Raw genomic sequence first — 144,179 nt, 5'->3', positions numbered from 1 at the left:
GAACAATCCAGACCCTCGTTGTAAATTAATTATGGTTTTTAAGGTACCTCAGTGTTTTTCATGGCTATTCTAAGTAATTAGCAGAAATATACTGCATGTAAATACAGCTAATAATTTTAGCAAGCACTTTGTTGAAAAAATAAGACCCTATGATTTTTCTCTCTGGGCTTTAGCAGAAGAGAAAACACAAGAAAAATAAAGGATTTTTCTTCTCTTTGAATTCCATTCAACTTTTCTTTGATTGATCAAAATAAAACAAAATATATTCATATTTTTTAGTATTTAAATCATATGGGAAGGTAGACAAGTCACACCACTTATTTCTAGAACTATTGTTAACGATCCTACATATTTAAGCTGAGGATGGCATTATAAATAAGCTTTAGATACAGTATACTTCTGAAGTTTAATTTTTTATACATTGGTACTTATTCTGAAAGGGAAAATGAATGATCTGTCTTACTTTCAATTCACCACATTAAAATAATCTCTTAGGGTTCTCCCAAGAAAGAATTTTACAAATACTTCATTTAGCATATTTATATAAAGCTTCACTACCACCATCTACAAAGCAGCATCTTTCCACAGCTCAGTTTGGGTTTGTTTTTTTTTCCCTTTATCCAACAGTGATATCCTCAAAAATAATGAATGTTTTAGTCAGACATCACACAGTTCCTTAAGATTAACACAAGGACTTTATTACTAATTGAAGAAATAGATAACATGTTTTTATTTCAGCAGGCTTTATTTATTTTATGGACTATCAACTATCAGACATTTCCTATTTGAAATTCTGCATAATTTAATGTTCCCCATCTGGAATGTTGATACCTGGCATGAAGAAAAAGAAGTCAAAAGAAAAAAAAAAAAAAAGTAACAACATTTCTTTTACTCCCGTGTCAGTAGTACCAATTAGCTACATGAATTTTCCATCTGCTTTCACTAAAGAACAGGTGAACAGCTGCATCCTCCAGGAAGACAACCTGATGTAGCCAAGAGAAACTGTCAAGCACCTGGTCATTTCCTGTCACTAGCTTCACTACTGCTGCAGATACCAAACCACACAGGTTTTGTCTGTTAACTTTGAACAATTTCTACTAAAAAATACACTGCTTATTCTGCTTTCTCTTTGTAATCTCTTTACCTACTGATTTAAGTGGTTTGGGTTTATATTTTATTTTACACACATTGGATTGAATAGAATAATGCCATATGTGTGAAAACTTGTGGGCCTCACAGTCCTCTAAACAATAAGTGTACCAGAGTAATGCTGCAATTAAAAAGAAAACAATTACTTTCTTTGGCACAGTCTAACTCTGCTGTTAATTTGTAATATATGTTGTATTGGGTAGTGCACCTAATCTATTTATTTGCTTAAAGGAATACCTACCACTTCACCCTTATATTTCGCAGTAAATTATGCAAACTTTCTCATTTCTCAAATTTAAAATAAGATACTGTTTTATACCCTCCTCCTTTCCACCACCCCCTCAAAAAAACCCAAAAAAAACCCCAAAACCAAACCAACTAACCAAACAAAAAAACACAAGGAAAAAAAAAACAAAAAACACACAAACCAACTTCAAAATGTCTGGCTATTTGATTTGTACAGCTGGAAGCACTGAGGTTTTAAGAAATTTTGCATGAAGCCCAATTTTTATTGCAGCTACTGGGACCTTTTATAGTTGAAAATTTTGAGAGAATACCTTCACCTTGCTCACTGGTGAAGCAATCTTCTTACTCACATGCTATTGTTTAGGTCTCTGGCTGAATCAGTTGAAGGCTTAGAAAGAGGTAAGACCATCTGTGGTGTTAAGCAGAGAGTGAGAATACTTTCTGGAACTGTCAGGGGAATTAGGAGATTTCAAATCTTTTTAAACACAGAGATTGTGAACCCTATAATTTTGACCTTGTCTGTGAAATAACTGATTTTGAAAGAAATAGATCATTTTTAAAACAATGTTAGTTGTCAACATATAAACTTATGGGCAATACCTTCACAAACAGGAGCTGGAATCACACATTCATACATAGTTTAGGGCATGACGTGTGTATATTTACGTAACTTCAGTGCTGCATCTCTTGTCAGGAGTTTTGCCTGACCGTGAAAACTATCTTATTGACTGCTTACCTTATTAAATTTGCTGATACCATGGCTGCAGTCTGCAGAGCTGTGGATGCAAGACTGTCTCCTTCATATTACTCCGTTTTTTAAGATCTATATTCCTCTTGTTCCAAATGGTCCAATAAATTGTCTTTCTCCTCAATTTCTAAAGTAATCATCTTCAAAACCAACTGTTCCAACAGAGTTTTGTATTGTACCTGCATCCATGCACAATGAGAATGCAGCCAGGGTTTGCTAAAAGAAGGGGTTTTGCCTAGAAATAGGGAAAATGTTTGAGGAAGCCTGTGCTCAACCATATGCCATGTTTCTTGCATAGACTTATTCTATGTTGTCTTCCTGGGCTCACAGGGAGAGCAGCTAGCAGGGAAGCTAACACCCATATGGGAGCCTGGGCAAACTCTAGAGGATGGTCTCATATGAGTTAATGATGGCATAGCCACATCTTTGCAACCTAAAATTTCTGTTAGGTCAGCTCACACCAGGATGTGTTGCACAGCAACAGCAGACTCTCTTTGTGTCTTTTTACTAGGAAAGACTGGTTCTCTGCCTCAAATGCATTGCTGTGCACCATTTCTACACAAACGTGTGCATTTTTATCAGAGGCAATTTAAATATAGTGGTCAAAATTATAACCACCCAGTGCCTTAGCTAATTGCAGGTGTTCATCCCACACAACCCACAGCATAAGTTTAGAGCATTTCATGACACTATAAGTTCTGGGTGAGCTGTTTTGTCTCTTTTTTGTTCACACCTGTCCACACAGTGCCTGCCTCTCATTTTCTCCTTTCACAGCTGACAGCCAAACTGTTATTTTGGTCTTAGTTCAAGGACCTAAAACAATATCATTCAGACTCTTCGATTGATGAGGTTGTAAGAAGAACTGAATAAGGATCTTGGAATAGAAAATGCGTATGATTGATATGCAGCAAACTAAAGTTGTGATTGTGACCATTAAAATTCACACATCACAAGACCTCTCAGAAATAAAAGAGCATTCTTTGATGAGTTCTTTTATGGTATGTTTTTCTAGTCCTCAGAATAGCCACACATCTGTATGAAAAAGCAGTGACTTTTTAATATAAATATTTCTACTTTTTCAAGATAGTATCTCAAGCTAAAACTAGTTTTCTTCAGACTCTTTTAGATATGCTTGTTTGTGAAGAAGAGAATAGAAATTACTGATTTTTGGATCCTTAGGTTATCATGTTATGAGTGATTTTTTTTTAATCACAATATAGAAGTATATAGTTTACAAGTACTTCCTCTACATAACTCATTCTGTTGCAGACTTATATCCATTCTGGTTTTCTCTTTTAGGCAATTGCCCCTGACAGTAAGTATATCTTGACAAAATTACACTTTAGACCTAAGAACTGAAAATCATAATAGAAGATTCTGTAATTAATTTTCAGAGATAAGAAAAAATATCTATAAATCAGAGATTAAGATGCAGTAGATACTCATCTTCATTACTGCAGTATTGCAAGGTTTATTCTTGACTCCTATTCAACACCTTCTACACTTGCTTTAGCTGTATATAGTGTCTTGTTTCAAAAGATTTATAATAGGTGTTCCATAATTTATAAAACCAGCTCCAGATATTTAGCTTTTTAAAATCTGCACCTATTCAGTAAGTTCCCAGCTCTAGCTCACCTTCCATAAAGACTTCCCAAGCACCTACATATTATTAGTCTTCCATAATAGTGTCACTCTCTTTTTAAGACTTTCATGATGACAAAATCTCTGATAAGGGCTCCTACTACATCAAGCTTTAGCATTATCACCACTGCTATAATAGTATCACCCTACAACACGTAAACACACTGGCTTTTGAAAATTGTTTTAGATTGCATAAAGTATCTGTTAGACAGACACATACAGTGTGTCATCTATCTACATTGGATAGCAAGAAAGGACAGGGCATCATGGAAAACGTAGCACCTTTTTTTGATGAGTGTCCACTGAATCGTTTGTGTTTAACTGACTGACTTACTGAATGAACCAAACACTGCAAAGCAGAGAATTACATCAGACAAAAATGGTGAACAGTAATTCAGTTAAAAACTGAAATAGGTACAGATACATTATGCTATATTGCTTTATTCAGAATGTAGGACTGTAAACCTGTTGAGGTAAATATATTTTTATTTATTTTTATTTACAAATCCACCCATTTTGCAGTCTTCAAGCTCTGTACATTTTGTCATGTGGTAAACGTTCATAATCTGAAGCATCAATCAGCATATGTACCTACATACAAGCCAAAGATCTTTTCATTCCATAATAACAACTATATAAATATATATATAAATATATAGTATCAGTCACTCATTGCTTTGGCATTACCCATCAAATGTAGGACTCTGCTGAGTCAGGTGCTGTACTAATAGGGAAAGATTTCATGCCTTTCATGCTAAACAGAATGCCTTTAATTTAATCCCTGTGGTCACCGCCAGACTTAAGGCTAGAAGCAGCAATAACACACCATCAGAGAAAGGCAGCTGAGAGGTTCTGCAATGGAAGACCATGTATCTGCACAGCCAGAGATGTCCCATATGCTACCTGCTGGTATGGCTACGCAACATTCATCCCCTTGAGTCACCATGGAGCACTAGAGATACAGAAAGAGAAGGTGAGCAGGAGAGAGTAAAGGAGTGCGAGTAAGGGAGAGAGGAGGGGGGAAAAGGAGATTACAATTTTTCAAAGTGCAGAAGCAGAGGTATTGCAGGGGGGAAAGCAACTTATTAGCAGCAGTCAGCTATGAGGAGCTCCACTGGGGAGACAAAAAGCACAGCTTGAAGGCACTGATGTGAAAACCGTTGGCAGTGGTGTCAGTTTTGATGTGGTTCTGTCTCTAGCTGCCACTGTGGTTGCTGGCGCTGCTCACATCTATCACTCCCACAAGCTGAAAGGAGAAGGCAGGCTTTGCAGTACCATTGGGTAGGTGTAAAAAAAAGTCAGCGAGCCAGTGGACTGAGCGAGGGAAGGAAATTCTTCCTGTGAGGACATGTCGAGCCTCTTCCACTAGCACCCCTATTGTTTAAATCACCAGAGCAACAGCCTAAGCTTCTCCAGTCACCTCAGCAGTAATACCGTGCTGTGCTGTGCTGTGCAGGGAGTTATGGTTTCTTGGGTATGCAGGTTAATGCCAGAAATCATCAGCGTCAGCTAAAGTACATGAACTTGGATGTGAGGAATTATGCTAGTTCTGTGAGTAAAGCTTTATACTGGAAAATTCACAGCATTATCATGAAGATTTATTCAAGAAGAAGCTGAAAAGATAGTGCTCAGTGACTAAGTTCAAACATCACAAACAAAGAGAAAGGGAAAAAATACTCAGTGGATGTAGAACACATTCATGTCAGTCAACCAGTAATATATTTTTATTTATTCTAGATTAGAATCGTAGAATCATAGAATCATTAAGGTTGGAAGGGACCTTAAAGATCATCAAGTTCCAACCTCCCTGCCATGAGCAGGGAACCCTACCACTAGATCAGGTTGCACAAAACCTCATCCAACCTGGCCTTAAAAACCTCCAGGGATGGGGCATCAACAACCTCCCTGGGCAACCCATTCCAGTTCCTCACCACCCTTAGAGTGAAGAATTTCTTGTTAATATCTAACCTAAATCTCCCCTCTCTCAGTTTAAAACCATTACCTCTTGTCATATCAGTATCTTCTCTGATGAAAAGCCCATCCCCAGCTTTCCTGTAGTCCCCTCTCAAGTACTGGAAGGTGCTACAACATCTCCCTGGAGCCTTCTCTTCTCCAGGCTGTATAGCCTGAGCTCCCTCAGCCTGTCTTCATAGCAGAGGTGCTCCATGCCTTTGATCTTCTTCATGGCCCTTCTCCGGACCCTCTCCAACAAGTCTATGTCTTTCTTGCGCTGAGGGCAGCAGAACTGTACACAGTATTCCAGGTGGGGTCTGACCAGAGCAGAGTAGAGGGGCAGAATCCCCTCCCTGGCCATGATGGCCACACTTCTTTTGATGCAGTCCAGGACACAATTGGCTCTCTGGGCTCCAGCACACACCGGCAGCTCATGTTGAGCTTCTCATTTACTACCAGCCCCAAGTCCTTCTCCTCAGGACTGCTCCCCAGCCATTCTCCCCCCAACCTACATTTGTGCCTGGGGTTGTGCCAACCCAGGTGCAGGACCCTGCACTTGGCCTTGTTGAACTTCATGAGATTGGCATTGGCCCACCCCTCCAGCCTGTCAAGGTCCCTCTGGATAGCCTCCCTTCCCTCTAAGGTGTCAACCACACCACACAGCTTGGTATCATCAGCAAACTTCCTGAGGATACACTCAATCCCACTGTCCATGTCTCCAACACAGATGTTAAACAGCACTGGTCCCAGTGCCAACACCTGAGGGACACCACTCGTCACCTGCCTCCGTTTGGACATTGAGCCATTGACCACAGTTCTCTGGGTGTGACCATCCAGCAAATCTCCTATCCACCAAGTGGTCCATCTGTCAAATCCATGCCTTGTCAGTTTGGAGACCAGGATGTTACGCGGCACAGTGTCAAATGCCTTGCACAAATCCAGGTAGATGACATCAGTTGCTCTGCCACCATCCACCATTTCTGTAGCCTTGTTGTAGAAGGCCACGAGGTTGGTCAGGTATGACTTGCCTCATTGTTTTCCTTGTTGTCCAAGTCTTAATATATATATTTTTTCCCTGTTTTGGGGAAATAATTATTATATAGGCAGAAATACTGCTCTAAATTAATTCCTTGTTCTATTTCTCAAAGTAGTGGGACCCAAGGTATGCCTTACTGACAGTGTGTAAATCACAAAGACTGAAAAGATGTCAAGTTAATTAAAAAGAGATGACAACATGAATCAATTGTTTTCCATGGTTTCAAATTTTTCCTATAACCCGTTATGCTCTTTCTTGATGCACTTGTGAAAAATAATGCTGCTAGTTGAGTGAGTCTTCCACACTCTTTTCAAGCCTACTGTGCACTTCAACCTTTAACAACAAGCACTTAAACAAAATGCACTGTTCCACTGGATTTACTGTGAGCCTCTTAAGAGATTCTTCTGGTCAGCAAACTCACTTGAAAGCTTGACAATCTAGCCTTTCTTTTAAGTTGAAGAGGAGCTAATTTAAAATCACTGGAGAGATCAAATGTAGAAAATTAAAGCAGCAAATCAACAGAGAAAAGGTGAACGGAATTAAATGGCTAGTAATTTAACTGGTATCATCTCCTCTGATCATGGATGCGTTAAGCTCTTTAAGATCACTAGAGGTGCAATAGCTACTTAATACACATACTATGAATAAAAATAATCTTACAAATATTTTTCAAAAAAAGTCTCCATGTGTGAAATAACTTTGTATAACCTGTATGTCTACACTGGTTTCCATGTAGCATGATTTCTGATGTGATCACTTAACTGGAATTAGACAACAATACAACTATGTCTAGATGTATTTTTTTCTTTTGAAATCAGTTACAAGCCCATTTAGTCAAGCCATAACTCTGGGTTAGTGTTCCCAAAGCTAGTTGCAAACTTGCTAAATAGTTTTGACTTAAAAAAAAAATAAATTAAAAAGTAATCTTCAAAGGAGGTTTCAGAATACTGAGGAAGAGATATTGATGCCCCTTCTCATCTAGTGATATGTGTGCTTACCCGAGATCAGCTCCCTCATGCCCCTGATGGGGATTTCAGCCAGCATCTCTTACAGCACACTGCCTCTATCAACATGTCAAAGTTTATTCCAGGATGATCAATCTCCCTGTTCATATCTTGTCAGCCTCACTTCTGTCTCAGTGCAATGGCTCTTTGGATTGGTCACATGAAGTGGAATAGTGTCATAAATGAGGATAGCAGTAATTCAGCCTTGCATGCCCTGTAGCACAGCAGCAGCCGCACCCCCCTGGAGCCTCCAAGCTGCAAATCTTTTCAGATAGAGGACAGGATTGAACTGAAGCCTTGCCTGAGCCCTTGAACAGACCAGTCCCCAGACTACCAGGTGGATGAAGCTGCCACTGCAACTACATTTAAGCCAATGTGTCACTACTAAAAAGTCTCCCAATGAATGGAGACTCTGCTAAACTGGAAGCAGAGCATGTGAAGTTTTTCTCCCTTCACCCCTCAGCCTCCTGGTCTGCTCACCCAGGCTGTAACGCACATCATGTTAATCTTTGGATGCACAGTCCCATATGACCATGGTTAATCATCTGATCTTCTAAAAATTCAATCACACAGTGCCCACTCTGGATCTTTGAGGTCAGCCTTCTGCAGCTCTCCTAGATTATTATCTTCAACCTGCTAGGGAAGCTGTTTGTGTGATTCTCTCTTTAATACATTTCAACCTGGATATGTGAGTCTGGCAAAAACCTACCACTTGAACTGTTTAAGTCAGATAAAACACTGTTTAAACAAGCACACAAGAGTCTTTCACACCTATTCTCCCTGAAAATATTTCAGAGACAAAACAGACCTTGCACCAAGCAGGAGAAATGCAGGAATGTTGTGACTTGTCAGTGACTAAAAATAGCCTGTCACAGGAACCTCTTTTTTTCCCTGTGTCTGGTAAAATGAGAGAAGGGCAATGATAAATATGCTGCCCTGTTTTACACAGGGCTAGATTTCAGCCCAGAGATACAGTCATAAATTGTCAAATCACTTGCACAGGTTTTTGTAAGATGCAGAACAAAAACCTTCAACAATATTTTAGGTCTTTGGTTTGGGTGGGTTTTTTGCTGCTCCTCTACTGTCTACCGACCCCATGTAAACACTAACCTTACATTTTATCTTCTTTGCAAAAAAACAGTGATGTCTTAATTTGCAAGTAATTTTACAGGAAAACAAGTTTTCATACAGTTTTTGTATTTGGCTTGTTCAACATCTCAGCTCTGAAAAGATATTAATGGTGCTATCTTGATCTGCTCACAGTTAACAGCCTCAGTGAAATTGTGCCCCACTGAACCCAAAGGCATTTTAAGGTAGATTGGACTTCTTACCTATTTCCAGGGACAGCCTAGAAAAATCTAACAATGCATGTTTTGCTTTCAATCTAATGGATGAAAAGTGGTTGAGGGAGACTCATGTCTCTGGCTTCCTGCTTGCTGCTGCAGCTCTGTTTATTAATTCTGCAGTGAGTATTTTATAGGTACCATGCAATGCCAGATGAAGGTTACCACAGAAAAACAGAAAAAAAGATGAAGACTACAATGTCATTGTTAGTTTATTTTAATTCCAAAGAGCAACTTCTACTTTTATCATCCTTTATATTTGGCAAAGGTTAGAGTTTATCTGAGTTTCACAAGCTGCCAAAATGCTGAGTACACCCTGCCATTGTCTCAATGAACAGTGACTTGCATACCAATTGAAGATCTAAAGCTCTACATCAAAAACCAGAAGTGTAACCAAACATTGCAGTCCTGGGACATGAAGGTCTCTGGAGCTAGATGGAATGTTTGATTTAATAAGACCCTTTAAATTTTTCCCGCAGAAATGTTGCTAATGCCTTTGGAATTTTGACCGTATTTATTGCAACTAGCTGCAGTTAAAAATTATATTCTGGAGGCTGATCTAGCCTGCTTACCTTGTGGTCATATCCAAATGACCAGTGCAAGAAACAGTACCAGCAACCAGCTCCTATGGGTGTTTGAGATAACACACATCATGGAGATTAAACACCTTACCTGCTGCAAGGCCTGCTGATCATGCACACAGGTATGTTCTTACCTTACTATTTCCTAATAAAAGGATAAATAAGATGAGGGCCTTGAGAGGAGCTGCCTGTCTCATCATTCCAAGAGGCATTTGAGTCTTGCAAGGGCAGAAAACAGCAGCCAAAGGATGAGACCTAAACTAGCAAAGTGACATTTGTTTGCTGCTTGAATAAACAGGTAAATTCAATCACACTGTAATGTACTAAGAATTTCTATCAGCCTCAGACAATAAGACATCTCCTGTATGTCATTTAATGTATGTATATGCATAAAATAGAAGGCAAAGACAAATGACATTTATCCAATATGAAATACTAATAATACTACATATATTACTTGAGGTGGAAATCAGGAATCCTGCCAAGGAATTTAACAGATTCAAATCCATATAAAAACAGGTTTGGTAATTATTAAAGCATATCTGAGTTGCAGAAATTGTGCTAAGCTGTTTATCTGGATAGGTTTATTCTTTTACAGAAATTTGCACTAGATCTGGGTCCAGCTTTGCTGCTCAGTCCTTCTTTTATAGTGGTCCTGAACTAAAACACAGAATTCTAGCATTATGTGTTTACATGTTTATATATGAACCTTCTCTTGCATAATTTGTTTGTCCAGGGAAACACTAATTCCCAGCTTTAACAATATAGAGGTAACTGGCAACAGTATCATTGTGGCTACTTAAGTCACTTGTTTTGGAAGTAAAGTCACAAATACAGGTTACAGTGTGCATATTGTATCCTTAAATTTCATACTAGATATCTTTCTGGGTCTGACTTCACCTGACTGCCCTAAGTATATTGTGTGCCATTTACACAGGATATTTTGCAGAGCAAATCCCTATATTTGTAATACAAAAAGTAAATAGTGCACAGATGTAGAAAACTTGCAAGTATAAGTGAGTAATGATAACATCTGTAGTTATAATGGACTTTCTTTGACTGGAGAATAGATTATAATCTTCAGCATGCAATGGTGTAATTTAAGATGTGGTCCAAAAGTCTAGGAATAATTGAGTAGGAATAAGCCGAAGTACTAAATATCTGCCATAATTTTAGACTCTTACTGCTGTAAACTGCAGCCAGGAAAATTTCCATCCCAGGGTTGGATATCATCCAAAGAAGATCTTCTGGCTCCTACAACTTCTTACAGACTAACCATAGCAACTTACATCTCTGCCTCATCCACACAGCTGACTGCTTTCCTTCCGCCCCAGACTTTAGGGATGCACTCATAGATAAGAGCCAGCAAATGCACAGGGCAACTGACTCTTAAGACTGAAAAGAAAGAACTACTGAACTAAAAGAAGTTAAGGTTCTGTTTACATATTCAGTACACATACTTCAAGTAATAGAGATTTCTTGAGTTTCTTTTCTTTCTTTTATTGTGGGCATATAACTGATGCATTACAAAAACTCTGGAGCTACTGGAGTACAAAAACTACAGCTAGTGGAGACAGAACAAAGATAGTTTTGAAAAGTCCTCCCCTACATGGTGTCTCCTCTGCATAGTTAAACACACATAAAACCTGTGATTTTAAGAGGTAGCAATAATTGGGGAAAACAAAAAACAAAAAAGCAAAACCAAAACCAAACCAACAAAAAACCATAACAAACAAAACAAAAACAAATCAAAACAAAAAAACCCCACACAAAAACAAACCCAGAGTCACAGAGTGAGATGAAGGAGGTAAGTTCAGTGACATAATGATCTGGTCTACATAAAAAAAAAATCTACATCTTTCTCCTGTCAGTAAAGCAAAATTATTTTGACTGTTGTCTATATTTCATCTAATTCTTCCAAATACTGTTATACTTCATAGTCCCTGCTTGCACACACCAGCTTTTGACACGCTATGTATTATAAATAAAACATGTTTAGCACTGTTGTTGGAATCTTAAGTTCCATACACCAGAAAGTGTGTGCAAGAGCATGGCCTCTGAAGGAAAAAGCTAAAATGTAAAACTGAGTTACTAAAGTAAAAAACTATTTGTGATTTAGCCACATACTCAGAGGTGACTAACAAGCCCCACCCTGCTTCAAGGTCTGACAACAAAAGAGCACTTGGTAGGTAGTTCTTCCAAGACAAATTACAACTTCAAAGGGAAGAGTAGCTCTGTTCACAAAATAGGTCACCAACAACTGCTGTCAGGTGGAAAGCAACCTAGCAAGCAAAAAGCATGGGAAAATGGAAAGTAAATTTCTCCTTCATGATGTATAAAGGAGAACCTCCACTTGTTCTCGTTATCTCTGGAGAACTGTATTGCCTCGCTTTTCTGGCACTGGATATGGAAACTTTAGCAACAAAACAAAAGAAAACAACACAAACCCAAAACCCAACAAAATAACAAAAAACCAAAACACAATAACAAAAAACCCACACAAACAAACAAAAGCAAACAAAATAAAAACACAAAACAAAGCTATGTAAAGATTACAGGAATTTTTTAAATAATTTTTTCACAGAGTGAAAATTTGCACAGTGCAAAATCAATGGAAACATATAGTAAATCTCTTACAAAGCTTCATGTATGTATTGTCACACACAATACAAATAAGGAATAGTCTGCATTTAGTCTCTGCTGGTTTTGTTGTGGGTTTTTTCCCTTGTCCACCACTGAATTAATTTAATCCTGCTCTTCCAGTCACATAACTTGAGGACAATTAGGTGTGTACTGGAACCCTCTCTTCAACTCATCCCAAAGAGTTAATTGTTTAGCTAGTTTGGAGACAATTACACAGGAGCCCCACTTCCACAAACCTGCATCCAATATGTTAACTGTTTCTCAGAAATAGTCTTTTTCCATCAGTTTGCTTGCAAAACATTTTGATAGCTCCTCCCACTGTTGTGTATAGTGAAATTGTGAAGCTAGGACTTTTCAAGGAAGTGGTCACCCTTAATTACCTGCACAATTATACAAGCTAAACTAATAAGACAAATTGAGTTTCCCATATTACACTGTAAAGTCATCTGTAGAAGGGGATCAGTCTGCTGGCCTAAATAGCCAGTGCATTTTGTCTAACGACTGATGGACAAAGAAAATATAGCAGTCACAGATTTTTAATAGTCTTCATTTACTGCCAGTTGCCATACAGTATGGTTTTCAAGGATTCCTTACCAAACTCACCCACATGGACACAGGGCATTCACAACAAAGTGTGGCAATAGTGTTATATGTTGGGTTTGTAACTTGAGCCCTTTTCTGAAAGCACAGTGCATACATACCGTTTTCTCATCCTAAATCTAGAAGGCTGAGAAGCTGAGTCTATCAGTTCAAAATTAAGTGTGGAACTACAGGACTCCCCCCATTTTTTTGCAGCCACACATGCACTACTGGAATATCCAGCTAGCTTGTTCCATTGTATTTCCTTCCAAAAAGGAGCTCTAAAGGGACATTTCTTTGGCTGCTGAATGCCCTGTATTTTCTCTCTTCACTAATCATGCATACTGTGTGATGTAGAGTTTGAACTACTAAGCATAGTATGATTCACTTTCTTACAGGAAAAAAAGGCAGGACTGTTGCACTTCATGTCAAAAAATCAGAGAGATTGTAACTGCTAGAACTTTTAATGATTGATGAGAGCTTCGGCATAGTTTCTATTTGGAAAACAGGGCTTTGAACTGGTGGATGAAATACGAAGAGGAGAGACTTACATAATGGGCCCATCTCCCCTAATCTCCTCACCAAAGAATACACAAGGAAGAAAAACAAGGAGTCCCTTGTAACCCTTGCAGTGACGGGCACCTCCTTTAATGTATTCAGTTACTTATTAGTAGGCCAATATAAATCTAGCACAACAGTGTGCAAAGTCAGCAGGGGGTCTGAATCCTGATGTTATTTTTCCCACTGCTGAATAAATGATCCCAACCACCAGCTTCAGAAGCTCATCCTCATTAGTATGTATGAAATGAGTGGAATAAGCACTGGGAGATTTATATTGTTCTGTGTGCAATTTAATTAATAAGAGACACTGCCATTTCTGCAGAAATGAGGCAGTGTCCATAGATTCCTGTGTACCTTTCATTGTTGTTAGTGATATAAATCTATCACAGCACAGAGACCTTAAAAAGTGCCCTCATCATTGTCTAATCCTACTGACATTCATTAACTAGACATTTTAGCAACCTGCATATTATAAACTGCCACCATTAAGTTCACTGTAGAGTTTTCATTACAAATCCCCTACTTGGAAGGTTTTATAACTCTGCTGGAAAATTTAAGGATAACCAAGGAGTACTTTTTGCTGTAGTCTTGTCTATTTTTAAATTCTGGACAAGCCAAAAAAAAAAAAAAAACATAAATGCCATTAAAAAATATATAAAAATTATAATTAAAAAAACCCCAAATATACACAAAAAAATCCCACACCATAACAAAAAACAACCACAGAACCACATCTATCTGTTGGTACCAGACACTGCTTTGAGAGCAAACTGTACAGGTAAAATCACTGTGAAGCCAGTCCTCAAGATGCAGGCACGGGATATTAATTTCATTAGCATGAAGTAGACTATGGGAAGAAGTGGCTCATGAATGTCTTCTCTGACATGCCAAAGACTATGCCAAAATCTGCATTTGGACTTGACATCAGTGTCTCATCAGACCGATGTCAGCTACAGTTTTGCCATTGAATAGAGTGAGACCAAGAATTCAACCAAACTTTCCAGTTTAATGCCTGGACAATTTATTTATTTTATTTCATTTCATTTAATTTCATTTCATTTCATTTTACAGTTACAGCCTTCTAAATTTTTCTGTTTTCACACAGTTAGGAGGCATGGTTACAAAGTGGTTAGTGCTATGCATTTTGCATCTCAAGTAATGTTCTGGGCCTGTGAAAGTCAACGACAAAAATTCCAAAGGTTTCTGTACGGTCACTTCTTTACCCCAAGCACATTAGCTCTCATCAAACATAGTTTTTATAAATCTACTTTGGTTTTTATTCAACTGAACACCCATTAAAGATTTTGACAGAATACAGGCCCAAGCATAAATTTAGTGTTCCTAAATCAAGTTTTCTTTTTTTCACATAGGATGTAACTAGGTATTAACATGCACATATGTTTTCTGCTGATTCCCTGTAAACGCTAATGCATATTCCACCCAGGGCTGAATGTAAAATCCAAACAACATCCACAGGAAGTCCCTGCCAAAAGTGAGGAATAATGTTGTCTTCAGGACAGCACAAATAAAGACTCAGTCATCAAGAATATTGCTATAAATTATACCCTTGGCAATAATACCTGAATTTTTTGTTTTGCTAGTGGGAGTTTCATTGTTGATGGCACATAAATGAGGATGCTTGTAGTTTATTTCATGCAAGCTGATGTTTTCCTCCAAATTTCTTCTTTTAGTCTCACCACTTCTGCACCTGTGAGGAATCCTTTATCTATTAAACTTCTACTAACTGCCTTTATCTCACAGAATAACGGAATCTTAGGGTTTGGAAGGGACCTCGAAAGATCATCTAGTCCAACCGCCTGCCAGAGCAGGATCACCTAGAGCACATCACACAGGAACACATCCAGGTGGGTTTTGAATGTCTCCAGTGAATGTCTAAACAACCTGTCTGGGCAGCCTGTCCCAGCGCTCTGTCACTCTCACAGAAGTTTTTTCTGATGTTTACATGGAACTTCCTATGTTCCAGTTTGCACCCATTGCCCCTTGTCCTGTCACTGGACATCACTGAAAAAAACCTGGTTCTGTCATCCTGACACTCACCCTTTACACATTTGTAAACTCTGATGAGGTCACCCCCCAGTCTCCTCCAAACTAAAGAGACCCACCTCCCTCAGCCTTTCCTCATAAGGGAGATGTTCCACTCCCTTCATCATTTTTGTGGCTCTGCGCTGGACTCTTTCAAGCAGTTCCCTGTCCTTCTTGAGCTGAAGGGCCCAGAACTGGACACAATATGCCAGATGTGGCCTCACCAATGCAGAATAGAGGGGGAGGAGAACCTCTCTTGACCTATTAACCACACCCTTTCTAATGCACCCCAGGATGCCATTGGCCTTCTTGGCTACAAGGGCACATTGGTGACACATGGTCATCCTCCTGTCCACCAGGACCCCCAGGTCCCTTTCTCCTACACTGCTCTCCAGCAGGTCAGCCCCCAACCTGTACTGGTACATGGGGTTGTTCTTCCCCAGATGCAAGACTCTGCATTTGCCCTTGATGAATTTCATCAAGTTTCTCCCTGCCCAACTCTCCAGCCTGTCCAGGTCTTGCTGAATGGCAGCACAGCCTTCTGGTGTGTCAGCAACTCCTCCCAGTTTAGTGTCATCAGCAAACTTGCTGAGGGCACACTCTGTTCCCTCATCCAGGTCGTTGATGAAAATACTGAACAGTACCAGTCCCAGCACCAATCCTTGAGGGACTCCACTAGTCACAGACCTCCAACTAGATTCTGTCCCATTGACCACAAGTCTCTGACTTCTTCCTTTCGATCAGTTCACAATCCATCTCACTACCTGACCATCAAGACCACACTTCCTCAGTTTATCTACAAGGATGCTGTGGGAGACAGTGTCAAATGCTTTACTGAAATCAAGATAAACCACATCTACTGCCCTGCCATCATCTATCCACCTAGTTACTCCCTCATAGAAGGCTATAAGGTTGGTCAAACATGACTTTCCCTTGGTAAAACCATGTTGACTACTCTTAATGGCCCCCTCATCCTTGATATGCCTAGATATAGTGCTAAGAACAAGTGTTTCCATCACCTTTCCAGGGATGGAGGTGAGGTTGACTGGGCTAACCTATAGTTACCTGGGTCCTCCTTCTTGCCCTTCTTGTAGACTGGAGTGACATTTGCTGTCCTCCAGTCCTCAGGCACCTCTCCTGTTGGCCACAACTTACCAAAGATGATGGAGGGTGGCCTAGCAATGACCTCTGCCACCTCCCTCAGCACCCACAGGTTCATTCCATCCAGACCCATCAATTTATGGATGTCCAGATTGCTTAACTGATCCCTAACCCAATCCTCGTTTACCAAAGCAAACTCCTCCTTCATCCTGACTTCTTCTGGGGCTTCAGGGATCTGGGTCTCCTGATGAGTCTGCAGCAGCAAAGACAGAGGCAAAGAAGGCATTCAGTACCTCTGCCTTCTTCATATCCTCTGTCTCCAGGGCACCCACCTCACTCAGCAGCAGGCTAAAATTGCCTCTAGTGTTAGTTTTATCTGCAGTGTATTTGAAGAAGCCCTTTCTATTGTCTTTGACCTCACTAACAAGGTTTAGTTCCAAGGAGGCCTTGGCTTTTCTTATTGCCTCCCTACATCCTCTGACAACACTCCTATATTCCTTCTAAGTGGCCACCCCCTCCTTCCATGATCCATAGATTCTCTTTTTCCATTTGAGTTTGCCCAGCAGTTCCTTGTTTAACCATGTGGGTCTCCTGGCTCCCTTACTTGATTTCCTACCCATTGGGATGCTCTGATCCTGAGCTTGCAAGAAGTGGTCCTTGAATGTTGAGCAACTATCTTGAGCCTCTTTACCATCTAGCACCCTGTCCCATGCAACTTGTCTTAATAATTGATTGAAGAGGCCAAAGTTGGCCCTGCAGAAGTCCAGGATTGTGGTCCTGCTAGGTATTCTGTTCCTCCCACACAGGATCCTGCACTCCACCATCTCGTGATCACTGCAGCCCAGGCTGCCATTGACCGTCACTGCTTCAACCAGACCCTCCTTGTTGGTGAGTATAAGATCCAGCACCACTCCTCTCCTAGTTGGTTTGTCCACCATTTGCATTAAGAAGCTATCATCAATGCACTGGAGGAACCCCCTAGACTGTGAATGGCTGGCTGTGTAGGCCTTCCAGCAAATATCTGGGTAGTTAAAATCCCCCAAGAGGACCAAAGCCCGTAGTTGCAAGGCTGCTTTCAGCTGCCTGTAGAAAGCCTCATCAACATCCTCATCATGATCAGGAGGTCTGTAATAGACCCCCACATGTGTATCACCCATGCCAGCCTGCCCCTTAATTCATACCCACAGACCTTCCACTTGCTCCTCATCTGCCCCTGGACAGAACTCACTACATTCTAGTTGGTTTCTCACATAAAGAGCAACTCCACTGCCTTGCTTCACTGACCTGTCTTTCCTAAAAAAAAGATATAGCCACCCATGACCACACACATCTACTAAACTTCTACATGTACGTACATAGTAACATACCACATTTAGTATGATGGTTTAAGGAAAGGACAGAGGTTTGACTCAGAAATCAAGTATGTATCTCCAACCAGTGGAAACCCTCCATTCATGGTGAGTCAAACAGACTTCTCCTAGTAGTTAGTTTCTGTGTGGTCTTTTGCCCTTTCTGTTGGATCAGTGACAAATCTTCCAAACAGCTTTCATGCACTTCCTCTCAATTTTGCTGCACTAGTATCAGCAGCAGTGACTGAAACTCATTCAGGCAGGGCGGGAATGTCTAGGTTGTGATTTACCTGGGACAGTCACACCCGGCACCATAGGGCGCTAATGATTGCCAGGAATGAGCAAACAAGGGAAGTCTCCACTCACCTTCCCTCATTCCCTGGTAATAGTGCAGGGTTCATTAGCAAATGCTTTTCAGCTCTAACAATCACCAGGAAACTCCAAACTACAACCAGCCCCGAAGGAGGGAGCGAGGGGCTGTACCTGCCAGTAATGATGTTGTCATCTTCAGATGGGCCAGAAGCTTTTATCTCTGCACACAGTAAGAAACAGCTTCAGTGCAACTTCCTGTGACGTAAAACTCTTTGAAATACAGGTACTATTGGCAGAGTCCAAATACATATCTGGAAAAATCTAGACTACCGAATTCCCATACCCATCATCCTTATTACTCTTTCTGGCCTAATGCAACATAGGAAAAGGCAAAAAAAAAGAGAACTCTTTCAACACCAGTTAATTGAATTAGTGCTAGAAATGCCATCCTATCAGTTTTCCTGCTTAGAAAAAGAGGACAAGAGGACACAGGAAAATATCCATTTCAGCTCTTTTTCCTGAATACCATCTTTGCTAGATAAACCACACTCAGTAATCACCGAAAAGACTCCATCAACTCCACAACACCATTTGCCCACCGTATTCTATACAAGCCACGCTGTGCTACAAACTGACAGCACATCCTAGGTGCACAGGGAGGAAGTAAGACATGTTTCCACATGCCTCCTGTTTTTACCACGCTCACAGGTGTGAGAGAAGAGGAGCTGAACTCCAGCCAGCCCATTTGGAGACAGTGGTGGCTGGTCACCCAGGTGCCCTTCTAGACCAATCCACCATTCAACCTGTGCCACGGAGCACTGCTATTTCCTGGCCATCCTGTGTCACTTTTTCCACACAGAATTAAGTCCAAACAGCTCATCAGGCTGTGTGGGGAGGTGACTGACACTGATGAAAACTGCTTTGCCAAAAGCAGGATGTGCTCTTTCTTCCCAAATACTTTGTCATGTCTTTCAACACATTTACAGTCACTCTTCTGAATCTTAACAGGCCATAATGTGTTTGACATTCATTTCTCCTTTAGTATGTAAAAATATTCATATTGTTTAAAAGCAAGTGTAAACCTAGAGCAACTCAGCCTCTCATTCCTTCTTGTTTAATTCAATAATCTTCACTCCTCCCCTCTCTCTGGTTACCTTCCTTTTCCCCACACTCTGCTTTCACAAATTTTCTTAGCTGGAGCCTTCTCCTCTACTCTTCCTTTTTTTACCTGACTGTTCTTTTTCCTCTCTGTTCTTCTCAGTCTTTTTTTTTTTTCTTTTATCTGTCAGTTGCAGACCCTTTTTTCTTCCCACTGCCATCAATTTGAGGGCTAAAAAAACCCACAAACAAAACCAAAACAAAACCCACAACAAAAACCCCAACCAAACACACAGAAAAAAAAAGAAGAAAAAAAAACAAAACACAACAAAACCCCAAAACAATACTAAAAAGAAGTCAGCTGGATGAGAATTAATGTTATGAATTAAAGTGTGTGTGTGTTGGGTAGGAGGATAGATTAAAGCCTCTTTCTTTCAGGTACTGAAACCATTAGTTTCTTTTTGGTAATATTGTATTGTCTGGCAATTCCACCTACTGAGTGCTCCTACAGGCTTGGTTCAGCTGAGGGGACACTGAAAGCAACGATTTTGACTTATGAAGCTAACAACTTCTTACTATTTAAAATTGGATTTGCTCTCAGTTTGATTCTGTAATTGTATTTAAAGCATTTTTATTATAATACTAACTTATTTCAGTGCTGTCTTTTAAATTAAAATAATTTTACACTTAGTTTCCCCATCTAAATCTCAAGTTTTCATTGCTTTTTGGGAACCACTGCAATGGTTCACTTCGGACTATATTTATCCACTGCCAGAACACAGGCAAAGCCAAAATAAATATTTTTCATTGTTTTCCTTAAGTTTTTGACAGAGCCCCTGATTTTATGGAGTCATGGTGAGAACAGAAGATTTACCCCAAGAAAACTGTATTAATTTGACTTAATTTTCCAAACAAAAAATATTTTGCATGTTTTCAAGCAGTGCCTCTACACCTCTTTTTTTGCTGTCCAAACAACTCTGTAGTTAGTGTCAAATCTTAATCAGCATTTGAGAGATAGATTTTACTCTGTTCAGTTCCTCACTGTATTCAAACAGGAAGCAACATGTAAGCTCAATGCTGGAAACCGCCAACTAAAAATATAGAGCACAATACTTAAAACTGAACCAACATGAAGTAACTGAGGAGCATACTGTCTTCTCCCATGATAAAACTGATGGGAAAGAAACCCAGAAAACTCTCTTCATATAGTCTCTTTACAGTTTCTGATTAATTTTCCTCTCAGAGAAGAGAGGAACTAGAAGAGACTAACGTGAGATCGTCAGCATCCAATGTATGAAGAAAGTAAGCTTTTCTTTATGGAAAATCCAAGAGTTCAATAGCAAATAATTTTTCTAGTGACTTCAGCAACTGCCTATGAAATACAACAGATCACTTATATTCCCATTGTGAAGTTCTATAGGCTAGTTTAAAATTACCATAAACTCCCTTCCTGCTGCAATTTTCCAAAAAAGATCATCAGCAACTGAAATTGGTATGGATGCACTAATATTACTAAGGTTATGCTCATTTACATCACAGAAGGATCTAGCCCATGTGTGTTTAGAATATTGAATCTCTGTAAATTGATGTTGGTTTTAACAACTGTTAAATTCAACATCACTTTCCCATATTGATCTTCCATACTCTGCTCTTTTGTTTTTCTAATGGGGAACCACTCCCTTCATCATATGGCCCAGTTGTTATCCACAGTATTCTCTGCTTATTTCACCATCGTGTAACACTCTCCTCTTCTGGGAACTAGATAACAGTTACATGTGAATGTTGCTCACAGCGCAACATGAATTTCTGCTGGTTTTTCTGGCACAGTACAACACAGAACTGACCAGGGCAGCCTCCTGCATAAAACATCTGCTCCATAGTTGAAAAAGACCAACCTGCACAGAACTGGCACAGCGAGACTCCCTTTGGGTTCCCAGCAGGGGAAAATCCTTTCAGTGGAGAACTTGGTATTTCCAATGAAAATTTTGAACTCCTTTCCTGAATTTTAAATACTCTGAGTGTCCCTGCTGAGCATCTATTTGGAAGATGTCTGAACAAAGTAATTTAGAAAAGCAAAACCATATATGCTATTCAGCAACCTAAAAATGTGGCATTTCTAATAAGGTCCTTAATTACAGAAAGAATTTTGCAGGGATTCACCAACCATTAAAAATTACTTCCATGAAGGAAACTAATGGGACTACCAGTTCTTAATCTAATCTCATGTCACATGTTTACAGTGGCCTGTAAATTGTCTAGTGCTAATAATTTTAAACCAGCACCCTGACTCTGCAGGAATTAATTGGGCAAAAGATTCATCACCATTTTAGGTTAAAAGACTGAAAATTGGTACATACTGGTTTTTATGATTCTTCTTTACTTTAGCTGTAGTGTGCCCAAGAACAGCTTTGTGCTGATTAAAAACCTACCCACTTTCAACCACATTTTCACAGTACAGTTGAGTTTGGTGAATTTCTCTGAAATGATTAAAAGAAAGATCTTATTTTTCTCTGTGTAGGAGTAATTACTTTGCCAGGCATTAAATAATGTTGTCTTGACAAAAATAATATTTACAGTTTTATAAGCTTTCATTATTGCTGTAAGATCAAAGAAGTCAACACTTCCTTATATTAAGAAGTCCCTGCACTCAACATTTTGTTTTTATTTCTGGTGAGACAAATCCTCACAGGTAAAGGCACCTCCTCTGATGCCAGAACGTGAGAGAGGTAAAAGGAGTTAAAACCCCTCCAACGATGACAGTCTTTGAATGCCTCCTGGACATAAAGTACATCTCGTACGTTCCTTCGGGCAAAACATCTAAGTCTTTCTCAGACAGCTGCCAAAATCCTCAGCTTTGTCACTCTTGTGTCTTGTTTCTTGTCAGTGTAAAATTCTGTTGCACTTTAAAACTTTGAATTAGGGACATATAATGATCTATGAATATAATGATAACAACTGATACAGAAACTGGGGAATGTCATTGCACGGGTTATTCTGAAATGGGAAGATAATGAATGGGGACATGCCTGACAAGGTGCCACTGCACCCTTTCAGTGTCCCAGCTTCTCAGAACTGTAACTAATGGGATGTTGTTCCTACAATCACATGGCTCTAGGAAGCTGGTAAGCAGAAAACACATATGTATACAGTGTGGGGCTCAGCACACCAACTGGCATTGAACATCACCCAATCCAACTGAAAGAGTCAGCTGCTGTCAGTGAAGGAGATCCAAGTGCCCTTCCCCTGTATAGACCAGGTGGCAACCAACTTTAAGCCAATGTATTTCATACCAGAATAGGAAACAGGGATAGTTTTCACAGAAAACTAGTTTTCATAGAAACTCAAGTCAAGTTCTTGGTAGAGACTCTGCTCCAAAGTAGAGTTGGAGTGAACTGGAAAACTACTATGTATCTTGTGTGAATTGTTCAGGTCAGGCTGTTAAAATGCATAGCTCTATGGAGACCTCACCAAGAATTCCTGACTGGAAAACCTATTGCACTCCACCTCTGCAGCTGCCAAAAAGCAGCCATTGACAAAACATGACTGCTTCCATCAGTAAGGGTAGTAATTGCATTTCCCAAGCCAGTGTGAGTAGCCCACAGTTGTTAACTAGTCTAGGCAAAACAAATAAGATTGTGCTTGTTTTCAGGAAGTGTGACAGAATGGAGAATTGAGATTGGTATTAAAGTTCCACAAAACCAGCCTAAAAACTCTGTGGGAGAGAAAGGATGAGAATAGTTTACTAGACTGAGTACAGAAAGAGAAAGGGAACAGTGAGTCAGGTGAAAGAAAAGCTGGTGTTCTTTAAAGCCATGAAGACGTCTGATTTTGCAAATCAATTCTAGCGAGTGAAGAGCAGAACACGTGGTAAGGGAATAAAGGACACAAGAGCTGACTTTTGTTTTGTCCGAACGCTAAATGAAACAGGCTACACAGTGTGATTTAAGTGAAGAAATTAGGCAGTGCAGGCTTGGAAATTAAAGACAGAAAGAAAATGGATGAATGGAAAATACTTCTGTAGAAAAACCTGCACACTAAATTTCCAGCAACCGATGCCTTGCTAGTACCAGTTTCTGGGAAACAGGGTTTTTCAGTGTTTTCTGCTTCTTTTAGAACTTTCATAATATAAAAATCTGGCCTATATTTTTCAAAACCCTAAATACAGGGAAGCAAGTGTTCTCTGTCAGAGTACCTTTTTTGATTAATGAAGAAATGCAAGTGTAAAATGAACCATTCAGTATTGCGGAAATATTTGTGAAGTATCTGAAGCACAAAGTAAGGGCCCAATCTAGATCTGCTTACAGTTCAAACCCACAACAAAGTCAGTGGAAGTTCTGAACACCTCAAAACATATGTAGTGATTGATCATAATGTAATGATTGGCTGTCAGCTTTTGGTATTGTCGAATGGGTATTTCCCACGAATCCTGACTGCTTTACATCTCTGTTCTCGTTTCCTGACTGACTAGTAGAATGAGATGACGGGGGCCTCTTTGTGGAAATGGGGTTAAGGATCTTGGCAAATCAAGGTACGTACATCTGGTTTACTCCCCTGACATATACTTGGGTACCCAGAAATTATTTGTACCAGTTCAGTTTCTCTAATTGCTTTCAGATCTAGCCCAAGTTTGTTTCACTAAAATGTATCTGTCTTCAGCAATCATTCTTTTTGGTGCAGAATTCACTTCTTGTTTAGATTTTCAGGGAAACAAATTATATATAAAGTCTCAGTTCCTTAGATTAGAAAATTACCCTAAGTATACATTCAGTTTAAACTGTCTGCAAGGAAAGAAGAAACTTTTTGTTGATACAGATGAATGTCTTCCCTTGTAATCTAACTAGAAATTGAATGAATGTGTAATTTTAGATCCCAAATCAAATACCAAACCAAAACCAATTTTTCAAAGTCCTTTCATTATCTGAAAATAAAAGGAGGGAAAACAGCTGTCATAAACAAGTAATTATTTTAATTTTAATGCCACACTTCGTGGCCTGACAGCAAATCCCCTAGTTGCAGTCTGTCCTTTCACTTATCTGGTTTGGAAAGAAAAAGAAAAAAAGCCTAAATCATGTTAAAGCAATTCTCTGGAAACCAGATACCTTCGCGCTGAAATAACTAAAGGCTCTACTCGCAGTGATACTCCGTGGAGATCTACAGAGTGGAAATTACTGCTCAAAATCTTGAGGGACTGAATACCGCCGCCAAAGAAACGTGCACGCAGATTCCCAGCGCACCGGCTTCGGGCTGTTTTACCGGATTTAAATCGTAGTCCGCTCCCGCAGCTTGTCCGTCCGAGCCCGATGCTCTGAGAGGTCAGGGGAGGTGCAACGGGACAGACCCCCGAGCGGTCTGATAAGACCCCACGGCGGCCTAGCCGACGGGCAGCGGCGAGGCTCCGCCCGGCCAAGCGGGGTCTGCGAGCGCAGCGGCCCGCGGCCCCCCCCCCCTCCCCCCCGCCCCCGCTCTCGGGGCTGCCGTCCTGGGGCCGTCGAGGCAGCAAGGCGGGGGGAAGGCTCGAGAGCCGTCGGGGGCGGCTCAGCCCCGTGCGCGGCGGGTGCTTGAGGGGTCCCCGACATAGCCTCCGCATCGGTCCGCCGCACCGTGGCCGGGCCGGGGGAATTGCCGGCGGCGAGGGGCCTCTGCGAGGGGCCGGGGAAAGGGGGATTAATGTATTAGCGGCGCTTGCTCCTGCCCCTGGCTGGATCGGCTCCGAGACAGGGATTAGCGCGGCAAGAGACCACCGAGGCGTGATTTGGACGGAGGGAAGCAGGAAAAGGAGACAAGCGCCAGCCGCCAGCTGCACCCCCAGTCCCCGCTTTCCCGCCAGCATCAGGGGATGCGCGCAGGGCCCCGCCGCCGCCCCTGCTGCCGCGCCCGCGACCCGCGGAAGAGCCTCACATCCTCCGGGGCGCTACGAGGGGCTGCTCGGCACGGTGCCGCTGCCGCCGGAGGCGGCCCGGGCTACCCTGGATGCACGCCCGGCTTCGCGCCCCCGCGGGAGCGGAACGGCCGTGACGGCTGAGGGGCGGCAGCAGCTCCGGAGGAGACGGGAAGGGGCCAGAGTGTCCCCTCCGCTGGCACCTGCTCGACACAAGCCTAGTAGCGCTTCGCACCGGCCCGGCGCCAGCAGGGAGGTGTCGGGGACAGCGGCACCACCGCCTCAAAGCAGCTGAACGAGGAACAGCCCTCCGCCCACCCCCGACACGCGGCAGCCCAGCGACCCCAGCCCCGCCAGCACCGCCCCGTTCAGGCACCGCCCGGCGGGGCGGGGCTGCCGGGCACGTCCTCCGCCCGTCGTGGAGGGTGGGGCGGGCAGGCGGACGGGCGCGCCCCGCTCCAGTCCGGGCTTTGTCTCCGCCTCCGCCGGCGGAGCCGCGTCCCAGGGGCAGGGGGGCGGGCGGCGGGCACCGAGGAGAGGCAGCGGCGGCAGGCAGGGTAGCGGCGGCAGCAGGCAGCAGCACGCAGCAGCACGCAGCGGCTCCCCGACTCCTCGCCGTTCACAGTCCAATGCCCGGCAGCCCGGGTCGAGGAGCGACTGCGCCTTTCTGCCCTGGCACGGGGAGTGCCTCCAGTCTAGGAGTTTTCCTGAAGCAGCTGTCACACCGGGAGCACTCTTCGTAGAGAGGGAGAAGGAGAAGACCCCGAAATGACTTACCTTCTGAGGCGCGACTGAAGGGGACTTACTGGAGTGGAACCGTAGTGGAATTTGAGTCCGGAGAGGAGTTGCTATCGTGGTTTTTTTGTTTGTTTTTTCTTCTCCCTGTTCCCTCCCCTCTTTTCGCCCATCATTGGAAATGAACAAATTGCATTTGCAATTCAGAAAGTAGAAATACTAAATATTCCATCCCCCGGAAAGCACACATGTAGTAATGACAAAGGATTGCAAAGGAGAGAGTGGCTCCAGTTTCCCAGAGAGATCCCCTTAAATGGATTACTAAATGGGACACTACATCAGCTAGTTCTGTCCTCTAGCTGCCTATATACATGCACCGAAAAGGTACAGTACTCCGCCCGTCCGTATCCCTCTCTAACGTTTCGGGGTTGCTCGGAAAGGAAGGTGCCTGTGTAGCCCCAGCAGGCTCGGGAGGAGCGAGGAGGGTGCGTGGTGTAAGGCTGGTTGCTGCTTTCTGTCTCGAAAGCCTTAGCAGCGCCTAGGGAAGAGAAGAGCCGCCTGCAAGTGCACACGCAGCGCTTGCTGTTGCCACTTTTCAGGCATCTCGTGGTTTCGCCCTTCTTTTTTCTTCTTCTCTCTTTTTTTTTTTTTTTTTAACACACCAGCCCCCCCCACACACACACAACTGGTTAATGCGTTAGCCTTCTTCCCTAGCCTTTTGGCACGGCTTGCATGCTCGGTGCTGGCGCTGCTGCTCGCAGCGGGCCGGCGGCGGGGGGTCGCGCCCGCCGGGGCCCCGCGGAGAGCTGGGCTGCTGCGGGACCCCGGGGCCGCCGCCCGCCTTCCCGGGCCGCCGGGCATCGTGTGGCGCTGGGTCGGGGGGTGTGGGTGTCTTTGTTACAGGGACAATGTGGGCGCTCCTTGCAGAGGCGTAACGCCGGGGTCAGCTCTTTAATGCTGGGTAGTTAGGTTGCGGTTGGTTTATTATTATTATTGTTATTATTATTTCTCCCAAGGCTGGGGTTGCGTTTTGGGGGAAGGAGCCGGGAACCGAGGAAACTTCTCCCGTGCCGCAGCCCCCGGCGCTGCCACGGGCTTTGTTCGCGATCGTGGGCTGCGGCCGCGGGCTCCCCTTTCCGCTCGTTTTCCGCGGACAGCGGCTGCCTTCTCCCCGGCCGAGGGGGTCTGCCAGCTGCCCTCTCGCAGCCTGGAGGAGCAGCGTGTCTTTCGCGCAGGGATGCTGCCCGCCCCTTCCTGCCGGGCGCGGCCAGCCTCTCCCCCGCGGGCCGGTGGCGCTGCCAGCCGCTTCTCCAGGCTGGTGAGCGCAGGGAGGCAGGCTGGCCCCAGCGCCGAGCCTGGCGGAGACTGGACGGAACCCTCGGTCGGCTTGGCGGGCGGGGAGCATCGCGGAGCAGCCCGACTCCTTTCCTCCCCTTGCGTCCCTCGCCTTGCCGATCTTTCAGCCCTTCTCCGGCCCCGGGGGAGCCGGGCGAAACGGCAGAAAAGAGAAAGTTTTTCTAAGGGGGAATAACAGGGCCGGCCGGCACAAAGGAGTTTCTGTTCCGCCAGCCCTCCCAGAGGCGCTGGGGTTCTTACTACGCGGCATCCCCCGACCCCCCCGCGCCGCCGGAGGGGCGTGGGGAGGCCGGACGGGGGTCTAGGAGCGGGGCATCTTCGTGCTGCCCATGCTGAGGTGGGAAGGGATGCTGAAGAGGGAACAGGATGCTGCCGAGGGGAAAGTATACTGAAGAGGGGAGAGAGTTCTCCCTAAACACATACACCCCGTCCCCGTATATGCAAGGGCAGGGAAGGCTCCCAGCTGAGGGCAAGGTGAGTTAAGAGCCATGGCTGCGGCCCCGTAACAGCGGAAGCCCCTATGAGCCCCCGGGCTGAGCTCCTGCTGGCGGTGCAGGACAGGAGGCGGTAGCTGGGGTAGCCTATGGGGCTGGTTGAGGGTCAGCACCGCCCCGCGCTCTGCCGACGGTGAAGGCGGCGAAAAGTTTGGGTCGTTTTTATCAGGCGTGGAGAAAGTACCTGCTTTTTGCTAGGGCTCGCCAGTCCCACCGCCCCTTCCTTCCTTCTTTCCTTCCTTCCTTCCTGCTCGAGGAAGGCGTTTCCCGAGGGTGGCTCCGGCCGGCTTGCGGGTGGGGGGCTGGCGAGGTAAGCGGGGCAGAGGCTGGAGCGCGATCAGTCGCCGCGGAGATGCCCTTCTGCCCGCCGCTGCCGCCTCTCCTGCCTGGCTCTTCCCAGGGTGAGTCGCAAGGCGGTAACTGCTGGGTTTTCCTTAGGCAAATGGATCTGCCTTTTTCTAACCTTGACCGATTGTTGAGAGGGAAATTCGTTTTCCTGTTCCTCTCCTGAGCTAATTGCGGGTTTTGAAGTTTGTAAACATGAGCGTTTATGCCAGCATCTGTGCAGCACGGATTTCTAGCTGCTGTAGACAGAAAATTATTTCATTTAATAGAACAGCAAAAATAAAGGCTTGAGTCAGCTCCGTGATAAACTGTAAGAGACGCTAATTCCTGACTCTGCAAGGTCAATGCTGGATCTTCCAAAGGGGCACACACGGCTTGCAGGTGTTGTAAATACCGAAGAGCTGAATCTCCACAACCATTTTCTGTTAACAAGGCTGTCTGCAGTGACTTACTATTTGACACAGAGTCTGCTAACTTTTGCGTGGCGTTATCCAGCAACGATATTAATCATTAAGTTAAACTCCAAGATAGTAGCTAGAGGCGTGATTTTCCCACTGTCTTTGCAAAAGTTGGTCCAGTGACAGCTTTTGGGTTGCTTTTATTAAATCTTAAGTGCCATCCGGTGACCCATTCTCATGCAAGTAATCTTTGCTTGGCGGATAAATCCTTTGGCATCAACGTGAGAAAGTCCCGCAGAGTCAGGCCCTTTAATCCCAGAACGCATGGAGATTTTGAGGAGTCTGTGGCATTTCTCTCAGAGTAAGATTTATGCAGCTGTTACCGTGTTCAGGACTTCCTTTGCCATTTGTTTTCAGACGAGAAAAACAAAATGATCTTGCTCTAATTAACTTCTGGGTTGTTTTGCTGTTTGTTGGGGTTTTTTGTTGTTTTGTTTTGTGTTTGTTGGGTTGTTTTTTTTTGTTTGGTTTGTTTTTTTGGTTCGGTTTTTGTCGTTGTTGGGCTTTTTTGTTGGTTGTTGTTTGTTTTCTTCTTGTTAATGAGACTAATTTTGTCTTTTGTGAGGAAATTTGTGTCTGTTTCAGCCGATCCTTTTCTTCAAGGTATTACCTTTTACATGGTTGAAAGCAAAATAGTATAGCTTCGGTAAGATCTTTGATCACTCTTAAGTTGAAGTTGTACAGTTGCAAAGGCGTTTCACTGTCTGGGGAATAGTTTTATCAAAAAAGGAACCCATTTTTAATTTGATAGCTTCCCATAAGGTCAAAGACAAGGAGAATATATACGAACTGTCTCTAAAGCCAAACAGTTTCCTATGCATAAAATCTATTATCTCTGTTCTCCATCACTCTTCACTGGAGAAAATCTCTGGCTTTCATGGAAGTTTTAGTTCAGGAGCAGAAAGCCCAGATGAGGTTTCTATCTGAATGCTAAATGACTTTTTAAAGAGTAAGTAATTCTGTGAAGTATATTTGCAACGTTTGCTTTCCATGTAGTAGTAATCAAATTCTTGAGGGTGGATGAATATTTGGAGGGGAGATGAGTCATGTAGTCACACATGTTACATGCACTCTCAAGTAGTCAACATTATAACTGTATATTGTTACTTAATGGAAAAAAACAACCTTATCAACTGGGCTTATGCTACTCGAACCAAAAAATAATTGGGCACTAACATCTATGAGAGTAATTAACATCTCTAGCTACTTGAAGATGAGAGTATTAGCCATAGTGCCCTCTTAGTGTTTGTAAATAGAGAATCACAATTATTGGAGTTTAAGACTGAAGACAGAGTTAGACCAAGGATAAGGAGTTGCCTTAGTTGAATTTTTGAAACAAAAACCAACTAAACCCACCAAACGAAACAAACCAAAAAAAAAAAAAAAAAGAAGAAAATAATAAAAGGAGACAGATCAAATTAATGACCTGTGATAAATCCAGACTAAGGCTGTTTGCATGAAAAAGGAAGTAGGTGATTGTGGACTTGCTTGTTCATGTTTTGTGAAGGGAAGGGGAAATTTGTCATCTTGTTTTGAAGAGCCATACACAAATACACATGAAAGGAGTTTATAGGGTTTACAACAGGGGAGACATAAAATGTTTTAGAATTAAATTGACCTGAGTTAATATATGCCTCCCATCCAACTTTTTTGCAAGAACATATTGTTACACTACCCCAAAAAAGTTTTATGTGTAGTACCTGATTCCCATACGCTATAGCCAGTGCTGAAAATGAGCAACTGGGTAAATTCTGGAAAATAACATTCAACACTGTTAGAGGCATCATATGCTAGAGAAAAGCTGAACCATACTAAATCATAAGTTTTCGCTACCCTAATTTGATACAGATGCTGTGGTATTTTACCTCCTACTATTAATTTATTAAGGAGGTTAATTTTTATCCTTCCCAATCTCATTCACCCAAGCAAGCTGTGCACACCCAAAGAAGCCTTGCGCGCATGAGTAATTTTCTGAGAATAAGCGCAATTGCTGAAATACTACTCAAATGGGAACTTTTTTTCACGTCTAGGCACCAATGTGAAAATACTTTTCTCTGTTGGGAATCAATAATTGGTGAGGACATGAAGCTATGGTGCGAGTGCATTTGTCCTGGATCGACCTTCATTGTTAACTCAGACCAAGATCTGAGTGTTATGGAGAAAGTAATGCCTGACAAATTATGACAAACTTTGCTGTGATGGAGAAACAGAACAGTAAGAGGAATAAGCAATGCTTTTTACTGGTGACCATCTGAGCATTTTATACTCATTAATTCTGTGCATTAGGATTATGCTGAGGGGGGTGAGGCATACACAGAGATATTTTTGGCAGTAAGACAGTGTCAGCAGCATGGAGTTCGGCTGCTGATCAATAGCATACAGCAACGATGAACAGTGTCCATAATCGGAAACAAGCAGCAGAGAGAAAACCTGGGCCTGAGCCTAACACCTCTCTGCAGGAGTATTTCTGGTTTTAGCCTGTTGCACCACTGTTTTGAGTGAAGAGTAGCTTAGACGTGTTTAGAGTCTGTGAAGGTAGAAGTGGAGTCTTCTGTTTTCAAGTGCAAACCTGGCATACTGGAGTTTGCATGTCTTTATTTTCTTTATGTGCTCTCTTGTGAGGCAACTAAGCCATTACATATGGCCATGGCAATAACGGAATGTTCACGTTTATACAGTGTTAAGGGATCTTTAATTGCTCGTAGTAAATGGTACTTTGGTTTTGGATCTTGATTGCAACATGGCAAGTATGGTAGCACAGCTCCAAGTGACTGCTTGAGGATTTAAAGGGAAGAGTGCCACCTACTGTGTTATATATGTTGCGAGTTCTGTATGTCTTCTGGAGTTCTCAAGCTGCTCTTTCACCTATCCTATTTTAGCAGCTGGAAGATGTGAAAGGATTTAAAATTAAATGTGGTATGGGAACTGAGGGAGGTAAAGCACCAGAAGTAAAGAGGTGTGTACCTACAACATCAGAGTATTCGGGAAGTCTTAGGAGAGGGTTCATTAAAAGATGGGCATAGAGGCATTTGCAGTTTTTGTTGCTTCAGACTTATAAAGGCTGCTACAGTTAATAGTGGGGAAATAGGGAAGGGGTTGACAGTTCTATGGCTCTGCCCACAAAATAATAATATTCTCAGCTTTCACACAGAAGATGAACATAAATGAAGCTGCCAGACTTATGTGCTCTGAAATCTAAAGTTTAGCTCCAGCCAAAATAGATATAACTTTAAAAAAAACAAAACAAAAAAGAAAAGGAAGAAGAAAATGAGAAAAATCCTGTAATTTGCTGAAAAACCTCTTGAAGTCTTTCCCAGTATAGAACTGTAGTTATTTCTCAGCCAAAAGAAGGGGTGTACGATACTCCATGTGCATACAGCATCATTTTTTTATGAAAGCAATTTTTCCCCAAGCCCCAAAGTATTTCTTTAATAGCTGAAATGGAGATGTAAAATGAATTAGATAAACCAGCTATTAACAGAACTGCCAGTTGCTGTATCTCTAGAGTGAAGACATATGGTAATTCACTACATTCAGCGATGACCTTTTCTTCAAAAGTATTGTTAATAATAGGCATTTCTATGTAGAGTATTTATACTAGATACTTGAAATTCACATATCATGGACCACCCCATGCCATTTGTTTCAGGGCTTTTTTTAGCTACCCACAAAACTGCTACAGAGGAACTTTCAACAGAAATATAGTTTCACAACATCCGTACAATGCTGAAATTAAAGAGTTTCTGTGGGCAGATGCACAGTATTGCAGCACATTGTGTGATATGTCAGCACATGTGCTGTCCTCAGTATGGGATAGATTTGGCTCCTTCTCCCTCACCCTCCCCAGGTAAAGCTGTGCCTTGACTGCAGGGTTATACCCTTTGTGTGATACGGCCAAAAAAAAAAAAAAAAAAAAAAAAGCAGCATTCCTGTGCTTTTATGGTCTCTGTAGCCAGTTGCCTTCAGTGAAAACTTAATGTTTATGGAAGTGGAAGAAAATAAATAATATTTTTATTAAGCCCTTTCATTTTAGTCTAAGACCATCTAGACTATAATATTAGCATTTTTACTGGAGGCAATAGTGGACATTTGATTATGCACTTAAAAAAAAAAGATATCCGTAGCCTTCATCAATTTTGCAATGACCTTGACAGACTCACAGGGACTTCTAGTAATGAAAATGTGTAGAGCATATAATAGATATGGTCAGGTGTTCCAGTTCAGCGGATGGAAAAAGTACTCTTTTGTATGAATCCCCAACACAATGGGAAAAACTGTGTCCAAATATATTCCTGACTGCAGCAAACATTATTTCTACTTTCTTATCTCCTCCTGCTCAGCTTCATTCAGATGTTCTATATATTGAGCATTTCTATGTAAGTCTTTGATAGTCAGATGGGAAATTTGCTATGTTGCTTCCTTCTCCATTGTTCATGAACATTTATCTGTTACTTGCACTCGAGGCAGCCGTTCATTGAAATGTTAATGAGAATTTGAACAATTTATAGTTCTATAGATTTTTTTTTTTCAGAAAAAAAATTGCTGTTTTCTTGATGCCTTTCAAAATCTACTTTTTAGTGGTAGATTGAGATGGATTCTATGCTAATTCTTCTTGCGTTCTTGAATTATGGCCTAGCTAGGCACTGTCACTGGGATCTTCATCTATTAATCATGGAAGCTGCTTTCTTATTCGGTTGCCATAGTTTCAGTGCCTCAGATAGTGTTGGGGTGCCTTGGGAAAGGCTTGAGATACACTCGGACTTGCAAGCCTTGCAGTTATTTTGGCAGTAGTAGAGCTCTGAAGGAGCAGAGAACAGCATCCAACATTATTCAGAGTTGGATTAAAAGAGGAAACTTCTGGATATGTCTCTCTGGACCTTGTTATGTGAACGCCCAGCTGATATTTACTCTCAAGATTTGCTTTTTCTTTTGTCTTGCTTGTAAAATTGTATGTTTCAGAGACTAATGGCTACCTTTGCCCATTGCAAGAGCAAGAAGGGCTTTTCATTAATTCTGCTGACAAATGCTTGGGTAAAATAGGACATTTAGGGTTTCCTAAGCAATCCAGGTAATTTGTTTTACATTCTCTTTTAACCTAGCTACATACAGCATGACATGATGTTTTATACTGAGTTAATGTTTATTGTTACCTTAGATTTAATGAAATGACAATAAGTACCCTTTTGTTCAGTGCAGAGCAGCTTGAAATACAAAGTAGAAAAGGGGAGGTAAACTTCTTTTCTGACTGAAGGACTGCTTCTTCAGTACTGTGTTGGCATTGTTAGTTTGTTTTTTTTAAATAATGTTTCAGTATCTATTCACAAATCCAGCATTCAAACACGCATACTTTCAGAAATGTGGAGGTGTAAGTAGTCAGGAATAGCTTTTTTGGCTAATAAGAAAAATGGTAAATAAATAGGTCTAACAGGAAAGTATCTGAAAGACTGACTTGTCAATGTACTGCTAAACATTGTTTTGTTGGTTATGTGTAGTATTAAATAATGTACAAACATCTTTCACTAAGCAAATTATGGTCTCTGATTTTCTTTCTGATTCAGAAAAAAAATTCATTTATGTGTGAGCAGAAGTAAGCAACATGTTTTAGCAAATATTTAAATCCCATTTCTTTTGTACTTAATATTACAATGTCTACAAAATTAGGTTGTTTCCCTCCAGTTCTAATGAAGCAATTCCATTCTTGCACACAGAAGCTTGATATGTATCTTCTGCTCAAAAAAACTTCAGCCTTGAATATTAACATCAAACAAATAATCTTGTTAAAAGCTGTGCAGCTTGGATTTTAAAATTCAGAATACTTTAAACTAATCTGGAAAATTAGCCACTTTTTTCCTTTCAGATGGTTAGCTTGCATTCAAAGATAGTTGTAGAGCTTCAGCTTGGAACTTTACTATCCAATCTTGCCAATTTTTCAAGAGGGATCGACAAGTAGATTCAGAACACATGCACATTACTTGTAATCCACCCTCAGGAACCCTACCAATGGAAAAATCTAAGTCCAAAAATTTCACTTTAATTTTTAAAATTATAAAGCTTTGTTTGTGGGTAGATGCACAGAAAATCTATGTTTGTAATTTTATACTCTCATATAGTATGGAAGTTTGTATTCTATAGACTAGTTTTGGCATACTCTGTTGTATACGCAGATTGTACATGAAATTAATCCCAACCTTTTCTTGTTAAACGTAGAACGTGTATGCATCTAGCAGATTGACAGTGGTAGAACTCCCTTTGGATGGGAGCTGGTAATTGCATAATAAAATTGTTAGAGAGGAAAAATACCTTAGGTTAAAAGCTGTACAATTTTTTTTTACTTCTCAGCATCTACTGTACTCCAGTTTATAGAATCGCTCTTATAGAATTGAATTTAAGCAGTTCTGTAATTTCATTTGTACTTTCTTTATCATTAATTAATGATTTTGAGTGCTTGCTACTTATTTTTTACATCTAAGATACAGATAAGTGAGTGATAAGGGATTGTTTATTCAGCATAGAGGACCTGTTTTGTTCCTGTTGGAGAGCAAAGAGTTTCTACTGAGCACCTCAGGAACAAGCCCTTCCACTATTTCTTGCTCAATATAGTTCTTTCCATTTATTTATGGTTGGTCACTAGAGTTCTGCATCCCCAAGCAGTTGAATTTTAGCATCAAATGGACCAATCTCATCAAGGAAAGAAAAGAATACTTTCTGGGAAAGCAAGTGTTATATTTGTGTCCTTATGGCAGTGTTACAGAGTTTGATTTGCAAATGTAACACATGTTGAGTAACATTTCACTGCCTGAGTATTCCTGGAAGTCTAAAACTTGGTTTGGGCTGCAAGCTCATGAAGGGCTCTGAGAGAGGGGGAAGTTGTCCCTGGTTCAGCTGCAGAGCTCCCCGGTGCCTGCAGCCAGTCTCTGCGTCTGAGCAGAGCACACCTTGGCTCCTTTGGAGCAGGAGGTTGGGGAGAAGGGCTGGGAGGGCAGCCCCGAGCTCTTTCCTGTGTGCCTAGGTCTCCGTGGGAAATGGCTATGGTTGCAGTCGACATAGGCCAGGAGGATTCTACAGCATCCTGTCCCAAAACACCAAAGCAAGGAAAAAGATGGGATGGGTCGCCTTTGTGCCGTCTGCAGCCACTCTTCCACTTGTTGCTCTACACCCAGGGTACAGCCTGGTGTCTGTCAGCTATGGCAAAGTAGAGCTTGAATCTCATGGGATTATCTTTCTTGAGTAGTACTTCACTCCATGAGCCTGGCTAAATGCAGACTGGTATTTGATTCAACATGGCATTTTTATTATATACAGAGGATCACAGGCTGTTTAGCTGCAATCTTGAACTTCAGCTCATAGTCTTTATAGTACTGGCTTTTCATCATAGCTCTCTAATGAAAAAAGGGTATCATGCATGAAAATCAATATCTGAACTTAGTTTTCTCAGGGAACGGAATTTGGTACTGTGTGTATAAACTTCTGATAACATTCAACCCATTCCACTTCTGAATAATTTGTACTTATTATTTACACGTGCAGAGCTTTTGCAATTACAATTTACTGATCCTAACCAGATTAATCAGAAATCACCACAGTTAAATTGATTTTTAAAATTTGCTATAGTCTGTTATAGGAAGGTAATAGTATGACATTTTTTAAGAACTGTGTCCATGTGCTAAGGCTTTCTTTCATAGAAATAGAATATGCCATATTTTTTTGTGTTCTTCTCTAAAGAGAAGAGTCATTTCAGGTTTTACAAAGGAGTGAGAAGGCAAACTTTTTTCCTAGAGATTCTTCGGGATGCTTTTTTTTTCATCTGGTGAAATTATTATTGAATTTGGATAGGGATTTGTTTTTCTTTAAAAAGAAATCAAGAACTGAATCCTTAAAGAGCTGTTGTGGGAAGAGGAAAGATTTTTGCATGAGCTACTACACTTTTTCATTATTATCTGCAAGGTGTTTCCTTTTAATTCTGTTGTGGGGAAGTTCAGCATGTTCAGATAGACTGATTAACTCCGTCACAAAACACATATATTGTAGGGTGGTGTCTTCTTTTTTGCTTTATCCTGTTCTAAGCGTAAGACCTAGAGATAGTGCCAGAACACTTCCTTTCCCAAGATGAGGGAAAAAAAAAAAAAAAAGAGAGAGAGAGGATCCTGTTCCTGTTCAACAGCATAACAGCATGCATAGTCCAAAAGGCAAATTTAGCCAACCTGCAGCTAATAGCCTGAAGGTGTGAGTTGAAGGCTGGTGACTGACTAGCTGACTGTGAGAATAACATGGTTTTGATTTGTCAGAACATTTTCCTTAGAGTACTACATACATGTGTTAAAGTATCTATCAGAGGAAAAACTTGGAAAATAAAAGGCAGAGTGTGGAACAGTAAATTCTTTTACACACAAATTCTAATTCCTTTTTGGTGCACCATTTACATTTTTTACTCAACTGGTTTTGTGTTCATCTATGTTTATGTCATAAGTTCTCTTGTGTAGGTGAGCTCCTGGAGCGAACATCATTTGCAAAAAAAACCCAACCAAATAGCACCCAACTCAAGTGTTGTTTATGTAAGAGAGGCAGTTCAGCCAGGCCATTTCTGGTAACAAGTTGGTACAACTAAATGCTGATGATGTGCTGCAGGAGTGTGGAAAACACAGATTGTGTAATAACTGCTAGTGTTGGAGAAGGGGTCTGTATGAATGCTTGCATTGATTTACCTCGAATAGCAAGTAAATTCTTCAGAATTTTATTTTCCATAAATGGTCAGTAATTTGTTTTAGTTTGAAACAGATTAAAGAATTCATTGTTGTCACAGTCAAAGAACTTAAAGAACTTTTCAAAACCTGGAGTACCTACATGGATTCTTATACCATTGTTTTTTCAGATTGACTAATCCTATCCTCCCAGGCTCCCAGGATCCAAATATCTGGATTCCGAGTTGTAAACTTATATTCAAACAAGTTGCCTTAGTTTACATTAATATGTCTTCAGAGCCAATTACATTGCTTATGCAGATAAGTGCAGAGGAGCTGGGCTGAGGAGCAAAAATATGGGTTAGCAGGATCTATCTTTTCATCTGTTAACATCAAACAGAAAAATGAGGGCACAGTTTTGCTTCAGACTGTATGTCCATATTCATTTCACCAGTCATGGGATTTGTCTAGAAAAGCTAACCTGGGACTCATTCATATCCATGACATAAATCTTGGTGTCTTCAGTGGGAGTTGTTAATTGCCAAAGTACACAATTTATTGAGGAAATTAACTCTTGAGTAAATTAATATGAAAACTATCAAGAAGACATTGTACAGTAATGGCATTTGTACATTTAACTGGTATTTTAGCTTCAAGGAGTCTAGTTCAGGAAATTTTTCAACAGAAAGACAGCAGAGAACGTGTTAGTAGGGGGGCTGGAGTGCTACTTCACAGCTGTGCTGCCTAATTCTAGACAACCACCGTATGACAGCCTGCTCAAACTACCCGTGCTTAAAAAATCAGGGTTGTGTAAGAATGAACACAACACACTTACCAAAATAAATTTATGGGGGAGGACCTTAAAGATGTCAACGAATGGAATTCACTGGGATGGAACCCATTGTGTTCTCATGACCTGGAAGGGGGCAAAGAAACTTTTCCTACCATTACATAGCAGCCTTGGAAATTGCTACACCTTTCAAGAAGAAAAGACCTTTCACCTTTTGACACATTTCTAAATGCAGGGGTACAGCTATAGCTGATAGTATACTGTCTAGAAAAACAGAATAAGAGCTTAGTCCTGTGTTTTTATGCTGACACTGAGAAATGCACCTCTTCCTAAGTTTCCTGTCAGTTTGTTGAGCTGGGCTGTTTACATTTTGAAACCTAATAGGAAAATGCACGATGCTTTTTCCTTTGCATCTAGCCTGCCCTCTTGTGTTTCAGAATCTCAGTGCAGACACTTCAGGCATCCAGATGATAACTAACGGTAGTGAAAAACATGGAACAAAAACAGGAAACGATGGACACAAGCCATGCTCTTCAAAGGCACAGATTTTGGGCGTGTGTGTTGTCTCCTGTTTGCAGTGTAAGAAGCAACATAGTTTTCATCTTTTTTATGCAGACACAAGAGACAGTAGAAAGTGGGTTAGACAAACTGATGTGCAGAAAGCTCTCAGTGAATTCACAGCAATGGGTAAAGGCCATAATGCATATGATTAAAGTGAGACATACTGCCTACACAAGGAATTGCTAACAAGATTCTTTCACGGCTTTCATGTCTCAGCCCTGCTTTTACAGAAAATAAATTCATATTTAGTTTCACCATTTTCCTCAGCCCTACAGGATAGACAGGGCAATCAAACTATGCAAGTGCAACCAGTTGAACACAAAATAATACAATTTGCACTAAACAGAAAACATGCCTGTGCATATTAGCAAAATTATGTCCCAGGCTAACATTCACTTGATCTATCTTGAGCTCCTGTTCTCTTACTGCTTAGTTGTTTAATACTCATGGGGATGGGAGGCTAAAAGCACAGATTAAGTTAAGAAGTTAAGACAAATGAGTTGGATATTTCAGAGAGAAGGGAAAACAGATTCCATGTCCTTTATTCTTTTTTTCCTGTTCAAACAAGAGAGTAGAAATTGCTTCAAGCTTTTTAATAGTTTCTGGCAGCAGTTCTAGCACTTTCCCTTGCTTGTATGAAGTATATTTTCTGTAGCTCAAAAGACTATTTAAATACTCTCTTATGCTTAAAGAGTTTCCAGAATTTAGAAGTACATGATGTTTTTGGAAGATGCAGAAAAATATACTGCAGCAGCTGTGTGTTGTCCCGGTGTTGAGAAGAAGAAAGTAATATTAATTCTAGTAATCCTTTATTTTAAAAGTGACTTAGAAATCAGCTAGAAATGGCTTTGACCAACAAATCTAAGGCCATTTCAATTTTAAATTTTCCAATCAATTTTTTTTTAACTTCTTGAGAAGTAGTGTGCATTTGGATTTTGCCTCTGGTCATTCCCATTCCCATGTGAACTCTGTGCTTATTTTAAGCTATGTAATTTGTATCTTGCTTGAGTCACAACATCTTTCAACCTTAATTTTCTTTAAAATACTCAATAGGATGATCCAGAACAGGAAAAATGCAGATTCTGGAAGTAGTTCTTCAGCCATCCAAGAGTTACTTTTGCATTTAGGACTCAAGCCAAAATGCTCAAGTCTTAACAAATAGAACTTGCCAGGTTGGAATGTTTTTGGGGTTTTTTACTTTTTTTTTTTTTTTTGGTTGGTTGGTTGGGTTTTTTGTTTGGTTGTTTTTTGTTGTGGTTTTTACTTCAAAGCAGGATATCTACGGAGAGAGTCTTAATTGCTTTGGAGTAGCTTTGCTTCCACTCCTGCTGATCTCTTGAGATCCACAGAAGCTGATAAATCAGCAGAGGGGCACAACTGGCTGGTCAAGATGCCTATGCTCACATTTTGGGCCTCTTGACTTCCCTTGTAGCTTTAAACTTGTGGTTCCCCCAAATCCGTTTTGTCAGGCTACAGCAGACTCCCATCTGGGCAAGACTTTTCTGAAAAGGTGATGTGTATATTTACATCCTTCAGTTGCTCTATAGACGGATGCTTGCTTCTGACCCCAGTTCTCACCTTTGCCCTCAGCTTAATCCACACCTCAGTCTTAGATCTGCAAGCCTGCAGGTGATTTTAGGCAAAGCCTTGCATATAAAGCTGCTGTCAAGCAGCTGGTATTGTTTGTAGGAGAAAGGGGATATGTTCACAAAGAAAGCCCTCACTTCTTCAATCTGATCTAATCAGGTCTCACTGTTAAAAAAAAAAAAAAAAAAAAAGCAGGTTGTGTGTGTTTAAGCTGTTAAAATGTGTCATGGCTAAATTATCTAGAGATGTAGAACAGAAACAACTTAGTTGCATACATAAATAAATCAGATGTGCCAAACAGAATTTTGAAATACTCCAAAATTTCTCTTCCTTGGTCTGTTGTGAAGCTGATGCACTGGAAATGCATTGGTGATGCATGGAAATTCATCTGCAAATAAAGATATTGTCTGATCACTTCACACACACCTATTATGTGCAGGTAGACCAGACATTTCATATCAGGCATTTATTTATTTATATTTCTGCTTTGTGTGAGCTAGTAACTTCATATCTTAATAAGTTAAGACTGGAAACCTCTAGTTTTTCCTGGTACAAACCACAAGCTCTGTAGGTATCTGTCCCAAGCCCATCTCAATACTTACTGAATAGCCTGGAAAACAGGGAGGCTGTATATTGGAGAGGGCATTGGATTTTCAGTGCAACCAACACCAGGTGCGAAGGGATGAAGAATATGTTGTAGGACCAAGTCATCCTGCTGAGAGTGGTGTCTCAACAGCCCTGGCTCTGTAAACACGCTGCCAGCTCCAGCTCAGGTCTCGCCAATTCAGACAAGGAAAGGTGGCTTCTTCAACTCTGTGGTGAACCCAGTTAGGATGAAACAGAGGAGCCCTCAGTGACAAGGCAGCTCATACTAACATATGTGGTATTTCCACTGACATCAACATATTCGAAACGAGGACACTGTTTTTGGCCATAGCTTTGGATGAGAAAACATGAGTATGCCTTAAAATCACTCTTGTCATTCTCTGCTTTAAACTCCTTTGTAACTTCATGTTACAGTGTGAGATACAGAAAAATAAAACATTTTTCTGGAACCTGCAAGCTTAAACGTAAAATTGAGGACAAAATGTCTCCCTTAACTGCAGGAAATATCCTTACTTTTTATCAGTTTAAATGAAACCCTCTTCTTGAACCGAGTACTTCATACCTAATGCATATTTTCAGCATTAACTCAGCAGGCAGAAGATTGGAAGCTGTGTTGTCCTGCTGAAGGATACATTGGAGGAGAATAAGTAATAGAGACTTTATCTATTTTAGTATTTGTGGTGTCTTTGAAGTGTTAATAATATTTGGAGAAATTTGTATGTCAGGTTAATGCCTGCTCTGAAAGCTTGTGAGAAATACTGCAAGAAAGCTATAAATAATTTGTGGATTATTTTCCCCCATAGCAAAACCACTAAGATGACCTTTTTTTTTTTTACTGCAGCTTCACTCTAAATATTTTAATGAACAGAAAGATGTTTTTGATAAGTGTTGCCCAGTTAATTAAGTTGAGGTTATATTTATGGAGGCTTATCAGTGCTTTTGGTATGTGTAGTCTCTCAAAAACATTATCTTTAAAAGAAGACATCATGTCTAAGTCAACAAGGGACCCATAAACCTTGAAATTATGAGTGGATACAGCTGTGGTAGCATCCTGCTCTTGCTGGATCCCAACTACCTCCACAAATGGTGGGACAAACACAGATAGATAGGCAGAGTAACTTTTAAGGGGAAAAAAAAAATGGTTATAGGGAGCAAGAAAACTAGCTGTAAGGTCAAGGCTGAGGAGTGAAAAGTTTCTAGAAACAGAGGGGTTCAGGGAACAGCTGTAAGTAAATACCCATACTGGTACAGGGCACTGCAAAGTTCTGAGGTATAACAGGGGAGGGCAGGATTAAAGTGCTATCTAACTTACAAACCAGCAGTATACTGTGGGACAATTGCTTTCTAATGAGCTGTCACTGTTTATAGCATGTAGCAAGCTTGGAGGGGAAAAAAAAGGTAGCACAGGGAGATCCAACTGTCATTGTATCTCTGCCTGCTTTCTTTACCCTTCATACAGAATTCAGTTGGTGGGGGAGAATGAAAGTGCAGATAGGACTCTCTGTCGCCACACCCTGCCGCTTACCCCTGAGAAATCTCACAAGACTCCTTCAACTTCTCTCACAAGCTATTGGTAGAGAAAAGAAGAAGTTTTTCCATCATGACTGAGCACTGTGAGTGACTGGCCTGGAAAGGCATTTTTTTCTGTGGGGAATAGACTGACACATAGCAGTGCATAGAGAAGAGGCACAGAAACAGAGTAAGCAATTTTGTCATAATAAATGTTGGGCAAAGAGACGGCATGAGGCTTTACTACATGTGCTGTGGGAAGCTGCTCACAGGCTATGTGATCTTCTTGCTGCCAGGCCATCAGGGAGCTGACGTGTTCACAGCCATGAGGGAAGGGCATTGGCATTACTCGTTGCAGCTGGCTGGTCAGCTGTCTGAAACGAGTTCATGGCTTTTGGCCAGTTTCCACTGAACTAGTAAAACTTCCTTTAAAAAAAAAAAATCACTGCACCTGGCACTGCTTAGGAATATTGTTGGTAGCTTCAGTGGGGAAGCAGAAGCCTATCTCAACACAGAGAGTAAAATCTCCAAGAGTTAGATACTTATATATTATACTTTAATTAAAAAAAAAAAATAAAAAAAAATAAAAAAGCATTCTGTGCTTATGACAATAGGCCTCTTGTGCATGGGGGAAGGGCTGAAGCTGGTCACTCTGGAGGTAGGAGGACCCCAGGTGGACACAAAACTCTCACTGGGATGAGGAGGACATGTCTTTGTGCAAGCACTAAGTATAGGCTTGGTCTTTGTAGTAGGGGAAAAACAATATTGGTGTCAGAATCATCATTTTGAGGTGTGAGTGTCACCCTGTGGCTGTAACTGCTGAAGTGCCAGGTGGCGTGTGAAGTTCAAAGCCTCTTTTCCAGCTCCAGACCTGGATGTCTGCAGGGAACTGAAGTGAGCCAGGAGTGCAGCATGCCGGCCGACTGGGTACTACCAGCAGGGCAGTGTGTGGGCTCTGCCTGCATCGTGATGAACGTGAGCAATCTGGTGTTTGTCACAGGTCTTAAAACTAAAACCAAGTGTAAATAAAGAACCCTGCTGCAAGCGAGCAGGATTTTTATAGTGGTTTCCAGGAATGAAATTAAACCTAAACTGCGAGGGAAATACTCTCTGCTATATTCAAAGTTTGTGTACAGAGCTTTTCAAATAAATGCTCTGTAAAAATGATTTAATTCTGCTGTGATTATGAACTTCTGCAAACATGCTGTTTCACGTTACTCTCTGAAACAGATTTGATTAGTAACAGCTGTGACTCCTTAAGCGCCCCCCCCCCCCCAATTTTATTTTCTCAATAGAAAAGAGTTGAAGAAATCCTCCAATTATTGTCAATGAGGATTTTGTTTGTACTTTAAGCTAAAATGTGCTTGACAATATCCCACAATTAGATGGACACACTCCTGCTTATAGAGGCGGCAATGATCTGCCTTGAGTTCAGGCAAACTGTCTTTTCAGTTCCTTGAGCACTCTGTGAGTTTTAGTTGCTGCATGCTGAACCAGTACTGAATTCTAGGCTACAAATGATGCAGCTCAGTGATGGGCTGTTTTGATCCCAGAAGCAGGCTACCGTGGCTGCATTTTTAATACCTCTCCCCACCCCATGCAGACTAGACACAGACGTTCACCTCCTCCCACACACACATCTCACATACATTTTCTGATGGTAGTGTTTGTTTACCACCCATGTCTGTGTTGCTTTGTTCACAGTGTGGTGCTCTATGAGACAGGAGAGTGTTTGGATGCTGAGGACATGGGTTGTCTTTCCCACCCGCTCCTCCCTCATGCAGAAAATACACTCTGTTAACGGAGCAAGGATGTGCTCTGCCAGTCATGCTCTGTGCTTTTGAATTCATTCTTTGGCTTCCCTCACAATGTGCCAAATTTCACTTTATGGCACAGTGTGCTGCAGAGTTTCACCTTAGGTAGGAGGACAGAATTCCCTGTGCAAGGTTCTGCCATGCACTATTGCTGCCAGCTCTGGGCAGCTTTCATTATGTGTGTCTGCAACCTACTTCTCCATGATCCTTGATGTGAGCAAGAGCTGCAGGCATACTCTTCTATACAGCTCTGCTAATGAGCTTGTCTGATAATTAAATGGAATGATGAAGTTGGCAATGTCTTTGATATTTATTCTCAGTGTGGCCCTTTTGACTTGTTTAGAGTTTCAGGGTGGTCTTGAGGGAAGAGATTTGGTAAGCAATTGCTGAGTTTGCATTGTGCTGTATCAACAGTGAAAGAAAGTTTGCAAAACATTGTTTTGTTCCTTCTAAGCCAGATAATGCAATATAACTTTTTAAAAAGTAAAGCTTAACCCAGATAGAGCTTACAATTTAGAAGTAAAAAAAGCCACATGGGGAAGTTCTTTTTAAAATGTATTAACATTTTTGTATATGCCACACACATTCGTGACATCCATGATGAACAACAGGCAGAGGTTAAATAGTATTTTTTACACAGTTTTGACCACCTTACTTGCACTTTGCTTGCTAATTCTCCATCAAGATTACTTTAGCCATTTCTGCCTTCTTTAACAGCTTCACACAGCTGCCATTTTCTGAAAGGTAAAAAAAACACACAACACAATAAAAAACTAGTCCAGGATAGGAAGGTTACCTTTTTAAGAGCAAATTTTTAAGAGTGTCCTATCTAGAAGTACATTTGCCAAGGGTAAAATAAGTTTTTGTTTTTGCTGAGGTAGGGCATAGGTTTAAAGCTGAGATCCTCTGGTCTTGTAAGGTAAGAGACAGATGGCTGTACCCCCAGGTGATTCTGCTCACTCACTGCTCCCTATTGAGCATCAGTGCTTTGCAGTGTGCAGAGCAGGAGATTTCCATACCTCCAATGAGAAACATGCTACTTGCTTCCTCGTTGTGTGACCTGCACAGATATCAGAATGTAAAGCATTAGTGCACCTAAAAAAACCTAGACAGGGTCACTTTGAGGTTTATAATTTTTATTAGTTCCTGTTTTTCCTACTTTCCCCTCTCTGTCTACCTCTATAGATAGATGCTAGGAAGGTAAAGCACTGATGTTGGATATTCACAAAAATATGTATAAAATGGTACAAAGCTATAAAGCTATCTAAATACGTGAAATATTGAAAGCATTTTGTAATACTGCTTCTATTCGTGATTCTCTGGATGTTTATTCATCATTGTTGCTAAAGACGGAATACCAGGGTAAGTGCGTTTCTAGTCATGATGGCCAGTATGTCCATTCCAAAGTTCTGATGGTGCAGAGAGTTTCGGACAAATGCCTTGGTCTGCTGTTCAGCAAAAGAATTACTGGTGGAGGTTTGTAGCAGAATGAATGAAAAAAAAATAATGTTACAACTCTGACTCTGATAGGCTCAGGTCAACAAAATAATAAAAGTTGAGATAATCATGTGCCACCTTGGTGACATGGTAATTTTCATAGACTTTCTGTACTGTAGAATGATTTGTGATTTCTCTCAGTTTCTTCATAGTGCTAACTTGCAGTGCAAGAAATAAAGGACTGCAAGTCTTCTGATACCAAGTAAAATCTGAGATAGTAGATCTCTTTGTAATCTTTTTAACCTGATAAGTGTCATTGAATGTGTGGTGACCATCAGGCTAAGTGCTCGTTTCAGCCACAGTTGTTAACTGGAAACAAGTGCTGCTTAGGTTTGTATCTTCTGTATGACAAAAATGCAGGTTCAGAAATTGGCATGAGGAAGAGACTGTATTAAGAGAGATTATGAAAATCTGCAGACAGTAGTATTTGTGTTCAGGTGAAAGGTATTGAGGGATAGATACTTGTTATATAAGATGATATATAATTGTTTCTTGGTGGTTGATTAATATTCAGTATGTATGATAACCGATCTTGACATTGTAGAGAAAAATGGAAATACGGCTAAATAATTTTAGTTTGTGTGATTATGTAGAAAGGAATGTGAGTTAATTATCAGATACCTATTTACAGGCTGTACACGGGAGAGCTGGACTGGCAAGGTAAGCACCATCGGTAGAGTTATTTTCATTCTGATCCCTTCAGGGATTGTGACTTAGTGCTAACCACTAAGTATATTGTTTAGTTTTTTCAAAATTTAAACAAAAAATTCTATGTAAGAACATTAAGAGTTTTTGATATTAATTGTCTTTTCTGTATTTTTAGTGGAAATACTATGGAGTTACCAGTTTTATTATTTTGCTTAATAATAAAGGTTAATGCTAAAGGGAATGTTCTACTGGAGATGGATTTGATAATTTTTCCTCTTACAAGTAAAGATATTTTAATGTTTTATTTTCTCCAGGGGTTTGCTTTTATAGTTTAGCTTGGTTTGCATTTATGGAGGCTTGAGGGAGATGTCAAGACTTTCAGAACTGCTGAGTATTCAAGACCTCCTGGTGCAGTCAGTGGCACTGGAAGGTGCAGCCCACTTTCAAAGGTCAGGGCACAGATCTGTAGTTTTCACTTACAAGAACGGGCGGTGCAGGTCTTCCCTTTAACAAGATCCTGCAGCTTCTGTTGGTGCAAAATCCCTGTGGACAGTTGACATCAGCCCATCTGGTACAGCCATCTCAGCGCACTCTGCCCCTTGCCTGGGTCTGCTGGTTGGGCTGAGCTCTGCACAAGGGCCAGAACAAGCTTGCCTCTGTCTGCAAGAAGTAGTACTTGAAAAGCTAGTTTTTATCAGTGGTTTGAATTCCTTAACCTGGCTCTGAAAAGTGGTGATAAAATGCGTCACTGAGTGTTCCGTAACACTCATTGGAGAGTGCTGTTTTTCTGGCGTCTCTGGAAATATGAAGAGACATAGGGTCACCATGCCTCACTGATCAGATCTTCAAAATTATGAAAGAGGGAAGCATGCAACATATATTGAGAGACCAAAGAGTTCTCTTGTGCCAAAAAACTCATTTGATATCATGATTCCAGACGCCAGAGCATCAAAGAAAATACCTGGTGTTATATAGCTGGAGGTTCAAGGTGAATATCCGAAAAAATTTTTTTACTGTAAGAGTGACAGAGCACTGGAACAGGCTGCCCAGGGAGGTTGTGGAGTCTCCTTCACTGGAGACATTCAAAACCCACCTGGATGCCTTCCTGTGTGATGTGCTCTAGGTGACCCTGCTCTGGCAGGGGGGGTTGGACTAGATGATCTTCCGAGGTCCCTTCCAACCCCTAGGATTCTATGATTCTATGATAGCTGGGTGATAAAAATTATAGGAGTTAGCAACACCACCACGTAGCAAAACTTTTCTTTAAAGCTGTAAATATGCATTGCATTAGTGGGTAAGTGATCTTCTGGTGATTCTTCAGTTATTTTCAAAAAGTATGTTTTTGTCAGCTGTCACTTAACACAAAAGATGGTTTGATGAATAAAGAGAGTTTACAAACTTGGGTGTTAACAGTTTCTTCATTGTCAGGTATGTCAGAGTAAATAAGAAGATATTCCATGTGAGCAGACAGCATGTGCAACTAATGGTAGGCCTTCAGGCTTGTTTAGTGATGAGTTTCTTGCAAAACAGTTGTTGGATTTTAGTCATGTTTTAAACAGTTTTATTTGTAGACTATTGTAGTGGAAAGCAAGGTCAGTGTAGAGTCCATCCTGTAGTTATTAAACCAGATGGTTGAGAAATGCAAGCGGATATATGTATCTGCTTTGCAAAATTAAATGCAAAAAAAAAAAATCTCAAGTTCTGTGAGTTTTTTTAGACAGCAAGTGTGTATTTCTGAGAGGAAACTAAAAATAAATTTAAAAATTCAGGAGTGCTAAGGCAGCATGAGAGTGAAACTGGGAAAACCATGACTCTTGGGAAATTGTTTTTACAGCTCATGAAGAATATGAAGAGCAAGTGACATTACAGTTTGATTCTTGAACTTTATACAAAAAATTTAGGCTGTCATCAGCAATCAGACTGTCACTGGGAAAGAAGTATCATGTGCAGTGAACCCTTTTTTTTTTTTTTTTAAAGAAAAAAAAAGGAGTTTCAGAACTTGTACCTGACTGACAATCTTACTGTGTTTGAAATAGGAAACACAGCTACTGAATCAGAGCTGACCGAGAAAAAACAATATATGAAGTGAAGGTGGCTTTGAATAGGCTGAGGCAAGCTTCACAGTCACCAGCACTTCTAGCAATGATCCTATTAATAAATCGAAACTGGTCCAGTAAATTTTTTGGAAGTACATTCACTGTATGGGGAATGGATTTGCAGCAGCCATGTGCCTGCACCAGGCTAGGTGCTCTTCTAGAGCAGACTGACAAGAAACAGCATTTTTAACCACTTCTGTGTTGGCACTGGAGTGTAGAAATAGGGGGACCATCATCATGGCTCAGTGTGCAGAGGTTTACCACTTGACACTTGGTGATTTTGTGCAGAAGCCCTATGGCTTTGTCAGCACAGGGCTCTGCAGGTGTCTTGCAAATCTGTTTCCTAGGGTATTGTAATAAACTCACTTCCTTTTTTGATGTAGGCTGACTGTTGTTTTTTTCTTAACAATATATATGAAGCTTGCACAAAGTAAAACTTAACTGTTCCTGTGGAATATTGCAGGAAATTAACTCATTTACTTGAGTATTCCTATATAGAAGGTAAAAAGGAAAAGGAATATAAAAACCGTACACAGAAGTATTTTCTGGTGATGGTCACAAATTAGTCCAATATGCTTATGAATTTTAGGGACATTAAGATTTTGCATCCACTTTCAAAAACAGGATATAGCCTCCCAGTGAAGTAGATATGTTCAATCAATGCTAAGTGGTATCTCTCTTCCTTACAGAAAGGACCACATATTTGATAATTACTTGTCTGAAAAAAAACCTGCTTCTTCAGTTCATGTAGAAAAGGTACTTGCAGCCAACCATTGTAATGTATGAATACTTTTGAAATACAGTCAGTTAGTGGGAATGAATTTCCTACTGGAATTCACAGTGGTTGGAAGGTATTATTCAACCTATTCTCACGTAGCTAATTTGCAGCTCTTTGAAACTCCTTGCTTTATAGAAGTAACAATACTGTAATTTTCAGGGTTTGAAAGGAAGGGAGGAAGCTACAGCCCCTGACTACAAACTCCATGTAAGAAAGTTCCTATTGCTTTTAACAGCTTGTAAGATCCCCGAGAGCGGCAGAAACCTGCAGGGTTCCTGCACGTGGCATGATGAGCCATTAAGGAAGCCCACAGTTACCAAAGCCTGGCATGGGGATGTGCTGGGGAGAGGTGTGTGAAAACCATGTCACAGCCAGGGGCTGGCCATGCTATTCCTGGAAATCGGTAGGACGCAAAGACGCATTGTTCACAGTTTCTTTCCCTTCTTTATTTCCCATACAGTGGTATTTTGGGAAGCAGTAGTTAAGGACACAAGTGGCAGTTCTGTGCCACCAACAGACAACACTCTTTCTGAAAAAGTCTTGTTGCAGTTCAGCTGCAGAGGTCTGTGTCCAGTTTACCCTCAGAGCCGGGATGACAGCCTGAAAAGGGTCTGAACCAAAAAAATTTCTCCTATGAGCTGGCCATGCTTGCAGTTCAAAAGCAGAAGTATTTCTTTAATCATGAAACACAAAAGGGATAAAGAAATAATTCTCAGGTTTTTTTCCTCCTAACTCCCTTTAATTTTAGAACACTTTTTAATTTTTGTTATTCTATGCACATAAAACATATTAAATTGCCAGACTTAATCTGAAAACTAATTTCAGTGGACCTCGGCATTTTTTCATGCCTTATGGAGCACAACACCTGCACTCCACAGGACTGAATTCTCCACTGATAGGGCGGGAGCCGTCTTCTGCCAGGGTAAACAGAGACTTCAGACACAGCTGGCTGGAAATGGTGGGAAGAGTTACCCTATGTCAGGCGCCTGTTTGTACTAGCTTTTTCCTTATCAGAGAATTCAACAACAGTTACTTGAGAAAAGGTACTTTTATTTTATTTTATTTGTTCAGTGACCTCTTGTAGTTTATAGTTGAAAAACATCTCAAAAAGCTTTTGTCTGAAAGAAGCAAGGGAAACAAACACCTTGTGTGTACAGATGTGATATGGGTAGCTGGAAAGGAATTAGGAGAACTTGCAAACCACTGCCTGGCAAGATTGAGGTGGGAAGTGGTTTTGTGTGTGATGGAACAGTCCGATGCATATCCAAGTCCTGGAGTCTTACTGCCTCAACTAAGTTTTTAACTAACAGGCACAAGGGAGGTTAAATATCCTGTCCTCTTACTTGAAATGCCTTTGCTGCTTTCATTATTTCCTGTAGTAATGCACAGGATATCCCGCTTATTAGCCACAGCAGGCTATGGCATCTTCACAACATCTACTGGGACCTTCTAGGATGTAATTTTTTGCTGAACCTGCAGAAGAAACTTCCCAGCCATGACAAACATTACTCCTACATATAAGGGTTTTGGAGAAACTTCACTGCATGTGAGGATGTCAGCTAGGATAAAGCCTTACCATTTTCCTGGCAGCCAAACTTTTTCAGGTTTCTCCTTTTCTCTTTATCTTTTATCTGTTCATATCTTCTTTTCTTTATATCACCATACCCCTGTTCTCTAGGACATAGGTAGGTAAGACCCATTATCTACAACTATGCTTTAATTAAAGTGCATTGATCACTGTGTAAGTGATCTTATTCTGAAGTAGCCTTACCTCAGCTTAACTCTACATGCTTTAGAAATTTAGTATGTTTTAAGAATTAACTTTGAATTCACATCTTTCTTCAATTGTCTTGACTTTCCTCAGGATCCCAATATTGACAAGCTCCTAATCTTAACTGCAGTTAAACCAAATCCTTTCTTCCTTTGAAGGATTCATATTTCAAGCCTTTGTCCTTTTTTATTTCTAAATCCAGCTGCCTTTCTCTCTTGATTGCAGTAGTGCCTCCTCCTCCATACTGTTCTTTGTTTTTGCTTAGTTCCTGACTCTTCGCCTTTTCTTTGCTGTTGTCTTACAGTACATGACAAAATCTCAGGAGAGCTGTTCTTCAGGCTCTTTGATACCTTGTACCATCAGTCTTTGTGGAAAACTTGAATCATCTGAGATTTAAGAGATCTCTGAGAAGCACACAACATTGTATTTGCTGACTCTCACACTGGTAGAATCATAGAATGGTTTGGGTTGGAAGAGACCTTAGAGATCATCTACTTCCAACCCCCCTGCATGTGCAGGGACACCCCCCACCAGATGAGGTTGCTCAGAACCCCATCCATCCTGGCCTTGAAGGCCACTGACATTGTATGAATAAATATAGTAGCTTTGTAAACAGTGAGCCTGGCATAGGGACGAAGTATTATTATTCAAATGTGAAGAAAATATGGATGGTATTCAGGATTTGAGCTGGAGTTCTAGTTGCATCTGGTTCTTAATTTTTCCCCAGACAAAAGCAACTACTGCTGACTCAAACAAAAATGTAATGTTGTTTTGCAGGAAAAAAAAAAAAAAGTATTCATTTTTTTAAATATAATTGAAAATACATTGACCAATAAATAATTGGCTGGTCATCACTAACAGAACTATAGTAGTTAAATTATTTTAAATAATCTCTGTTTTTGCAGCAACAGAAAGTGTTAGCTATAGTGTGTGCTTGGGAATAAGTGTTAGGGGAACCAGTCCTCTTCAGGTGTGTCTACATGATTAGCAGCAAAACTTGTAACTTTTCAAGTTTTTGTTTAGGTTATTAGTATGTACAGAATAGGCAGAAATATCTACCAGCACATCTCTGTCTTAAAAGAATTAGTGCTTTCCTGTTCTTCATCTTAATAAAAATGGGTGCTTTTCTGGTGGCTTCAGGGTGAGTGTGAGCCTTACAGCAAGAAATACTTACTCTTGTGAGATCAGTGGGAAAACTCTCACTAACTGTGATTTTGTTCCGAGTTTTTACAAGACTGTTCTGAACATGTGTGGATTTATCTGGGGATGAAACAGCTGGGGTGCCATTCATTGCTCCCTGTCAGAGTCATCTGTGCTCTCAGCCCTCTGTACTGGTAGCAGTCATAGCTGCCTCTGGTGCAGATCCATCTCTTCTCACTCACATCCAGATCAAGGCTGCTTTCTCTCCTGTTCTGGAAGCTGGAATTCAGGAGAAGTGCTGTTGCATGGGGCGTTTGTGTCTGGGAGCAGTACATCCTGCTTCCTGATTTGGAAAGCCTGTAGTAGTTCAAGCACTTTTGTTTTAACTCTGGTACATACACAGCTTGCTGATTTGTTGATTTTAATGATGGACAAAGGTGAAAATAGAGTTGAGGGTAACCCATCAATGGAAAGTAAATTCTTGAAAGGGAAGGAGAAATGGAGGATGAGGGAAATTGGAAGAGTCAGATCACCTTTCATGCCCCAGATCCAGCTTGCAAGTGGATCCCAGAAGCAGTCCAGCTGGAATCCTTAGTTACGGGGGCTTGTTTCAATACATTAACAAGGAGTGTATCCAAGATACAGTTGCTCAGACCTGGCCAGAAAAATATAATGAGCACCCTCTGGTACTCTTTAAAGTTGGGCCAGTTGCAGCTGGCACTTATTCAAACCTGTCGTCACCTTCACTGCCTTTGAAATAAAGTTTTGCTAAAAGGTGAGGGCATATGTTATTCCCCTTGTTTCATCTGCACAACTTTTTATAATCTTCAATTAAATAAAAATGCCACTTAGGCTCAAACAGGTCTCTAGTCATAATGCTGGGATTTATGGAAACTCAGGTTTATTAGCTTGTTTATTCATCACAAGCAAGGTCAACAAATATGAGCAAAGTCTTGAGAAGAGAGCCTTGTAAATGGATAACTGAACGTTTTCAAGAAGCAAAAAATAAAATTCAAAACCTGTCAGAAAAAAAAATATTGAAATTAAGGTATTCTGAAAGTTTCTTGGTGTGGCAAATGCCATGACCTTCATGTGTGCAATTCTTGAAGAAAAATTTCTTTATGCTTGAATTTACATGTTATTCTTGGTCATTTATAAACCAGCCTTTCCAGTTCATTAGGCAAAGAGAAAGACAGCAAATAAATTGAAAGACAGCAAATAAATTGGACTGTGAGTGTGATAGACAATGTGCTTTGTATTTATAATTTGTTATTTCAGGGGGAGAGGTCCTTAAAGCTAGCCTAGCAAAATGCAATGTTATTAAGCACCACAAAGGCTAAAAATGTACAATTTCTGATGAGAACATTGAAGGTTAGTCATCCATTGAATTCTAGTAAAAAGCACGTTGTGTGTCATTTCACACTCACAGCAGAGGAAGTCAGGAATCTTGCCATCGAAGGCAAGACCTTTGTTGAGTATGAATCAACCTGGTGGCAGTTAGGTAAGAATCTTTCATTTCAGTGGAAATCTAACATTTTCCCGCAGAGCAGGAAATTTAAGCAGTGAGAATTCCTGCATAGTCTTCACTACTGCTAGCCCAGTGTTCTTTGCTGGGACTAGCGGGATGCATATTTTTCTGTAAATTGAAGCTTAAAATACTTCATTTCATTCCACTGAAAGGAGCACCATGTTGGTGAACAAATGTCTGTGACAATTTAGGTTGTCCTCAGAGTTTCTTGAACCTTCAGAAGTGCTGTCTGCAATCCACCAGTGTAGGGTCTGCTGCACATTTTTGAATGCTGCTTTTGTGTTTGAAGGGATTTTATGAAATATGGGAGAGTAAAATAACTCACTGTAATGAGAGCTCTAATTTAGTAATGGGGGTTACAGAAGACAAAAACCATGTGAGCAAGGGCGTGATACAACTTAGTAAGAGAATTCCCGTGTGGATAAATCAATCTTCTTTAAGGCTTACAGAACTTAGAGCTTTTTCCTGTCCTAGATATCCAGTGTTGTGTAAGATAGCAGCAAGTGTGCTGGAGTTCCTATAGTGCTTGAACCTGTAATGACAATAATGTGTTAAGTACTGGCAAACAAAAGTTCTGTGGGTGAACTATCATCTTCAGTATATAATCATTAACCCTTTCCTTTCATTAACCCTGTCCATGGCAATTTCCATTTTAGCAGTTACTACAGCTATATTTTTAGTACACTGTGTTGTATGATTTACTCATTCACAGCTTCATGGCTTTCAAATTAGTTCTCTCTGCAATTCTTTTTCTTGTCAAAATGGACACCTTTTTATATAAGACTGGTAGATGGAAGAACTGCATTGTACGGTTTCATTTCCAATGAATTCAGGATTTTTAAACTAAGCTAATTACAATTAATTAGTAATTTGCTTTAGTAAGGCCAGAATGTAATTCAAACTTTCCTTTACTGCTGGGTTTTTTTGCTGCATCCTGTGCCTGCCTCCTGCCACCAAATCTGTGCAAGTGTTCACAGGGATATTCAGCCCACGCAGCACAAAACCAATTGTTGACCTTTGAACACTTCGTCAACTTTTAGAGAGCTCTATAAAGAGCTTTTGCAGCAGGTACGAGATAACTGATTTTTTATGTTACTGTCAGTATATCTTGTTTTAATTCCCATAGTTTACACTAAAAACTCCAACACTGTCTCAAATTTGCTAGTGGAAATTCATTTGCAAAGCACTTTTTGGCCTTGATTTAGAGAGACAGCCATAAACTGTAGCCCAAGGGCTAGGAGAGATTAAAACTAAACAGGGAAAAGGGAAAACTGTGCCAACTAGGAAAAAGGGGAATTTCCAGGGAACAATAACATTGCCATACACTTGCCTAGCATTTTTTATTTTATTATCTTGAAGCACATTACAAGAATTAATGGACCTCGTAACTTCCTTGTGAGGCAGGTACTACATTGCAATACTGATTTGCAGGTGAATAAGCAAAGGCTTCCTGTAGTCCTGGGTATCTCAACAAAGTCATAACTATTCTCAAGAATAGATGGGAAAGGGGTGGCAAGGACAAGCTAACATACTGTGGACTGATAGCCACTGGTGAACCACCCATACAGTACTTAGTCTTAATTCGGCATGGCTGCCTGGCAGCCTTCTCCTGAGGAAAATTGGCTTTGAATGTTAAGAGGAGGACATTGAAGAACCCCCCAAAAACACAAGTTTGGAGACCTGGTATTGCAGTTGGCTACTAGCTTGCCACTTTGAACAGCCACTCCAGCCTTCTTCTGCCTTTCTCTGCTGTTGATACTTCAGTTTGTTTCTCTTCTTTTTCCTCCAGCACAATTTAAATGCATTAGCAGTGGTTTAACTGTCTGTGCTAACACAGGGTTTGATTCAGCAGTCTGAAAGGAATTTCCCACCTCTATTTATTTGGCTATGTTTTATTCTTTAGGGAGAAAAGATTGGGAACTGGGAAAAATCATACAGTTCCCAACCTTTAAAAATTAAGCTGCAAGACCATCAATTGGTGATAGCTTTGTATCTCCTCTGTTTGCCCCTACAGGGGCACAACTAGTGAGGGAAAAATGCTCCACTTACACCTTATCGTGAAGAGCAGGCTTGAGTTGCACTGTGACTAAGTGCTTGATCCTAGCATGCCAAAATGCATACCTTCTAATTGACATGAAAGCAGCTTCTGGCTTGGTATTTAGGATGTAACACAGCTCCTAGTGCAGGCTTGGTGTCCAGAATAAAGCACATTCTTTTCCACCATGCATGTAAATGCATTGTCCTTCTTCCTTCTCCTAATGGCCCGTGAGATTTGAACTTGGAGTCAGCAAAGCAGAGGCTTTGTGAAGCACAAAAGAACACCAGGTTTTTATCACACCATGCCTGTATAAAGAGTTGTTCAACCATTCAGTTGCTGCTTGTATTGTGCAGCTGTTATTCTGCTGCTGAGAACATCCTGCTGTCGACATTGAAGTAGTACCTGCAGGAAACACTGGCACACTGAGCTTTTAAAGAGGAGCTGGGCTTGGCAATTTGCCAGATCCCTGGACGGAGAGCTGAGGTATTTTCTCTCATTGCATCTTTCCCATTCTAAAATCCTTGTAAATAAGTAACAAATTTTTGTCCACCCGCCAGCATCTGTTCTGGGATTTCTACACAATTATATCTTCCTGACATGGCGAAGGTCTGTGTTTCCTCCCACCCCCACCTCTCCAAAGCTGACAGTGGGGCTGTGATGGGTGATGGCAGCACTGGGCTTCCTGGGTCCCCAGTGGGGGGATGTGGTTTTCTTACACAACGGCCCTTTCTTCGCTGAACTGATGGTCAGTATCTGGTCAGCCTCATCTATTTAAAGTCAGCCAAGCAAGGATCCCAGTGCTGGTGGAGAGGGTGCTTTGTTTGCTTATGAGTTAACAGGAAATTCAACTATTTTCAATGAAGCGCAAACAACTTTGTGCAGACAGGGTGGAGGAGGTGTCTGAAATCCACAGAAAGGAGTGGGGTCAGCAATAAGCTCAGCTTCATTCAGCCTCCAGGGCTAAATTTGGCTCCATGCAAATGGTGGTACAATTTCCACTGTAGTTCAGCTGAAATTCTTCTGAAAATTAATGCAAATGGCTATATTTTTAGCCTGAAATCATAAAGAAACAAGACTTGTATGACTGTATTGTCTATATATGCAGCTGTTAGCTCTCAATAACTTGTGAGGTTTGGGGCTGACTTGACTCGGGATGCAAGATAGTAGTTCTCCAAAGTTCCTGCTGAAACCAGGCAAGCAGGTGAAAGTGTGTGGCTGCAGAGAGGCAAAGGGTGTGTGGGGAACTCTATCCTTTTAAAGACATCAGCATCAAGACACAAATTCCTAACAACCAGGCTTCACTGGTTCCAGTGCTTGTTTAGTAGTAACGTTTCCATATAAATAAACAGAACGTTCCTGCTGTAGGGTTGTGTGAAGCTGAATTTGGTATGTTGCATTTCACAGTGGCCGACACATCCTATAACATAAACTAGCAGACTAGCTAGTGCAGAATATTAATTTTGTAAGGTCTGACTTGCTGGCTACACTCCCATTGACTTTATTAAATTAAATGGCAGTTTTGTCTGCCTACATTTTTTAGGATCCAGATCCACAGTCTGCATTTTTTTAACAGTTTGAAAGTATAACAGTGCTTGGCTCCTCATCTTTGTCATATGGAATACTAACCTTCTATGCCTTGTGCATGAGATGTAACCCCCTTAAATAAGACAGTATTAGAAAAAAAATGCATGGAGAAATGCATAGAAATCAGTGAGTGACTGTATGCAAGGTACGGCAATGTGTTGGATAATAGCATGGCAGGCTGGTAAATGGTCAAGTATCTATTGTATGTCCTCAGGACTTAAGTGTTTTCTCATCTTAAATATTTGTGCTTTGTTGCTTTTTTTTTTTTTTTTGCTTTTTTTTTTTGGTTTTTGAGAGGAAGAATGCTGAGGGCATGTCATCTGTATTTTTCACTGGATCTTTTAAATTCAGTGGGGGAATCACAGAATCACACAGAATGTCCCTGGCTGGAAGAGACCTCCAAGATCATCCAGTCCAGCCCTAGACCTAACACCACGAGCTTGCCACTAGACCATGTCCCTAAACACCAGGTACACATGCCTCTTAAGTGCATCCAGAGATGGTGACTCCACCACTTCCCTGGGCAGTCTATTCCAATGCCTGACAACCCTTTCAGCGAAAAAGTGCTTCCTAATATCTAACCTAAACCTCCCTGGTGCAGCTTGCATCCATTCCCTCTGGTCCTGTCACACAACACCAGAGAGAAGAGGCTGCCCCCCTCATCACTCCAGCCTCCTTTCAGATAGTTATACAGAGCAATGAGGTCTCCCCTCAGCCTCCTCTTCTCCAGACTAAATAACCCCAGCTCCCTCAGCTGCTCCTCATATGACTTGTGCTCTGGGCCCTTCACAAGCCTGGTTCCCCTTTTCTGGACACACTCCAGCACTTCTGTGTCCTTCCTATAGTGAGGAGCCCAGAACTGAACACAATATTCAAGGTGTGGCCTCACCAGTGCCAAGTACAGGGGACGATCACCTCCCTATTCCTGCTGGCCACAGCATTCCTAATATAAGCCAGGATGCCACTGGCCTTCTTAGTCATCTGCACGCACTGCTGGCTCATATCTAGTCGACTGTCAGTCAATACTCCCAGGTCTTTTTCCAACCTGCTGCTTTCCAACCACATATCACCAAGTCTGTAGCTAACCATGGAGCTATTATGACCCAAATGCAGGACCCAGCACTTGGCCTTGTTGAATCTAGCAATTGACTACTGAGTGCTGAACTGATCCCTCATTTTAAGAATTAACCTCATCTTTCTTTCACTTGGAGTGGTGTAGAAAACATTTAAAATCCTTGAAAGTACAATTTCAGGCTGTAAAATGGAGCATTGCAGTTCCTTTTCTTGTGTGGAATTGATTTGATGTCTGGGATTGCCAAATTTTAGTCTGATACAAATTGCAACAGCTGAGTTACAATTTTTAAATCAACCCTGAAGATGAGAGATTTATAATAGTTTCATGGGAAGAATGTTTATCTTTGAAGCTGTATGAAAATGGAGGTCTATTCCATTTAGATTTATCTACCCAAATCCCATGAGGCAAGTTAGGTACATGTTGAGTTGGCCTTTCTGTGTATATCCTTGCTCCCCCTTATCTCTTGCAGGTTCCCATTCCCACTGTTTGTGCTTCTCCCCCAAGTGTGTCCTTCCCAATTTGCTCTTCTTTCACTCCACCTTGAGGCTTAGAAGTTACTTCTCCTCCTTGTGGGCCATTTTTCAGCCCTCTCCAATGCAGCTGCTGACTGAGACGTACTGTAAGGCTCTGCAGGAGGACGTTTTCCTGTGCTTTCATAACAAGTCCCTATGCCACAGGCTACGGACAGAATTACCATATAAATCAAGCCACACATAGGTACACACAGGGAGCTAGGCCCAGACTCCAAATCCTTCATCTCCAAAACATAAAGATAATTCTCATGCAAAGGCAAAATTCCCTTGGCTCAGTAAGTCTGGAGGTGTTTTTTTTAGTTTTGAACTCACAAAAGTGATATTGTTGTTTGGTGGACTACCTGCCCTCCCACTCATCTAAAAGTTACTTTCACTTGTGATTAAAGTGAATTCTGAGTCAACTACAGTGATTACTGACATGGAAGAGTGCATTTAAGTATTTAATGTATTTTAATTCATCTAGATGGCTAGTGACCAGAGAGGTGCTGACAGAAGTGATGGGGGATTGTATTTTCATCCAGTAGCGACCCATGGGACACAAACTTATCAACCTGTGTTTGAATGCAGCCGCAGTACTGGGACCTGCCGTCTTCCTGTGAGCCAGCTGCTGGAAGGGCAGCATCATTGCCTTCTTTAGTATGTGGCATCAGTTGATACGCAGAAGACATCCATGTGTCCTTCCCTCTCCTTGAATTAATTCTGTAAGAATAAAAGTTGATGAGTTAGTAAAGGAACAAAATAACATACACCCAGGAGACCAAATTTCCAAGCATGGACTTCAAATGAAAGTGAGTGTGATTCGCAACAGTGTTTACTCTTTCAACTCCTTCCATCCAGCTGATGTTCCTGTTTTATTTCCATTTTCATATGAATCTTCTCTGAATCTTTTTCCTTTCTTCTCTCTTTGCCCATAATTGCCTTCCTTCACTTCTAAAGATGCCTTTATATATATCTGCATCTGTCCTTCTGCCTCACATTCTTTTTACAGCTATATTCATTTTGAAATATCTTTCTCATCTTTGTGTTTTTCACTCAGTCTCCCACTGGCTGATCATTTCTCTCCCATCATACACAGATGCCACAACAGCTCTCCCTCCCTAGCCTGCTTCATCTCTTTGTATCTACAGCTTCCCCGTTTTCTCAGTCTTCGTTCTCTGCTTCCCAGTGCCTATACTCAGGCCAGCTCCCTTTTTTCACCACTTCAGGCTTGCTCTTCCCCATTTCTTATCCAGGTTCTTTAATCTACTGTGTGTAAATATAACTGTACCTTCAGCTGCTTCTGTTGTGTGGGAAAATCTTTGTAGTGTGGGAAATCTTTGTAGGAATCTGAGAGTAGGATTTCATGTCAAGTATAAAATACATTTTTGGAGGTTGTGGTGATAATTCATGCCTCCTTATCACATTAGGCCCACTCCTTGTGTTTACTTAGGAGTCCTAACAAGTCTCTGGCATGAGAGGACATTGGAAATTGGTTATTTCATTGATGGATGTTACTAGGTCAGTATTGCCTTGGAAGCATCATAGTCTAAGAACACAGAAGAACAGCAAATACACAGTAGTGGGGTGTGGAGAGGTGCAGCTAGCATCAGCACAAAAGGTTGCTGGACCTCGTGAAACAGTGTAATCTTTCTGGATCTTCACATGTGCTTAGGTATATTCGTACCTGTCAGTTCACAGTAGTTTCCATAAGCCCTAAATCATAGTCTGTGTAGAAGCACTGCTTTAATTTAATCTCTTATTGTACCTACCACTTGAAGATATGCTGGCTTGTACAAATGCCTTCATACCTGCTTGTGCAGCTGCTCTCCATAGTGAAGTCAATGGGATTTCTACTTGCAGAATGAATTCCAAACTCCACTACTTTAGAGTATAAAAGCTTCTTGGGAATGGGGAGTGCATCTCCCTGTGTCTGTACAGTGTCGAGCACACAGCTGGTGCTCAATAAATAATATATGTATAGGCTTGGTAAGGAGTTCATCTAGTACAGCTGAGGTGAAGCATCTTTTGTAAAAAGAGGCAATGCATTATCACTTTTACTGGTCTATTTTGTAATTTAGGCGTTAAAAGATGAAAGTATATTAGCCATCTAGCTCAGGGGAAGCTCATTTACACCACCTTCACACAACATGTCCCATGTTTCAAATTACAGGAGGGATAGCTAGTTCTCTACAGCTGAATGCATAGTGATTAAACTGTCTGGGCACCAGCAGTAGGCAGCTATTGAACAGATCATTATTAAGATGGCTATAATTACAGAGTCAAGCAGCCCCTTGCCGTGCACTGGTAATCTGCTTTGAAAACTGGGGGCACAAAGGCATATCTCTTTGTATGTTGAGGCCCAAGCTGTGCAAAGTAGCTGCAGATTTTTATGTTACGTCAGTTGTGTCTTAAGCTGTTAACTGCTTCTGTCTGCTTTTTGAAAGCTGGCCTGATCTCCTGGCCAGGGAGATCTGAGATAGAAATAAGTGCTGAGTAAAGGGCTGTTTGAAAAAAAAGAAGTATAACTATGACACCTCCACAAGAGCTCTCATGGTATTGCTGTAGTCATTAGCTGAGTGGATACTTGAGCCTAATCAGTATCAAAGGGACATACACAAAGTCATCTATTTCATTCAGCTAATTTGCATGACTCGGCTTACCAAGAATCAAATTTTCATGTATTGTCCATCTTGGTGTCAGCAAAATAAGGCAACAGAGAGGAGTAAATGGTAAGCAAAGCAAGACTGACATGTGGTGGTGTTCATTCCTTTTTTTTAGAGATACATCCTCATTTCTCAGGAGAAACTCATTGGTTTTGGGTACCAAAGATACAGACCAGTAAGCTTTATAAAGATTATTTGTAGTAACCTCTACTTAAAAATCAAACTTACAGAAGTTTATTAAGAGCAAGATCTTCAAAGCAGAGTATAGTTAGGCTTTTAGCCGCTGTTGTGGTTGAGAAGGAAGGTAAGTCTTGGTTTGGGGGGAGGCAATGGGAGAATTAGAATAGTTAGCTAAAATAGACCTTCAGTCTCCTCTGGTCCCCAAGAGACATCAGGGAAGAGTTCTACGTGTAGCTTCACTAAACATCGCAGTCCTAAGGGAATTGCTGCTGCTGTTTATAATGTACCAGATCTGGCTGTGGCTTTAATAGAAACCTCTCTCTTTCTCTCTCTCTCTCTTTCTCTCTTTCTCTTTCTCCTTCTCTCTCTTTGATTAATCTTTTCATTACTAGTAGAAACTTAATTACATTTGAGTTTTGTTTTTGTTTGTTTGTTTTTTAATTATATTATGTTTGCATATTAACCTTTTATAAGACAACTAAAAAAATGCGGAGCATCATTTTCCTTGTTATTGAATGAAGACTGAATAGTGAATTTTACAGTCTTCCCCCAGGCCCTGCCTAGCGTCTTTTGAACATCAAAGTTTCTAAAGTCTACTGTTCAGGGAAAAGATTTCATAAAAACTTTTGTAGGTATAGCTAGAAAAAATCTGGTTCTTGCAGACCAGTTGGTAATGATGGAAAAACTAAACAAATGCATGATTATGAGTTTAATATTTCCAGTGAGATGAATCATCACGTTTGTGCTCCTTGAACTGCAAAACTCTGTTCTGAAGCCATGTTCCTGCCAAAACAGAAACTGCAACCAATAACTCATCTGTCTTGGGGGATGCATCCCATGTGTGTGCGTGTTTGAGTGGTCCAATTTTTAAGGACTTGGTGCTGGCCGGGGGGACAGCAATTTTATGTGTTTGTTCAAGCCTCTGAGCAGTTTGGAATGTTGGAAATCAGTTATTACTGAGGCTGACCATGCTATAGAACTAAAATGTTTGCTTAGGGAAAGAATAGAGTGAAAGAATACTTGTGTGTTTGAATCAAGAACTGCAGGTGAAAAAAAAAACCCAACACCTTTATCCACATATGTTTATGTTGTCTATGTGGCTTGTAAATTTTTCAGGACAAGGTCTTTTTTCTTAAAACTTGTACAATGCCTAGCATTCTGGGGCTAAAATACAAGTTTAGGAAAAAAATAATCAAAAGGAGCTCCAATGGAGTTATATCTTTTGCCAGTGAGTGTAATTTTTTTTCTCCTCCCGTTGATAGTGCTACTTTAATTCCCAGCAATATTTTGCTAGGGGTTGTAGCCCAAACTTTATAATCGCACCAGTGACAGACAGAAACTAGGTTACAGTCCAGCCAGCAATAGAAGGGATAGTGTGGAAAGGACTGCCTAGTGCACTGCTTTGTTCAGCTGATGCAGGACATGGGTTGATTGTAGCGGTTGCTTTGTGACAAAGCAGTAATCATTAATTAAATGGCTGTAGTAGGATATAATCTTATTGTATAGCTTTGCAGTTTGCTGCTGAATAAGGCCAAAAGAAATTTTTCTTATCCTCATATTCAAAACTCTTACCTCTGTAGTTGTATCTGTTTTTGTTAATTAGAACTTTAATTAGATACCTTTTGTCTATGTTTACATTAGAAATACCTTGAAAGCAGTACATTGGAAATGAAAGGGGTTTTATAGAGTTTGTGTGTATTGACTCATGCAGTTCAACTAATCCTACCTGAGAGAGATCCTGAGGTGTGTGGCTTAGCACTTTTTTCCTAATATGTTTGGTCTTGTCCATTGCTAAGCATATACAGCAAGAGAAGGGACCAAAGTGGAAGCTGTTGTGGAAAGATTTCTGTCCTCATTTGTTTCCAGTCAGGCAGAATCCTTCTGTATGACTGTGTCCTGCTCCTGGGGAATGCACAGCAAGGGGTGACACTCTTCGTTCCTGCCAGAGGGAAACAGTTACCTGGGTTTGGTGGGTCAAGGGAGAAGAGGGTGCTTAGCTCTATCAAGTGAGAAAGAGCACAGCAGTTGATCTGTTTTCATGATGGAAAAAGAAGGCATGTGTCTGATGAGCTCCAGGAGGAAGCAGCTTCTCCGTCTTCTTCACTGGCCAACCCCTGGGAGATAGCTACCACATCCATCCTAGTTTCTCCATATAACACCTGCTTTCAGAATTTACGAGCATTCAGCTAAAAGAAACAATGTCAGCTTTATTAAAATGTACATTAAGAGCTATATGCCAAGTTTAGTTATCCTTTGATCATTAAGAGCTGTTTTGTTTTCGTTTTTTTGTTTGTTTTTTTTTTAGTAGCAATCTTCTTAAAGCTGTCCAAAAAAAGGAAGGAAAGAAAGGAAGGTACCATCTGTCCCCATGAGCTTGCAGCAGAAATAACATTCTCAGCTTCTGGGGAATGTAAGGGTATGTGTGAGTAAGGGGAGTAATGTGTTCCGGTGTAAGGAAAGCCAAATCTGTTCTGGTGTGAGGAAAGCCAAGTCCTTTTACGAGAGAGTCCCTGTATGTAAGTGCCGGGAAGAGAAGGGATTGTGGGGAGCTCCTTAAGATTCAGAAAGGAAGCATGCAAGCCTTTCTAATCAGGGAGGCAACAGGGTTTTCACATTCACGAACCACTTCTGTTCATTGTAAAAGCACTTTATTGTAGAGCGTTGCTAGTTTGCAACTTCATCTTACTAGTCCTAGGTGTGTGTTGCCCTTCTTGGCTGCATGCTTCTTTGTGCAGACCCTGTGCAGGTTATTTCATCCTGTCAGGGCAGTGAGTAATACTTTTAGAACAGCTGGGAAACAAGGTACATTAATTTGCTGAGGGGAAAAAAAAAAAAAAGTGGTTTCTAGATTAAAATTAAGGAGGGGGGTTGTGGTAGGCACCAGTAATCAATGAGTTAACTGTAAATTATCAACAGATTTCTGCCTTTTCTCCCCTGTTTTTTAAATATGTGAGAACATAATAGATATTCAATTATTTATTTTTTAAATAAAATTGTTATTTAGCATACTCTGAGAGGGCCATTTGTTCTTATCACTGGACATGTTTCTGACTCCACATGCAGTAATCATAGCTACTGGTAAGTGACCTAAATAAAGGTCTTTCTCCATTCTGGAAGGTTTATGATAGCATGAAGAAGCTCTAGGCTGTTTGTCTCACTGAGGTACCTCTATGGCTGGTGTCTAGGAGAAACAATTCCTGATAACCCTGCGGTAAAGCAAATGTCAAGTAAGAGTCCCTCAGAGCTTCATGAAAAGATTGTGTAGGTTAGGTGCTTTATTTCACCAGAGAGGGTAGTGATAGGACAAGGGGTAGTGGTTTTAATCTGAAAGAGGGGAGATTTAGGTTAGACACTAGGAGGAAATTCTTCACCATGAGGGTAGTAAAGTGCTGGGATAGGTTGCCTAAGGAGGTTGTGGAAGCCGCCTCCCTAGAGGTGTTCAAGGCCAGGTTGGATGAGGCTTTGTGCAGCCTGATCTAGTGTGAGGTGTCCCTGCGCACAGCAGGGAGGTTGGAACCTGATGATCTTTAAGGTCCCTTCCAACCTTAACTATTCTATGATTCTATAATTTGAAAGTTACATATTTGCATCAGAAGAAGGGCAGTACCTGAAGGGATGTCCTTCAGATGTCTTTGTTGCTGCAAGTCACTGAGAGAGGTCTTCTTCCAAAAAGCTTTTTCACTGAGCTATCACAGATCATTTTGTAGGTGTTATTGATGTTGTTCATGATACCTGAAATTAGCAATGTAGATAGTCACACACTGCAGAACTGACATATTGACAAACACAGATTGAATATATGCCCATGCATGTGCAAATAATAGTCTCTTACTTAAAGCTGATGTAGTGATCTTTATCACAAAATAATGAGATTCTGTTTTGAATTGCTCACAGATAGATTTTAATAAGGAGAAATACAGCATACAACTAAGAGCATCAAATGTGCTTACTCTAAGAAAGCAAGATTTCAAACAAAAGTGATTTATTCTAATATAAGATTAAGTATAATATGAGATTTCACAGGAAATTTGGATGTTATTTCCATTTCCTCACATTAGATGGGAGACTTCGCCCAAAAGTCATATAAAGTTAGCAGTATTTAACTAAGTCTTTTGGTAAGGATGTGTACTTCTATAATGTTGAAAGTCTTAAATATATGCAGTTCTTTGTCACCAGAAGGCTTATAAATAGGTAAAGCAACATCATGAGCTGATGCAGATGGTATGAGCTGTAGAGCAGTTACAGATCTTTCTGAAGTCCAGTGGGAATCAGTACACCACAATCTAGCAAACATCAGTGTCAGCATTTCCACAGGTATAAATAAAAACAAGCCATTGCCCTTTAGTTGTAACTGCAGTGTGACTGTGCTGCAAGCTGGAAGGTCCCTGCTCTGTGCTGCAAGGAAACATAATCTGTGAGACCTCAATCAGACATGCAGGCAGGGCTTGACACAGGGTTGCCATGTGTCCAGTTGAGGATGTCACACCTTGGTACCAACCTGGATCTCTTTAAACTTCTATAGTGACTTCATCATGGTCCATGCATACAGCCTTCAGTCTCATTAAAAAGTAATTTGATTTTCTGGTCTAATGTCTTTTGTACTTTATATTTTTTTCCTTCTATCTGCTGGCAGGAATGTGGGTCTTGGCTGTAGATCAGCTCCTGGAAGCTGATCAGCTGAATGTCCACATTTATTGAGGCCAACCCAAAGTCAGAGGAAACTCCCTCTGCAGCATTTGGTATAAATCACATAAACAGCAGAACTGCAGAGTAAAAAATAACAGCAGCCATTTGCCAGCTACACTGTCTTCTTATCTGTTCCTGTGCAGGAATTCCTGTTCTGTCAGGCAAGCTAGGAGGGAGTCATTTGGGTTCAGAAACACCTGGCAGACTTGTTAAAAACTCACAACTGTATGTGCCTGCTCATTAAGCAGTCTTGCTGAATTCACATAGATGCTTCATGCTAATGGACCATTGTTTTTCCTGCATCCCTTACCTTTAAGGAATTAAGGGGCAGAGGCTGGGGGAGAAGAGGAGAAGGATTAGGAATAGGTCTTTGGTTGTCTGAAAAATCCTTAGTATTTCTGTCAGAGCCAAACTTTCTTCCATGAACCCCAAAGCAAGAGTCTTCACATCCTGGATGGATATTATTTCATCACTGGGATGATGCTGGTGTTCTGCACACATGCATACAGCATGTGTTTTTTTTCAACTCTGCAAAATTAGCTGGGATATTAATAATTATGTTTTCAACATCAGTCATTAGCTGTGTGCTGGTGCTGTGAAAATTATTTCTCTTTCTGTGTATCTCATTATTTGCAGTTGGAACCTGACTGCAGCCAATCATTCCTAAAATAGCCGAAGGAAGTGCGAGCAATACAGAAATGTCTTTGTCGTGCTGTGGGGTTTTGGGCTGCATAGCTGAGCCTGTCCTAGCCCAAGACCTGGAAACAGGCTGCTGTCTCATCTGGGTGACAGTCTGGATTGTCCTTTGCAAAAACCCTGCACGTGGTATCGAAAAGGCAGAGGATATTTCCTGCAGAAGAAGAGAGCAACTTTGCCCTGCTCTACCAATGAGCCGGAGAACGGATTAAAGGCTTTTCCTATCCGCAAGGAAGCTCATCCATCATGCCCCATTCAGACAGTCATACTCAGTGGGCTTGTTCTCTCTTGCTACACTGAACCTTTTTCTCCACAGCTTTTCCAAAGAAGTAAAGCACATAATAACAGAGCTATTGCTTTTGTAACTTGTACTACAGGCATTTGTCAATGCTGCTTTGACTTCCTTTTCTATGCTGCTCTAATTCCCTCATGCTGTGCTAAGAAGCAGGTGTGAACAAATGATGCTTGTATTCTTCAGTATGTGGGTGAATGTTTGTCAGGAGAAGAGAGTAGTGTATTTATGTAGTGCAGGGGCTCATCTCTGTCCAACTGTAATCTTTTTTTTTTTTACTTTTTCTGACCACCTCAGTTTTAAGTTTGCCCTTGAAATCACATCAGATAGTTCATGTTCCCACTCAATAACAGACCTCCAGTAATTAGAGTGCTCTTGCACTGTTCTGTTAATTACAGGAATTGTGGGGTTTATATTCATAGGTTAATTGATTATATCTGCATATAGCATTTCCCTTTCTTTAAAATAAATTGAATTATAGCAATTAACCTTATGTCCAGGTTAATAGACAATATAATTTGCCTCAGCACTATCCTGGATGTAGGACTTTTCATATGTATCTTTTGGCTTCTTGCTTTGCCTTCTGTTTTCTTTGTAATCCTGAAGAGGTGGAATGAAGAGTGAAAAATGTGTCGGCATATTGAGGTGATCCCTTTACACTTCAAGGGTGTCCTTAAGGATACGGTACTTTCTTGTATTAACTTGTCCATAAAGCTGTTTGCATTATATATAATGTAAAACTAGGGAGTTTTTGGGGCATGAATCTATGTAGAGCAAAGTTCAGTGTCTACCGTGTGCAGCTAGCAATTACTAGAAAACTGCAGGAACTGGATTATTGCAAGCATCATGCTCATCTCAGAGGAAGAGCAAGCTACATAGATTTTCTGTCTCAGAGTCAGATTTATTCTACTTCTTCAAGGTTGTAACAAAAAGCATTAAGCAACGAAGAGTAATAATGAAATACAGAGATCTATGAACATTCTTTAAAACTTTAATAAAAAATCTTTCCTGTGATAGCGGAGCCATTTAAATTAGGGTGAATGTCTATGAATGTATGGACACATGAGAATGAATGGATGGATGTTGAGTGAAAGAGATGTCAGAGGTAGTGCTGAGAGGCAGTGTTCCCAGTTGATTGTTTTCTTAGCACTTGGATTATTCTGTTTTTCCCCCTTCCTGCTTATGTTTATCTGGAAGCATTTTTAAAATTTCCCTCAGGATTTACATTTGTTTTGTGGACATTTTTCATTTTTGCAGCAATCTATCTCATGCTGTTCGCAAGGTGCAGAGAAACCTGAGAAAACTGATTTCATGAACAAATGAGGAGCTAAAGTTATAAATACATACTGAGAACTCTTTGCTTACCTGCATTTTTTATCTGTCAGGGACAAGCATAACTTATTCTAGTGAGTTTGCCTCATTTCCAGAAGGAAAAGCCTCACCCTATTCGCTGGCTGTAGGAGTCAGTTTGGTGACCACAGTGTGTCTGCATGTCCTTGTGCTGAGGAGCCTTCCCCAGGATATGGTATTGAGGTTTTGGCCTGAGTTGTCCTGCTGCCATGACTGGACTCTTGCAGTGTGGAACAAGTGGTGGGCTCTGTAGAGGTGACTGTTGGAATGAAGCCCTTTTGGGTAGTACGATGTTCACAGCTGCAGTAATGAATGCTTAAATGGTAATGTATCTTCTTAGCATTTGCAGTGTTACAGTGGATTTCATTGACATTTTGAGGGTAGGAGTGTAGTTTTATATGGTATCAAACCACTTAATGCCAAAGTTGATTGATGCCTTTTGAACAAATACTTAAAACTTGCTGTTTCACTCAAGGTAAATGAAGCTAGGTTAATGAGTCAATTTTTTGCATAAATGGTTTTAGGGCCAGAAATGGCCAAATTGCATGAAAGCTAAGCAGCATACTCTGGTTACTTAACAGCTGACTTAAATGTGAGGATTTGCATTCTTCTACTGTTTTATCACCTTAAAAAATGGACACTTTAATTTTGAATAAATGGGTCAAGTTTCCTGAAGAATACAGCTGGGATTCATGCCTTAAATGCAGGAACATTTCATGCATTAACAAAAAGCTGAGGAGAATTGTTTGTGAATACATTGAGCTTTAAACACAGTCATATGTTGTTTTGTGGGATCCTAACTTTTTCTTCAAAGTTAACCTGTGCCCTTGCATATTGATCTGATCTGTTATGCAGTCATATGAGGACTGGAAATTGTTTTTCTTCCTGGTTAGAGGTTGAAGACTGTGCAATCCATTTAAGTGTGTACCAGCAGTGAAAGGAAGCAAGTGCTAAGTATCTGAGGGAATCTGACCTGAAGAGCTGGCTGAGTTTTAGGGATTGTTTTAGGATTACTGACTGATCCTAATGTTATATCAGGCATATGGCAGCTGAGACAATGTCTGCAGGGCTGTGTCAAACTTTTAATCAGTGACAATTGTCAGTATTGTTGTGAAAACATATCAGGCTTTGTGTTTCACCTTTGTTATCTAAAAGCAGAGGAAAACAAAGGGAGCCCACATTTGTTACAGCTTTGGGTCACCCATCAGATGGGAGAATGGAAGGTCAGTTGACTGGCACTGATATTTCCCAGGCAAAGTGTTGGTTGGGGATAGTAATGGTGTTGCTGGGTAGTGTATCCATTTCTTATTAAGCATGCGGAGATGAAGCAGTAAAGTATGTATCAGAGATGGTGTTCTCTCCTGTCAAAAGACAGTGATTGCTACATTTAGCTCTTAAATCAATCCAAAATCTTGACAGAGGTTTGCTGAAGTCCCACAAATAATCAATAGAGCTATTTCTGTCTCTTAAATGAGAGGGGCTTTTAAAAATAATAAAGACATCTTTGTAATGACTGACAAAGCTGTTCCAGAGTTAGGTCTGTTGCTCTGTGTAGTTGCGGGTGGTGAGTAAAAGGGGTTATTTAGGCATTGCCTTTGTTCCATTCTGCAGGTTTATAACCCCAAAATAAAATTGCAAATGTTTCTGGCAGTCATCCTCCAGGCACAGATGGCTTTCCTCCCAGTTTTGGCAAGCCTGTTTTCAGTATAAAACTGAGCAATTATTAGAAAGTGAAATATTGCATGATACAATACAAGTACCACCACCATCAACACCGTGACAAATGGATCATTTGTTGTTTCTGGTGCTGTGTGAGACAGCGAGTGCCGCTGCATTACCCCTTCCTCTAAAACCTGTACCTTTGCTGCTGGTGGTGATGCACAGGCAGAAGGATGGAACAGAGCAGATGCATTAGCAAGGAACTGTGGCCATTTTCTCATTTGCGTTGGCTCTATATTTCAATGCAAATATCACTGAACAGGTGGCTGATGAGGCCCCCGTGGACTGTTTACAGTAAAGGTTACAACCAAAATCGATAGGCCTGAGATGCTTCTAATTCGATCTGGGAGATGTTCATCTTCCATCTGACTGTTACCTCTCTGAACAGCAGCATGCTATTAACACTGCAGTCATTGGGGATGTCTCATTCAGGTCAGCAGAAGGTTTCTCCTATTTAAGCCTCCATTTGTTCTTTACATTCTCTTTTTGCACTGCACTGGATTGAGCAGTAATGTTGTTCTTGACAAGACAGGTTGCCAGTATTAAGCATGCTGAGTTTTGCCTACTGACTTGACACCTGCTACTACCGTTGGGCAGGCTGAGGCTCATCAATGCTGCCTGGGGGGTGTCCAGATCTTTTCAGCTTATTGCTTACTGGAGCAGGAGGTAGTGATGTTACATATCATAGCTGACATTATTGTGCGTGATGTACAGCCTTGTAAAGTTGTAAAATAAGAGAGAGGAAAGCTGGTAATGACTAACATTTGCACAAACCTGAACAAAATAGGTAAGTACCCCTGACGCTTGAAAAATACTTTGTATTTTGGCTGAAATTCTATTTTAGACATGCAATTTTTGCATGTCTAAGTGGGAAGATCCATGTGGTCAGTGTATTTCTGTTTTATCAAACTGGTAATGAAGTTTGTATTACTCTTTTTAATGAAGGTAGATACTGTTGCTTACTATATATGAGGCAAAACCATTCTCATCGGTGTCTTTCCCGTGGGGCTAATCGTCACGTCTGGCACACAGCCCACAGCAGCTGGGCAATGAGTAAGCAGTTCTGAATCCAATTAAAATGCTAGTAAAGCGTGTAGACCAGAGGGCACCCATGCATTCCTCTTACAGTCAAGGAGAACTTTTTGATACACACAAAAGACAAGAGGGAGTGCTTCATACATCTAATTTAGGGTCAATGTAGATGCCAGAGAGGCTTCCCTTGAGTACCACATCTCTCCCCCACCAGCCCTTGTTACTGCGTGGTTTGAAGGAGTACAGATGATTACCCCAATGCATCCATGCACTAGCCTCTCTGGCATAAGGGCCAGCTTCCTGGAGTGCTAGAGTGCTTTTTTGGCCATATGAAAGGAATAGCCAGCTGTAGAGACAACAGGAGCAGGACAGTGAAGATGAATGATGGCTGCACCATCAGTCACAAAAAGATGTTGGAGGTTGGTAGTGATCATGAGCACAAAGCTGGCATTAAGTCTCTGTGGCCACCTGCACCATCATTCAGGTGACTGAGCAGCAATCGTTAGAGAAAGAACATCATGAGCAAAGAGCTGGCCATCCCAGGCACTATCCTGCCACGTGCCAATTTAGTTGCAGTGTCTGGCACTCCATGCTGTGTCTTGCCGATAGCCACTTGTGTCTTCTCTCTCTTGAGCTCCCCAAGCACCCGCTGAGCTTCTGTTCAGTCACATCTGTCTGATCCCCTTGGCACCACTCAGCCTGGGCATTTTGCATGAATCCTTCTGCTGCCAGGTGCAGCCGTTTGAGGTGGCTGAGCAGCAGCTACCCCACCATCCAAACACGCGTAGACAACGGATGGTCTCCAGATCAGCTCCGCTATGCTGGCCTAACTTCTCTCTTTTTCTGGAAGCTGCAGCCTGCAGGTTGTATTTCTCTTTTGTTGTTGTTTTTGTTGTTGCATTATTCCTGATTCCTTTCTCTGACTTGCACAGAACTCTTGTCTTTCACTTTCTAGGAACTGTGAATTTAAAGGGGTAAATAGCAGTAACAGTGTCTTCCACTCACAGATTTCCAAAGGCTTAGACAAAGGAGGTGGGGGATGCTTGCCAGCATTGCGTGGCAAATCTGTACCATAGCAGGGAGCAGCAGTCAAGTCAGCTGAGTGGTTTCTGCACTTTGCCTTCAGTGTGGGAAAGCATGTGCTGTGGAGATCAACATATACGTTTTTTTATGTAAGGGTAGATAGATCTTGGGCTGCAACTCGCTTTCAATGAGTCAATGAGGTAGGACTTGGGTTTCTTGTTCACTTGCATGCCTGTAAAGCTCTTGCCACAAGAGAATCTCCAATCCTTTTGTTACCTCTGTTATGCAACTCAAATCAGTTTCTTCCCTGTTTTTGATGGCATTTTTATTTTTCCCAGGGTAAGAAATGCTGACTGTGATGAGAAGGGCTATTTGCTGAGTTTTTCCAGGGCCAATTCACAGAGGCTGCTGCTTTTTCTGGTCATGCGTTTTTTCCTTATACAGTAGGTAAAGTTCATCTGGCTTCTGTTTTTAGTTTCCTCACTGTTTGGTTAAATGCTGTTCCTTCTTACTGGTCTTTGCTGTCTTTTTGAAGAATTAAGTTATTTCTACTATGCTTGTAGAAACAAAACCAAATTGTTTAAGACAGCCTTTTTTTTTTTTAATGGCTATTGTAGTCTTGCTTCATGCATAACACAGGCCATTGAATTTTGGCTGGTAAATCTCACATTAAGTTTACTAATTTGTGGATTGAAGTGCAGCTGTCGTGTATACACAACCCATCATAGTATAAAGAAGTTTTGTAATAAATGAATATAACAAGATCTTTCCATTACTGAGTAGGCTTAATGTGCCATGGGAAAATTCTGACATGGTTACATACTTCGATTTTATTTGGAGTTGCACTGGAGTTAGCTGAAGGTACAGCAAAGCCAAAGCAACAAGCTGAGTTTTCTAACATGGAAGAGCATCTCTTTCAATAGTTACTTATACATGTGTTTATGCAGTTGAATTTGTCTGTTGCTGTTGAATTTGTTCTCAAGATCAAGTCTGGCCTTACAGTTTTATGGAGTTTGCCAGGAAGTTAACTCTTCCATTTAGGATTTTTCCTATCATTTTTATAACCTTTCTAGAATTTACAAGCTGTAGATGAAATAACCTAGTTACTAGGATGTTATGCCAGCAGCCATGTATTAATTTACTTAACCAAGCAGCTATTCTATATGTATTTCCACCCATACTGTTGCTGACTGTGCTAAAAATACCAGACAGCAAAAAACAGAACTTGTCATGGTGGCTTCTTGATGGCTCAGGTGGGCATGGAGAGCTGTAGTGGAGAGCACTTAACATAAAAATAATCAGTCTTTTCTCATTTTTTGTGAATGATTGTTTCTTTCTGAGCTTCAAACATTCCTTCATTATTTCAGCAGCATGATTTCTAAAAAATTAAATGCCTCTAAATTAAGCATGTATGTGTGGAGTATGTGTATATTAATATATATATGAATACAAATGTGAATATGTATATTTATAAGTATACATAGGCTTTAAGTGAGTAAATAAAACAGTAAAATTAACTATGTTGCACTACTACCCAAACATCCTATTTAGAGGTGGTTCATCTTTGGGCTACAGTGTACAAACAGAAAAACTTACTTCATTTAGAAAGGCAAAACTTTGATGTTTATGTATGTTACGAGATCGTATGGATTTTTTATATGTAAGCATAATATGACTAAAAGAAACACAGAATTCACTAGAAAAATATCATCTTACATATTTGAAACCATCAACTCCAGAAAGTACAATCAGAGTACCAAGTTACCTTGCATAAAGCTCTATTTGTATTGGTCTTGGGTAAGACAAGAAGCAGATTTTTTTTGAAGCTTGGAGGAAATGTGATCAACTCAGCCAATTCAATGGCTGCAAGTCACTGCATTAAACATAGATTGTAAGACAAGTCCTTAAACATTTTCAGGGCTGTATTTTATCAGCATGTCTCCTAACAAAATAACACCACCAAAACTCACTCTTCTTGTCATCATTAGCTTCCTTCAACAGGAGTGGTAATCATGTTTTGAACAGGGAGAAATGGAGTTCTCAAAGCCAGTTCTCTCTCAACGAGTATGGCTCAATGCAGGCCAGACTGAACTTCAGTGGTCTGTGTTGACTGAAGATCTCTCATTGGATTTTTTGTAAACTTTTACTTTGAGGCAGTGCTTGTACTCCTGCAGCATCACTATCTAGCTTCTCATGCTTCATCAGACTCTGCTTTCCCAAGCAGTTTTGATTACTAAGAAGTTCCAGCACACTTACAAGTGAGAACATTTACATCACTCCCAGGAGCCCAAACAAAGCTGAGTATTTGCTGAAAAGGAAATTTGTACTAAAAATAAGCGTGACATTCTCAAATCAGCCCTTTCCTGAAGTTCCACTGAAACAGTACAGCTCTTTCCACCATTGTGACAAAAGTAGTGTTTGAATAATTACCTTCTATTATGAAGCTGCCTTTGGATGCAACATGAGACCTACTGCATATTATGTCAGTAGCACAGGCATTGATACAAATGTGTAGTCCATTTAAATCACTGACAGATCAAAGAGGAGATTTTGCATTTACTTTGTGTTAGTTCAAACAATTATGTTAGCACTGGAGCAATGGAGAATTACTTATTTCCTCTCTTCTCACTCTTTTCTTTCCCAAAAGCTACCCTTAAAAATGACAGAGAATTTCATATACTTAAAAACTTACTAATCTAGTCTTTATTAAAAGGCAAAATGCCAATTCATTTGTCAGTTCATTTTTTTCAGGTAGAAGAAATAACATCTAGCCAGGTAACATGAACATAAAATGACAAAGTAAGCATGCTGGATGTTGTTCATTTTCCTGGAAGCTGTCTCCCATATATATTTATGCAGAGCAGTACACATCTGAATGAGAAGTAGGGAATGATGGTGCAGAATCCCATGGGAAAAGTTTTTCAAGCTCTAAAGTAAAGTGGCAGCAATATGTCTGCAGTACCGTAATGCTTTCCTTGTAGCATACACACATTGTTAGATAGTAGATGGTGTACTGATAGGGAGTAAGGGAAAGCAGCTATTCTTATGCTCCAGAGCCTCACTGTTAGCCAAGTGGTTTGAATTGTCAGCCTGCAGACTGATACTGTGGATGAGTAAGGTTTAAGTGGAAGAATTGGATTGCTTGTTAAGTTTCTTCCCATTAAACTGTTGCTCCTTATGCACATTTCAGAGAAGACTTCTGCATTTCCAGAAAGAATTTTAATGTGTTTTGTGTATTAAGATAAGGGACTTTGTTTTGTCATTTTGCATTGTACTAACAGGGGCAAAATTTTTAAAGTGGCCAGATTGCATTTTGAAAAATTGTGTAGACAGAAAGGAAGTAACCCTTTTAAACAAGTGTCTTACTTCTAATCTAAACATTTTCAGGGAAATTGTATTTCCAAATATTATATTTACATCTTCTGCTTATTTCTACTTTGGATAGGCATTCCTAAGAGCCCCAAATTTTGGTTTGCTGGGCATGGAAGCAAGTACAAAAAAAAACCAAAAAAAACCAGTTCCTGCCCCAGAGGGATAACAGTCAAGAGAAAATGTAAGAGGTGATTAAAGAGACAAATAGAGGAAACAGATAACAGAAGTGTTTGCCGGCAGACATAGCTGTGTCAGTAATCATACACAGCTATCAGCCTGACTAGTGCTCGATGGAAATGCTTCTCTTGGGGCTTGTATGTACTATCTTCTAGTATGCATTTTCACGTAAGGTGTAATAGACAGACAGTGCCTGCTTTGTGTTGCTTTTATTCTTGCTATTTTTATCCTTTGCCACCCGTCTGACACTTTGTTCAGTGAAGGTGTCAGTCATTGCCTTACATTAAATTTTATTTTTTCTAGTCTCATTCCAGCTCAGTCTCTCAAGTTATTTTATTAATAGAAATAAAGAATCAGCCAAGTTTCTCATTTGTGTGTTTGAATAATAGTAGGCAAACACAGAGTATAATAAATCTTTAGTCCTTATGGAGTGTATCGTCCTGCAACAGATTCCCTATTCCAATCCAGTTTTAGGACCTGCAATTTTATTTGAAAGCAAGTATCTCATAAGGCAGATTAATTATTGGGACATTTTTTGATTGGGTAAAAGATGAGGAATCAGCTGTGACTGTGAAATTACAAATGAAAATGCAACACTCAAGACTTGTTAATGCTTTTTTTGGCATCGAAAAAGGAGACATAGGTATCTAATATTAAATGGTGTTGCAGAAGGGCAAGTTAGCACTTTGTTTGCCAAATTAAGTTTCAAAGACTATGTAGGTTGTGAAGTTTGACTTTCTGCCTCTAAATCTTGAATTACTGACAGACTACTGTAAAATAGCTTTGTTCAAAAGGAATCTTTGGCAGGTGGCATCAAAGGTTTGAAACTCTGGAAGGGATGAAAAGAAAACCCCACTTTTACACTAGTTTCCCCTGCAGATCAATGTCTCTGTGAAATTTGCCTGGGAATTATGAGCTATTTACTGTATTATGTGCTGTTTTCTTTCATGGTATCCAAAGGCCCCTGTGGTTCCTTTTATCTTCGAGATTTAGGGATATTTTTGTCCAAGAAATGTGAATGAGTGAATGAGTCAGTGGAATATCAGGGAAAAAAAGCTCATTTTAGACAATTCTGTTCTGCCTTATTTTATCACAAGTTGGAGTATTGGTTTTATGGCACCTAAATTTATGGGTACATATTTTTTATGGTAAAGCCCAATGACATGTTCTGCATGCTCCATCGGTCTCTCTCCATGTTTCTTCCTTTGATTCACAGCTCTGCAGGGTATGAATCAGTCCCCTAGTATAACCCTTAATTCCTTTTTAGCCAGAATAATGTAGTGTGGGATTTTTTTGTTTGTTTTGTTTTGTTGTACTTAGGCATGTGTCATTGTGTCATCATCTAATTACGTGTCACAAAGAAGGGGAAAACAAAATATTTCCCAAGAAACCCTTGCCAGCTGTTGATCAGTGCAGGAGACTAAGTTTCTTCATTGCGTATAAGCAGCTGAGGCATAAAATATTTTGTAACTCAGTGATACTCAAGTCTGTAGTCTAGCAAGCTCTGGCACTGCTGGAGCACGGGCTAAAGGGAAACTGACCATGCAGGGCAGTTTATGCTTAGAAACACAATAGACCTCCTCAGGTATGGTGAGAGGCTTGAGGAGAAGGAAAGCTCGTTCTGCCTTCCAGTGACTCTTAGATTTCTTGTATGCAGTGGTTAAAATGGCGTTGTAAGAAGGTGCTTAAGCCCTTGTTTGTCTTCCACAGGGTGAAGTAAAGAAGTGAAGCCTCCCAGCTGAACTACTATGAGGTCAGAAGCCTTGCTGCTATATTTCACACTGCTACACTTTGCTGGGGCTGGTTTCCCAGAAGATTCTGAGCCAATCAGTATTTCGCATGGCAACTGTAAGTATAAGAGGCCAGAGGATTTCATTTACTTACTACTAATCAAGGTTCTTCAACTGTATATTGTTACAGTTGCAATGAATAATTTTTTTTTATTTGTTTCTTCCAGATTGACCAATTTACATTCTTAGATACTAGTATAGCAATACAAATTTTTCACATTGACTTATTACTACTGGGTGATAAACTGCTTGATCTTCTGAAGCTGTAGCCTTTTTCCTTCTCAGAGAAACTTCAGTAGCATACTCAAGCCAAGTATCTTGCTCTATCCAGCAGCAAAGTAAGGATGCCTTTTCCCACCCACTCCCATTAATCAAAGTGTCCCTCACCTGACTTGTGAAAATGCAGTTTTGGATAACCAGTTAAGCAACTGAGAGTATCAAGCATAGCACACTAAAGTAACTGAGCTCTGAAAGCATAATTTCTTGATCTAATGCAAACAACTGAATTTACTTCTTTAAGCTCTGATTGATTCCACTTTAGCATTAGACATTTTTTTGCCAAGCTGGAAATGTAGCTAAAAACCAAATCACGACAAAGGATCTTTTGTAACAGAATCTCTCTCTTTATTGCCAGCAATAATTGGCAAACAAAAATCTAGTGTAAGAGAGACAGCTGCAAATCACTGTTGAGATTTGCTGCCTAAACAGGTGAAGAGCTTTCTGTGTATTTCACCATGCAAGTCAGGCTTAGCATAACTGATGCTTTCACATTTACTTCAACTCAATTACAATTACTGCAAAGAAAAGTCTTCTGAAGTCCCAAAGGTTCATATGCTTAAAAGGAAGTCTTTAGCACCTGGGTCTGTAAAATTGTGCTAGGGAGCACTGAGTCAGCAATGAGTGGGCTTATGTTTAGTTCTACTTTAGGTCAGAAATTTGGATTTAAAGTGAATCTCTTGATTGCCCTTGATTATTGTACTTTTGGGTGGCCTTGACACCTGTAAGTTTGTCTTTGTGAAAGACCAAGCAGAAAGACAGACTCCAGGGGCTCACTTTATGTACTGCAAATGTTAATAGGTGTCTGGGATACAAGAACAGGGCAGAACTGCTCTAAAGCAAACCCCATTGAAATATGTCTACTGTGAACACTGGATCTTCAGCACCAGCATTTTCATCCTTCAGAAAGGTGATGCTAATGGTTCTTGCTAACATAGAAACAGCCAGTCCTGATCCTTTTGGAGAAACAGGACATGGGATTTCTTCCTTTGTGGCATGATGTGCTGAAATGCACATTAATGCACAAACTTCCAGCTCATTCTAGATCTGTGCTTTACAGATGAAATAGTAGTGGACAGAGCTTTACAGTTGAACTTGGCATTTTGCATGCAGGACTTGGTCAGAAGGATTAAACTTCTGAATATAAATCCTGCCTGGGCTATCTTAATTTTTTTTCTCCAGGAGTTCACAGCATCTGATTTGCAGGGAAATTTCTGTTTCTATACAGTATTATCATCAGGCTTTCTGAAAATAGTTTTAGAGAACAATAACTGAAAACACTACAGCAGTATCTGATTTTCTGAAGGAATAGTCTCTTCTCAAAGAGCTCCAGGCTTCTGGGAAGGCACATTGATGGGGAAAAGACTCAGGCATCAGCTCCGTATAGCATGCACATGCAGCAGTTCCACATTGATGATGATGCTCATAAGAGGTTTATCATCCTTATGTCTTCTAACTGTTGTTTTGTTTACTTAATTACGTCCCTAGTTTATGCAACAAGATGTCATGATCACATATAGATATGAAGTCTAGCAGCAAGGTGGCCCTTGGTCAGAAGTGTTCACTGTTGGTTTAAGTTGTACACACAGATCATCTGGGAAGCAGAAGCACACCCCATGTATGCTGAGGTCTCATGGAAAGAATTGTAGGAATATGGTGAATGAATGCACTTATTAACTGGTAGAGTGGGGGGGAGGGGGAAGGCTGGCCTGTTGATAGTATAAGCTCAGTCAGTACAATTGCCCAGGTGCCAGAAGAACTGGAGTACCAGACTGGTTGCCAAAATGATATGGTGGTGACTTTTATTTTATAAAGTTCAAGTGGTGGTTTCCTGCTGTTTCTCAGAAATCGCCACAGCTGTTCTATGATGGCAGTCCAATCCTGTAGAAAACCCAGGGAGCTGGCAGTTTGAACCAAAGACAGCCAAGTCTTTTGCTTTAACCACTACAAGTCCAGTCATTGTGGTGATTGATCAGCCACTGTGAAACAGCTTTGTCCTGCTAGATGCACTTCGGCAGCCAGGAGCAAGCATTTAAGCTCTGTAAGCAGTGAAAGAAAAACTGTGAGAAAGTGCCATGTACCTTTGTGCCAAGAGCTCCAGAACAGCTTTATGCTCGAAGAAACGTCACAATTTTTGTCTTCTACAAAGGTGATGACTTTGTCCTTTGCAGCTGCAAAGACTGTAACTTTGAAGAACTCTCCAGCCCTCTGTGCTCATGTCTTCCAAATCCAGACTGTGGTGCCAGGGCAGAACAGAAATCACAGATTTTGGCCGTAGCTGGGCCCCACAATGCTCCGTGTTAGCATGGTTTCAGTTTGTGATTCTCTTTGACCCTGGGTTGCTGTGTTTGTTTTTTTCCCTTCCCACAGATACAAGACAGTATCCAGTGTTTGTGGGTCACAAACCAGGGCGGAACACCACGCAAAGGCACCGGCTCGACATCCAGCTAGTCATGATCATGAACAGGACCCTCTACGTTGCTGCTAGGTCAGTAGTGCCCTGCTTGGCTGCTCCTTGCTGGCTGATTTCAGAGAAGGAAGGAGAAGATGGGGGATATTCTGAGTTCTCTGCTGGACATGTTATTTTTAGGATTTTCCCACACTCTGGCCTTTGCAGCCTATATTAGTAAGACGTACTAGAAATCTTGTTAGTCAGTCAGCTAAGCTTCAGTTTTGTGAGGTGCTGAGACAGGCCTTTTATGAGAACACACCTCTACCTTCCTTTGAGTCTGGCAAGAGGGAAGTTGCCAGAGAAGTTGTTCAGCCCTATGGAGGAGAAAGCCTATCCTCATCCTGTAATGCTTGTGCATACCATTAATAACATGTTTTAGAGAATGTTTCTGCTGATGCAGAAATACGTATTGAGATAAGAGTTACTAAACTGAAATGTTGCTAGTTTAGGCATGTTTTTCATACCTTAAGACAAAAAAGAGGCAAACATGTTTGCTGCTGTTATTTTGATGTACTCAGTATGGTTAATTGAATTTGGTGTCTGGATTTTTTTTTTTAGAGCTATACTGTGCAGATACAAGCATGTGCCTTTTTATAAATATTGCAGATATGTAGCCACCCTTTCAGTTTGCATGGGCTCAGCATCAGCTTCAGTGGAGCCACACCAGTTTATACAGCTGCCAGTCCAGCACAGATCAGACATTAACACTTCTTCTCCCTGCCTGTTGTTAGCGAAGATTGACTGTCTTAGAGTGGGAGTTACCTGGTGGACACAAGATAAATGCAAGAAGGGTCAACATTAGCAAGAGTGGCTAATCCAGTTTAGGAGTTCTTGGACACAGATCCTGCTTGGGATGTCCATGCAAGCTGCCCCTTAAGTAGCAGCTTGTTTCCTGCTGGTTTTCTGGTACTTCTCCTCCATTGGAGAAATATGCACCCTTCTGCGTGTGCCACAGAGAGCCAGGCTGTTGCTGCAGATGGGAGAAGTGGTGGGTGGGATGACCAGGAGCTGAGAGGGAACAGCTGCTGAACAGGCAGCCTCTCACCACCAGCCATGTCCTCAAAGCCTTGGCAGCCTCTGGGAGCTGCTTGCCTTCCATCTCAAATAGCTACTCCCCATCTTCTGGGTGGTCAGATGTGTCCTGCACTGATCTGCCTGTTGATCTCCACTTGGCACCCAGTAACTAGTTGGGTTACACCAGCAGAGACACCTAGTGCCATTTTTACATAGCCATGTCCCTGACTGCAGGAAGACTGTGCTTCTACTTGTTGGCCTGCACAGGCATTGCAGCCTTACCAGCTTCTTCGGGCTTCTCACATGCGCTATTTTGTGTGGGATCGGGGCAGCAGAGCTCTAGGCTCTCACTCATGCCAAGTCCTTGTGTCAAGGGTGGGCACAGAGTATGTGTCCTTCCACAGGGAGCTGTGATGGCCTTGGCTGTAAGGCACAAAGAGCAGGCAGCCTCACAGCAAGGCCTCCCTGCGCTCTTTCTGAGCTTGGGCTTGAGTATTTTTGCTGCATTTAGTGTGATAATGAGTTGGGTGGGAGGAGCAGGCTGAAGGGGTTTGAAAGGTGGTGGCAGGATTTCCTCCTTTTCATGGCTGAGTTCCCTTTGCTTTCCTTATTTGTTATGCTTTAAATTAGGAAATCATTTGCAGTGAGAAGGTGGTAAATCTGCTTTGTGGATTTTGCTCTGCTGTATTCATAGTTTGTTCCCAGACTGAGATTGACGCAATTAGAACGTCGCAGTGCCCAAGCTACTGGCATTACAGCAGGAAAACCCAGGGAAGCATTTGGGATGTAAAACCATAGTGTGCACAAATTACATTAAAAAATATTAATATTTGGGAGATAGTATGTGTACTGGCATAAGAATATGTAGTCTTACATAACATGTGGCTTTTTATTTGTATGTAAGAAGTTTTTTATTAGGGTGTTTATATGCTCCTAGGGTCCAGTGACCTACAAAAAAGAGTAAGACCTGGTCTGTTTTGTACTTTCACATGCCAAAAAAAATTCTTATGCTTTTTTCCTATGGTAATTCAAAAACTCTTTGATGTATTCTTCTCCTCCTCCACATGTTACTGAATAAAATCTCTGCTGGGCTGAGAAGCCTGTGTGATACAAGTTAAAATTCAAAGGTGATTTTAATCTTTAAGTAATAAAGATCAGAAAATGAGTCATCCTTTGATAACTCTTGTGAATGAAGGTTTATAACTGCAATACCTCATCTCCTTTAGAAGGTGTAGTAAATCTAGAGATTTAAGCGAATGTGTACACAATCAAAGGTGTTTCTTGAAGAGTTTTGTAACTAGATTAGTTGAAAACTGTAGCTAACATAAATCCTTAGATATCATATCAGATGTTGCTTTCAGGCTGGTTTTTTTAGACATTGTAATATAGTGATGCTAAGTTGGCATTAGTACCCAATTATCTGAAAGGCAAACAGAACAAATAATTAAGCATCAAGAGTTTTTATTTTGGGGTCGTTGGAGTTTTTTTGTTTGCTTGTTTTAGAAAATCCAGCATTTACTTTGCACACAGTTTCCTTGCTCAAGAAAGGACTAACTCACATTTGAGAACTGCCAACACTTTATTACTAGGTGACTGGCAAAGAACAAAATTTCTGTCAGTGGCTTATTTTGGCAAACGGGATACACAACTTTTGTATTAGCTATTACCAAATAAACTTGAGTGTCATAAAGGCTTTATTGCATATGATCAGGAAGCCAGTATAAATGAGAATAACTCAAAGTCCTTGAAGCTGTGCTGTCAGAATATCTGGCATGCAGTCTGCAGAGGACTCCTTTCTTTTTTCTCGTGGGAAGGGTACTCCCTGGCTGTCTTTCTCACCCTTGCCCACACCCACACACACACACCCTTTTCTAAGTTTGTTGTGTCTCCTCCTCCCATTGTCTTGTGCGGTGGCAGCTTTTGTTCACATTATCTGTCACCCCTCATGTATGTGCAAAATTGTTTCTTGAGCTCGGGATGCATCGGGATGGCTCCCTCCTCATTTGCATTTACACATTTCCAGACAATGCACTGAGTGGCCAAGGGTCATGCACAGCCGGTGGCATTATTTAAATTCCCTTCCTCCACAAGATTATGCCATGGCAACAAAACTTGGTTCTGCTGACTGGAGGTGGGAAAAACGGAAGCTCTAGGATTAAGTCAATTTGTGTTAGAATAACTTAATTAGCAGTGAGCTGTGCACATACCACAGCTACTAGGTATTAGGAGTTGGGCAGCAGTGGGAAATGGAGAGCAAGGACAATCCTTCATTGTCTGTGGTTAGAGAGCCCTCCCCTGAATTTGACAGCTCTTTCGCTCTTTGCTGACATTGTCAGCAACTACAGTTCACGTACAGCGTGAGAAAATTATATGTAATTTGCCTGATAGCCTCTTTCAGATGATCCCATAACTTAGCATCTGAGTTTTCTTCGAATAGTTTCTTGAGTCAGAAAGCGAGTCCACTGAAAGCTGGGGAACTAAATAACTCAAGCCTCATTCTGAATACCACCACTGTATTTTCTAATTGTCTTGGAAAGCAAGACTGATTTCTGAAATCAAGAGCTGTTCTGGAAGAAGGTTTTAGAGCTCCAGCCATACCTAATTTGCAATTCAAGAGATTTTGCTCCCACTTCTATGTATTAGGAGTGACAGCAACAAGTTGTGATGGGAACTGTGCAGTCATCTATGAAGCTGATATTACGCTAATAGGTAATTTTAGTCCAGCACCAATCCTGACCACTGCTCTGCCAGTAAAGTCAGACAAATAATAAATTGAAGCATTAAACCGATCTGGGACATAAATGACAACTCTGGTTTTGCAGGGTCTGGAGGAGAAGAAAACTTGCAACTCCTCAGTTTGGCATCATACAAAACAAACAGCCCCAAGCACCATAGCAGACTGTAGATTTTTAAAAGCCAGTTTCCCATAACAATACTGCCTCTTTTCTCCACGTAAGAAGAGTACTGCTTATTCCTCTTCTAGCAGTGTTTTGTGTTTGCTTTATTTAACAGACTAACACTGTTTCCCCAAAACCTAGTAAAATAAAGCTAACCTTGAGAGCAGTGATTTCTGAAATGGAAACAGTCTGTATCCTACTTTCAACAGACCCCTCCAATGCTATGGATCATGCTCCAGCTGCACAACTTCTTGTATTTTGAAAAAAGCTGATGTTATTTCAAGGAAAAATGAGATGCTCAGTCCCAATTTGATGTGGTGGTTACTACTGGATTGTGGGTTGGTGGGATTTTTCGAATTTTAGGTTCTGCACAGAGGTGTCCTTGTTCTCAACTTACACAGAGGAGAATGTTTAAAATATCTCTTTGTCTGAGTAGCTGAGTCTGTTTCCTCTTTCCAAGGAGAGATTGGCAGGTAATTGGAGAGACAGATTCACAGGAAAATAGGAAAGTAAAAGCAAGCAAGAATTAGGAACTTTTTCCAGAGAAGTATATAACAGTTTAGCTTGGCCTTCAGTGTGTGAAGAGAAGAATGATTTCTGGAAATAGTTTTATGGCTGTCAGCTTTTTGCCTACCATATTGCCCACCAAATTATCACAGCAGAGGTTAGACTTAAAATTAATAAGTAAACAAATGAAAGAAGCATTAACCTCTTTTTAACCCTGAATGGCTAAATGTGGCACAGTGACTGCTAGCCCAGGAATCTGATAAAGGCTGCCTCAGAACTATTGCATCTGATTTCAGAATGTACAGAAATATCTGCATGCTAGATCATGACATCTGCTGTAGGATTTATAGAGCAGAAATTATATTAGACTCACCTCCTTCCCAAAATCTCATTTGTTCAAATAATTGATTTTGGGAAAGAATCTTGCCTTTGAGTTCTGTAGCTTTTTTATTATTATTATTAATGGGAAGAAAGATAGTTTATGTATGAAAGTGCTTTTCTGAGAAAAGCAGATGATGCTGTCAGTAATGTTCCCTTGTAAGACCTGTGATCTTATTTTTTGAATGGATTTATGGATTATCTTGTGATAGATAGCTCTCTTCAGAGAAAATGAACTGTCTGATTGCTCCATTTGACGTTGCATGCATTTGCCTTTGTTTACAGGGACCATATTTATACTGTTGATATGGACACATCACATACAGAAGAAATTTATTTTAGCAAAGTAAGTAGCTTTTCTCATCATCCAGAAACTAAGGACACTAGAACATACTTCAAATAAATAGGAAGATGACATTGTTTCAAACGACTTGCCAGCGCTGCTGTAAGAACTGTAATAAGCAAGTAAGATGGCATTGCTAATAAAATTTTGGGAAGGCTAGAATAGCAATCATGTCCTCTGTGAATTTCTCATAAGTGATTTAGCTGGTCTGATAAGCAATCTGTACTGAAGTACAGTGAGGTCCCTGATGAAACATCTGTCAAACATCTATTAATTTATATTCAGCAGTTTTCTGTAACAGTTATACTATCCCAATTAAGTATGCTGAAACTTTGATCATAAAAAGCAAGTGCTATTTACATATTTTTATGCGCACAGATTTTATTCACTTATGCAAGTACTCACTAAATAAAATCTTTTTGTAATATTGCTTTGCAAATGTATTCACATTATCTCTTTGGGAAGTTACATTCAAACTAAGAAGGGCTTTGTCTGCATTACCATGTTGTATATTAACATAAATATACTAGAAATAATCTCCCCTCAGCTCCTTTGCGTTGCATACACATTGTGTAATACGTGCAAACACAGCCTTGGTGCAACAGAAGATCGTATGAATTTGGGCATTGGATTAATTCCACTGTAGGAATGAAGAGTATTTAATTAAAACTATGAATGATGCTGAAAATGAGCTTATGACCAATGACTTATGAAAAAGTGAGGGCACAGGCTTCTAATTGAAATGAACATTCACGGTTACTCTTTCAGCTTGGCGCCCTTCATGAGTGCAGTGCCTCCATTACTGATGGGAAACACTGTCAGGACTGTTGTGGCTATAGTGTCTAAGGTGTTGCTATCTTAGGCCATATGTTTTTAAATAAAGTTTTATTTTAATTAATCAGCTTATCACACTTGAGCACTCCTGAAAGTCACTGCAAAAGAAATCAAGGCTGGGATTTACCTGTAAATACTCTGGAGGAAGACTATTAGCAGAGATAATGTCAGCAGTGTCTTGATCGATGGAGGGCTCTCTGAGCCTGCTAGCTGACTTGAAGTGATAAGAATTACCTGACTTTTATTTCTTTCCTAATCTCAAATTTTGTTTTACATAATACATATTTTGAGTAGAATCTAGTTAGGGTTTATTGTCCATAAATGTTTATTCTGATTAGCAGAACAGTATCAAATTAGGAGAGCATCTAGTACTTTTAAGAAAAGTGCACGTATATTTGAAAGTTAGCCTACTGCTGAATTCCGTTGGTTTAAGCTTTGGGATAGGCTTCTGGTCTAATGAATAGATGGCAACACAAAATTAAATGAATGCTCCACGTCACTGATCTTTCATTGTTGTGGTGAATTAATCATGGAGAAAGGGTGCAGAAAGCTTTCAATAAATAAATGTTCAAGAGCTAGTCTCCCCTAAGGGACTTCTGAAATCAAATGCAACAACCTTTGGGTCTTAATTGATTTCTTCCTTGATCCTTGCAGAAATTGACGTGGAAATCTAGACAAGCTGATGTAGACACATGCAGAATGAAGGGAAAACATAAGGTAGGCAATTCTCATCTCTTCTGCATCTGCCACTATAGTTTAGTTGCTTCACTATTATCTTGAGCTGCTGTCGGTGATGTGGAATGGATGATGCCATTCGCTTCTTGCCAGTAATTGCTGTTTCCATCAATTTACTGAAGGCTTTAATTTATGAAAATAGTTTGCTTTTAATGTGATAAAAAATTACAACAGGAACTACAGCAAAATCCTGAAACACTTAAAGCATTGAGGATTTGGGACATAATGCTTAGTGTACTGATTTTGCCTACCTCTGCTTTCAAAACCTAAGCACTGCTGTCCGTCCTCCTGCAGGAATTTACTGAGAAGTTTGTGTAAAGCATCAGAAAGTATGAATGTGTACAGTTGTAGAAGGACTGTTTCTCACTCCAATTTTACCCTAATATAACCTATGACTAGCACAAGTGGTATCAGAATTAGATGCATTAATTTACATCTGCTTCCCTCTCTACTTAGAAATGCTTTATGCCAAAACATTACTTTGCTCATGCTGCTGTCTTACATCAATGTGCATGAGAAGATCTTTCCCTCTTGAGGAAAGCAATAGCATTCAAGCAAAATTCAGCTATGTGAACAATAGCAAAACCTGAACTAAAATATGAGTATGCTATCTTCAGTTCTTTGTAACCATTTTTAAACCAATAGAAAATAAATCAATTGCGTCTTGCTCATTGTCAGTTAAACGTAGTTGAAATAAAGCCCAGAATATCACAGTGGCTACCAGCCAATTTCATTTTAGACCTGACAGTGAAGTATCATGGCATAAAAATAAAACCAGACACCCAAAATGCAGTAGCTGATATACTTTTTATTATTTTTCTTCAGGATGAATGTCATAATTTTATCAAGGTTCTCCTAAAAAGAAACGAGGATACATTGTTTATCTGTGGAACAAATGCATTCAACCCTTCTTGCAGGAACTACAAGGTATGTGATTTGTTTGTGGGATTTAATTTATGCCTTGTCTTTCTATTGGATTTATTGTGACTATGCTGGCAACAGCATGTGATCGTCATTCAACAGTGCATCATTTAACTCTGTAGCATTAATCCTGACTTGTTTCAGCACTACAGAGTTCAATGTTAATTGGATATCTAAGGATTGCTCAAACTGATTACCTACTTCTTTGCAACTCATGCATATCACAGTTTATTGCCAGTCTGTATTGCCCTCCATATGTACAGAGTCCTTTAGACCCCTACCTGGGTATGTGTTCACTCCTCAGGAAGCTCCTCAGCTCATCAGTGACATCCACATAAAGTCACAGACTGATCACAGAATCTTAGAGGCTGGAACGGACCTCAGAAGATCATGTAGTCCAACCCCCCTGCCAGAGCAGGATCACTCAGAGCACATCACACAGGAACATGTCCAGGCGGGTTTTGAATGTCTCCAGCGAAGGAGACTCCACAGCCTCTCTGGGCAGCCTGTTCCAGTGCTCTGTCACTCTCACAGTAAAGAAGTTTTTTTACTGATGTTTACATAGAACCTCCTGTGTTCCAGTTTGCACACATTGCTCTTTGTCCTATCACTGGACATCACTGAAAAAAAACTGGCTCTGTCCTCCTGACACTCCCCCTTAGCATATTTGTAAGTTTTGATGAGGTCACCCCCCAGTCTCCTCCAAGCTAAAGAGACCCACCTCCCTCAGCCTTTCCTCATAAGGGAGATGTTCCACTCCCTTCATCATCTTTGTGGCTCTGCACTGGACTCTTTCAAGCAGTTCCCTGTCCTTCTGGAACTGAGGGGCCCAGAACTGGGCACAATATTCCAGATGCAGCCTCACCAAGGCAGAAGAGAGGGGGAGGAGAACCTCTTTTGACCTACTAACCACACTCTTTCTAATGCACCCCAGGATGCCATTGGCCTTCTTGGCTACAAGGGCACATTGCTGGCTCATGGTCATCCTCCTGTCCACCAGGACCCCCAGGTCCCTTTCTCCTACACTGCTCTCCAGCAGGTCAGCCCCCAGCCTGTACTGGGGTTTTTGAGGTACTGGGGTAGCGTGTTTTAAATATCTGTGTTCTCAATCCCAAAGCCAGTCCTCGAGGCTCTTAAAGGCTTAGCACGGCAAAACCTGGGAAGATTAGTGTTGGGGTCCCAGCAGATATGGAAGCTGTGGAGACCCTATGGCATTCTGTGCTGTAAAAGAGATTAACAGCAGATCTCCATAGCGGAAGGTACAGCAGGAGGGTGATGTGTTCCTTACTTGCTGGGCATCTGCAAAGCCAAAACATTATCTAGAACAGTGTAGAAAACTGTGCTGGTCCATGAATACTCAACATTAATTCCTCAACCTCAATTTCTTCTTCTGACATAGTATGTCCTCATGATCTGCATTTTAACAGAGCCCATTTATTCAGATATTTCTCATTTTCTCAGCCTTGCACTAGTATAATCTGATATAACCCCAACAGTGGATGTCTCTGGAGTAGCTTTGAAATGTATTCACTTAGGCCCTTGTTATCCAGACTCTGCTTTTCCAGGCACTGGTATGTCCCAAAGGTCATTTCTCATTCTTCAGGAAAGAAATCTCAGCTTTGCTAATGCTGCATCTGATAAAGTCACAATTTTCCTTCATTTCATTAGGCTCAGAGTTATTGTAAAAAACAGAGTAAAGACGTTAACATACAGAAAAAACTACTTCCTTAGTAGTATTTGCTATGATTGCTGCTTTTCCTTGCTTTTTCTGCCATGCTGTCCTACCTTGTTTAGCCACTGTGATGGCTATAGTCTAGGAAGCACAGCAGAGAAGTTCAGCACTGTTTCTTCACTCAGTCTGTGGAGGAAGAATCAAATTTTAATAAAAATACAAGCCTGGTGTACCACACATAACTGTGTGGTACAGACAGCTGCTCTGTTTCTGTTTCTTCTTTTCTTCCTTTCCTTGCTTTCCACTTCTACCATGCAACAAAGCTTCTCCATCTCAGTGCTGTGTTTAGTCTTCCAGCAGAATTCATAATTTTTTTAGTTCTCAGTTCCACCAGTGCAGCTAAGAAATCTCAGCCAGTCTCCTTGCTAGAAATCTGGCTTTCAATACAAATACAGATTTCCTTGGCATTGTGATTTGAGGGATATAAATGGCCCTCCTTACCCTCACTGTAGGTGTTTCATTCCCTGTGATGCATGACATCTACAGGCTGCCTTACCTGTTGCTGAGCTGCAGGGGCAGGATAGTGATACCTCTGAGAGTCAGCAGAAGGTCTTTCCAACACCTGACCTCTCTTTTCCTTCATGTATTTCTGCATTTTAGAGAGAGAGCACTAAAGATGTGCCAAACAGAAAAGAGGGCTGTCCCTCCACAGGAAGTGTGGATGAGCCTGGGGTGCAAGGCTTGGGGCAGGGAGAGTTACTTGGGACTGTAATTTGTTTCCTCTCACTATCACAGCTAATTGCCTTCAGAGTGGATTTTAACAGGAAGAATACATGACACAAAACAAATTATGACAAATTGTCTACTTAAGGACTTGGGTGCTGTAACATATAAGCTAAAAGTTGATTAGAGAAGTTGATGGTGCCGGGTGGGTTATTTTTCATGCTCTGTGAATCTGTACTGTTTGTGATTTATACAGTATGAGCTGCTCAAGTCACTTGGATATGCTAGAGTTTTATTCCCCAAATATGGTAGTATAAGAATCTTAAAGAGGTAAGAGATGTACCTTTCCCCTGTAGCTCACTAAACCCTCTTGAACTTAGAATAGAGTTGATCCATATATTTGTATCATTATCGATGCCTGGGGTGAAATGATTTCCCAGAAGTTACACCTTAAGCCTCAGATTTTACAATTCCTGCACAGGAATTCTTGCCTGATGGTAAGAGGATTTCTCCATGATGCAGACTCAACTGATACAGTAAGTCTTGGAGTGCATCCTTCTGAGTATGCAAATCAAGGAAGAGATCACCACTGTTGAGACTAGAGCAGAAGGATCTCTGGACTTTGGGGGAGAAAAATGCACACTCAGATAATTATTGTAGTGTTGTTTCTGACTGCTGTGGCTTGCAGTCTTTTCTGTGTATAAGAGTGCTTCTGTTGGATCACTGTCGAGGATAAATTTTGAATCCCTGCCAGACCCACAGACCACATAGCCTGCTATGGTTCAACAGGAAGCTTGTGTACAGCTAAAATATAGACTGAAGACTCTTGTAAAATGTGTCAGGGGAAGAGTGATTAGCTGCAAAAGAATGCAGACTTATTGAAAGATTATGCAGACTTTCTTCAGGCTGCTTTTATTTAGCACCGTGATTTTTTGTTAGGTTTTTAGTATAGTCAGGAGCACAGATAGAGAAAAGATCTTCCTCTCTGCCCAGAAACGAAGAAACACTGTCATAAGCCTCATCCTGGGTAAAGAGTTTTCTTTCTCTTATCTCAGGAGTTCCCTTTCATTTTTCAGATGGATACCCTGGAGTTCCTGGGAGATGAATTCAGTGGAATGGCCAGGTGCCCCTATGATGCAAAGCATGCTAATGTTGCATTGTTTGCAGGTAAAGTGATGGAATTCTTGTTTTCTGTCCTGCAGCCCAGGCTTTGCCATAGTACTGTGTTTCTTGAGCCCAGAATGCCAAAATCTAAAAAGGTGGCAAAGGAAGTGAATAATGACTAAAAATAGGGGGCATAAGGAAATTACTAGCACCAAAATCTTCTCATCTCTGGGATTAACTTTACTACAATAAACATTGACTGAAGCCTGAGTTTCCTGGTTCAATATTTCAGTATTTCCTGGATTAATTAAATATGATGCCAGGCCAGTGTGAGGCACCATTTCTGCCTGTATCCTGTTTCTGTGAAAGTCAAGAAAAGTCAAGGCTTGTGTGAACTTTAATGAGAAGTGGGCAGGATGTGCTCTTAAGCAACTCCACTCTTAAGTTAACCTTCATAATAAAAAGGAAGTGAGAGAACATGCTGTGATGTCCCTTTCTCTAGATCTAGAAGGAAAGGGAAGGCAATTTTATTTTGAAGCAGAAGACATCTCAATGTAGTGTTACCAGCTGTTGTAGACAAAGGAGAGGAGTGTGTTGGTTAATGACAATTTGTGCTATGTGCAGCAGAATACAGTTAATTTTGTTTTCTACTACAAAAGTTTAAAAAGTGAGTACCTAATAGTAGGGTTAACTTGGGCTGTTGATTTTGAAATTATATTTTTGTAGCTCTGTTTATGAATTCCTGATTAAATTGTTTCTTTGTTAAACTTCTAGTGTGAACCCTGCTGATATTTTCTTAGATTTGGCTGTAAAATAGATGGTAAAGATAATATAAAAGCTGCCCATGATTATGTCAGTCCTCTTCAGCAGGTGTCGTGCTAGAAAGCAGAGCCTGGGTGCTCACATGGAAGTACTTTAGCTATTCCTCTGAAGATTTAAGAGTATGCAAGTGTTACAGACACTCTCAACTAAGTCTGTGGCCGAAGAGCTGTATTAAGCACTAATCTGTTTGACGTGGCATCGTCTGACTTACAAAGGAGAGATTTTACAGCAGGTCGCAATTTTTTGGGTTTTTTTACTCTCTATGGTGTAAATAAATGGGTCCTTTTATTTCAAAAATAATAGTGATAATTATTGTGGTAGAATGCAATTTCTTAATTATAATAAAAACACATGAAACACAAATTCTCTGATTGTAGCAGATAATTCATAAGCCACAGAAAGAGAGAAACACCTTTGGAGAAAGGTTTATGCCATGTGTCTCAGATTTCCTGTCCTTAGGGCAGTCTGAATCAAGTTTTCAACTTACAGTGCAAAAGGGCCTTTTTCACTGTACTGGCCAAGAAAGCATTTTTGACCAACTTAATATAAAGATTTACTTTGCACGCAGCTGAAGTTCAGTAAGGTGATTCTCACTCTGTCACTGAGGAACTCCTCACATTATTTGAAAATAAAAAGGATATTTATAAAAATCCTACTACTCTTCCATGATGATTCAAAATAAATTTGATATAGTTCAAATAAATTTGTGTAGAAGTTACCCTGTAAATCTGCTGGCTTCAGATAGTCACTGTTTTATATGTCATACATATTAGTACCCATGATAACTTTTCAGAGTGCAGTGAAAAGCAGTTTCAGAGCAATTTAGGGCACTAATCCAGCTCATCAGAGTCTGTTGGGTGCACTTACATGAATATGACTCTTCTTGCAGCCTGTAACTATTACAGCCGATATGTGCAATTTGTAAGCGATCACATGATCCTCAGGAATTTGGCAGGAAAGAAAATAAATGTGTGATTGTATTAACATGAGTTCAGACATCCATATCTAAACAATCCAGCTTTTTATTCTATTTTAAAATTGGTTTTAATATCTGCTTGTTTTGTAATGATTTTTTGTTGTTGTTTTGCTAAGAAAAAAAGACCATTTTTCAATAGCAAAATAATTATGGGAATTGCAAAGCTCAGTACAAAGAATTACAGTCCTGTTGAAAAAAAAAAAAACCAGCAGCCTGATTTTTTACATCTTGAGCTGAAATTAAATGTTGTCTGTAAGTTCAGTGAGGAGAGCTTGACCAAAAGCCTCTCTGCTTTGTCCTTGGTACATCGTCAGCACTGATGCCTTCAAGGCCCAACACCCAACATAATTTCTGTCGAAGCAGATGTAGGCCATTCTGATTTTACGTAGACACAACAGAGACACATCTTACTGTCCTTGTTCCACAATGCTCATATTCCTACCAGACATCACGTTCCAAGATCTGTCTCACACATGAATACAGACCCATACAGTTCACTATGACCTGCAAACAGATGAAAGAATAAATGTAATTTAAAGGTATTGTTGGAGCTCATGCTTTTACCTCCTAATACTTTTGCATCTTTTGGTTGTCCTTGGGGCGTCATTTTGTAGACCCTTTCTTATCACTTGTTCCCTGGTTCCTTAAGAGAGGAGAACACATAATTCAAGCGGAAAATGCCTAAACACATTTTAGAAAAGAAACAAAGATAGGCAATCCTCCTCACTCTCTTTGCATTACTCTTTCACATGGGCTCCCTGCAAACTATTTAATTTTTTTGCTAGTGATGTTTGGCAGAGGAGAAGTGCTCTCAAAGGGAGGAATTTGCATAAATGTCAATTAGCTGACAATCCCCAAGACCTGTCTGGTTTGCTCTTCCAGTTAAAGATAACAGTTCTGTCACTGCTTCCCCATATTTATTTTCCTCAAATACATAGGCAGAATTTATAAGCGTTGAACCAGAAGCATGTGCAGGGAAACTGGATAGTGTAGTTCAGTATGACTTACCTAAACTGGAGAAGAGTTAATCTGTAAGATTTCTTTTCTCACAGCATCCCTTTGAAATTATAATTTTGAAAACCCATGACTTGCTTGTTCAGTACTCAGCCCCATTTACCTAGCTGGATTTTTTCCCTTCAGTGTTCCTAAGGAAATTATGATGATTTAGTTTGTCCCATCTCATTTGACTGATGAGAGAAAGCATTTATATTATTCCTAATACTCCTCCTCTCTTATATCTTCTTTCCTTCCTCCCCAGAGGGAAAGCTGTATTCTGCCACAGTGACCGACTTCCTTGCAATAGATGCAGTCATATACCGGAGCCTTGGAGACAGCCCAACTCTGCGGACAGTTAAACATGACTCAAAGTGGTTGAAAGGTAGATAAATCATACATATATTTAAAAAAAAAAAAAAGAAAAAAGAAAAAAAAAAAAAAAGCAGCTCAGATGAGAGTCTTGGATTCCTGACAGATCTCTCTGTCATTTCATTTAACCAATGCTTTCTGGCAGAAAGAATGAACTAAATTACGTCTTTTACTTACACTGATCTGTTTATCTCTTTCCTTCTTTTCCTGATCCCAAGTTACTAGACCTGACAAAAACTGTGAGCTTAATAGATCAGAATATATATTCCAGCAAGCTTTCCAACCTGAAATCCATCCTTTTACAGATGTTGGATGTAAATTTTGGAACTAGCAGGGTTCAGTGTACTTGGGCTCTGTTTGAAAATACTCCTGCTGTAGGACTGTAGGTAATAGTCAAAGCTTCATGAAGTGTTGAAGGTTCGTCCTGTAACATTAAGATTCATCAATGAGAAAAAAATAAAAGTCGGGATGTTACACAAAGCCTTTCTTTTATGGTTCTTAGGGACTGTACAGCTGCCATTGAATTAGGCAATTTCTGTGCTCTAAATGCCCTCATTGTTAAGAATGGTGCTGTTTAGCTTCACGTAGGCGTTATGAATAGTTAGCATTTGGAGTGATTTTAAAATTGAGCAAAGCCATGGTTTGAAGTCTTTTTCTGCATGCAGAAATGTTTTGCCAGGTGTCGACTTAAGCTGTCCCACTTTGCTTGCTCCTATGGACATGTGTGGGCAGAAACAGTTACATGGTTTGTTATTCCCTCCACACACAGCCTGCATGCTGTAAAGAGCACTGCTTGGACTCTTCAGGCATAGCATTATATATTACCTCTTTACCTTTCCTTGTACACCACTCAGGGCAGACATTTTAGTGGCAAGCACTTAACTACCTTGCATTTGTGTTGTACGGACTTTCTCCCAGCTGTCCTGACCTCAGATACTGATTCTTCTGTGGTGGTGATTTTGCTAGTTCTGAAAACTGAGCAAGTTTGCTTAATGCAGGCATTTCACCTTTGGATGTGAATATATTTGGCTTCTCTTTTCATGCTGTATGCAGTACACTGGTGCCTAAATAAGATGTTTTTGTTTTTTTCTAGAGCCATACTTTGTCCAGGCAGTGGACTATGGCAATTATATTTACTTCTTCTTCCGGGAAATAGCAGTGGAGTACAACAGCATGGGAAAGGTAAGGGCAAAAACATTGCCTTGAGTGACTTTGTCAGAATCAGGAGGAGGAAAACACATTCTGTTCTTGTACCAGTGCTTTTAGGAGTGACCTTGAAATGGGAACCATAAATCATGATGACAAGGTCATAATTTTGAGAAGATTCTTATCCCTGAAGCCAAAAGGTTGGTTGGAGTGAAACATTGCACTGTCTTGAAAGGAAACAGGGTGGTTTCTTACAGTGATGGCATATGCTGGAATCTCTTGTCTCAAATCATAAAAATCACAAGACACATGTAGATAGTTCAGGGTATTAGGTAATTGTTAAAAAGGTATTCCAAAGCAGGAGATATTTTTCTTTGAGAAATCCAAATTGGAGTGCTGAGTAAAGAAGGGCATTAATTTTGTGCTTTGCCATTCTGCAAATAATAATTAAACACTCCACATTGTTTCTAATTTTACAATAACTTTCTGACTAAGCAGTCAGAAAAGCTGACCAAGGTCACAAAGGTGGGGCACGGGAATAAAAACACAGAAAGATTTGGATAGTTTTTAAGTGCTGAAAACACAAGAGTCAGAGCAGGCAGTGTTGGTTGCATGGATTGTTCTAGAAATGTGTTTTTGTTTGGGGAAACATAAAGGTAAGCAGTCTGTATGGAAATGAGTTTTATATGGGTAGAGAACAGATCCCCTGAAGGATTTATGGCTGTATAGTAAATGCCACAGGCTTATCTTTTATAGAACCCTCTTCCAAAGCTGATTTTTTTTCTGTTTCTTATTTGTCCCAGATTGTGGAAACATGGGATTAAATTAAGCACCTTGCAATGTTATTCCAAATGTTTTGAAAGCAGAATTCCAATGAAGTCTTTTAGTTCAAACAAACATTTCATTTTCTTCATTGTATTTTCTCTACTCCTTCCAGGTAGTTTTCCCAAGGGTGGCTCAGGTTTGCAAAAATGACATGGGAGGATCTCAGAGAGTGCTGGAAAAACAGTGGACTTCCTTTCTCAAGGCTCGTTTGAACTGCTCGGTTCCTGGTGATTCACACTTCTACTTTAACATACTGCAGGCGGTTACAGATGTTATCCATTTCAATGGCCGGGATGTTGTTTTAGCAACTTTCTCCACTCCCTACAATAGGTAATAGGAGCAATAACCTTTTACCTTCTGTTTCCTTTATGTTTTGCTTTTCACTGCAGTTTTTACTTTATGAAGGTACAAGAAGTGATTTCTCATAGAATGTAATTATTATGTACCACATGCTTACTGTTTGTGTTTCATTTTAAGATACCCTGGTATTGCTTACTGCATTTTATATCTGGTAATTTAGAGCAGCTTTCAGCCTTTTACTACCTGAACACGTTCCTTGGATATACTTTTCTTTACATGGGAATAATTCAGACTGGTCACCAAGAAGTTTTGCAGTGTGTAACTTGCAAAATGTTATTCCAAAGAGAACTTTTTTTTTTTTTTTTTTTTTTTCCTCAAAGAGAAAAGAGTGGGTCTGTCTTCTTTACATGTAAACTGCCAAGACCAACATTAGTATCCCTTCCCTCTATTTCATACATCCCTTCTATTGCATTTTCTTCTGGGAGAGCCAAGAATCTACACTGTCCTGCTCGTCCCCAGAACACCTGTATTTCATTGTTCATGTGGTTTTTCAAAAGCATCAGATCATCTGCAAAGAATTTATTACCATTACACATGATAACGTTTCTCCAGAAGTTACTAGAAGACTAACTATATCTAACTAACTATTGATGTCTCCCAGAGAAGTTAAAAAAAATAGTAGCAATCTAATTTAAAAATATATTGCTGTTTCACAGAGTAATGCTTGAGCTGAAAGGGGAACTTTATTGCTGAAATTCATCTGGTTTTGCTGTACACTTGTCAAAGCCTGACCTCAGTGAGGTCATGCACAGAACTGACTTCAAATGAGAGTAAGCCCAGGCCTGTAATGTAGAATAGCTGCTTTTGACATCAAAATGATAGGAACTGCAATAGAATAATTATGCCACCAATAAGGAATGCAGGCTTCCATTAAGATGATTGCTTTTTATGTGAACTGGCTTAATAAAAACAAGTGAACAAACAGAGATTCAGCATCAGAAAATAGGTTGTGTCTTGAGATTATCTCAAAATTGAGATTCCTTTTGTTCTGCTTGTATTTCCTGTGGTTTATCATGAATAATACTTTTCCTTAAATTCTGCATTTTAAAATCTAGGAACTTATGTTAAAATCAAGGTACTATTTCATAGGCCCCATTTTTTGCCAGATGGTGAAGATGACAGGAAGGTGTGTAGGCTTGGAGACACCTCTAATTAAAAGACCTACCTCTGACATAATGGCATCTTTCTCATTCCTCCCTCACTGAGAAAAAGCTGCAACAAACATCTTGGATCTCTGAAACAAAGCTTCCCACTAGAGTGAGCTGGAAGACATTCCTCAGCCTAACCTGAGGTGACCCAGGGCAGGAGCTGATGAAGGATTGTAGTCCAGTGGTTGGGAGATGGCTCGGCTGTGACCCACAGTAGTCCATCTGTATGGCTTTATCACACTGTGGATCCACAGATTGCCATCCTCTAGAGTAAAAGCTATTGCAGTTTTCTCACCACAGTGATCCCTCCATCACTGTGGAATTGTGTGTTGAGTTGTTAGTGCTTTTAGTTCTCTATCATACACCTCAAGATATTGGAATTCTTTTTTCTTTAGGGCTTGATTCAGCAAAGTGCAAAATCATCTAGCTATAGTGAGTCTTGAGATACCTTTCAGAATGAGGTCCTGTGTGTGGCCAAATATACCCTTGACGAGCTCTTACATCGACATACATTTGGCTGCATCCATTTAAAGTTCTTACTGTGCTGTATTGCATTAATATAGAGCTTTGACGTTTCTTACCATATAAAGGCACAATCTGCAGAGATCAAAGTAAGGCTTAATACTGTCTCCCTACTTGTTTCCTTCAGTAACAAGCATTTAAAAACCTTTTATTAGTGAAACAGTTATTTTCCATTCAATTTATATACCTTTATGAGTTTAGCTTTATTCTCTGTAACAATATTATAATTCCTACCTTTATTTTTCTTTGGTGTATAATCACCTACTAGCTAAAAGCAGAACAGAAAGCCTCAGTTAGCTGGGTTCACTCTTCTTACCTGGTAAAATCAAGAGGTGAGAGTCAGACACAAATACAGTAATTCGTGTGTAAAAAAAATGAATGGTGGATAAATGTATAATTCATGCTTCCAAGTGACTACCCATGAGAGAAACCCCATAGCCTTTCAGAAAGTATGTAGATAAAGATATAATTATGTTTAGACAATGCTATCGTGCAGTTGCATGCAAATAATAAAAAAAGTTGACATTTACAATTTTGTGATCTAAAAATAACATTGAATTTGCTCATGTGAGCTCTTTACACCTCATTGAATTAAGCAAATTCCTGAGCATAGTTAACTCCTTTCCACTGGGAAAAATTGGAGGAAATCAAGCTGTAGGAGGATGAAGTAATAACATGTAAATGCCAGTTCAATGGCACATTGCAGCATGCTCCCAGTCAGAGCAGCACCATCTTCTGAACTACCTGCAGTATATTTTTGAGGCATGACATGAACTGTAAGAATTAATACCAAGAGAGGTTGTGACTTACAAGAACTTGAATTTCCAAGTAATAGGCTCTGAATAAGACCGGTTATTACTCCTCATGCATCTCTAGTGGTACATAGAGTTTCCCAGATTCTTTTCCTTCTCAAGATTATTGCAATTACTTCTTTCTATAGAGGCTTTCAAACAAATCATGCTTGCAGGGGCTGTCTGCTGATTGGTGTATTTCAGGCTTTTCCATGGGGCTGGCTTTTCCTGTCAATACTGAGAGGTTACAGAGTTCAAGATTGAGTAGCCTGTGACAGGAAGACTTCTATACAGCATGTTTTTCACTCAAGATTTTATGCATAACTGCAGAATGAGTAACAATTTCTGGGAAATGTCACTTTACAGCATCCCTGGCTCTGCAGTCTGTGCCTATGACATGCTTGACATTGCCAACGTATTTACTGGAAGATTCAAAGAACAAAAGTCTCCAGATTCCACATGGACACCAGTTCCTGATGAACGAGTGCCCAAGCCCAGGTATGTTTCATATATAGTGATAATGTTGCACTCCTGCATACAGCACAGAGTTTTTTTCACAGTTTGAACAGCCTTGAAAGGTTTAGATACAATTGAAAATACATGTTGTAATAGAAGTTGAGTTGCATTTGGATCTAAGGTATGCACGTGAGAATGTTTCCACTTAAACAAGATTTGTGTAACATAAATCAGGCCAGCATCAGATCTACTTGGTCAGAATAACCTATCACTGAAGACTGGTGTGAGTTACACACCTGTAGTAAATTGGTTCGGTAATGGGTATATCTCATTACAAAGCCTGCACTGGTTCTGTAGTTTGCTGTTCTGCAGTTAACATGCAGTTTATGTGCCACAGAGGATGCATCATGGGGAAAAAGAAAAAGCAGCATTCCATCAAAATGGAGATTCAGTTTACATCATTCCACCTATATTTGTTTTCCCTGCTTCCACTTCCCTCCTTGTTTGCATGTGGCTCCTCTATTACATACTCTTTATGTTTCTTACAAGCATCCATTTTGTACAAGATGCTGTTGACAGCCACTTGTTAACTCATTTACACCAATGGCATTTTGCTCTGAGAATTATGATATTAATGTAGATAAAGCAAGTTAATTTGTCTCAGTCAAGTTCTACCACTTTAGTATATATTTTCCATTGCCTGTGATATCTTGCGTAACTTCAAAGTAAAAACACATCCAAAGCTCTGTAGTGGCTTTAATCTCAGCTTGTCAGTTAAGGGAAGAACCTGGAGATGATTGGAAAATCTGATAAATTCTGTGTCTGTTTTTGGTTTGAGCCTTAAAAAGGCATCTGCTAGCACTGCTGCTGGATTTTCTTCTCCTTTTTGCAGTGCTTCAACAACTCATTGACGTGATGGGCTGCCTTGGTAGTGCAAGGCTGGACAACAGGTCCAAGTTTGTTTGGAACTTTCTCAGATAAAGAGTACTGCCAGGGAAGGGTTTTTGTTCTCTTTCTGTAGGAAGGAAAAAGAGAAAATTGCATTGTGAGTTTGTGGGATGAGCCAATAGGAGGCTAGCAGTTGTGATGAAGGTAATAGCTCTATTTCTAAGCTGGTAGAAGTTAACATGAACTGAATTGGTGAACACTCTTTCATGTAACATTTGACCAACAATTTGCTTAATACAAATAATTATTACTTGTAACTGATGTTGAAATACATGAGAGACACAAGATGCCTTTAAAAGACAGTAGTATTTTGTTTGGATATCTCAGTATGGTGCAGAAACATTAGTGCTCCTATTGATCCTAGCATGTCTCAGAGACATACTGGAGCCTTTCAGGGGCCTCAGTGACCTTTTTGGCTGAGGTGCACAGCAGGGTTTACTTGGTTTTATGTGTACTCATTTGAATCAGTTTTGAGATTAAAACAGGATTGATCCAATCATGTGATTAGGATTTAGGAGGAAATAGGTCTCCAGATTAGATACACAGAAAACCTAGGCATCATGGTGCCAAAAGACTGCTCCCTAGACTCCTCTGGGAATGTCACCTCAAGAATCACTGCCTTTGCAAGGACCTAGGAGACTGTCAATGCCCTTAGTTTCTCCTCTCCCTATATTGCTAATTCATATCTATATGCAGTTACAAGATGACCAAAATATTTTGTATATAAAGAGGCAAAGCCTCTGCATGTAGTGTTCATTGTGCAGTTGTGTGGGACCAGACTCATTAACCCAGCTAGTCTTGTGCCACCTTCCTATATAACGTTTAGTTACCTAAGGTTTGAATATTTATCTAAATCTGAGTGACAGATACGATAGGACCAGCACTATATTTTGTTCAAGTTGGCATTTCTCTATTGATATCAGTGGCCCTACCCACATCAGACCAGATGAAAACTGGACACTGCAGTGTATTTATGAGTGGGTGGTCCATCTTTTATCTTCCTATCTCACAGAGGCTCAAAGGCTTGAAGCATCTTAATGCTCTAGGAAATGGGATAAAACGAGCCTTTTGTTGAGAAAATAACCAACATCTCCTCATGGGAGATTTTAACTATCCCGATATCTGCTGGAAGACTTACACAGCCAGCCTTTCACAGTCTAGGAGGTTCCTCCAATGCATTGATGACAACTTCTTAATGCAAATGGTGGATAAGCCGACTAGAAGAGGAGCGCTGCTGGATCTTGTGCTCACCAACAAGGAGGGCCTTATTGAAGCAGTGGTGGTCAATGGCAACCTTGGCTGCAGTGACCATGAGATGGTGGAGTTCAGGATCCTGTGTGGGAGGAACAGAATTTCCAGCAGGACCAGAACCCTGGACTTCTACAGAGCAAACTTCGACCTCCTCAACCAATTGTTAAGGGAAGTCCCATGGGACAGAGTGCTAGAAGGTAAAGGGGCTCAAGATAGCTGGTCAACATTCAAGGACCACTTCTTGCAAGCACAGCATCGGTGTGTCCCAATGGGTAGAAAATCTAGTAAGGGAGCTAGGACACCAGCGTGGTTAAAAAAGGAACTGCTGGGGAAACTCAAGTGGAAGAGGAAAATCTATAGATCATGGAAGGAGGGACTGGTCACTTGGGAGGAATATAGGAATGTTGTCAGGGAATGTAGGGAGGCAACTAGGAAAGCTAAGGCCTCCTTGGAACTTAACCTTGCAAGTCGGGTTAAGGATAGTAGAAAGGGTTTTTTCAAATACATAGCCAACAAAGCTAATACCAGAGGCAATATAGGCCCACTGCTGAATGAGGTGGGTGCCCTGGTGACAGAGGATATGAAGAAGGCAGAGGTGCTGAATGCCTTCTTTGCCTCTGTCTTTACTCCTGCAGGCTTTTCCCATGAGCCCCAGATTCATATAACCCCAGAAGTAGTCAAGATAGGTGAGGACATAGTAGATGAGGATTGGGTTAGGGATCAGTTGCATAATCTGGACATCCATAAATCGATGGGTCCGGATGAAATGCATCCAAGGGTGCTGAGGGAGCTGGTGGAGGTCATTGCTAGTCCACTCTTCATCATCTTCGGTAAGTCTTGGGTAACAGGAGAGGTGCCTGAGGACTGGAGGATAGCAAATGTCACTCCAGTCTACAAGAAGGGCAAGAAGGAGGACCCGGGTAACTATAGACCGGTCAGCCTCACCTCCATCCCTGGAAAGGTAATGGAACAACTTGTCCTTGGCACTATCTCTAGACATATCAAGGAGATGGGGGTCATCAAGAGCAGTCAACATGGTTTTACCAAGGGTAAGTCATGTTTGACTAACCTCATAGCCTTCTATGAGGAAATTACTAGGTGGATAGATGATGGTAGAGCGGTAGATGTGGTCTATCTTGATTTCAGTAAAGCATTTGACACCGTCTCCCACAGCATCCTTGTAGATAAGTTGATCAAGTATGGGTTTGATGATCAGGCAGTGAGGTGGATCAAGAACTGGTTGAAAGGAAGAAGTCAGAGAGTTGTAGTCAATGGGGCAGAATCTAGTTGGAGGCCTGTGACCAGTGGAGTCCCTCAGGGGTCGGTACTGGGACCGGTGTTGTTCAATATCTTCATCAACGACCTGGATGAGGGCACAGAATGTACCCTCAGCAAGTTTGCTGATGACACCAAGCTGGGAGGAGTGGCTGACACACCAGAAGGCTGTGCTGCCATTCAGAGAGACTTAGACAGGCTGGAGACTTGGGCGGGGAAAAACCTGATGAAGTTTAACAAGAGCAAGTGTAGAGTTTTGCATTTGGGGAAGAAAAACGCCATGCACCAGTACAGGTTGGGGGCTGACCTGCTGGAGAGCAGTGTAGGTGAAAGGGACCTGGGGGTCATGGTAGACAGGAGGATGACCATGAGTCAGCAGTGTGCCCTTGTGGCTAAGAAGGCCAATGGCATCCTGGGGTGTATTAGAAAGGGTGTGGTTAGTAGGTCAAGAGAGGTTCTCCTCCCCCTCTATTCTGCATTGGTGAGGCCACATCTGGAATATTGTGTCCAGTTCTGGGCCCCTCAGTTCAAGAAGGACAGGGAAGTGCTTGAAAGAGTCCAGCGCAGAGCCACAAGGATGATTAAGGGAGTGAAACATCTCCCTTATGAGGAAAGGCTGAGGGAGCTGGGTCTCTTTAGTTTGGAGAAAAGGAGACTGAGGGGGGACCTCATCAATGTTTACAAATATGTAAAGGGTGAGTGTCAAGACGATGGAGTTAAGCTTTTTTCGGTGATGACCAGTGATAGGACAAGGAGTAATGGATACAAGTTGGAGCATAGGAGGTTTAAGATGAATATCAGGAAAAATTTTTTTTACTGTAAGAGTGACAGAGCACTGGAACAGGCTGCCCAGAGAGGTTGTGGAGTCTCCTTCGCTGGAGACATTCCAAACCCGCCTGGACGCCTTCCTGTGTGATGTACTCTAGGTGACCCTGCTCTGGCAGGGGGGTTGGACTAGATGATCTTTTGAGGTCCCTTCCAACCCCTAGGATTCTATGATTCTATGAAAATATTAATAAGAGGCAAAGCATTTTGCTGCTTCCTTTGTAGAGATGACCTCCGAGGAGCAGGGTAGATTTTAGGAATAAGGTGAGCAGATTTGCATTTAAGTTGACAAAGAATTATTACGTAACATTTCACTGAAAATCCTCAATGTGTTACTGTACTTAAATTATCTCATCCAAATTGAAAGAAGGGTAAAACCAATGTTTATGTGGATGCCTGCTGGGTTGTCTTCTGCAGTAGTCTGCTTGCTACTGGACAGGACTGAAAGAAACATTCTTGTTCTAAAAAAGTCAACATCCTTCTGTAGTTAAGGACTGCTTTTATTCCAGAACAGAGTATTCAACTGGGCAAGTTACAGATCAGAAAACACCTGAGCCCAGTGGTCATCATAAAGCCAAATGAAGACAAGCAGTCAGTGGGTTCCATGTGAGTGGGTGAACTACAAACTGTGGGTGAACTACAAACTGTGTGTCACACTCCTGCTGAACAAATTTCTTTGTGCTTTTAGGTGATACGTTAAGTCCTTATGAGTGGAGAATAGAGCAGGATTTTAGGCTTCCCCTGAGGGGCTGAACAAGTCCACTAGACCTCTCAATCCTCCATTTAAACCCTTGTAATGCACATCAGATTTCACTGGGGGCCTCATTATAAAAGGAGAGTTGCCCTAGGCATCAAATAAGTGTTTTGGCCTCTTGTTTTATTTAGGCCTGGTTGCTGTGCTGGCTCTACATCACTAGAAAAATATGTAACATCTAATGAGTTTCCGGATGATACTCTGAACTTCATCAAAACACATCCACTGATGGATGAGGCTGTACCTGCCATTGTGAATCGACCGTGGTTCCTGAGAACAATGGTCAGGTATGTACCTCCAAATGGACTCTTGTCATCATCGTAGCTGTCAAATTCTGCTAATAGTTTTGCTCAGAATATGCTCAAACTCTGTAAATATCCTCAGTGCACTGGGCATGCATCCAGCTAGGAACGATGGCAGCACTGAGCAGATGCTGCAGAGCTCCCTGAGCAGCATTAAAGACAGGAAAAAACCTCAGTCCTTTCCAACCATTCTGTGCTGAAGCAGGATCTTGGAGGAAATGCTGTGCCGGGAAGGTTGACCTGCCTGTTGGCTTGTGGGTTAGTGTTTGAGACAGCTCAAACCAAAGAAAACTTTGGGTGAGGATCAGGAGACAGCCCAGGGATATGTACACAGGATACAAACATGCCTAACAGGGTATGTTCACAGGATATGAAGATGTCTGTCTGAATATGTACTGGTATGTTTTAATGTTTAGAGAAGAGTATGGGCAGAAGTAATCACATTATCCTTTCTATAGCAACGAGACAAAAATAATAATGAAGATATTTGAACAAAAACCCATAAATCAGCAAGCCTCAAATACACCATCCCCCTCCTATCAAAATCCATTCCCACTCTCTGCTGTAGTCACTATACTACTTATCTACTCTCTCGTTGTCAACAGAATAATGTGACTAACTTTTGCTGGATTTTCCATTCTTCCTCAGTGTTTAGCTCTGGAAGGGTCTGACTCAGTTTTACCAGTGTATTTTCTGTCAGGCTTTTATGTCAAGTTCTGTACCTCCAACCACAGACAAGCAGCAAGCTCTGCAGTGCACTTCCCTTTGATCACCATTGCTGGGTAACTGCATCTAAATCAGAAGAACTCATTTGCAATAAATAGTTTCATGCCAAGATTCAATATCATCTCACCACTGAACTCACTTAGACGCAGTTGTGTGATTATTTTTAGTGAAGTAAAATGGTGTTTAATGTCTCCCTATTGCACTCACACAGCTTTTCCTGCCAAAAAAAGTTGAATTTGTATCAGTTATCCTTATTTCTTTTTTTTAATGTGACAGAGCTTGAAATTAATCAAACATTTAACTGTGCTGATTTTCTTTCTCTGTCTGAAGAAATCACCAGGCTAGTACTTTGCTTTTGATTGGATGGATAATTCCTAAATGGCCTCAGACTCTTAGCACCCTTTCAGCTTTCCACAAAAACTTCTACTAGCTATTGGACATACTGACATGCAGACAAACAAACACAATTTTCTCACCATTTGGGGAGCCAAAGTGGTACAGTCTGTCTTGACTTACAGGGTTATTAAGTTAGGAGAAGTGCTTAAATATGTTATATGGTTGCTAGAAGGCTAACATGCAGTTATCTGCAGAAAAAAAGTGGTAAAATAAATGGCAGTCTAATCCCAAGTGATGCAAAATACTGTGTTGTTGTTCTAGATACCGCCTGACCAAAATTGCTGTGGATGCTGCTGCTGGGCCGTATCAGAACTACACGGTGGTTTTCTTGGGATCAGAGAAGGGAATCATCCTGAAGTTCTTGGCACGGACAGGAAACAGTGGTTTCCTAAATGACAGCCTTTTCCTGGAGGAGATGAACATTTACAATCCTGAAAAGTGTGTATCAGATTCTTTGTCCTCATCTATGGGCAGCTTTGAACTTCCAATTTTGCAGAGTGTAGGTTGGCCCACGAAAAGGGAAGTGCTTAGAGAAGCCAAGTTTTTTGAGTAATTTTAAATTGTTTGGGAAGGGGATGTCTGCTTATCAGTCTCTACATCGTATGAAGGTTTTTGTTGTTGTTGTTGTTGTTGTTGTTTTAATTCAGCATGTGTAGAAAATAGGCCATCCTATACAGCAGTTGATGATTAATTAAAAATGAAATTCTGCAAAGGAATATTGATTTCCTAATCCTATTTAAAAAAGCTGATTCCTCTCCAAATAACTGAACAATGAGCAAGCCACTCTCCAAGGGAAATTTCCTGCATTTCAGCCTTCCTCAAATATGTCTAAGGGGGCTTTGAAGAGGGCCATAATCATGTAGAAATTTCACCTACTTCGAGTGCTGGAGAGGAGTAAACACAAGAAGTGAAGAGCCCTCAGAAAGCTTTTCTAGTGTGCCATCTCTCTCCACTTCTTGTTTCCTTGTCTCATGCATTTTTAATACTCACTTATATGACTAGCAGTGTTTTTAGGGCCTATTGTGTGTTCTTTTTCCTTGGTTTGTTCAATTCTATCTTTTGCAAGGTTTTTTTTGTGTCAGGTTTTTGGTTTGTTGTTGTGGTTTTTTTCCAACTTGAGGAATCACTTAAGTTTTCAGTTGGTTTCCCAGCAGAGCTAATTTATAACCTTATGTTACTTTTTTTTTAATCAGGTGCAGTTATGATGGTGTGGAGGACAAGCGGATAGTGGGCATGCAGCTTGACAAGGCCAGCAGTGCCCTCTACGTCGCCTTCTCCACCTGTGTCATCAAGGTTCCCCTGGGACGTTGTGAGCGTCATGGCAAATGCAAAAAGTATGTGTTTTATGCTGGCTGTCAGCAGCCTGCCTGCCAGGCCTGGGAAAAGTGAGAGCACTCATGGATGCTATTCTTTCTCAAGGGCCTGCATAGCTTCCAGAGACCCTTACTGTGGATGGGTGAAGGAGAGTGGAGTGTGCACACATGTGGTCCTTGGCTCCAAGTGAGTACGGGCTCTGCTTGGCCATAAAGCCCTGCCAGTGGCACCAGGCAGTCATGGACAGAGGTGTTTGAAACATGGGGCTCTTTGGGAAGGAAAAATGTGGGAAATGTTTCTTTCTGCCTTATTTGCATTCACCTCTGAAATGTCTCATAAATGTTTTTGATGTGAACTCTCAGCTGATTGGTAACTGCTGAAAGAGGAGGAAGAAGAAAATGAAGGAGCTGTATTAAGGTCTGAGTGTTGTTGAAAGGAGGGAACTGGATGCGCATGTCTGGACCAGCCCACACTGGAGCCATCACAGCTGATTAAATAGGCAATAGAATCCAAATTAAATTACTGAAGTAATTTGTCCACTGAAAAAAAAAACAGTCCTTCTAATTTACTGTGTATTAGGAAGAGAAATCACTGAGCAGAGTTAGAGTTTAAAGCAGATTCAGAGAAGTGCTGGATCTCCCCTTGCTTAACAGTAGAATTTAATTATTTTATAATTAAGGTCTGTGAAGGTTTGTTTAAATGTGGTTACTAAAGCCTCCTTGCAGGGAGCAGACCCCCTTTAGACCTCTCATTTCTTGGCCAGATCTGACACACCTCATGCTTGCCCACTCCAAAGTACGGTGATGCTTCCTCAAGATAGGGATGTAAGCATAGTACAAACATCACAGGACCTCAGTAGACCTGCAGCCAGCCCTTTTTAACCCTGTTTTTGCTTAGGTCTTCAGTATATAATGGAGGAGTTCTCATGCCTGTGCTTGTGCCATGTTCTTAATTTGCTATTTCAATTAAAATTGTGTGTCTGCTGGGAATGGTATATCTGTTTGTATATGCCTGGCTGCAAGAGTGTGGTCTGACTGGACACTTGGTAGAATAATGTTATAATGCACCTGTGTCCATATGAGGTTTTCTCAGCATTCCCAAGGTGCTTGAGTCTTTTTGCACTTCCATGGAAAGCTGTAGGAGACTTCTATGCCTTACTCTTAGAAAGTAGCTCCTGTGTTTATCAATAGATCCACCAAGACAGAGGCAGAACAGCTTGTGGTAGTGCAGTCCAGAGGTAAGCAAGGCAGATTGCCCTCTGTCTAGTGCATAGCTCTTAGGAAGGAAGAGGATTATGTTTTGCACTTAGGAAGATCAGCTATGAAGATGTTTAGTGAACTTCTAAACTAGCCAACAGGAGACAGAGATGTTAAGTTCCCTCCTGAAGTAGATGACAGTTGAGCAGTTTTGAGAACATGGAGTTGGCAATGTTGTACCTCAAGGGCAGGATCCTAACTATTCTGACAAGGGTTTGTGTTGGTGGTTTTCCAAGGCTCTTGTCATTCACCTTTGACTGTACAGGAACTTGGAAGAGCAGCTCCACGAGTTATCCAAAATCACAGGCAGAGGTTAGCAGCAGAAACTGGGCATGTCAGCTAGAAAAGCTTGTGAGTGTTTTTCAGTAGAGACCCCTGGGTTCAATGGAAGCACAGTACAGAAATGATTGCTGAAATGCAGGTGGTCTTCCCCTGGAAGAGTACCTACACAATGAGTTAGCATCTTCCTCATATCAAATGAGATATGGTGCACATTGTCTACAATCTGGAAAAGTTAAGGTAGGATCATAATTGCTCCTAATAATGTCATACGTTATAGAGTTAACAGTTTAAAAATTACTAATCTGTTTGCCTTCCTTATCAATAAGGCTTGCAGTGGATTTTAAAGAGTAATAATAAAAAGCCAAGAAATCATTAAGCAATGACAAAGAAATTGGATGTCTGTTGAAATTTTTCAGCCTGTCTGTGGAAGTTCCAGAGAAGTGGCCAATTTCATGGAGAGACTTTGTTTCAGTTGCACGTGATAATTTCTTTCTTGTGGTGCCTGTGACTGTTGTTACTCATATGCTTTTGTTTCTTTCTATTATTTAGACTGGCATTTGAACAGGACATAGAACATGGCAATACAGATGGCCTGGGTGACTGCCAAAGTAAGCAAAGCTTTAAACACTTTATTTACCATGTGTCACAGCATCCTTCTGAATAACTCAAATCACCATTACCTGTCGGACATTCTTCTGTAGCAGTGTAAGCCACAACAGGGACAGCAACTGCAGCTAGTCATGCAGGCTTAGAAGAGGAATGGTCTTTTCAATGAATTCATAGAGAATAGCCTGGTTGGTGTGATTTATACAAACACCAGACTTCAAAGCAGTTGTTTAGTGAGAAAACCTCAGTTCCAGAGGATATTGGTTATAGCAGAAACATACAGAATTGGGCATTCATTGTCTGTATTACCCATGGTGGTTTGGTTGTTTATGTAGCTGTACAGAAGTGGCTTGGTTTCTTGGTTTAAACTGTGACTTAGACTACATTCCCATGCAGAACAGGGAGACAGTCAAATATATCTTCAGCTATGCATCCAGATGAAGAAATGGTAACTACTTACTTTGTGAATCATAATGCATTTTACACACAGGATGGACAACACAGTAGTTTTAAGGGTCAGGCACAACTGACCCTGCCTAAGAAATGTTAATGGTAAGCCTTAGGTACTGACAGCATGAGTTGGAAGCTTAAACACAGTCTTTAAACATTTATGTTTTGCACTGAGGTGCTTAAAAGTGCACAGCTCGCACTGTGTGCAGAGGAAGCTTGCATGCTGATTTCTCAGCCTTCAGGAATACCAACATCTGTTTTCAGGACAGTTCTCATTCCAAATGTTCTTGCCAAGGTTGGTTTATTTCTGAGCCCCAAATATTATTTATAAACCTTATGAAATCAAGAATCACATTCTTTTCAGTGCAATTTGCACTGATGTCTGTAGATGCATAAAACTGCTGAAGCTGAGGAAGTTATGTACAGTGAGAGTCAATACTTCTGAAATACTAAGCAAAATAATGGAGGGGCAGAGTGTGCTGTGGGATACAGTGCAGGGTGTCTGCTCTGGAGAAAGACAGAGTCTTCTCATGCCTCGTGTGTCCTTGTTCAAGAGCCATTTATTACTATGATTACTGTGCTTGAGGGAATACAAGGATTTCAGCCTCTGCATGCCCTCCATCTCAGCTACACCTCTCTCTGCATGTGCCCTAAGATAGGGTTACATAGGCTGGCTCAAAGTTATTTTTAAAGAGGTGTACACATAATTCCTCCTGTGCTCCCTGTAAAACAGGTTAGAACTAAAGTCAGGTCAGTTCCCAGCTGGTGCATCTTTGGCCTTTTCAGCTATTTCTGCTCTCCTTAAGCAAATAGGTTAGACTGGAGTCAAATGTGCCTGGTATCAGTTAAATATAAAGAAAGGCAGGAACAACACATTGTGCTCATGGAGAGAGATCTGCTTCTGTGCAGAGAGCAACAAAGCCCATACCCTTCTTAAATCCCTCATTAGACCTGAATGATGCATTGTACCTAGACACAGGGGTAGATTTCACTCCCTGCCAACCCAGCTGACCTTATTACCTCATGTGGTGTTGGGTCATGTGAGTTTTGTCCTCATTGACTCACTTGGCTGTCTGTATCACTTGACGTGCTTTGCATTAGATTAGGACTCAATCTTGCAAAGGAACCCATGGCAGGGAGGACACTGGCCTTCCCACTTGGTATTGCTTGCACAGGACTGGTCAACTTTCAAAGCCAGATGTTGCTTCCTTCTGTGTCTGAATATTAGCTTTGCCTGGGTCCTTAGGGTATTAATCACGTATCAATATCAGCTGAAGCACAGAAGGTTGCTAACAGCAAACTATTAAACAGAAAAAAAATGAGAAAGAAATGATGATTTTTCCCTGTTATTTGTCTTTCAGATTCCTTCGTAGCCCTGAATGGTAAGGAAGTTCTTAGTTTCGTTATTTACTGACAGCAAATCCATTTCGGAGGAATCACTTTTTACTAAACTTTTAAGTATTTTCATACTTTTGTTTTATTTAATGTTTCTTCTCAATTTATTTTGTTCATAGACATTTCAACTGCTTCACCTGATCATGAAATGTCTTACAACACAGTGTATGGTCAGTTTACAGATGTTTTTTAAAATTCTCCCCAGATCCTTGTGTTAGCTAGTAGTTCCTGTACTCAAATAGCCATTAACCTTCTTTACTTGTATTGTCTTGTTTTGGGGGGCCTGATTCACTAATCACAACTAGGATTAAGTCATACCTCTTGATTCTGAGTCCCTCTTTTCTAGTCCTCAAAACTGTCTCCGTTGAATTAAAGTCAGATAAAATGCCATGCTATTTTAGTGGCATGCCAGCAGACATGATTAAGAGTATGCTTCATCAGAACACTCAGACAAAGGAACACTTGTGTACAGTGATGCATCTTATCTGTTTACCAGGAAAAACAAGCTAGAAGCTCCCATCCCACTCATGAGTCGTCCAGGCTGGTGTCATGACTGCTACAGCAGCCAGTCAGAGTTACCTTAGGGAAAGGAGCAGAACTGTCCCTGGGTAAAAAGAAAAATCTCTCATCAGGAAAATTAACTTGTTATCTGTGTCAGTTGAGACTGGGTTATGCCTTGATTCCTGGAAGTTCCGTTCATTTCTGGAGTGAGTCATTTATGATTCCATGCACGCAGTATCTTAATGTCTGAATGGTGCCTGGTCTGAAAAAAACCCACAACAAACAAACGAAAAAAAAAACACAACAAAAAAAAAAGATCACGTAGCAAATTAAAGTACGTAACCTGAAGAGGAGCATTTCAGCAAGGCTAGAGTAGCAGTTTCCCATGAGGCAGCTGTTAATCTGTGCTTACAGTACTTTCCATCACTTAGTTCTGTGTATTTGGAAGTGGATTACACTGGTACTTGGAGTGCAGAATAAACGTGTTTGTGAGGAGTTATTGCAGAATAAATAATCACTTGAAATTCAAACCTAGACATATATTGCAATAGTTTCTCTTTACAGACATCCTGAACAAAGACAAATACTCACTAGCCGAGAGGATGTGTGGTATTGCTACCAGGGAAGTCAATGGCAAATTTCCGTGTGGGCTTGTGAAGTTGTTTTCAGTCTGTGCAAGACTAGCAGTTCATCAGAGCTAGGGCAAATTCACCATATGTTTGGTTGAATGTAGCAAGAGGTAGGTTAGTATGCAGTTCTGATGAACATTTAATTGATCCCTTCTTTGCATGCCTGCAAAATATGTACTTACAAAGCAGAACCAATGACAGCTCAGTACAGCAGAATATAAATAACTGGAGGCACAGTAATACTGTTCAACATTTGTAAAAATAAAATCAAATTCCCTATGTTGCTTATTACCAGGAAATGGAAAATGTGCAGGTGAAACTTGTTTGAAAGTATAATAATGAAAACCAGTGCAGGGACTATACAAAATCAAAGACGAGACTTTGTAATATATATAAAGACTCATGTTTTCATCTGTATACACAGCCTGTACTTTCTTTCATTTGAAAATTGCTGTATTTCCAATGCACAGAGTAGTAATTAAAGAACAGTAATAATAAAATTCATCCTGCTGAATGTAAAGAAAAAGAAAATGGCCTCGGGCATAGCGCTGATGTTGCAGAAATATCCTAGGTTTCCTACTTAAAAGTGTATTTGTAGGCTGCATAGTTATAGCTGTGAGGCCATGATTCTGGATCCCATCAGCTACCACAGTAGTCAGGACATCAGCAAAAGCTGATACTTTGATCTAAAATAGGACAAGAAAGCAAAAAGAATGGTTCAGGTGAGCAGCAGAGTGAAAAAGCTGCAGTCCCAGGGAGTACAGGTTACAAAAGTGGTCCATTCTACTGTCCTGGCATGTCAGACACAAAGACAGATTCCATTAATTAACCCAGCTTTTCAAAAAGGACCCTGCTGCCAGATGCCGTGGGGAAGTACTGCGCCAACATTAACATTGTTTTCCATTCATGGTTTTGTTGACCCTCCTCAGGAACATCCTGACAAAATAGTCCTAGGCAAGCCAGCTCTTCCTTTCAATGGTTTAGTTGAAATACCCATTCTAATATACCCAGCATTTCTTTTCTTTTTCTACCGTAGCAAAATGCAAAAGGAAATTTGCTATTTACCTCTATTGATCTTCCACATGAGTGTAAAAAATTCCAACATCGGGTAGTAAAATAGTCTCAGTAAACATGCTCATGTTAGCTAACTGTAGTGACTGCTGAGTATTTTTTTGTTCTTGAGAAAAACAAAATTTTATAAATTATATATTTTAATGTTATTGAGTACTGCTAAATGCATAATTAAATGGTTATTTCTTAATTTATTGAATCTCAGAACACTGGGATATACCACAATGCCAACCTAGTCAATGCTTAAAGTGCTTTTGGATCCAGTGGGCTAAATATATCCAAAGGTTTCTGAAACTCCAGTTGCACAAGTAGTCTTAAGGCCTGATTCCCTTGATTTGCTCCAGTATAAATCAGATCACTTCAATGAACTTCCTGCCAATCTGGAAAAGCATGAATGAAAGGAGAACCAAGCCCTTAATTTTAGTATTCTTGGCATCAGCCTCCTCCTCAATTTGGCAGATGAGCTCTGTTTTCTGGGGCAGGTTTATGTGATCAGTTGTAAACAAGTAAAGTGCAAAGTCCACACAGGTGACAGTTGAGGTGCATCTCTTTGACACCCAAGAAGAAGGAGGCAGGTAGAAGGTCTGGCTGCAGAAGGTCACACAGAACCGAAGCAAGAACTACATATTCAAACAAGGAGATTAGTTAAATTCCTCTGCAAAATTGTAAGCAGCTTCAATTACCTTTGGAGACATCAGTTCTTAGTGAATTGGGCCCTTGTTTTACCCCTTAACCATAGTCTTTTCTACCTCTGTAGTATTGATTTAGCCTTTCCCTCTAATTGTCTAATTAGGTTGCTGTAGTTGTTAATAAGATAGTGTGCAGACAACCTCTGAGATCCTAATGACTTGTGCGTATTAGAGCAACTATCAAATATGTGTTGAATCACTGTCTTTGTTTTAAACCTGAAAAAAAACCTCCTTACATTTTACAAGTGCACTTCAGAATGAGCTGTAGTTTCCGAAGTGCAACCCTTCTGAATCATTACCCATGTCCATAGACAACTGAGTGCTTTTATTCTCCTTCTTTACTTGATTACAACACTTCAAATGAAAAGTTTTTGCAAATAATGGAAACACCTAAACCAGATTTTTTTTAGTGTGTCTATTTTGTTTTTTACATGTTTGCTTTAAACAAGTTTGGAAAGCATTGTATCCACACTTCTTCAGATGGATTGTTTTAAAACAAAGGCAGTATTGTCTTTCTTAGATGTTTAGGTATTAACTGATATTAAGGTAGAAATAGTAGCCACATCTCAGGTATGCTAAAACCTCTTTAAATTGCAGTAAAGCCTATTTACACAGCCAGAGTGGTAAAAATGGTGTAATGGAAAACAAAACAAAACAAAACAAAAAACAGCCCACTACATGTTGCAAAATATATAGCACATTGTAAAGGTTTAATAATGACTATGTGTGAGAGGGCCAGGAGGGGTTTGCATGCCACTTCAGTCTTTATGCAGTTTATGAGAGAAACTTAACTAGCTCATACATTTGTGGTGGCAGTCTGCTCAGAGGTGAAATTCACCAAGAGGGACTGGCTATTCAGGCGCTTATGGGACACAGCAATACTGCTTATGGGAGCAGCCACTGCCCAATGGCACATGTTTGCAGAATATAGCCCTAAGACAAGTGGGACAGGCTATTAGGGTCTAATCTGCTCCTGCCCTCCTTCCTCAAAGTCAAAAGGAAGAAAGTTTGTCCTAGTTATGTGTGGAAGGTTGTTTCTCAGTGTGTACTAGACTTAACACATTAGTAAAGGAGCAAAGAGACTGATTTCTTGTGTTTGTGTGAAACCCTTTTTTACCTAACAACCATCTGGTACACATTTATATCTTTACAAAGCTTTAGCTTTCCATTGCAAAGAAGTTCTCTATGTATTTGCAGCATATGGTTCAGGAAATCTTTTTTTCGGAGAATGTGTCCCTTAGGCATATATTTCCTCTAGATTACTGTATTAAGAAATGTTTTTTCTTTAGCCATACTTAAGGCTTTTCCTTAGAATTCCCCCTTTAAGCACATCTAAGGTGAGAGTGTCTGGACAGAGATATGGGCATATAAATGCATATCAAACACAGGCATAAAATATGATTGCTACTTGGCAAGATCTGTTCTCTTTTACCTCCTTATCAAGCTATGACTAATTGCTTTCTTATGTTAAGTGCAGCACTATTTGTAGGCTGACCAAATATTGCACACATTATTGCAGTTTCTGAATGGGGTATTAACTTGAAGCCTGAAACTCCATGAATGCTGGCACTGTGGTTTGGTGCTTAGGGAAAAAAAGATAAAGAAATTTCATAACTTCCATTTTCTACCCTGATCTCTGTCCCTTTATTTCTCTTTTTTCTTATGGATGAGCACAGGAGGTGACAGACATGAAATGGTTTAGGGGTGAAAGTTTTCATGCTCCAGCATATCCTTGTTTCAGGAGAGCACGTGTTTTCCGTCACTGGACCTCTACCTGTCCTTTTGGAAACAGGCAGCCCTGCTGCAGGACTGCTGTGGAGCAGGCAGCATGTTTCAGAGTCCATCATCCATCTAACTGTATGTTACCAATGCTCCCAGCCATGCTGTGGCTTATGAAAGCCTTTTAGAAGCAGATAATATTTGGCTCCTCTTTTCTATTTGAGTGACATTAAAAGCTCTGTCGTCAACAAAATAAAGCTTCTAATTCACCATGTTAAAGAAAGATGGCTGGGCGAAACCACACTTCCTATCATGAGAGGTAAAAAATAATAGTGCCCATGTCACTGCCCCTCAGCCTGAAGTCTAAAGCTAAGTGATTAGAAGTAGTAGCTGAAGGTTGGCTCCGTAGTGGGAACACTGTGAATCTAACCAGTTTTCCTTGCTAATCATACCAGTCACAGGAGTTAGTTGTGTCCTTGTCCTATGCAAAACACAGTCCAAAGTGCTGCCATATATAATCCTGCGCAGTAAATCAAAAGGGCTCCTCGAAAATATATGGAGGAGCACAGACATCTTCTTCCTCTGTAAGATGATTAATATTCAGCAGGACTAGTTTAAATTATCTTAATAAAAGCTGCAGCTTTTTAGCTGACTTCATCAGTAGTTCAACCCCATGAAGCTGGTGAAAAGGCTGGATAAAACGGAATGCATGGGGTGCATCAAAAACCTTGGGAGCATTGGTGGCCAACATTTAGATTTTTGATTGCTAGAGTGAAATTGGGGATGTAGGTTCATCAGCTCTCTGTGCTGCCAAGAGCTGGGGCTGGGTGGCTTTAGAAGCTATCTAAAGCAGCCTTTTTGAGTTACAGCTTCCAGAAGTTTTATGTTTATCCAGTGGCTATTTAAAATAGCATAGAGAAGCACAATCTCTACCTGCCTAGCTCTTTGCCTTCACTGTGAGGCTCTAGATTTGGGCTCCTGAGGTTGTTCTATCTCTGCCTCAGTGAGTCTCAAATTATTTTTCTGAGCAGTGAAATAACATCAAGGGAAGGAGCAGTCAGAGTGTCCCTGCTAGGGCAGTCTGTAGCTTGGTGATTGGACTCCTTTCCAAGGGAGACTCACATCTAAGAAAGGAAAATTAAATTGCAGAGCTGTTAAAAAGGAGGCAGGTGAAGGGAGAGCTGCTGTCAGTCCATGCAGCAGTATCTGAAGAGAAAGCATTATCTGCCATTCTGTCTGTGAATAATCTAGTTCTGTTAGTTTGTGTTTGAGCATGTTTCAAAAATCCCTCTTTTGATGAGCTCTTTCATGCAAATACTGTTACTCAGTGCCAAATTAACCAGGCCCAGAACTGCTTGAGTCCTGCTGAAAATAACTGTTTTGTTGTGTGTGCTGAAAGGGAACGTTCACAGATGTGTGAGGTTTTAAGGTCAAAACATTATGGTGTGCATGGAGTGTCAGTGCCCCCTCACCCACAGCAAGAGAGCACCCCGAGCCACTGGGAAGTCCAGATTGGAGCCATCTTTCAGAGACCACAGACTCCAAGCACTTGGAGCATTTTGGGTGCAGGTGTACTTCTCAGGATCTAGCTGGAAAGGACGTATGAATACACAAACACGTCTCTGTCCCAGCAAAACTGCTGTTAAAACTGTATGGTGTCTCCAGCAGGGCATGTCCTGTGCACATGCTCTTTTTGGGGGTGTATTTGCTCAGTGAGAAGCTCATCAGCTTTATTCAGGAGAACAGTAGCAATGTCTGGAGCAGCTGTAGTGGAAAAAGGGCTTGTGAGACCTCTGTCCTAAGAGGAGGCTGTGGCAGCAGCAGCTGGAGTTGTGGGTCCTTGGGCAGATCCACATAAAAAGGCATTGTCTTCACTTTCACTCTGAGCGGAAGTGATGTTCAGTTTCATGCTCATCTCACAGCCAGTCTGGACCATCAGCACAGACAGGACTGATGGTGAAGGTGCAGGCGGCTGTGAGTGCTTGATGGGCACTGCACGTTTCCCATCAGGAGGGTGATGCTGTGGTGCCAGCATGCTCGTGCTAGATAGTCCTTCATTCCTCCAGGACCATGGGATAGAGAGCCACTGACATCACCATTTTATAGTTTTGCTGGCATTTCCCTTCAGTTTTGGCCAAATTAGAAGTTGTTCCATTTAAAATTGCTTTTAAAATTACTATTTAATGAAGCCAGTACTAGACAGCATGGACTGACACTTCAGTGTTGGTCAGGCACGTGTACTGAATCCCCCCAAAGGATGCTTGACTCAGATGAGGTGTGCTCATTCTCTTCCACACAGATTTAGCTCTGTTGAGTAGAAGCACACGACTGTGAACTCAGTGGCAGGCCAAGACATGTGTGCACCACTTAGCACCCTCTGCCAGACTGATCTGGAAGGTTCAAATCCTCTTGTTTGCTTGGCGCAGCACTTTGCAGGGCTTTTGAAACATTGCTCAGACTAAGACAAGATGTCCTGTCACAGAAGAAAAGCAGTGTGTACATTCCTGAGGGCGGTGAGGTAGCGTGGTAAGTGACTAATGAGACTTGTCTTCCCTACCTGTATTTATAATATGAACAGGACACTCCAGTTCCTTAGTCCCAAGCACCACCACTTCTGACTCTCGCGCTCGACAGGGTTATGATGCTAGGGGACGCATGCTGGATTGGAAGGATCCGCTTGGTTCATCTGAAAATACAGATCCATATGTGGCAGTTTCATCCCATAATCATCAAGACAAGAAGGGTAAGGCCTTGGAAATGACATTCTGTGGTGAGGAGGGAGGGGGTGGAGGACTGAAGTGTAACTGCTTCCAGCTGGCTCAGAGTAACATGTAATAAAACTCCTGTGCTATAATTAAAAGCTTATTGTAAAGCCTGAAACTTAAACAGCCAATCTCAGACTCAGCCCTAGATAATTCACTGCCTGAGGAAACCACACAAAACAAACAGAAGCGTATGCCTTTGCAGTATGTGTTTTGCATGTGTAAGGGAAGGAGGGAAATAGTGGGGATTTAGCTCTCTTTAAGCTTGATCTCCCCCATTGTCTGGCAGAGGTAGATCCTCAGCTTCCTATTGTTCTTGAGGGTGCACTTTTATATTGCCTTGTTGTCTGAATTCCCAGGGCAGCACAGCAGATCTCAGCTCATTTCATGTTATTTCCGTCTCTTGAGGACAGAGAGAGATACTAAATGTCTACTTTAGTTTAACCATTGCAGTAAAAGTGAGGCCTGAGCATCAAGCACCTTTGAGAATGGGGCTGAAGAGATCATTATCGTATTTTGAAAGATACAGAGGTGACTGCTGGTGGAGAGCGATTCTCTGTTGCATTTTTAAAGCACTGAAAAGTTAGGAGTGGTTTCACAGTATTCAGCCCTGTGCTGAAGCACAGTTGGGTCTAATACAAGTGACATCCCTCTCATTTGGCTTCCAGTCCCCCATAGCTACACATACAGAAAATTAGACAGAATTATCTAAATTTGCCACTTGAGCGTGCTTAGAGAAGGAGAAGCTTTTCTCCACTGCAAGGATGATGGTGGCCCCTCATTTCAGCTTGGCCCTCCATTGTTCTCCAAGCTCCGTTTAATCCATGTCTCAGAGTTTACAATGGCTCCTTTGTAAATAGGGGACTTAGGTTCAAGTAGCTCCACTGACTAGAGAGATCTGGGTCCTTGTTATTCTTCTCGAGGGTGTTCTTAGATCGTTTCTTTCAATCTCTTCTCTGTTGAAGATGTTTCACTCATTGTGGACTAATTAAGTACTCAGTGGGCCAGGAGGAGGATAGGTATGAGCAAATCTCACTTGCTGAGTGGTTAGGGCACACACCAGGGGCAAGAACACACAAGAGCTTCAGTTCTTTCTGCTATGAATACTTGATATAAAACACTTAAAATATTAATTGAAATGTGGATTCCAGTCTCTATTGTTCATGCATTTTACATGAAAAACTCATTAGACAAAAGCATCAGCTGTTCCTGGAGAAGCTACTGACATGCCAGACCTGCTGCTTTGCATTGTCTACCCAAACTGTTAGGTTACTAAATCATACTCCATCCCCTCCATCTCACCCAGAGAATCTTGAGTTCTGTGCATTGGCCGTGGAGACTTTCAGCAAGAGGTAATGAGCACGTTAACATTGCAGAACAGTCTTGCATGAACAGCTGGCAGCAGTCTGGACCCAGACTGTGAACTTAGCGCCTGTTATTCACAGCAGCCCCAGCCACAGTGCCTCCCACAGTCCTGGGATATCCTGGATTTCTCACTGAACTCCCCAGGATTGACTTCAAAGAACCTTCATGGTTCCTAGCCATGAAGGCAGTGGCTATCACCTGGCTGGCTCTGAAAAGATGAAGCTTGAAGTGTTTTTCCAGTTGAGGAGGATGGTCAAATTATGCAGGAGATGCAGTAAAATTTCCTGAGATGCCATGGCAACAATTAATCTAGTAGCCTTGGCTTATAGACTTGATGGCAGGAAGTGGAATATGAAGATTTTAATTCTCTCAGGTAGAGGATGCAAACTTGTCTGCCACCTCCCAGCAAGGAGCTTTTCCTGTAAAAAAGGGAAAAACAACCATTTACTGTTGTACTCTCAGCTGAGTTTTAGAAGTAGCCTTGTTCAAACAATATTTTTGAGAGCTTGATCCCATAGTCATTCTCAGATAATAACTGCAAATCTAAAGCAAAAAAGTGCATTTCTAGAACGTGATCTGGCTTGCATGTGAGTTAAGCACAGAGCTCCTGTGCACCCAGCAGACATGTGGGCTGCTGAGTCCCAGCAGAGAAAGAATTTCAGGCAACTGCCAATCCTCAGAGTCAAAACCATAACTTAGGGTGCAAGGGACTGAGGGTTCTGAAGATGAAAGCTAAGATTCCTAATTCCTGCTTAAGCTGACTTTGAGATATCAATCTCATTTTTGTAATTACTCAGCTCTTGCTCTTATGTTGTAGAAGGGCAATTCAGAAAAAGTGATTTCTGGGTATCTTGTATGCTGAGGAGTGAAGGCAGATAAGCTTGCATGCACTTCTAAAGATGGCATGTGAACGACCTAACACTCTTCTTCCCTCTCATCAATAAATCAGTGATACTGATGACAGCCAAAATATAAGGCTTTTTTGCTTTTCTGTCCAGTCAGTTGGTAACATCTGGTATTTAAAACACTTAAGGTGAGAAGACATTTCTTAGAAAGTCCAGTGTTCCTTCTTCTGAAAGTAACTGATATCTTTCTCTCCTCCACCCTGAGAGATGGGGATGTCATTAAGCAGATCTGACGAGAAAGAAAAAGGTCCTTGAACCCAGCTCTTCTGCTGGCATCAGACAGGGAGCAGTATCAGAAACCAGCAATAGTGGAAGATCTGGCCCTTTATGTACCCAGAAGAATGCAGAGACATGGATGCATTTTAATGGCACTATTTGTTATGTGTGGGTCCCTATTTTACAGACCTTTTGTGAAGCAATGTTCAATAGATGGAAAGCTAGCTCTTAAAAGCATCTTGTATGCCAGTAGCAGCTTCCAGAAGAGTATGCAGTGAAAATATAAATAAATGCATAGCTGTTGGATTCTAATAATTTCCGTTTCAATTCACTGACTGATGAGGTGGCTTACATTCAATAGTTCCCTCCCCAGGGAGTAATCGTTACCAAAGAGCCCTATTAGCACTTGACAGGGTCATTTAAATATCATGCATTCTTTGATGCCTAATTATAAATATTGACAAAGCTGGAAGCAGTCTACATGCAATCAAAACAATGGCGGCAGAGGTGACCGCATGGTTGTTTACCATTACCATCTACTTCTGTGTTGTTACTCCTTACCTTGCCCAGTCAGAGCCGGTTGGCTCCAAAATTGCTACTGATTGCTGTTTTAAAAGGGCAAAGGAAACAGTTCTTACACAAAATTAAATCAGAAAATGTTATGCTTACTATCCCTCTATCAATATTTTGTTTACACTTTTGCTGTAATTTCTTTTACTTCCATACATTCACAGAGATAAAAAATTATTTATTTATTTATTTTAACACATTTTCCCTTTCTTTTGCAAGGTGCTTTGTGTTGTTCTTCATTGGTTGTGTCTAATCCTTTGAACAGTGTTTTCTTTCTTTTCCTGTGCTTACAACTTCTTACTGGTTGTGCTAATTGTAAAGAATCCACTCACTGCTTTCTTTTTGGTTACATGGATGCTTTGATGATGTCACATCCATCCATATGCTTCACTTTTAATTCAATGCAGGCATCTTGGGGAATATCTGTGGGGGCGTGAAGGGGGGTTCTTTAAAAGGGTTGACTCATGGGAATGTGACATTTGTGTGCCACAGCTTTACTAGCTAAATATACTCTGAGGTTGTTTCTGAGCAACATCACATTTCTTGCCAAGATGAAAATGTGTAGTGCAACCCATAGAGTGGCAACTATGCATTGCCATCCAAGTGGCATTTTCTTTTTGGCCATTAAGGAATCTACCCTTCCTATTGCAGAACAACAACAACAAAAAAATCAGCTCTGATTGGGCAAACTACCCCTCTTTCCACTTCTCCCCAGGAAAAAAAACAAAAACAAAAACACCCATATTCTAGAGTTTGTTTACATTTTGTTTCTTCTCTTTCTGTGTTTTAGTGTTAATTTATGTGTTTCTCACCCTTTTCAAACCAGTTGCCCTAACCTTGCCATCTAACCTTCCCCCCCTGCTGCCATTGTACTTGGTCTCCCTCCCTCCGCAGTCATGAAGCTCCTCCTGAGCACTCCAAGGCTTTACCCTCTACACCCCAGTGGAGCTGTAGTGTCTCTCTGTAGTCGTCTTACTAACAAGGGGGGGAGTAGACATGTACCACTTATAGAGAGGCCTATCTGGAGAAAACAGAGTGATTTTCTTCAGGAGTAGCTGGACTTGCTCCTCATTACCCTGCTGCCCTTCTCTGCTGCCTCCTGTCCTTTCTGCCTCCCTTCAAGAAGCGCCTCACGCTTTTCAAGTCCTGGGCTCATTAGCACAAATGCTGCCAACTACTCCGTTTTCTCACTCCAGGCTCTCTAAATGTCTGGAGCTTGCTTTTTAATCATAGTGTTGATAAATTGTCTGCAAATTCAGCTTATGATTTTGTGGTTTTGATACAGCTTCTTTGCAGCGTTCAGGTGGATGTGGCTGAGCAGGGCACTGAATGACAAAAGTGTAGCATTGCTATTAGCATGCTTAATGTTTGTATTCTTACTTGTCTTAAAACTCATTAAATTATGAGGTGGTATCTCCTCTCCTTAGCAAGCCTTTTTGTCAATATCCAAGTAACAATGGTAAAAAGCTGATTAGAAGCGGGCTGTGATGGGCACTGTTTACAGAGTTAAGAGATGTTGGTGTGTTTGGATCTCAAGAATGCTCCTGTAGATGAAGTATCTGATAGAACATTATTTTCTAGATTGTAGAATCTATATTATTAGTAGTAGTAATAACTGCAACGTTTCCTCTAGTACACAATTAGACATCATTAGCAACTTCTCTATTTGGAGAGGATTGTGCTGTTGGGGAGCCCATGGGCTTTTCGTTTCAAAACTTGACTCCAGAAGGTATTTCATATTGTACACAAGTGGTAGCGTTACTAAATTTTACTGTGATTATTGCTACTTGAAAGATTTGCCAAGTGCTGACAATGCTTGTCTCCAGAGAGTTTGCAAATGTTCAGGCAGATTCTGCTGCAGTGAGACAGAATTATATGAAACTTCAGGTACAGTTATGATAAAAAATGTAAAGTGCTGATTTAACAAGATATTTTACAAGTAGACATGGAACAAGACAAGAAAAAATCTGTGGCAAATAAAAGCTTTGGACTCTTTTTTGCTTAAATTAAACAACTAGTGTTAACCACAGGAGAGCTGAGTTTTTCACCAGGAGGTACATTTGGAGAGTATGTTTTTACTCAAAAATATTGCTATATGCTAATATGTGCAAGGATCTAGATAACTGAAAGTGTGTTTTGTCAGAGGAAGCAGAAAGAAGTTGTTACTATCCTGCTGGCACTTTGTAATAATTCAGAAGGGGATTTAAAGTGGCACAAAATTTGTCAAAACTTATCCTTTCAGTCAGTGTTTGCTGGTCTGAGGTGACAGGCCTTAGATATTAAAGGTGAAGTAAATACTCTGTATTTGATCCATATCATCAATCTCCTGGCACTGTCAGAAGGAACTGACTGATGGTAAAAGAAGTGTTAGGCTAACAGGAGGCGGAGATGCACCATAGTTGGTTCTGCCTGGATGGGGCCTGGGAAGAGCTACAAGCTGAAAGCATGTGTGCCTGGAGGAAACTGCACAAACATTGCTGTTCTTTCCCATGTCTCAAAAGATGGTATGCAGAAACATAAAGCAGATTGCAAGAACTTTGTAGTTCACTAACACCATCAAGAGCTGAGGAAACAATGCAAATCTAATCAGACTAGGTCCTTCGCTTACTATACTTTTAAGTCTTTTGCCCACAGTCTGGTAAATGAATGCTGTGAGAAAGGGAGTAGGGAACTGGCCTTGATTCTGTCAATGATTCTGTAGCATTTGGCAGAAGTTTGAAATGAAAGGTGTGGTAACCTGGATCTGTAGTGCTTCACAAAGGGATTTCACTTACACAAGATGACACGGGACTTAGTGCATTTAAACTTTTATAGATCCACATCTAGATTTAAAACTACTTACTTCTCCCATTAGGTTTAAATAGTAGTTGGTTGGATGAGTGTATGCTAAGCAAAACCACACAGATATTTTTTTTTCTAAAATGTTCCTAGGTAAATTAGCATTAGCTTAATGTAAACATCCCTGCTTCTAGAGAGGGTGCTTACTTGAATTTATCACATATACTATCTGCTTGTGGAAAATAGAAAAAAAAAATCTTTTTTTAAAACAAACAATACAACCTATATTTGTCTAGAATGGCCCTAGTGGGCAACTAGTCCAGGAGCAGAATGTCTCAAAGCCTAACCCCAGCATACCTGCTGTGGAGCACCATTTAATTCCATAGCAAATAAATACCAGAAAGCCATTGTTTGCAGTTAAATGGGACCAGATATCTCAGCAGAATTTTTAATGGCCAGATACCTGTGCTACAGATCAGGCTAATAACTAGCAATAATGCCAGAAGATTGACAATCTCACCACACTGGAGTCGCTGGTATCCTGTGACATGCAGCAGAGAGCTGTGCAGTCAGGATTAAAGGAACACACCAGACTTGTCCAGACAGATGACACTGATCCTTCCTCTGTTCTGTCTTGCATGTAGAAGTTGCCTGCTCCCAGGTCTAAAGACAGCTAATTATCTCAGATTGCATCCTGCGGTTCAAACAATGGGAGTAAAAAACTAAATGCTAGTTAACAAAATGGAAATTGCATAATAAAAATTGTAAGTGTAGAATTATGGAAGGATGTTTCTGACAACAAACTATCTTTAAACTTTTTTTCATTATGTTTTTGTAAGTTTCTTTGAGAACAGGAGCAAAGAGACAGAACACAAGGCACGGAGAAAAGTCCCTATGTAGAACTACATCCTTAAGCCAATTTTAATAAAAATGTGGATTGTAATAGAACACAGGGGAGTTATTTAGTGTCTCTCCTCTGTGACTAAATCTTAATTTCAAAGATCCCCGGCTTATTTAGTCACAGATTTCCTATAGTAGCTTTCGAAAAGTGTAAGGAGAGGAACAGTTTTCACTGCAAAAGATAGGGAAGGATGAGGAAATCAAAATAATGGACTGGGACTCCAACACATAACAACTGCCTGTGCCACACGTAAAGAAATGCCTATATATAATCACATAAAATTTTCAGAAGTCAAAATGTTTCTATATTTTGCTAGCAATATGGATTTCAAATTTAACTACCAGAAGTGGAAACATAAGTAGCAAGATTAAAACCAAGCATTATTTGCTATTTAGGAGCCAAAAAAGACATCATTGGTAATAGAAGACGTTGTGTCAACGTGCAACTCCTGGTTATGAAAACTTTTAACAAAGCTTTTCTTTCTAGCTGTCCCCAAATTACTGGGTCCTACAAATTAAAGAAGAGTGAAGTTTAAAATAGAGCTCGTCAAATGTGGCTGCAGGACACAGCAGGTATCCTTTACCTGTAATTGTCTGTCTGCATAGATTTAAAACCATGCTATCCATTTCCAGGCTGCAATAAGCAGCAGAAGCCTGTCTTGCTAAAACGAAAACTGTCATTGCCCCAGGACCTTGATCTGCTTTTTCAATAAAAGAAGCCATGTCTAATTTGTCAAGGCAGCTGCTCAGGGTTCAGGGCTTTAGAGCTGTTGTTTGATGGACTAGATCCCCAGCTGCATTCATCCACAGTTACCCAGGGAGGACAGCTCACTGGAGGAGCACGGACTGCCTCGTGCTCTCGTTTGACCCTTGTAGCACTGACATATTTATCAAGAGCTGAGAATTCGCTGTAGGGTATGCCAGCCCCACAGGGCCACTACTCTTTATCTGGAAATAGCAAAGCATAAGTGCTGGACAGGATGTTAAGTAACAACAAGTTTCATTTTTGTGACATTTTATTGCGTATAGGGAGATGTGCCTTACAAAGATGCTGAATTGGGAGAGTAACCTCATCAATTAATGAAGAGATTTCCGAAACTGTTTTGACATCTGAAGGGGTTTAAAAGCAGAAAATCTAGTAGGTAAAAGTGAAAGTGCCTTTTGGTGTTAAGCTAATGCCAATGTACAATTAAAATGTCGATATACTGTTGAAGATATTTGAATGATTCATTTATATCATATAGGATGTGCCTAGTTTTAATAATTGTGTTAATTAATATGTCAGATGTCCTGTAGTAATTTTACCACAACATAAACATTGACAGTCCTGGTTCAATGCACTTTTAATATGATCAGTGGACTGTGAACTGTATAATTACATGCCTCTGTACAAATTACCACCTACATTCTTCTCATATAGATGACCTTTTAGTGAATGGTATCAACAACCCTTTCAGTATGTAGGAAGGATCCTGACTGACTCTTCTTTTTTTATTTATTTTTTTTTAAGACTGTAAAAAAGGTGAGCTTAATTCTTCATGTCAGGATGGGCTGGTGCTTACTGATTAACAACATGTAGTTAATTTTTTAAAAAAGGGAAAACCTGGAGAGGGCATCATTTAGATTTTGCCATGTTAATTTTATTAAACATTAAATACAGATAGCAAATGTCCTCATGTTTGGAAAGTAGTCTTTCCTATTAATATCCTTCATTTAGTCAGATGTTTAAGCAGGTGTAACTTGAGCACTTTAATAATCATTTAGTGAGACACTCTACTATCTGGTATCTGATTACTGTTGCCGTGACTTTTGCTAGGTTTTAATAATGTGTTCTAAGGTTTTCTGTGCCAGTAGCTGAGAAAGAGGATGGGAAAAAATATGTTGTTATTCTCATGTTACAAATAAGAGTCTTAAGGGCATTTTGTTGAGAAGTTCTGAAGCAGATAGTGCAAGTTTACCATTACATCAAAATGTGTGCCCTGACATCCCTGTGAGGGAAAAGGAACTTCATTGGCCAAGCTGTAAGTTTCTGAAAACTCTTGAGTCTTGTGTACCCAGAACAGACTAAATACACAGACAGCTCCATGTACATGGAGTTGTACATTCGGTGTTGGTGCTGTGACTGATAAGAATTCTAAGCACCAGCTGATAGTCTGACAGCTCTCCCTTCCCCAGCAGATCAGAATAAGTGGGAGCCCCTGCTGAAGTACATTTTAACAGCTTCATTGGCCTTAGAAGAGCTTAGGGCAGTTTATACAGAAGTTGCTCGGTAGCATTAAGAGGCATTTTTGGCACAGCTGTGCAATACAGCAAACATTTGAAAATGTCTAACAGCACATTCATCACCAACTTTTTGTTGGCCAGGAAGAATACCTGTAATACTCTGAAATAGTGAGTCCCAGTGGATAACTTCCAGACTAGTGCCAGCCTCCGACATCTACCAAAATGGTTAGCACTAGATAATAAACTGTAGCTCTCCCACCAGCACCTGAAGGTTGCTATCTTCTGTGAAGTAAAATCTAAGATGAAGGTGCAGCTTGATAGCATTGTCACAGCTAGGCATAAACTAAACAGTTCTTTCATATGCCCAAGAAGTATTTTTTTTAATTTGAAAATAACACCAGCTGCATGCTGTCAATAATGTGCCATCTTGTTCATGCTCCAGCCCATCTTACCCACAATTGTGATAGAAAATAAAAGAACAGCTGTTAAAAAAAAAAAAAAGTGAGGGGAGGGAAGCAGGCACATTTTTAAAGCCCTGCAAAGCTACTGTTACTCACTATCATGTTCATGTAGAAAGAAATAGGATTTTTTAGAGAGGCTGAAAGATCTGCAGTTACTGAACACAAACAGTATCAGCACAGACAGGGAATTTAACATGCACAGAAACACCTCCTGAACAGCAGCACATCGAAGCCTTCATTAAAGTAATTTCAAAAGTATTTTGAGAGGCACATATCTTCCAGGTGTTTTCTTATCCTTTAAATCAGAAAAATAAACTGAATTCCTTGTCAGAATCATGCAGTGTGAGTGAGACAGAAGCCATAATGCTGGGTAAACACTGAGTACCGGTTGTTGTTAAAGAAGCTAACAGAAGTGGTCTTGCCATGAGGTTCAGCCTCTGCCCTGCACTGGAGAAATATAATTCCTGCCACCAGCCTTTAGCACCCATCAAACTGTTCAACAATTTTCCATGCATATTTGTTGCTGGATGACTCCCAGTCAGAGGCTCTCAAAGGAGGGCACAGAGCCAGAGTCCCCTCTGCCCCTTTTTCTGCCTGCCTTCCCCGCTGATCCTCTGGATTCACCGGAAAGCCTACCCAGAGGTTCGGGCAATTGTGGCTCATAATGAAGAACATAAAGAGCACTGATCTTTTTTGCAGATAGCGTTCAGCTTTATCTCTACAGAACAGTAGTCTCTATTCCATGTCTTAAAGAGGTCTTACAGTCCTGCAGCACTTTATATGCTTTTTGTCTAAATATGACCAAACTACAGGCAATGCCCTGAGGCAGTCATTCAGTAAGACCAATTAATTTTCCATACCCAGGGGGATTTTTATATCTCAGTGTGCAGTTGTCACTCTACTAAACTAAATTACAAACATCAAATTAGTGGGTCTTTCATATACCTGGCATCAAGACCTGGAAAGACAGTACAGTTTATCTCTACTTGCTTATGGCAAGACAACTTGATAACATCAGCTGTGCTACTGCAAAAGGTTTGGTCTTACGTACACTGTGTTTAGAAAGGAGAGAAGAGAATAAATATATATTACTTAGATAAAAGAGGTTGTGATAGAATGTGTTAGGGTTGCAATGATAGGAAAAAGATTAGGCTTTAACCTTTCACATGGAAATTTGTGTATCTGTAGATCAGTAAACATATCTTGAGAACTAGTTGACAGATAGGAAAAAAGCCAGTCATGTTCCTTGTTTTAGCACGTACCTTCATGTTGATGAAGTAGTTTGCAAGCTCCCTGCTTTCCCTGCAGCAGTGGAAAGTACTGGCTTAAAGGAAGAACATGAGCAAAAACTAAGCAAACACTACAGTAAATCCAGAAAACTGGTGTTTGATCCAGTACCAGAACTGAGTGGAAGGCTGGAGAGTTGTATTGCAGAAAGACTGCTGCTTGTGAGATGCATAGTAAAGCAAATACACAGGTACATCTGCCTGGCCTGCTGCTGGACAGTCAAGAGAGTGTCTGGATGGGCTATTAATGTGGTTGGAGAAGACCCTGGTTTGCACACACTACTGTGGCTAGGTTGCTACTGGCCCTGAGGACAGCTTTCTTGAAGTTGGGTCAGATACCTGCTTGCTAAAGTATGTCATTTGAGATAAAGCTACAGCTTCATCTCATCCAGGGAAGCAGACTGGCTGGAGTAATCACTGAGCACATTAAAAAATGCACAGACAGGAAACATCAATGAATTTATGGCATCAAAGTGTGAATGTACATGTAGTGCATGCAAGGTGGGGAGGTGATAAAAAAATTGGGTCAAGAAATGCAGAGAGCTATAAATTTGACAGACAGAAAAATGCATGAAAGAAGCCACCACTGAAGACTGAAAATTAAGAAAGTGAGAGAGAGATGATGGCAGCACCAGAATAAGAAGTCCATCAGGGAAATACTGCCTTTTACCTCAAGATGTGGCTGCAGTAACCCTGCTTGCTTTACTGCAGATACTGCGGATTTGAGTAAATGTAACTGAGAGGAAAGAAGGCTTCTTATATTTATATTGGAAAAATAGCAATAAAGAACTAGCAGTAAAATTAGTCTTGCTGACTGTTAGGGCCAGCGTTCAAACTTGTCATAATTCCTCTGTCACTTAATGTATTCAAAGACAGATGAGGTTGTGGGACTGCAATACAGAGGGAAATGATAAACCTGGCATCAGACGTGTATGAGCTATTCTTTTGCCTACAGCACCAGTCCTGCAAATATTTCTGGAAGAAGCAGTCTTGTCTTTTTCTGATCACTGAGGGTGTGTTTTATTTCTGAAGTCCAGGGCTTTTGACTACACCTGCAGTGTACATGAGTGTAGGAGAAATGAAGAGTTAACACAGTTTGCTTTCTGGCACAAAATAAACAGTGCTGACATTGTAATTACAGAAGAGGTTTCATTCTCCCTCTGTGTAAGAGCAAACGTAATGTGAGGGTCAGCCATGGTCCTAATGTTCACCAGCAACCCAGCAACAGTCTGTGTGCATGAGTAAACATAGTTGATTTGGTCACATAGATATTCAACAGTTGAATAATATTTTCTATGGACCTCATGAAATAGGGTTAAAGGGATACAGCCTAGCTATTTAAATGTCATGGATGTTTAATAGATGGCTCCTTTGTTACTTCAGCTGTATTGTTTTCAATCACACTAGTAGCTCAAAACTAGCATTTCCATTTTTGTGTCTTTAAAGAAGTTCAAAGCTGTTTAGGAAACAAATTTTGCTTTTAGGTTGTATGCAGTGTTTGAAATTTAGTCCCAATTCATCCATAAGGCTGCTTTGAGCTTCAGCCTGCTAAGCAGAGCTGCTTATGTTGACATTCAGCAAACTTCACTTTTCCCTGTTGTGCAGAAAGGCCATAGTTCAAAACACGCTCTAAAAAAGGAGAGGAAAAGCCACAGAATTTCTCAGAGACAGCTTCTCTTTCCTTGACACTGTTTATAAAAACTGCTTCCAGAAAGGCACTGGGCTGCCCAGAATACATAATGCCCACAGCAGGGGGAAAAAAAAAAATAAAAAAAAAATACAGCATTTGTTCTGTGCCATCAGAGGAGCTGATGCATGCAGAGCTCCATGCAGTGAAATGGGAACTGCGAAGATGAGAGATTCACTTTGCAGGCTGCAACAACTTCTCTGGAGCCCTGAAATCATGCATATTCAGCTGAACATATGTAAATCTGGTTTAACCCAGCTGTGAAAGATCCCCTGAAGTAAACTAATAAGAGCAGCTGGATATGTTTAAGCTCATCCTAGGCATAGTAGAAATGTCCCAGAATGTGCACTGAGCTTTTCTTACGTCATTAGAGGAAACGCAGCAGACTTGAAAGGAAACTTGTGTTTTAAGATGCAAATTAGCATAAAGTTTGCCTCTGCTGAGAAAGGCTACAAAAGAATTAATTTGCCTTGACATTTGGATTTTGTACATCTTGGTTTAATTACTGTGAATGTCTGTGTTTTACTTTTTTTAAAGGACTTGCTATGTCTGCTTATTTCCTAACACAGAGTCATCTAAAATTATTGCTTGCTGGGAAAGGGTGAGAGGTGAAGGAAAGTACTGAGATTGGGAAAGTTCGAAATGATCGGCCACTGCATACCATCTGCCAGTGGGAGAAAGATTGTCAAGAGCTTTCTAGTGCAAGAGCTGGCCTTGAGCTTAGCCACTGGAACAAATAAAATAGGGCTGTCATCAGGACTGTAGCATCCTTTATCATCATATTACAGATACAGGAGGTTGTGTATCTCAGACCTTCTCCCATACCTGTAAATATAATAAACTGGTTTATTTGCAGAGATGCTGCTTAGAAGTAAAACAATTTTAAAAACTTCTAAGAGGTCCAAGACCTTTTCAGGTCTGTTTTCTGTTCATTTCTGCAAGAGTTGGAGTTGTCTGAGCATAAATTTGCTGGTTGAGATCTTGTAATTTCCATCTATAAATAAGTGCTTGTTTCTAATTTCTCAAAATTTGTAAGTGTGGCCATGATGTAAGTTTTGTATGGCCAGTGTGATGCAGAAAAATTGGATTGCATGATCCTAATTGAACCAAAACCAGATAACAAATCCATTTTTAAAATGTTACTTCAAGACTCACAGGTTATCTCACAGGGACATTTCAGGGACATTTCTCAGAGAGAGTCATTTCTCTCACCTTTCTTGCTTAATTCATCTAGCTTTAAAGAAGTACAAGAACGAAAATTCTCCATCTTTCCATTGAAAAAAAAAGCCACCTGTTTATCTCCTCTCTTTTAATAAATTACAAACATATTTTTGTATAGAACTCATGTCGACAGGCATTCATCAAAAGTGGAGAGAAGTAACGTAATTTGAACCATTTGAAAGGAGAAATAAAACCACCCATTGTGATCAGTAGATTAACCTATTCTGGAGGGATTGCTCCTGAAATAGCTCTGATTAAGGGTCAGAAAACATTGACAGAGGTGACTATGTCTGATCTGATTGTTTAGAACCTTTCCAAGGCTGTGTTACATGTTACTTCAGACACGTTATATATTTATTTTCTTTTCATAGTTTTGAAGTATGGTTTCTCCTCATACCTCTAATGATTCCCAGGCCTCTTGTAACTGAAGGTTTTTTCTTTACCAAACTCATTCTTCTCTCCAAGCGCATGCATCCTCTTTTTGTTTGCTGGATATCTCAGACTGCTGGCTTGGACAGCTGGCTTTGGGAGGCATCGGGAAGAGTCTGGGGGGAGGTGTCTGGACAGTCATGCAGAACTTCAGTTGCAGACCTTTGCAAATCAACAATACAGCTTCACCGCAACAGGAGGGGGAGACAAAAGTGTGCAAGCAGCTTTACCTGTGAATGTTTGAGGATGAGGAAAAGGCTGAGGTGCTCAACATCTACTTTGCTTCAGTCTTTAGGGGAGAACTTTGTAGAGTAGGGATGATGGTTGGACTCAGTGATCCCAAGGGTCTTTTCCAAATTAAATAGTTCTACGATTCTATGTTTTTTTCTTCCTGGTGGCACTGAGTCCAGAAAAGAATGAGACAAGATCACAAAAATGCATGGTAATCTCTAGTCATTCCTGGATTTGCTGTCCCTTTAAATCAGGGTGTCCACTCTAGATTCATCTGAATTTTATTCCTGTTGCGGTTTAAAAAGGAGGAAGAAAGCCTGTTAATACCTGCAAGGATTTTCCAGGCCGAAGTAGTCTTTTAGCAGCATGAGACTGCCTGTAAACACAGTTCTAACACCTGGAGACACATGTTGAAAACCTATTCAGTGGTATTTAAAAAAGATGTTCTGAAGCCCATAAAAATCTCCATTCATAATGAGTCTGTACCAGTGTTTCTTGCAAGTCTGAGCAGAGGGAGACATACATCAGGCAGAGAAGCTCGTATTGAAGAAATAAATTAACTGCAAGGTTTTATGCTTAAATAACAACAGTAAAGAAATGACTGCACCTTTCTGGAACAATGTCTTGTTCTGTGGAAAATCTCAAGTGATTTTGTAGGTGTTGGAGATGGAAGTGGGCTCACTCTTGTTTAGCTAGAGAGGTGAAGTCTTAAGGCAGCAATGACACTCACTCCCTGACTGCTGTTAATGTGTGGTCTAGACATAAATATTACCTTATCCCTGATAGTTATTTCCCCACTTTCCTGCCAAAACATCATTCTTCATTTCCCACCTCTGTGTTTCAGTTTCATGTGTGCCACCATTTTGCATTACCATCTGTTGCAGGCAATTTTGGGAAGCTAGACAATGACAGCTCCCTGCAGAGGTCATCACAAAGTGTTCTTGGTGCACATGGCATGTGGTCTGGGGTACACCTCTCAGAGCCATATATCATTGCTGGAACAGAGGTGTCTTTGTGTCCACCTGACAGCTAACCATAAACCCAAACTGAAAGGCATTAGGTAAGCCAGTAATTCAGCTTCATCAGGGTCCCAAGTGAAATGCCTCTGCGCAAATGCACACAGCATGGGGAGCAAACAGGAGGAGCTAGACACGTGTGTGTGATCTTACTGGCATCACAAAGACCTGGTGAGATGGCTCCTATAACTGGAGTGTTGGAATGGAAGGATGCAGGCTCTTTAGGAAGGACAGGGAGGGAAGATGATGAAGGCGTGTTACCCTCTACATCACTAACCACCTGGAGTGCATGGAGTTCTGCCTGGGGATGGATGAGGAGCTGACTGAGACCTTATGGGTCAGGATTAAAGGGAGGACAAAGACAGGGGCCATTACAGTGGGGATCTGCTACAGGCCACCCAACCAGGAAGACTGAGCATATGAGGCCCTTTATAGACAGACCTCTATTGAATGTGAGGAGTAGCCTCACGTTCACAAGCCCTGATCCTCACCCCCCACCCTGGGAGAACTTCAATCATCCCAGTATCTGCTAGAGGGACAACACAGTGGGGCGTAAGCAATCCAAGAGATTCCTGGAATGCATTGATGATAACTTTCTTCTCCAACTGATAGAGAAGCCAATAAGAAAAGGTACTATGATGGACCTTGTTCTCACCAACAAGGAAGGGGTGATGGAGAATATGAAGCTCAAGGGCAGCCTTGGCTGCAGAGGCCATGAAATAGTTGAGTTCAGGATCCCTAGGGAAACAAGGAGGATGCACAGCAAGCTCACTACCCTGGTCTTCAGGAGATCAGACTGTCCTCTCAAGGGACCTGCTTGGTAGAGTACTGTGGGATAAAGTCCTGGAGGGCAGAGGGGCAAATAAAGCTGGTTAATATTCAAGGATCATCTCCTACAAGCTCAGGACCAATACATCCAAACAAAGAGGGAGTCAGGCAAAAATACCAGAAGTCCTGCATGGATGACCAAGCTGCTTCTAGACAAACTCAGACACAGTAAGCAAGTCTAAGGACAGGTAGACTCGTTAGTAGGTCAAGAAAGGTTCTCCTCCCCCTCTCTTCTGCCTTGGTGAGGCTGCATCTGGAATATTGTGTCCAGTTCTGGGCCCCTCAGTTCCAGAAGGACAGGGAACTGCTGGAAAGAGTCCAGCGCAGAGCCACAAAAATGATTAAGGGAGTGGAACATCTCCCTTATGAGGAAAGGCTGAGGGAGCTGGGCCTCCTGAGCTTGGAGGAGACTGAGGGGTGACCTCATCAAAGTTTACAAATATGTTAAGAGGGAGTGTCAGGAGGACAGAGCCAGGCTTTTTTCAGTGATGTCCAGTGATAGGACAAGGGGCAGTGGGTGCAAACTGGAACACAGGAGGTTCTACGTAAACATCAGAAAAAACTTCTTTCCTGTGAGAGTGACAGAGCACTGGAACAGGCTGCCCAGAGAGTCTCCTTCGCTGGAGACATTCAAAACCCACCTGGACAAGTTCCTGTGTGATGTGCTCTAGGTGACCCTGCCCCCTAAGATTCTGTGATTCTGTGGATACAGAGAAATTGTCCAAGGACTCAGGGATCAGGTTAGGAAAGCTATAAGCCTTAATGGGAGTGCATAGAAAAGCTTTTATTCATATTCATATTTTATTCATATATCAGTGATAAAAGGAAAACTGTAAAATAGTAAAATGTGCGTCCTCTCTGGAAGGAAACAGGAGACCTGGTTACCTGGAATATGGAGAAGGCTGAGGTACTCATCAAATTTTTTGCCTCAAGTCTTCACTGGCAAGTGCTTAAGACACACTGTCCAAGTCACAGAAGGCAAAGGCAGGGACTGGGAGACTTAAGATCTGCCAACTGTAGTGCTGGATCAGGTTCAAGACCATGTAAGGAACCTGAATGTGGCCAAGTCCATGGGACCTGATGAGATACACCTGCACGTCCTGAAGGAATCACAGAATCTTAGAGGTTGGAAGGAACCTTGAAAGAAGATCTAGTCAAACCTCCCTGCCACAGGAGGATCACCTAGAGTACATCACACAGCAATGCATCTAGGTGAGTTTTGAATGTCTCCAGTAAAGGAGACTCCACAACCTCTCTGGGCAGCCTGTTCCAATGTTCTGAAGGATGCTGTGGATGAAGTTACTAAGCCACTATCTATCATATTTGAAAAGTCATGGTAGTCGCATGAGGTTCCCACTGACTGGAAAATGGGAAACATAACCCCCATTTTCAAAAAGGTAAGAAAGGAAGACCCAGGGAACTACAGGCCAGTCAGTCACCTCAATGCCTGGCAAGATCATGGAGATGATCCTCCTGACGGGTCTGCTACGGCACATGGAGAATGAGGAGGTGATTGGTGAAAGCCAACATGGCTTCGTTAAAGTCAAATAGTACCTGACAAATTCAGTGGCCTACTGCAACAGGGTAACAGCATTGGTGGATCAGGGAAGAGCAACTGATGGCATCTACCTGGACTTGCGCAAAGCATTTGACACTGGCCTGCAAAACACGCTTGTATATAAATTGGAGACACAAGGACTTGACAGATGGACCACTCAATTGATAAGGAATTGGCAGGATGGTCACACTCGAAGAGTTGTCGTCGATGGCTCAATGTCCAGCTGGAGAACCAGTGAGTGGTGTTCCCCAAGTGTCAGTACTCAGACCGGTGCTGTTTAACATCTTTGTGGGTGACATGGACAGGGACTGACTGCATCCTCCACACATTTGCTAATAAGACCAACCTGTTTGGTATGGTTGGCATGTTGGAGGGAAGGGATGCCATCCAGAGGGACCTTGACAGGCTTGAGAGGTGGATCTGTGCAATCTGCATGAAGTTCAGAAAGGCCAATCGCAAGTTCCTGCACCTGGGTTGGAGCAATCCCAAGCACAAATACAGTTTGAGCGGAGAATGGATTAAAAACAGCCCTGAAGAAAAGGACTTAGTGGTGTTGGTTGATGAAAATCTCAACATGAGCCAGCAATGTGCTGAAGCCCAGAAAGCCAACTGTGTCTTGGGCTGCATCAAAAGAAGTGTGGCCAGCAGGTCAAGGGAGGTGATTTTCCCCCTCTTCTCCGCTTTTGTTGGATCCCACCTGGAGTACTGTATTCAGTTCTGGAGTCCAAAGGACATGGAGGTGTTGGAGTGAGTCTAAAAGAGGGCCATGAAACTGATCAGAGGGCTGGAGCACCTGTCTCATGAAGAAGGGCTGAGAGAGTTGGGGTTGCTCAGCCTGGAGAAGAGAAGGCTTCAAGGAGATCTTACAGAGGCCTTCCAGTACCTGAAGGGGGTCTAACAGGAAAACTGGAGAGGGGCTTTATACAAGGGCATGTGGTGATAGGACAAGGGGGAATGGTTTTAAACTGAAAGAGAGAAGATTTAGATTAAGTATTAGGAAGAAGTTATTTCCTGTGAAGGTGGTGGGACACAGGTTGCACAGGGAAGTTGTGGATGCCTCATGCCTGGAAGTGTTCAAGGCCAGGTGAAATGTAGAACCTAGACTTAGAAGAATGTGACTGTAAAGTTCTACTTGATGCTCTGCTACCCAAGTCCTCATAGAAAAATGAGACAAAGAAATTTAGGCTGTATCATGGAATGTTTCTTCTTATATTGTACATGCTAAAAGGACACAGCTCCTTTGGTGGCCCTCTGGAGTTGATGTCTCCTTTCTGCAGATGCTTATTAATTGCTGTTCTCCTAAGACAGCCACCATACTTCAGATATCTTTCCAGGTAGACTTTTGATCAATACTTTTCAAATGCAGTTTTTCAGCTGGTTTTAGCTCACTTTCTCTTGCTTCTGAGAAAATAAGTTGAAGACTTTACAGAAGTCAAAGGGTATCATTCTTTATGTTTCCCCATTAAAAGTAAGCTATTTATCCTGTCAAGTAAAGGAATTTTTTTGATTGTTTTAATGTAATTTAGTATTTGCAAATTTGTTTTGGATGCACATTAAATAGGTTGTTTAATCACTTGTTACAGTGTCCTTCTTGTTCTAAAACTTGGACTGGCAGGTCTGTTGTTTGTTAGGTCCTCACTTTGACTAATCTCAAAGGCAGATGAAATGTATGTCCTTTTACAGAGCTCTGGATGCTCATACTTCCTCCAGCATTCTCCAAGATAGCACTCAGTGTTTAAAAGTTCCTTTGGCTGGCTCTTTATGCAGCCTGGGAGAAATTCCTTTATGCAACATGAAAATATATACATTACCTACATATTTATATCTCTGTTCTCTGTTCTGGTCAACACTTATTCCCTGACTTTGTTCTATTTCTGAACTCAGATCAGAGTAGGAATTTTGCTTAAAAATGAAGCCGAACAAGGAGTTAATGCTTTAGTCTCCATATCTTTCCTTATCTGTCCTTTATTGAAGTTTGTTGTACTGATACTCATTATTCTTTTTCAGCTATGCTCATGCCATGTATTCTTTAGAATTATAAACTCTATTTCTATGTGATTATTTCATCCTAATTACATTTCTACCCTCTGAAGTTCTTCTCTGTTAGAATTAGCAGGAGCAGAACATGCCCAGAACAACTTAATCAGTATTTTCATACAGTAATACTTTTTACACCATGCACGTCTTGCTTTTTCACTTGTTTTGTAGCAGATATAGAGGTACAGTCGTATCCCTGGAATAGTTTTGTTAATTGGTGAAAAGAAGAAACCTCATCTCTTTCATGCTTACAATGATCTAGTATACAGTGGAGCTATATAATTGTATCACCTCTGATCTTTTCTTTTTGCTCTTTACTTTCACTGAGAGACATTCAACAAGTCTGTTTCTCACCTTTTCCATAACTTTAGAAAAAGTATGTTATTGACATAAAATTTACCATCCCCTACTTTTTCCTTGCTCCCAACTACTTTTAGCTAACATGCTAGAAAAATACTCTACTTGTCATTTATCTAAGTACTAGCTTATTTCAGAATTGAAACACTTTGAAAGTCTGGAAATATTTTTCCTAAAATCCTCCTAATCAACCAGCCAGCACTTTGTACCTTACCTACAAGCTGTGATGGAAAAAAAAATTAATTATGTATAGCAGAATAATACAGTAGCATATCGGGTCTTCTCTCTCATTAGGTGAGTAAGAAGTGGTGATTTTGTGTGTTCCAGACTGTTACAGTACAGGGCATACCGACTGAGAAAATTAATGGTGATGTGAGGAGATGCAGACAAAAGGACACTGGATGAAATTACAGAAAGTTAGTGGAGGAGAAAGATCAGGTTTTCTACAGGAATCAGAATGGCCATGAAGAGTGAGGGATATCAGGTGATGAGTCTGCCTTTTCTAGTGGCCAGAAATAATAGTATATCACATGTGGGAAGACCCTGAAGTCATAAGATCAGTTGTGATTGACAAGGGACAGACGATGACTTATCTGGAAGACTTCAGGGAGTTAGATAAGTACATTTTTGCTCAAAGGGACATAGCTTGGAGAAGTTTGTGCATGGAAGGTGTCAACTTTTTAAGTTGAAGCTTTCTTTAACTTCACTTCCAGCAATGCATTTCTGGTTAAGACTTAACACTTCCCTGACCATCCTTCCTACTCACTGAAGACTCTCTGATCCTCCAGTTAATGACTGCAGTCAGTTTTACAAGTGTAAATAAATGTGGTCTCAAAGTGCTGCACAGTGTAGCATGTAAATATCAGCAGGTGTAAGGTCCACAGAACATCAACAGCTTTGCAGTGAGATGTAGTCAGTGCTGAGTATGCTGTAACCACCAGACTGTGCCTCTGGTCTATATACAGCAATTTTGTATGTGGATTTAAATTACAGGGCTAGGTTCTATGACTGCCTGTTAAGTGCTGATGACAAAGAACAGAAAAATCTGCCTCTTAAAAAGCCGGTGGGCTTTAGAAGAGGATTCTGTTAGAAAGAGTTAATTTTAAGATTGTTTCTAATTATGTGTTGTTTTCTGAGATTTACTTTCTTCTCCTTATATTTTTACTATTAAGACATTTACATGAATCAGGATCATCTTTTCTTAAGCGATTATCTGCTTTTGCTGTTTATTCTCCTTTTGAAATCATAGTCCTCTATTTGTCACAGCACAGTAATTTCTGTGGCAAGCAGCTGTGATGTCACATGCAAGGGCTTATGATTTCAAGAGCTGTTTTGCTTCTAAATGTGAAGTTCCTATCTTGTAAGTGAATATCCCTTGTCCACCTAAATGCTGCAATTAAATTGGGACAAAAATATACACTATAGAAGGAATACTTTACCTGGCTAGAATACTTATCAAAAGTTTCTGTGAAATATTGGCGACTTTTCAATGTTCTTTTAACATAGTTTCTCAGGAGTATTTTGCATTTGGTTCTAATTCTGGACTACTAATACCTTGCCTGCCAACTACATGAAAAGACATTATTCTAGAAGGAGTTGATTGATGGCTTGGAAGTTTTGTAACTTTACAGAGTCTCAGGAGAGCCTTGAAGGTACATTTTCTGTCTTCCTGTCTCTCCTGTAATAAGGACAAGGATTACATTTCCTTTGAGTATGTGGAGTTTTTAATGCCCTGGCACTTGGACCCTCTCTGGAGAAAGAGGTGGGAGAGATGCTTCTTCAGCAACTTGTCAGGCTGTCGCTGCTCCTTGTTAAGCACTAAGAACAAAACCAGAAATGGGAGGGGGAAAAAAAGGAAAAAAAAAAGAAGCACAAAATAGAGGCTTTGTGCTTGCTTTTCATTAGTGTTGCTGGCTTGGTGCCCAGCTATGTCAGAAAAAAACTACTGTTTTTTCAGAATTTCATGGTATTGATTAAGGCTGTATGAGGGACCTCAGATGGAGGAGGCACACTTTGCCAAAGACGCCTTCTCTGACAGTGGGCGTTTGGAGGGACAAGTAAGATTTGACAGTGATCACTGACCACAGCACAGGACCATAAGATGAGGCCCTCAGAGTCAGGGCTTTCAGCTGAGAAAGCATTGGCTTCTTCACAGAGGTTGATCTATTCATGTGTTCAGAACAAGAGAGATCTTTTAAAATGAAAATAGCAAGGACAGTCATCTAGCAGACTCAATAGATTTCAACACTGCTTTATCTTCCATAGTTATCTAAGCATCCTCCTGAAGCGACGCATGTGACACTGACTTTAAAACACATGACAAGGATAACAGAATGATGTGCAGAGAAAGAAGCCTTAAACAATGAGGGATGCACTTCTCTGGTGTTTGCAGAGCTCTGTCTCCTCTCATTTTTTTATATGAATGGATTACTGTAGTAAAATTTAGATGGTTTTGGCTGAGGACAGATCAGGTGGAGAGAAAGGAGGAATGAACGCTATGTCAGAGGAGGAGAAATAATATCACTGACCTACTGAAGTCGGTGTGAATTGCCCAGAACCAGGATTTCAAGCCAATTGCACTTGCCCTGCAATTAAATTCTCTCCCTCCTCCTGAACTTTTTAGTCTTCATCTCCAGATCTGAAAGCTGTACTGACAGCCTAAGTCTGCACATGGAAGATGTAGCTGGCAGGTACAGTATGTCTCCAAATTTGGACAAGATGATCAAAAATCACCTTACAAAATGTGAACAAACCTCTTGGGGTGTGTCTTTGAACAAAGTAATTAATTATAATTAGCTTTTCCTCAATTTATTAACCACTGTATGCTGTTTATTGCAGGAGTGATTCGTGAGAGTTACCTGAAGGGTCATGATCAGCTGGTGCCAGTCACCCTGTTGGCCATTGCTGTTATTCTTGCTTTTGTCATGGGGGCTGTCTTTTCGGGAATCATAGTGTATTGCATCTGTGACCACCGCCGCAGAGACGTTGCTGTTGTGCAGAGGAAGGAGAAGGAGCTAACCCACTCCCGCCGTGGCTCCATGAGCAGTGTTACCAAGCTCAGTGGCCTCTTCGCGGACACTCAGTCCAAGGAGCCAAAGCCTGAAGCTATCCTCACACCTCTGATGCACAATGGCAAGCTGACTACCCCAGGCAGCACTGCCAAGATGTTAATCAAAGCTGACCAGCACCATCTGGACCTGGCTGCCCTGCCAACCCCTGAGTCCACCCCAACCCTACAACAGAAGAGGAAGCCCAGCCGTGGCAGCAGGGAATGGGAGAGAAACCAGAACCTCATCAATGCCTGCACAAAAGATATCCCCCCAATGGCATCCCCCGTGATCCCAACTGACCTGCCACTCAGGGCTTCTCCTAGCCACATTCCTAGTGTTGTGGTCCTGCCCATAGCCCAGCAAGGCTACCAGCATGAGTACGTTGACCAGCCAAAAATGAGCGATGGGGCTCAGATGTCTGTGGAGGACCAGAACGCCACCCTTGAGTACAAAACTATCAAGGACCATCTCAGTAGCAAAAGCCCCAGCCATGGGGTTAACTTGGTGGAAAATCTCGACAGCATGCCACCAAAAGTTCCACAGCGGGAAGCTTCCCTCGGGCCCCCGAGCGCCTCACTGTCACAGAGTGGCCTGAGCAAGCGGCTGGAGATGCACTCTTCTGCTTACAGCATGGACTACAAGAGAAGCTACCCTACAAACTCGCTCACAAGAAGTCACCAGACATCAACCCTCAAAAGAAACAACACTAACTCCTCCAACTCATCCCACCTCTCCCGCAATCAGAGCTTCGGCCGGGGTGACAACCCGCCGCCGGCCCCGCAGCGGGTGGACTCAATACAAGTCCACGCTGCTCAGGCACAGGCTGTGACTGTATCTCGGCAGCCGAGTCTCACTGCCTACAACTCACTGACAAGGTCAGGGTTGAAACGCACGCCCTCGCTAAAGCCTGACGTACCTCCCAAACCTTCCTTTGCTCCACTCTCCACGTCCATGAAGCCCAATGACATGTGTACATAATCAGAGTGGGGTGGGGGGGAGGGAGGACAGCAATTAACCAGAGGTTGCCCTTGAAAACCAGTGTTCTGCAACTGTTATCACTCGCTCCTCTGAGAAGATGGTTGTTGCAAGCTGAAGATGTGTTGCATTTCTGCTCTCTGGGAAAAGTGGAGTATTTTTTTAAACCCGAGCCATATAACGCATGGCTGAAGGCTTGCAATTGCAGGGCTCATCCCCACAACCCGCCAGTTCTTTGCTCAGAAGACTAACCCACCATCATAAACATTGAGCCAAAAGCACACAGGTGAAAGACGACACTGACATTTCACCCCAGCTGCACAGCGCATTTCTGAACTGGGAAAGAGTACTCTGAAAATAATTACAAAAACAAATTTTAAAAAGGAAAAAAAAAAAAAAAAGAAAGAAAAAGAAAAAAAAAATCCATTGATAAAGCTAACTCTGACTTAACAATAGCAGAAGTTTACTATGTGCAGGTACTGTGAAATTATGCCCGTCAGTGTTACAGCCATTTGTTACAGCAGTTAAATGCCGTGTTGGGCAAACTATGTCATAGATTTCTGCTACTCTTCTCTTTTAATGAATAACATGTGACTGTTAACGCAAGTAACTCCTCTTATTTATTGTTCAACTTTTGTTTTTCCTAAGGAAATGACTTCTGCATATCATCCTGTGAGCAGCTCTTCAGAAGTACCTTGAAAGTTATACCTATTTAACGTGAAACCCATTAACTGGAGTAATTAAAACTCTCTTATTTTTCCAATGAATTCACTGAGTTAGATAAGTTGGAGCTGGAATTCTGAACTTTGTGCCTGGACTGCCT

General features: G+C 40.9%; 1 protein-coding gene across 8 annotated transcripts; it reads left to right on the top strand.

Annotated features, from left to right (window-relative positions):
• The first annotated feature begins 25,841 nt into the window (after positions 1 to 25,841).
• Positions 25,842 to 143,368, top strand: SEMA6A (semaphorin 6A). 8 transcript variants are annotated; one of them, XM_051642153.1, is made up of 21 exons: positions 25,842 to 26,384; positions 42,335 to 42,488; positions 77,766 to 77,903; positions 80,492 to 80,609; positions 85,655 to 85,715; positions 87,201 to 87,263; positions 88,107 to 88,208; positions 91,674 to 91,764; positions 94,758 to 94,877; positions 95,958 to 96,046; positions 96,948 to 97,165; positions 100,023 to 100,154; positions 105,297 to 105,452; positions 106,851 to 107,027; positions 107,783 to 107,923; positions 108,009 to 108,089; positions 109,991 to 110,049; positions 111,859 to 111,879; positions 112,012 to 112,062; positions 119,080 to 119,244; positions 142,170 to 143,368. In XM_051642153.1, exons 3-21 carry the CDS (start codon positions 77,804 to 77,806, stop codon positions 143,357 to 143,359), a joined length of 3,135 nt encoding a protein of 1,044 aa, XP_051498113.1. In that variant the 5' UTR covers positions 25,842 to 26,384; positions 42,335 to 42,488; positions 77,766 to 77,803; the 3' UTR covers positions 143,360 to 143,368. The 8 variants fall into 8 exon arrangements, with proteins under 8 accessions (XP_051498113.1, XP_051498112.1, XP_051498119.1 ...); XM_051642154.1 differs by lacking the exon at positions 25,842 to 26,384 and adding an exon at positions 28,197 to 28,251; XM_051642152.1 differs by lacking the exon at positions 42,335 to 42,488.
• The last annotated feature ends 811 nt before the right edge of the window (positions 143,369 to 144,179 follow it).

The sequence above is a fragment of the Apus apus genome, chromosome Z (assembly GCF_020740795.1).
Source record: "Apus apus isolate bApuApu2 chromosome Z, bApuApu2.pri.cur, whole genome shotgun sequence".
NCBI lineage: Eukaryota > Metazoa > Chordata > Aves > Apodiformes > Apodidae > Apus > Apus apus.
The sequence above is the reverse complement of the archived record's forward strand: the minus strand, read 5'-3'. Positions and strand labels throughout refer to the sequence as shown.

Bases quoted from the DNA above. Each gene is read 5' to 3' on its own strand.
- SEMA6A (XM_051642152.1), top strand. From the start codon at position 77,804: ATGAGGTCAGAAGCCTTGCTGCTATATTTCACACTGCTACACTTTGCT. The intron at 88,209-91,673 runs GTATGTGATTTG...TTCATTTTTCAG, and splicing joins CTTCTTGCAGGAACTACAAG to ATGGATACCCTGGAGTTCCT. The intron at 112,063-119,079 runs GTCAGTTTACAG...TAATATGAACAG, and splicing joins GTCTTACAACACAGTGTATG to GACACTCCAGTTCCTTAGTC.